This window comes from Ictalurus punctatus, chromosome 3 (assembly GCF_001660625.3).
Source record: "Ictalurus punctatus breed USDA103 chromosome 3, Coco_2.0, whole genome shotgun sequence".
Lineage (NCBI taxonomy): Eukaryota > Metazoa > Chordata > Actinopteri > Siluriformes > Ictaluridae > Ictalurus > Ictalurus punctatus.
In genome coordinates this window covers 2,322,596-2,466,774 of record NC_030418.2, presented here as the reverse complement: position 1 = coordinate 2,466,774, position 144,179 = coordinate 2,322,596, and the positions used below count along the sequence as shown (strand labels likewise).

At 40.3% G+C, this 144,179-nt stretch overlaps 2 protein-coding genes and 2 long non-coding RNA genes across 9 annotated transcripts in view; 2 read left to right on the top strand and 2 right to left on the bottom strand.

Moving 5' to 3' along the window:
• Positions 1-13,777, top strand: part of LOC108263720 (uncharacterized) — a 134,898-nt gene extending 121,121 nt beyond the window's left edge. For all 3 annotated transcript variants that reach the window (XR_008396249.1, XR_001812253.3, XR_001812252.3), the window contains exon 6: positions 13,496-13,777. This is a non-coding gene — a long non-coding RNA (uncharacterized LOC108263720). The remainder of the gene's footprint in view (positions 1-13,495) is intronic.
• A 13,355-nt stretch (positions 13,778-27,132) lies between these two features.
• Positions 27,133-135,976, top strand: ccdc172 (coiled-coil domain containing 172). 3 transcript variants are annotated; one of them, XM_047154429.2, is made up of 10 exons: positions 27,133-28,024; positions 28,152-28,349; positions 129,383-129,421; positions 130,612-130,697; positions 131,747-131,863; positions 133,199-133,364; positions 133,823-133,924; positions 134,003-134,105; positions 135,091-135,172; positions 135,365-135,976. In XM_047154429.2, exons 2-10 carry the CDS (start codon positions 28,343-28,345, stop codon positions 135,368-135,370), a joined length of 708 nt encoding a protein of 235 aa, XP_047010385.1. In that variant the 5' UTR covers positions 27,133-28,024; positions 28,152-28,342; the 3' UTR covers positions 135,371-135,976. The 3 variants fall into 3 exon arrangements, with proteins under 3 accessions (XP_047010385.1, XP_047010386.1, XP_017320238.1); XM_017464749.3 differs by lacking the exons at positions 27,133-28,024; positions 28,152-28,349; positions 129,383-129,421 and adding an exon at positions 129,576-129,833; XM_047154430.2 differs by lacking the exons at positions 27,133-28,024; positions 28,152-28,349; positions 129,383-129,421; positions 135,091-135,172 and adding an exon at positions 129,561-129,833.
• gfra1a (gdnf family receptor alpha 1a) lies at positions 42,289-126,178 on the bottom strand. Of its 2 annotated transcripts, XM_017464746.3 has the most exons (10): positions 125,610-126,177; positions 124,703-124,993; positions 123,306-123,389; positions 109,067-109,168; positions 64,019-64,370; positions 60,765-60,874; positions 57,497-57,631; positions 51,530-51,732; positions 48,346-48,390; positions 42,289-45,590 (listed from the first exon to the last, which is right to left on the bottom strand). In XM_017464746.3, exons 1-10 carry the CDS (start codon positions 125,647-125,649, stop codon positions 45,441-45,443), a joined length of 1,512 nt encoding a protein of 503 aa, XP_017320235.1. In that variant the 5' UTR covers positions 125,650-126,177; the 3' UTR covers positions 42,289-45,440. The 2 variants fall into 2 exon arrangements, with proteins under 2 accessions (XP_017320235.1, XP_017320236.1); XM_017464747.3 differs by lacking the exon at positions 109,067-109,168 and having other exon boundaries at positions 125,610-126,178.
• On the bottom strand, positions 135,544-139,026 carry LOC124627730 (uncharacterized). Its single transcript, XR_006982259.2, has 3 exons — positions 138,872-139,026; positions 138,574-138,665; positions 135,544-135,682 (listed from the first exon to the last, which is right to left on the bottom strand). It is a non-coding gene; the product is annotated as an uncharacterized LOC124627730 (long non-coding RNA).
• Positions 139,027-144,179: the final 5,153 nt, after the last annotated feature.

Here is a 144,179-nt window from a genome sequence, read left to right as displayed (position 1 = left end):
AACGCTCCTGTGTCAAAAATAAACCAGTGTTTTGGACACTCTCCCCCAAGTGAGCAGAGAAATGATCTTAGACGTAAGCTGGAGTATTCGCTTAAACCGATCCATCTGCCTCTGACTCCTTTTTGACGTACATGTATTGCGTTGGTTCTAAACTGCTGCCTCTGATTCATAGATCTGATGAGCTCTTGGAAAACTCTCAGGCAGTGTTGCGCACTTATTTAGAGAGTGGGACCACAGCCCAACGATCTCACCAATTAAACAGCCTCCAGCCTGGCCACATCAATGCGAACTCTCTGGTGAAATATGATTCAGCAGATTTACAGCTTCATTTTTAGATCCCTGCTTAACGAGGAGTCAGACCAGTCAATCCACAATCGATAGCAATCTGCGGCTGTTGCCGTGAGCCGTTGTTGCGGTGTCCCACAGGGATCCTCGATGTTGAAGTAATAATGAAAGCTGAAGCAAGATGGGAGTAATATTCTGCACTCTGTCCAGAGGATGAGGTGGAACCATTTCACTGAGATGGAGATAAAGCCAGACATTGCCGTGTAAGCCAACATTCCTGGAGATCTGGAGAACCGAACATATAAATTGCTCGGAAAAGATTGGTAGTTCTAGTAGCGAATGAAATACATTAAGTCAACAGTAATTATAAAGTGGATTAGAAAGTGTATATAAATTGCCATCATGCTAGTAGACATGTGCTAATACAAAACCCCAAAAAACTTCAAATTTTAGTTCAAATGTTCCACTCAAACAGTATGAGAAAGCATTCATCTTTGTTATAACAAACTGGTTTGGGGCACATTTAGTAGTTCTGGGGCTCTTGCGAAGATTCAATGACATCATGAGTTCTGCTAAGTACCAGGATGATTTAATCCGGAACCGGGTTGCATCTCCAAGACGGTTTAGACTTGACTTTCAACACGATAATGAGCCAGAATCACTGTTTTGCAATGACCACTGCAACTTCTAGTTGTAGCCTTCTGAAAATCTGGAATTGAAGATCGAAGAGTGACGCGAGAATATTCCAGCTGCACAAATCTGAGACCGTAAACGACCTTCAAATATTCTGCGTGGAGGATTGAAACAATATCCCTCCACAAATCTCATCAGCCATTACCGAAAGAGACTCTGTGCTGTCTTTTGTAAGGCTTGGGATCATTGTGAAACCAGTGTTTAGCAGAAAGAATAAATGCACGATTTCAAATTTATTTATTTATTTATTTTTGAACGTGATTATGAAAATGGCTGCATTAAAGCCGCATGAGTCCAGGAGGGATTTTGATTGCGGCACAGCACGATATTAGTCAATAAGTCTGAATGACCGCTGTAATAGTATGTGTCCACTCCGCTGCTCCCTTATGGAGCTTCTAATCAACCTTGAGGTGCGTGACTCGCACTCATTCAGAGACGCACAATCCACAGCTGTGTAGTCACTGTTATTTTTTATGACCCTACTGCTTTTTTATATTAAAAATGACCTTATGTTTACAAAAAAAAAAAGTCAAAGCAATATTGCAATGCATTTTTCAGCATAAAACTTGGCTCAGTGTTTAAAATATTAAAAAATACAGCTCCCTGTGAAACTATTGGAACGGCAAAGCCAATTCATTTGTTTGTGATGTACACCGAAGACCGAAGTTTAGGATTTCAGTTTTTATTTCCTGGTATTTATGTCTAGAAGTTTTTGTATCAGACCACCCAAGTGTTAGGTGAGCAAAAGTATAGGGACAGGTAAGTCTTGGAGTAAATTACAGTGAATAGTACTTAATCTTTGCTTGCATATCCCTTGCTTGCGATAACTCCATCAAGACTGCGACTCACCGACATCACTGAATTGTTGGTTTCTTCTTTCGTGATGCTTTCTCAGGCTTTTACTGCAGCCTCTTTCGGTTGTTTTGGGGGGTTTCTTCCTTCAGTCTTCTCTTTCGGACGTGAAATGGTGCTCAATCGGGTTAAGATCTGGTGATGGACTAATACCGTTCACTTTTTTCCCCTTGATAAAGTACTTTGTTGTGCTAGCAGTGTGTTTTGGATCGTTGTCTTGCCGCATGATGAAGTTCCTCCCAATACATTTGGATGCATTTCTCTGTAAATTGGCAGACAAAATGTTTCTGTAAACTTCTGAATTAATTCTGCTGCTACCATCATGACGTAGATCATCAATAAAGATTAGTGAGAATGTTCCAGAAGCAGCCATGCAAGCCCAAATCATGACCCTACCTCCACTATGCTTGATTGATGGGCTTCTGTGTTTTCGATCATAAGCAGATCCTTTCTTTCTCAACACTGTGGCCTTTCCATCACTTTAGTAGACATTCATCTTGGTTCCAGAACTTTTCAGGCTCATCTCTGTATTTCTGTCTTTAATTTATTTATTCATTTTTATATGCTTCATCTACATGTGATCATTTACATGTGATTCATTTACGTATGATTCATTTACATGTGATTCATTTTCATGAGATTCATATTCATGAGATTCATATTCAAGTGATACATTTACATGTGATTCATTTTCATGAGATTCATTTCCATGTGATTCATATTCAAGTGATACATTTTCATGTGATTCATTTCTAATTTGCTTCTCTTTTAAATCCAGTTTTAGACTGTGATATTACAAAGGTCTTTCCAGATTATTACTTGCTACACTGTATGAGATAACCCCAGTAAAAATGCCTGAATTCTATAATATAATTTCATCTCTGTATTTCTTTGCAAATTCCAATCTGGCTTTCTGATTCTTACTGCTCATGACTTGGTAGATTTGGTAGATTTACTTCACTGTCACCTGACCTTCATCTCTTGTTTACGTGTAATCCCGTGTACATATCCAGGGTTCAGTAAAAAACTAGTCAGACAAAGGTCCATGAATAAACTATTAATTGCAAACGAATAACTACTCAAAATAAGTAACGATCTATACGTCAACATAAATAACTATTAATAAATAAATAACTACGTATTAAAATACCTCTTCCATTTTCAAAATATATTTTCAAAGAACAAAACACAGACTCTGATTTTTGATGAACCGTTCAAAATAAACTTTACATTATGGAATACATTTTTAAATGTGCCTATTTGCACAGATGGCATTGCTCGCTGGAACATTTCATTTTCCACGGCTTGGAAAAAAAAACTTTTCCGACGCCTGTCTGTATGCCTGGGTTATGCTTACTGATAAGCGTGTTATCAATACTAAGTTGGATGATGGATGCTACAATTATAAACCAAGTGTCTGCTGCATGACTGCAGCAGTCACAGTAGAGTTTAGCAGTCGCACTGATCAGAGCTGTACAACCCTGTCATGAGTACAAAGACGTTACTGGGACGAAGGGAGGACATCTCTCTTTGTTTGATAATGTTAAAAGTAAAGCCAGGCTTGTTGTCGGCTTCCCGACTATTTTTCAAAAGATGAGAGAGCGAGCTGACAGCACGGAGTGAGAGAGAGAGAGCGAGAGCAGCGGTGGTCGAGGGAGCGGTGGCAGCGAGAAAGCCTGTCAATGGGAGAAATAACACGTACACAGAAGTTGGTAGTTGTACGCTCTTGTTAGCGTTACCTAACATTAGTAAGCTGTTGTCTTAACAATGTTAGCGCTAGTGTTCAGTTCGCTGTCGAGGATAGCGCTACCATTACTAGACAGCTAGCTAAGCAGACCAATTAGCATTACTGTGCTCTCTGTAAATTAAAATAATATGTGTAGCGTTAGCGTTTAACGTTTTAACGGCGTGGTCGAAGGTCCGCTGGTTTGTGTTCATTATGAAATGGCAATTGTGCATCTGGATTGAAAAGAAAAGTTGGAAGTCGTATTTTATCTACCTGGGCGGGTCTTAATCTACTTGGGCGGGTCTTAATCTACCTGAGCCGGTCTTAATCAACCTGGGCGGGTCTTAATCTATCTGGGCGGGTATTAATCTACCTGGGCGGGTCTTAATCTACCTGGGCGGGTATTAATCTACCTGGGCGGGTCTTAATCTACCTGGGCGGGTATTAATCTACCTGGGCGGTTATTAATCTACCTGGGCGGATATTAATCTACCTGGGTGGGTCTTAATCTACCTGGGCGGGTCTTAATCAACCTGAGCGGGTCTTAATCTACCTCGGTGGGTCTTAATCTACCCGGGCGGTTATTAATCTACCTGGGCGGGTATTAATTTACCTGGGTGGGTCTTAATCTACCTGGATGGGTATTAATATACCTGGGCGGGTATTAATTTACCTGGGTGGGTCTTAATCTACCTGGGCAGATATTAATATACCTGGGATGGTCTTAATCTACCTGGGCTGGTGTTAATCTACCTGGGCGGGTTTTATTCTACCTGGGCGCGTCTTAATCTACCTGCGCGGACTGCCCAAGTAGAGCATATGTATGGGAAACACTGAGAGAGAGAGGCTTTAGTCTTTAGACTTCTGTAAAGGTGAGAAAGATGTTGGTGCTCTCTGAAACACACACACACACACACACACACACACACACACACACACACACACACGCACATACAATAAAATACTGGTCAGTGATGAAGTTTAAGTGGTTAAATTCTTTCTGACCAACGTTTGCCACAAAACCCTTTACAATTCTAGACATAAACATTGTCTGCTCACACATTTAAGATTTTTCTCTTTATAAAGCAGGAGCTCTTTCCTTTCAATGAATAATTATTGGCAGGGACGTTTTACCTCCATGCTGTAGCAGCGGGTGTGAAAGATAGAAAAGAAAAGATGCACTACATTGCAGCCGTAAACATTCACCTACTAGGTGGCTGACCAGGGTGGCTGTAAAATATGAATGGATGCGAGATGTCCGTGAAAGCTGAGGGCTAATATGATGCGATGTAATTGATGATCTCTGAATTGTCCCACTTTCTCCTCCTCTGCAGTGTGGACCATTGTGTCCATGTGATTTACGCTACATGAACACAACCTCACACCTCTTTCATCGCACTAAACTCTGTCTGGGGAATGGGCAGGGGAAAAAAAAGATGAAAGAGCTAGTTCCCGAGTCTGGTGTATAAGTCACATCTGGTCCATCTTCTCCCTCCTTTTCTTTTGTTCTTTCTCTTTCTCTCTATAGACTCTATAATGTCTCGCCAGGACGAAAGGGTTTTGCCCAATTACACAACATGACAATTAAGAAGAATGAGACGCTTAGCAGAGGCTTATGTAAGAACTCACCAGGGGCAGCATTCTGGCAGTTCAGTCTATACAATGATTGTGCATCTTTTTCAGTTATGGTGAAAAAAACCAAAACCGATTCAACAGTACACAACAATGGCACCATTATGAAAGAAAAAATGTGCAACAATTAAAAAAAAAACAACAAAAAAAACAACAACAACAAATGGGATAATTTATCAAACAGCAGCTTTGCTTTTAACACTGAAATTACAGCATGCATTCTCTCAGTCTGAAGACATCCAGGGGTGTACATTTTTTGGCCAGCCTGGTCTGATTTAAATGCATACTCAGGGATTTTTAACTCAAAATCAATTGGTGTAAAGGGGGAAGGGGGTGAATAGACCCGGCTACCGTCTGCTGTGTGTTTCTATTTGTTTGAATGTATGTGGTCTACATTATTTGTCATGATCTCATGTGCAGAATAGATTCAATTATTAAACCCTACCATTAAATTCGCCCATTCAATGATATTTATATTTAGCCTGTCCTATTCTTCCTCGATCTTTCCTTTAGGACTGCCATCTCTTAGACAAGTCATCTTTTCTATGTCATCAAAAATCCATATAAAACATTCACAAAACCTACACTTGTTAAAGTAAAGGCTTCAATCTAGAATCACAGGATCTCGCATTTCTTTTCTTTGTCCCTTTACGGTAACTCGAAAAAGGCTCCATGAAGAACCTTATGAAATGGGTTTCCTTTAGGTTCTTTAAAGAGTCATCAAGGAACCTTTTTCTTTCTTTCTTTCTTTCTAAAAGTGCAGATGTTTCATGAAAATTTAGAAAAGACGTCTTCCGGAGACGCGGATAGTGACTTCTACGCTTACTGTAAAATTAAATATGAACGGATGTCCCTTTCGCCAGTGGGATCGATCCTGCACCGTGTTCCTGGAACTCAATATCTGACTCTCGCCGAGATGATCGCAGCTCTGTACATTGATCTTTGTCTCATTTTAGCTCCGTAAAAGCAGTGTAACATTATCAGACTAATTACAGCACTGCACACACGAGTGCACAGTGTGAAAATGGATGGTCACTGTCTCTGCCCTCGCCTGACTGTCATCTCCCTGAGACGTGCCCTTGTGTTTACACTCCATCCATCCATCCATCTTCTATACCGCTTTATCCTTTTCAGGGTCACGGGGAACCTGGAGCCTATCCCAGGGAGCATCGGGCACAGAGCGGGGTACACCCTGGACAGGGTGCCAGTCCATCGCAGGGCACAATCACATACACGCTCACACACCCATTCATACACTACGGACACTTTAGACACGCCGATCAGCCTACCATGCACGTCTTTGGACTGGGGGAGGAAACCGGAGTACAGTATGGATGCAGGGGAAAGTGCCTGCTGAGTGTGGTATTTTATATTTTACAAAATACTGTATTTGTGAAAAAGCGCACCGTAAGCGTAAGACTCTTGTGTAACGGAGTGGCACTGAATCCATCTGCAACCGTGGTTCGTACACCTTCATGTACTACAGGTTTTCTTTGCAATTTCGTCATCTTACAGTAAGTCTGTTAATCAGCTGTGTAAAAGCGCACCCTAAGTTCTTGGGAAGCATTGAATCCTTCCGCTATACGCATATCTACAGTTGCGAAGACCCAATGTTGTGGCGCTCAGAGTTTGTAGAGGTCTGCGGGGTGAGACCTGATGGTAGTAGACAGGCGATTGGTGAGGAAACTGAGAAGAAAATGACTCAGCATCATGCAGGTACTGTTGTATTTGGAGTTTGACCAAAGACAGCTGAGTTCGGGACAAAGTGCAGGTGCGAAGCCATGAACAAAAAAAGTAAATGTCATCTTTCTTTAGCTCTCTTCATCGCTCCTCGTTCTGGCTTTATTCTTGTAGTCGCTGTGACGTTTATCATAAAGCTCTCTGCGTTCAGACTCGATTATCGTCTTCCACTGGCACCTGTCATCGGGTGGGATATATTCAGCACCAAGTCAGTCAGTTTTCAAAGTTGATGTGCTGAAAGCAGGAAGAATGGGCAAGCATAAGGATCTGAGTGACTTTGATGAGGGCCAGATTGTGATGGCTGAGATGAATTGAACGTGACATGAGACTGAATGTGATTGGTTCATTCCCAACACATCCACATTCCCCATATTAAAAGGGAGCGCACACTTATACCACATGGGTGTGTAGACTTTTTAACATGGGTGTGTAGACTTTTTATACCCATTGTACCAATATACTACGCACGTATACTGTAAACCAACACTTTTACTATTCTGATTGTATCTGTCATTCTGTTTTGGAACACTTACAAAAAAGTAAAGTTTTGTAGAATATGTATGGCAAATCGACATCCTCCGTCACAAATGGTGCTGCTGATGTAATGTTTTCCCTACAGTGATGATCTCTGTCACAAATAATTGAAGTTTACAATAGGGGACAATATTATAAAGTCGATCAAGACTTACTAATTCGCCAACTTTAGCAATGCAAAATAGAACAGTCTGAGCGTTTACCCATATGCTGAACACATCCACCAGCGCTGGTCCCAACAATAATTTACACTATGAATCTTGCCCTAGCCCCCAAAAATCGACTCAGCAAATACATCTGAGATTCTCTGGTCTCATTTTGTTACACAAATGTGTGCGCTGATCCAAATGACCCTGCTGAGTTACAAAGCAATAGGTGACCCATCACCATAAATCATCTTACCATTAAAATAATGTGCACACTTGTCATAAAGCTGATGAGGCTGAGCGTTTGCTACACACCTTTCCAGATCGATTGCGCGTTGTTGCTTTCCTAATGCCATTTACAGGCAGAAATAAATCAATCCCATACCTAATGCTTTAATGTATTTGTTTTCAGTGGGCAGGCGAACGTGCATGGAGATAAAGGTTATTTATGACAGCGGGGAGAAATGTGACTGGAAGGTTTTACAGACATTATACTCTCCGAATGTGAAAACACACAAAACCTCTCGTGATAAGCCAGATGTTATATTGACTTATTTGCATACTTGTTGATACTTAGGCTGTTTACAATCTAATGAGATCTACACAATAAGCGCGTTTAGATTTACACAGTTAAATGGTGATCATGTCGTTTTCTAATGACCTCTGAGTGGTGCGGTGTTTGTACCGGGCCTCATTTATCATGCTGGTTATGAACAGATTTAATCTTAAATCGTTCGTACAAGCATTTTACCAGGAATTCGGTTAACTATAAGCTAACTATCATTCAATTATGACGAAAGAAATAGGGAATTATTATTAACATTGTATATAATTGTGAGTCAACATAACTTCCACTTTTGCATTTCAGCCTTTATCCCCATCGTTTACTTCCTGCTCCCAGCAGTCTGTGCACTTTTTATGGAGTTCGAGGGCGTCACTACATCCAAATGAGCCGTGTAGCTGACGCACTTTTGCACTTTATGGGGGATCAACATACACACACTAATGCAAATCTGATGGAAATGTTTCATTTGGTTTTGCCCACGCAAACGTTTACACACAACTTTACTAAGAGTGGTGCACTGGGACCGTACGGATTTAATACTTCCTCCCGCTGTAAAATAGCTCAACTTTTAGAATGATTGAACACAAGGTTTACAGGACCGGGCATCTCTTTAGGGCAAACATACAAATACAAATACAAAAAAAATCCCCAACTTTGTGTGCTTGTAGTGGCGTCCTCGTATGCCGCCCAAATTTTGCAAAGGTGCTTCGTATATCAATGAATTTTATTAATAGTACCTTATTTATGACGTGAAATGGTCTCATTCTAGATAATCTAGAAATAATGACGTGTTGAAAGCAGGAATGGGCAAGCGTAAGGATCTGGACGACTTTGACAAGGGCCAAAATTACGATAGCTAGACGACCGGGTCGGAGCATCTCCAAAAACGACAGGTTTTATGGGGTGTTTCTCATATGCAGTTGTTAGTACGTGTAAAAAGTGGTCGCAGGAAGGACTACTGGTTATTTAAGATATTTTCACAAAAGATCATCTTAAGATCACGGATGTGTTAAACGGACGCATTTTGACATAAACCAAACACACTGTACGTATTAACTACATTTTTTTTTTTTTTTTTTACAATTACGTAAAGTTCGTGTTCATTTTAATATAATATCATTTTATAATGTTCAGTGCAAAAGGGGTAAAATGCTTTTCAGACTTTTTCCCGCTTTGCCAGAGATAAATTTAGCATCAGGTTAGGAACACTCATGGATGCTCACATCATTTGCATGCTCTGTGGAGCATCACCATTTTACTAGCCGTTAATTCATCGTGCATGATCAGTGAGTACCTGAAACAGAGCGATTAGCAGATGGCGTTCAATAGAGCTGCAGTCCAGAGGTCATAAATCCACCATCAATCAGTCCATTAATGGCCCTGAATCTTCGTCAGCCTGAGTGTCCACCACAGCGCTGGGTCAAAACTTGATAACACTAGGTATCACAGCACATCCACGTGCTGAGTATATATATATATATATATATATATATATATATATATATTTAACAACCATTATGGTTTAAATTATGATACAGTCACTCTGGATGATTCTCACGTGTTTATATGACATCAGTCGGAGGTCTTTATTGTTTTATGAGAGGAAACACAGATATGAACGTCAGTGGCACCGTCACATTTGCCGTCACAATGTTTTTGCTCGTAACCCAAAGAAGCACTGAAGCCTCTTTGTTCTGCACGGTCTAAGAGGAAAAGCTATAGGCTGGAACAAAAAAGCCTCGGGATAGCTAGCACTCAACCTGACTGCTGTTGGGGGGGAAATTACTGATGGTTGTGCTATATGTATTTTAGAGGAGCGTATATGTTTCTAGCATTATTAATTATTTGGGATATGAAAACACAGGGTGACTATATGGCTGGTGACTGATAGGCAGAGGCTTGATGGGATAAAGAACACTCTCGAGACACACTGGGTAACAGTCATGAATGTCCGCTGTTCGTCTATGTGTGTTTGGTTAGTGTTGCTCATCTGAATGCTATGCTCCAGCACAGTCTCATGAGAATTCGCATGCACTCTGAGCTTCGACTGAACACACTATATTAAGAAAGATACTGGTGGTAAAGCGGCTGGTCTGACATAAAATTAGATAGTGTTGGCTCACATAACTTTATTAGAATAACTACAGCCACGATCTCCATGCCTCACACTACTCTTAATCATTTTTAAAAGTAAAACCCTTTTTTTTTTCTTTCTTTTTTGTTTTTTTATAACACAGCAGTGTTGAATTCTTGATTCTGTTCGGTCAGAAGGTGTTGATTAATTTTCTATAACAGCAGCTCGGACAATAGATTGAGTTGCAAGGTTTATATTACTGTGCTCTAATACATGATTGTCCTTGTATAAGAGCATACACACTTATAAGGTGGGCACTCCACAAATAGTTCCTTCTGAAAGTATTGGAACAGCAAGGTCTTGCTATACACTGAAGACATTTGGGTATGAGCTCGAAAGATGAATATGAGATCAGAATGTCACCGAACTGCTGCGTTCCTCTTTTCTGATGCTTTTCCAGGCTTGTACCACAGCCTCTTTCAGTCGTTTGTTTGTTTTGGGGAGTTTCTCCCTCTTTAGGAGTTGAAATGCGTGTTGAATTGAGTTTCGGTCTGGTGATTGACTTGGCCAGTCACCCATGAAGTCCTTTGTTGTGTTGGCAGTATGTCTTGGGTCGTTGTCTTGCTGCATGATTAAGTTGGCTTAATCACCGGCTATGGCCAATGCTTGTTCTCGATGGCTCTGATCGATTATCCTTCTTTTCTCAGCTTCAAAATGGCTTACTTTTCTCCCATAGACAGCTCTCTGGTCTTCATGTCGGTTTATCCTTTTTAGCAACAGATACAGGTCTTCACAGGTGAGACCCAGAGGTCAAAGTCCCAGAGTAGATATTCCGAGCTATTCATTGTTTAAACAACCGATCTAAGACGGCACACCTGAGCAACAACAAACACCCGTCAGCCACGTGTTCCAGTGTTTTTGATCGCTTGGAGAAAAAAAAAAAAAAAAACATTGTTGGTTGGTTCAACTAAAAGCTGCCATGTTTCAAGTTGTTTAACAAGATGAAATTCTGACGTCGTCTCATTCATCTTTTAAACTCAAACCCAAACGTTTTCAGTGCATAGCGAAAACAAACGGGTTGGCCTTGTTGTTCCAACACTTTCCGAGGGGATTGTAAACTGATTAAATACATGTGTATAATAGTTGCGTAGATCTAGATAATAGATGTGGTGCGTACGTTTCCTATGAGGAGGAGGAGGAGTCTAGCGTCAACACATAGTAACAGTCTGAGGCAAAGCTGTGGGAATTCGAAAGCTTGGAAATTCTTAAGAATTTGCATCCTTGGCACGTATAGATCCTCAATTCTTGTATGCAAAACTGCTTGTTTCACTAAGTTTCAGTACATCAAACTGTTTATATTCAGGATAGAAAAACAAAATCACAGTTCATTTTCTGGTAATTAGACGGAGAATATATCAGGGGCTATTTTCATGCCCTGTACGTACGGTACATCTTCATTATCCTCATGTTCACTTGCACTCACACCTCTCCTCCTCACTAACTGATTTTGTCAGAGTGAATTAAACTCGCATTATGGACCAATGTGCTAAAAGGTACTGGGACTACTGAAAATGACTGGAATTTAAAACTTCAGCCCTGATTTGTCAAGGTTTTAGAGTCTTGAATCAAAACCCAAAAGGGAGGACTGCCAGTAAAGGTCCCTCATCCAAACTCCAGTCACTCATCACTCAAGAGTCAAGCTGCACGGCATGGAGTACCTCCTTCCGAACTCATCTGGGAGCAAAATGACTATAATGCACACTTGAAAATGTCGTTTTTATCAGCAGGGTTTGTTGTTGCGATTTGTTGTGTGAAATCTGATCGGGTCAACTTGTCTTAAAGAGTAGGAAGAGATGCTGATTGATACGGAGGCAGGAATTCTGGTATCTTTTGTCAAGCTTTGGGATTAGTAGTGCGATTATGAATATGAGTCAAACGTATGCGGTACGTAACGGTGATGTAATATTTTTAGCTTTCGAACCAGAGCAGTCGTACCGAGCTGTATTTCCAACCAGATTTCATTGTGCATGCAGCTGAAAGATAATACTACCAACACTTGCATAAAGCATGGAGCTTTTATTAGTAATTAACTCGCCTGGATGTTGACCAGTTTATGAGGACTTAGTGTTTTTGTGCAATACCGCTACCGATTACGAAGACTGAAAAGTAGCTTACTCCAAAACGTAGTCTGCTCGGTACACGGCGTGATCCTTACGAATTTGTACACACGACCCTGTATTGGACACGACACTTCATCATGGACCAATGTGTCATGTCGTTGCATAGAGCTAGACCATGTGTCTATAACATGTTACAAAGGCCCCTACCAATTAAAAACCTGAAACGTCTAACTGCTTTATTTGCCGAAGCGTCTCCGTGATGAGATGCAGTTGGTTATAGCTTAAACGGAGCACCTCGTGTTTAATTTCTGTTAAGAGTCATACTTATTTCTTAACGTCAGTGGAACTGGTGTGTTTCTCCTCCGCATTCTGATCAATAGCTCTAATCTGAAAGAGCGCCGAAAAACACGGCAAAGCAAAAAGAGAGATCAATATTGAATCTGGAGCAGACGTTTTTTTTTTTAGAAATGATGTGCTTTGTCGAGTTTCAGACCTGAAGGTATGAAATTATTATTACTATTATTATGATTATTATCATTTTATTTGTATTTTTTCTCTTGCTAAGTTGTGGCTGGCCCACACATCTGAAGTGCGGCAAACACATCCATCCATCTTGAGTGTTAATGGTAGTTGGGTGAATAAAGGATACACTCCACCTTTTGAATTAGAGAGGAGAAGTCAGCGCTCTCACCAGGCATTAGAGAGATGATTAATTTGTCACTGTTGAGAACTGTGGGCTGCCCTCTCGATAATAGGATTGTTCTTTCTCGCTCTTTCATCCTTACTCTCTCTCTCTCTCTCTCTCTTGTGCTTGCTCGCTCACTGTGTCTCTCTGTCTCTCTCTTACACTCTGTGTGTGTGTGTGTGTGTCTGTCTCTCTCTCTCTCTCGCTGTGTTGTTGTCAGACTGTGAATTAAATAGAAATTTAGAAGGCAGGCCTCTGTGGCCATGTTGGCATGTTCTTTCTTTTTTATCTGTCTAGGCTAATGAATCTGTCTGAAGGGAGACGGTTCTTGCTTCCTACAGAAAAATAAGCTTTCTGAAGATACACTCGTATATATCTACAGAGGAACGTGCGGGGAGAAAACATGTCGTGGCTGGTGTAAATGTATAAGCTTTGTATTTCAGGTCAGGATATTGGAGAAGCCTCTCTATGGGACTGGTCATAGCGAAGACTGTAACAGGGGAAGGAGTTTGGGGGATGAAGGTGAGGGCAATAAGTGACACCGGTGCACAATCATTCCAGTGGCGTAGAGAACCCGTATCCTTTCTTCCCTGTGTGTTTTCCTTCATCTGTGTGTGTTTCCTAGTGAGTGTGAACGGCAATGGGATTTGCTGTTTGTATTTTCTCCATGCAATGAGAAAATAAATCCTGAAGTGCATGTTGTTTATGTCCAGTGATCTTGTTTGCCTGGTTAATTACTTGTGAAAGTTCATTCTTCTGTTTAATTGTTAAATTTCCATATCACGATCATGAAACCATCTCATATGTAAGGATACTCTCAATCACAGATCTATAAAGCATGGTTAAAGTATGCGTGCTAATGTTAAAACTCCTCAGTTTCCTATGAAGACTAAGGCATCATCTTGCCTTCTTATGGATGGATTCTACATGGCTTAGGAAATTGACTTTACCCTCAATAATGGTTCCTAAATACTTAAAAAGGTAGAGCAGATCACACATTTTATTTTTCCTCCCTTTATACTAACTGGTTTATAAGCAAGGCCCGTATTTCGCTTTCTTGTTTGCTTCACCAAGCATAGTTCTTTCGTCTTTTTGATATCAAGGCATAAAAAAAAATATCGTCACATCGAAGAACCAACTGTCAGTATACTCAAAATACGAGGAGCTGTTCGTTTCCTTCTTACGGGAAACCAAAGCCGTATCATAAACGTATTTTGTAAGGGAAAAGTTACTGTCATTACACTGCAGTTCACTGATGTATACAGAGAATAACATAGGAGTCGATACACACCCCTGAGGTACACCAGAGTTTAGGAGCAAACCATCAGACACGATGTTATTAATACAGAGTCTCTGAGGCCGATCTTTTAGGAATTCCTTAATCCAACGAATCATCCACCTGAATCACATCGGCCGAAGAAAAGTCCATAAAGAGAATTCTAACGTAAGCATTTTTTAAATCTAGATGACTTTGAACTTTATTTAAGAGAGTGAGAGGCGTCCACAGTGCTACGATTAGCTTGGTAGACAAATTGTAAGGGATCACTGGATCTCCCGATTTGAAATGACGGTTCTTTACACACTGTACGTTCCATACATTTACAAAGAACTGATGTAAGAGCAACGGGTCGAAAGTTATTAAAAGATTTTGCATACAGTGGTATTCTTCAAACACCACTGTCCAGGAAAATGTTTATCAGCCTTGTACACACATGTCCCAGTCGTACTGCACATTCTTTTAAGACTTTCCCAATTCAGGCCGTCTGAGCCAGGTGCCTTGTAAGGTTTAACTTTATGTAGCACTGTTATAACCTCCCTCTCCTGTATACTCATAGGCCGTGATTGGATCATAGTCAATGCTTCATTACTGACAGCCCAAACTGTCCAATCACTTAAATTATTATTATCAAATCTTGAATAGAAAATGTCAAGGTTAATGGCAAAACTATAAGAGTTCTCATACTGTTGAATCGGTTTCCTTTGCCTACCCACCGTTACACCCTAACCCACTAACCCTAGCCATACCCCTAACTCCTAACCCCTAACCCTAACCCTAACCTTAACCCGAACCCTAACCCCCTAACCCTAACCGCTAACCATAACCCTAACCGCTAACCCAAACCCCAACCCTAACCCCTAACCCTAACCGCTAACCCTAACCCCTAACCCTTAACCCCAACCCTAACCCTAACCCCTAACCCTAACCCCTAACCCTTAACCCTAACCCTAACCTTAACCCTAACCCTAACCCACTAAAGCTAACCCTAACCGCTAAACATAACCCCAACCCTAACCCTTAATCCCAACCCTTAACCCTAACCCCCCTAACCATAACCCTAACCCTAACCCCTAACCCCAACCCCTAACCCTAACCCCCTAACAACTAACCCATGCATCTCTTGCGTTTCCTGTTTGAAGTTTCTCCTCAAGGTTCTCTTTATATTCCTGCTGTGCACATTTTACTTGACTAACCGCCGTATTGAGCTCTTTTAATGAGAGCACGGTGATCGTAAAACGCAATACAAACAACTTCTAAAACAGAGAAACGCACAGGAATACACCGGTGTCCGGGGTCAGGACCTGCACGTGCGCCCCCCGCGTTAATTCTGAGTAATTAACTCATACACCCACATACTATATCGTAGCGTATTTTGAGCTTTTATCTTATTTCAAATTCCACCATTAAAAACTTTACTATACTTTTCTGTATTTAACGCTTATCTAAGTCGCTATCTCAAACAGTGTGCTAGGTATACTGTAATAAGGTTCAGTCTTCAGTGTCGAACCAGATGAAAGCTGTGACCTGGTTCTTCTCAGCGTTTAGCCTTTATTAGAGTATGACATTCTGTCATCCTGATAGATGAACTCTTCAATACATCGACAGCACAGTCCCTGTGACACAATTAGATGTGGAAAAAATGCAGAGTTTCCTGTTTAAATGCATGACAGTGACAGAAGCACTTAACTCGAACAGCAAGGTCTGGCTGAAGTTAGCAAGCAGGAATAAAAGACATCTTGCGAAAGCATTCCTGACACCACAGATATCCAAGCTCTCCCAGCCCACACTCGGATCCATGCGCTCTCTCTCTCTCTCTCTCTCTCTCACTTCTAATCAGATCCAGCGTTTTTTGCCGGGTGCCAGGCGGTGTCAGCACGAGGACGTGAGGACGCGCACGCACACAATCGGGCTTATGCTGATAGGAGTGTGATTAAACGTGTCAGCACTCGTAGGATGAACAGGCTCGGTCTGATTAGATGGACTCCCTACTGTGATTTAGACTAAATCATTACTCAGCCATATGCACTGATGTTAAGTAAGAAATAAAACATGATAGACATGCTGTTGGGTGGTGAGATGAGGCCCAACATGAAGCAGTTACTGTTACCACCCCGGAAATAATTTTTAAATAACATCATGTTCTGGAGTGTATTATTATTCTTATACCACAAAAATTTATCAACAATGTTTTTTTTGTTTTTTTTAATGAAAGAATGACAAATCATACTTATATATATATATATATATATGTTCATCGTTAAATTTAATCCTTAATGCAGTTATAAGAACTTCCGCAATACAAGTTCCTGTTAGCACGTGCTATAGTAAAGGGAAAAAAAAACGCCGCTTGTCGTTACCGAGAAACCGCAAAGTTCTCTGTCCTGAGAAGTTTCTCAAGTCGAAAACATTTGTGTGTGCAAAGCACTGGCATTGAAAAACATCCTCTCGCAGAAAACGACAACATTTACACCCGTTTTCGAAAATTTGTCCATGTGGAGCATCCGACACACAAATCCCTATGTTAACTGTTGCAATAGAAACAATAACGATTTAGAACGAGAGCATTAATACAAACCTGGGATTCGCTGCTATATAAAATTAACCAAGAGATTTTGACCAATCGGTACTGAGAATTCAAAATCACTGCGGTGTTGCACGCAACGCTTATCGTACATATCTGATCGACGTACGATTGACGTCTTTTACCGCTGATGCTCGCGTACTCTCAGATATCGCACGCGTATGTAGATTAATTGGTCGTCCTCATTTAGTTACCTTACCTAAAGTCTCACTCTCACCGCACACGCATCGTACACACTTCCCCACATGAACACAAGTGAGATTAGCGATGAAGGAGCGCTCCCTCTGGCTCTTGCCTCTCCATTGCAGCAGCACTCCATTCATATTCATGCACTGACATGCTATTTATAAAGCTCTATTCCTAAATTTGCAACTATTCTATGTGGGTCACATGAAACTCCAGGCATGTAGAGAAATACAAACAAATAACAGCACGTTTCACTAGAGTATTTCCAGCTATTATACACACTACAGTCTGCTGCTGTGACGTTCACGTTAAGTTAGAAACGGTTAAGATTTGGCATGAAAAACGTATTTTGCCTTGTGTTTTCCTCAGCACCTGCTCTGGGTCTGTCTTGTCCAAACACCTAAACGTCTCAGATTGTCTCAAAGTGTTGATATTATTTGTCACGTGAACCGTAGCTATGTTTACCGGTTCTCCAATCGTCTGATTTCTCCTAATCATCTTCCCGTATTCATTTCCGACCCTCGTTATTTCATCACTGGAATTGATATTAATATAATTACAGCAAACGTTGCCGCCTCACAGATCCAGGGTTCCAGGTTCAATCGTGAGCTCAGGTAACCGTCTGGACTTTCGCATGTTCTCCCCATCCCCATGTGTGTGGGCTCGTACAGTAGGTGTGTGTTCCCTAAAGCTCTTTCTGAACATGAATGAATGAACGATAGTAGGATTTTATTTCTAAACGCAATTCAGAGTACTCGTGGATCGTGTACAGATACAGCACAGATTGTAGAAAGCATGTAATAACAAGAGTCATCAAATCTAAAGAAAGGGAAAACAATATATCTATAAATTTCATGCTAACTGTAATAACACGGGTAGAACAAATAAACAAGCTCTCAGTCAGAAGTGGAATCGACGCAACAAGATCACGTTAGGCTTGTTAGGCTTTCTTCCCCCACGCATAATATCACGAAATCTGTTTCCTATTTAAGACGCTGTGTTTACATCCTGTTGCCTCTTGACTAATAACGTCATATAATGTTGAACTTTTTGTTTAGCTTTTAATTCATCTTCAGCCGTATAAGTTTACCCGCGCTCGCTTGTTCAGATTGCTGTGGTTTTGGCTTGAGATCACATCAAACTTGCCGTTGACAACTAAGACCAGGAAATTAAACATCCTTTTAAAAAAAGATAAATAATAATAAAAAATATATTTATTTATTTATTTTTTGTTAGCCAGCTAGTCATGAGGACGCCTCATGTGAAAATGTGACCATGTGACCATACTACAGAAATACCGTATACTCGGTGTAAACTAGACGGCATGAAATCATTTGGAACTATAGATTTTATTATCTGAATAACAATCTCAACTCCAGATTTCACAAGAAGATTGTACAAGTGTCCTAACATACCGAAATCCCCTGGAAAAAAAAAAAAAAAGATCCTATATTTACGATAATCCTAATGGTGGCTTAAAGTTCTGTTTTTTTTTTTTGTTTTTGTTTTTTTGTTTTTTTACCAGAAGACAACATAATTTGTTTACTCACATCAAACAGCACAACAGTACGACAGTTATTTATATTTCAACCCGTAGACACTTCATGATCGAAATTCTTGTAAAAGCTGCCCAAAATTATTTGATGTATTTCCATGGCAAACCAGTTATTTGGCAGCTCCAGCTTCCACAAGTTGTTAAAACTGGCTTTGAAGAGACTAATAAAGCAGTTTTGCATTTTTTTTTTTTCTTCTTTCTTTTTTTTTCTGGAAATGGCTCCCTACTCCCTACATAGTGCACCTTATGTGGCTTTTAATAATGGTTTTTACATGTAGTTGTCACGTTACAAAGAGAGATACGGAAGCAAGCGCAGATCTTCTAACGTTTAATAGACAACCAAATAAACAAACAAACAAAATACAAAGACGCAATAACACGAGGCAAAATACTGTGGCAAAAACTAAACATGGAAGCATGGACAAAAGCATAGCTAGACGATACATAAGACGAGGAAGCAGTACAAACAGTGGCTATATATATATATATATAAGTTAAACAGAAACGTGATACAGGTGCAGGTGGTCATGTGACAATGATGTAGTATGGTGCAGTGGCTGCTGGGAAATGGAGTCCAGAGTTACTTCCGTGATATGTGACAGTAATGGTGTATATATGCATGAGTGTCATGTGGTCTGGTTTGTCTAACAGCTGCGTATGCATCATCACTCGCTAGGAGTCCATACAGTATAATGAGATACAATACACCGTCCGTGTTCCTGCGTAGAAGCTGTCGCAGAAACTGGTTCAAAATTTCACAAGCCACCGACGGAGGTGACTAGAATCATTTTCCCCGGCTTGCATTCACGGAAAAAGATATATATTTAACCGATACGACAATGCACACAATATTTCAAGTCTCTTGGTAGTCAGATGCGATCTTTTGTAAACTGTACAAATGCATATCTTTCCTCTCAGCGTGGTTAGAAAAGACACGTCACATCGCGAGTATAAGTGCGAGCGAGAACGAGCGGCTTCAGTCTGAGACGTCTCTCTTTTATCCTCACCCTCACTTACTCTTGAAACACCACCTAGTTGAGAGAAAATCTTTCCCCGCAAAGTATGACTGAGACGAGAAGATTTTGTTTAGCGCCGTATTGTTTTCATCCTCTTTTCCATTTCATCTATCTCTCCCACTCTGTCTTTGTGCTGCCTCTCGCCTCTCGTCAGTTTGGAATTCTGGGCCACGGCTTCCTTTGATGCTTTATCTATTCTTATGCATATCAGCGAGGAGACTAAAGTCCAAACACCTTTCTTTATACTTGCTGTGTGTGTGTGTGTGCGTGTGCGTCTGCTGTGCATGAAGACGAAGGTAATTTGAGTTGGTAAGAGAGGGAATGCATGCGAAACTGCATGGCTTTTTGCTGTCTGCAATACAAACTAGCATAATGGCAGTGCACTAGCTGATTCATTTGTACTCTTGCCAGACTCGCATTGTGTCGAGCAAAGTGAGCCGTGCCAGGACTAATCTCCTCTTCACTGTGCGGGAAGGTATTAATATTCGTCAGCCTGCTGATGAAGGACACACATTCTCTCTCTCACACGCACTACTCTGTGTGAATTGCAGTAATCTGTATTCGGTGTTACACAGTTAAAAGGGCACTGCTGTGCATTTACTGTGAAATTGTTACTTACCGTATGAATCAGTTTCACGAATCCGTTTGAACTCCCTCCTCGCGCTACGTTTCAGTCTAGCGTTCCTTCGTAGCGTGGCGTCTCTCGTTGCAAGTGTGTAAGAATTTGCCCAAGTGAACTTATACGAAACGCTGCACATCGCTAACCGTTAGCGCTTGTGGAACGTCTAGAAGAAAACTCGCTCTGTTCGTGAGTTTCCTGGTTCCTTGTTCAATTGCTAAGCCATAGATCTTATTTCAAAGGACTAATCAACCTGTATCCATCCTGATCTTTCAGAAGTTTACAGCAAGTGCGAGGAAATCCCTAGGATTACTTATAAACGAAGTCATAAGAAAAGTTATGTTTGATAACGCTGCCTCGAAGAACATCAGCGAGTAGTTAGCGCGTTACCGTGTCCACCCCGAAGTCGATCCATTTCCGATAACAGCACCCCTCGAAGCGTTTTATTCCGTTCATACCACAGCGGTTTGCACGCAATTCGAATTTTCTAGCGATTTAAGAATAATAATAATTAAAAAAAACAACAACGAAGGCTTGTGATGTTACTGAGAAAATGGGAAGAGCAAATTCCTCTGTGCTGAAGACTTTCCTGTGGCAGACAATGTGGCGGGAAACATGGAGAATATGGCATATGCGTTAGAGAAAAATAATGAACACGTTCTGACCAATCGGAACTGAGAATTCAACAGGGTTGTGGTGTAAATAATAATCAATGCCGGGGATAAATCTGCTGATATATTCGCCAGCCAACATCAGTTGAGCTTTATTTGCTGTCTGATTAATTTGGGCCGGCACAGACTTTAGCTGCCATTAATCCATTTTACCTAGGAGGTAGCATTTTAATAATGGACCTATTAACCCTAACCCTAATCCCTAATCCTAACCCTAATCCCTAAACCTAACCCTAACCCGAATCCCTAACTGTAATCCCTAACTCTAACCCTAATCCCTAACTCTAACCCTTATCCCAATCCCTAATCCTAACCCTTATCCCTAATCCCTAATCCTAACCCTAACCCGAATCCCTAACCCAAATCCCTAATCCTAACCCTAATCCCTAACCCTAAGGTTTAAAATGACATGCACAAATAAGTGTGGCTTGTCCAGCTCTTGTAATGCTGTTGGCATGAAGAGTCTCCAGCAGCCTTGTTGAGGCTGGTAATGAAAGCTTTTAAAGAGATTAAGGCTATAGCTAAAATAAACAAAGCAAGGAGTCTTTCTCTTCTGCTGTCTTTCTCTCACGTTCAGTTTAATTAGGGAAGACAAAAGGTATATTGCAAATGTTAGTGTTTGAAAGGGTTATTATTAGAATCGGGTTTAGCGAGTAATGATCATTGAGGAAATTTGAAAAACAAATAAAACATGTTATGGGCTGTGTACAATTGGAGCAAGTAATAGAGCCTAGGAATGGAACTTATTCAGTGCCTAGTTAATATGCCAATTAGCAGCGTTATGCAGCATCATCACTAGTGTGGAAGCTTTTGTTCTTTTTCCTTTTTTTAATTGTTTGTCCAGCATCCTCTTTTGATTATTATTTTTAAATAGAATAATTAGTCATAAATGTGGCATCATACCTCAATATTCATGGGAAATTAGGAAATTTTTGCTAGAGGTTGTAGTGTAGCCAGTTAATTTATTTTTTTTTTTTTCTGAAGCAGAATTAATGTCTACATTTTTAAAGTATCTGGACTGACATTAGCAATGAAACGGATAGCACTAAAGATAAAACCTCAAAGCGAATACAGGGAAATATGGCTTGTAGCTACATGCTACAGATTATGAACTTACATGATACATCTCAAAAAAGTGGAAAAAGTTCTCTTTTTTTCCCGTAACTTAATTCAAAAAGTGAAACTTTAATATATTCTAGATTCATTACACGTAAAGTGAAATATTTCAAGCCTTTGTTTGTTTTAATGTCGACGATTACGGCCTACAGCTCACGGAAATCAACAACACAGTACCTCGAAATATTCTCCAGTCTTCCTCCAGACTCTGGTTCCTTGATTTCCAAATGAAATGCAGAATTTGCTTGTATCTTCCCCGTGATTGTGGTTGTGTTTACTGACTGAGAGATTTAAATGCTTTGAGTTAATTCGCTGATTAGAGCTCTTCTCAGGTCGACATCTCTGTATCATAAATGCTTTATTCTAATATTTTAAGACACTGGATTTTTGATTTCCACGAGCTGTAAGCCGTAATCAAGATTAAAACGACGACGACGACGACGACGAATATTTCGCTTCGTGTAATGAATCTAGAATATATTAAAGTTCCACTTTTTGAATTAAATTCGGAAAAAATGTACTTTTCCACGATGCTGAGATTTTTCGAGACGCACCTGTATATATCGAGGAACCTGGTAAGAACATAGGCGTTCAAGCATTTGCAATATTTTGTATCGTGTTCTAGAAAGAACCCTAAGTACCTGTGACAGGTCACATCTGAACTGATATTGCATTTTCAACACGATAATTCACACCTAGGGTTAATTCAGAGTCAACAGTGCACCTACCATCATGTTTTTGGGAGGTGAGAGGAAACCAGAACACCCAGAACAAACCCACATGGACATAAGAAGGACGTGTGAAAGACCGTAATCTGAACCCAGGATCAATGCAGGGACCCTGGAGCTGGGAGAAGGTAACCCCTACTGCCGCACCACCATGCTTTCAGTTTTATTATATTATTTTTTCTAAAAACGAATAATTAGTTAATTCCAGATGTGTGTGTGTGTGTGCGTGTGTGCGTGTGCCTGTCCCACAGGAATAAAAGAAGAAAAATATAGCTATTAAAAAAAAAAAAAAAAAAAGAACAATACACACCAATGCAGAAAGGATCATATGAATAATAGCAGTTTTCTCTTTATTTTGCAATGTTTCAGTCCCTTGTTAATTTAAACGAGTGAACCGTTCACAATGCATAAACACCTGCTCGAGTACTGAAATTTAAAATGTTCCATTGAAAGCAAAGCTAAGGGCCGTCAATAAAAGCTCCCAGGACGAAATGTAGCTTTTACAGCAATTTCATATAAAAAGCCTGCGTTTGCGTGCTTCGAAGATTAAAGCCAGCCTATTTCCTCTGAAACAGATTTATCATCTCTTGTCATTCAGAAAAGTGCCACAAAACACAGGTGGCATAGGCTATAATTAGTCAGCATGCGTTGGCACTTAAACCTATTAACCGTAGCTGTTAGAGACGGGTACGAGGGGCTGACAGCACTATTTTCACTAAAGCAACTTATTAGTGAGCATGAGACGTTCCCTGTGGCCTTCCGTGCTTTTCCACCGTGTTATTTCATAATTGTCCGTTTTGAAAAATCGTCCTCGCTTTTAGTCTCTGCAGATTATTTATTTTGACAGTATTAAATAATATCCGCTTTTCACAAAGACGGTGCATGTACTGCTCGACGTTTTCTGGCCATTTACGCAATCTAGGCACTCCTATGTTCTTTCCCGACAGCACATTGATTAAGGAGCGTTCGGGTCAAGCACTCAGTGACCGCTGAACTAAAGCATTAGTCTCCCCGTGGATCCCGAAGAGCTAAAGCGGCAGTAAACACGGTCCAGCCCTGTGATCTCCGCAGTTCTTCAGCACCTCCCTTAAGTCACATCAGCCTTCAAAATACTTGTACTGAACACAAAAAAAAAAAACGGGCCAGGAAGAGGAGGTGTACTCGATACAACAGCTTGGATCGATCAGATCTACATCCAAGCATGCGTTCACGTTCGCGGGTTTGCGTGTTGCAGTTATAAATTGGTACGCGTAGAGTGGGATGGGGTTAACAGCTGTAGCCTTTCCCAATCCTTCGTTTGTATGAAATCCACTGAAATTCTTTCAGATTTCGCACAAGGTTGGGTTGTCATAGGTCACTTGGCGTGGTGTGCTGACGCTGAGTTATAAGGAAACTCTCTTCCCTCCTGATCTCGTACTCGTTTGAAGTTTTCTGCGACCATGAGACGAGCTCCGCATAATAAACCGTGTTTTTGGCTGCACGCTTTTAATCCGTAGACATTCACAGAAACATGAAACACTTACACCCTGCTGAAGTGCTAGCTTCAGTAGTGTGTTAGCTCTCCGAAATGCCTCTAATGTCACTTTATAGCTACACGTTACATGCGATATGTCGACCGAGTACGGTGAAATCGGAGCAATGCCGTAATTTAAGAAGCGACCTGCTCTGATTAAACAGTTCGCTTAAAAACCCTGTAAGCTTGTTAAAGTGGGTGCACATCCATGTAAGTTGGTGGCTGATCACTGTTAATTACAAACTTATCACCACGGTTGCTCATTCATGTACCTTCAGCTGGTGGCTTTGTGGTGTGAGATTAAAGACAAAAGAGCATGGCAACACTGCCATAGCGTGCAATCTAGACAGGGGACTTGGCATCGTTCTCAGTGTGCATCAAAGGAGCTCTGACAGTGAAGGCTCCCGTAATGTGTGTGTATACACGTGTTAGTGGAGGTGTAACATTTATCATGTCTGACAGATGCGACGCTGAAGAAAATGAATTGTTTCAAGTGACAGGTAGACAGTTTTTAAGTGAAAACTCTGGATGCGCATACATATTCATTAGCAGCTTCCCTGTGCTGAGGGCTTGGGGAAAAACCAAGGAGTGATATTCATTCATTCGTTAATTTAGTTACTCTTATATTTATACAGCACTTTTCTGGACACTCAAAGCGCTTTACATTGTATGGGGGGGATCTCCTCGACCACCGCTAGTGTGTAGCGTCCACCCGGATGATGCGACGGCAGCCATAATGTGCCAGAACAGCTGTTAGTGGAGAGGAGAGAGTGATGTAGCCAATTCAGAGATGGGGATTATTCCGGGGCCATGATAGAGAAAGGCAAATTTCGCCAGGACACCGGAGTTATACCTCTACCATTTTACGAGAAGTGTCCTGTGATTTTTAACGACCACAGAAAGTCAGGACCTCGGTTTAACGTCTCACCCAAAAGACTGTGTTGTTTTTACAGTATAGTGTCCCCGTCACTATACTGGGCCATTAGGACCCACTCAGACCGCAGGGTGAGCTCCCCCTGCTGGCCTCACTAATACCACTTCCATCAGCAACCTTAGGTTTCCCCAGTATGTCTCCCATCCAGATACTGACCAGGCTCAACCCTGCTTAGCTTCAAATACATGCATTCGTTCATTCATTCATTCATTCAAATAGTCTCTCAATTATCTATTTTAAATCTAGGAGAATTCATTAAAGTATGCCCTGCTTCACAATGATGGCAAGTCAAAGGAAAAACAAAAACAAGAAGAAATTACACAACATGACGTCAATTACAAAAAGACTTACAGAGAGAATATGAAAAAATATAACGTGATACATTCGGAAAAAAAAAAAAACACTACTTAACACGCATTAAATATTTAATTCATTAACAGAATAAAATAAATATATTGAGTGAGAATAATGTATAATGCATACAAATGCAATAATCCATCCGTACGTCCGTTTTCTATATCACTTAACCTACAGGATCGTGGGGAACGTGGAGCCTATCCCAGGGAGCATGGGGCACAAGACTTTAAGTATTTAATTAGTTAGTGTCATTTGTGAACGACTCTTTATAGCTGCTATAACGTAAGTGATAACAGGAAAAACACGTTTTGTAGACCTTAACAACTTTAATCTATAAACCGATAAAAGGTTGTGCTGTTATAGGAAAGTAATCAACTAATGGTTACCATTGTTTGTCATTGATTACGTATATATAACTGCATACTTTATGATGCTTTATTCCTAACAATGTTATCTGTAGCACATAGCCAGGGCGTATAATTGTTCATTTTTTAGTGAGTCATTGTTGTTATTTATTTATTTTTTTTTGTCGTTTTCATAGGTTTCCACAACACATTCTTTGAAGTTTCCTTGCGAGAATAGATTCTGTAAAAAGCTCCTTCTATCAGACACTAGACTTACAGATTCCGTCTCTATTCCTTTCTTCCTTCTAATTGCTGCCCTGACCCTTTCTTGTCTAGCTTTTTCCCTTATTGCACACAATAATACATCATATTCGTCATAATCTCCCCCAGGTGCCGTCTGGAGTTTACAGACCTACTGCAAAAGCCTTGTGTTCACAGTTCAACCATCCAGAAACATCATCCCTCGACTTCATGACGAGAAGAAGCGCCATTGACCACCACTGGGCGGATGTTTAGTTCTCCTCTCGCGCATCCGCCTCGCTTTGATAAATGAGGTGAAATGTGAGCAAGGAGTAACGAGCACTGCAGCAGGAAGGCAATGTACAGAGACACAAGACAAGTAGCGCACAGAAAGAGAGATCCAGAGTTATAGAGCCAGACAGAAGGGAGAGATCGGGTAAATTAGAGTCAGATAGTGCTGACACCTGAAATCTGGCTGACAGAGAAGGTTAGTGCACTGGGAAAATCAAATGCCAATCGTAGTGAACGTAGCCTCATCGCTTAAGCTAGATGTCTTGTACTTGCCAGTGAAGGACTCAGCCTGCATGGAGCAGACATCCTCGCTGATCTAATGAACGTTGAAAGGCTTGATAGTTCTGCTGTGATTTGTACATTGTGCAGCCATTGGCTTCAAAGACACCTGTTAACTGTATAAAGAGTTTTTACTGATGTCTGGAAAGGCCAGTTCATAATCGAAGTGTCCTACTCCCACCCTAAAGAAATGTTGCATGCTTTTTGCAGATACTCTTGAACTATCCCGACAGTCTCATAGAAAGTCTGGCCAACCCCTACCACGTATTTCTGGGGGGGGGTTTCCTAGTATACCACCGTACTGTTGAATTCTCACTTCTGATTGCTCAGAAGGTGTCGATTAAGAGCAGAGATGACAGTTCTTCTGGATGCAAGGCAAGTCCCACCCGGAAGAAGACATTTCTTTAACATTTATGGAAGGAGAGTCCAGTGTCAGCACTTTAGAACAGGCCAGAAAGTCTTCAGGACAAAGTATGCACTTTAGGTTTTTTGGTAAGATGACAAGTTGTGTTTTTGTTTTGTTTTTACATCAAGAGAGAGAAAAAAAGAACGACTGGTGATGGAATGACTTTATAGCTGCTGTAACGTAAGTGATAACAGGAACTAACTTTTTTATGGACTTTTCACAACAATAAACTATGTTATTGGGGGGCAGTGGTGGCTTAGCGGTCAAGGTTCTGGGTTATTGATCTGGAAGATCGGTGGTTCAAGCTCCAGCTGTTGGGCCCTTGAGCAAGATCCTTCCCCCGCTCTGCTCCAGGGATGCCATATCATGGCCGACCCTGCACTCTGACCCATGTTGGGGTATGTTAAGAAACCTGTATCATTCTGCTGACCGTGGGTTGCTAAGCAGAAGCAATGGCTGTTACTTCAAGCTGTTTTGAACCTAAAAAATACCTTTAACAGAAACAAGGTCACTTTCCAACCTTATTTAAAGTGTAAACAAAAGCAATCAATATATATCTTAAGAAATACAGTCACTCATGTGCACTTCTGAAGTTGCAGACTACAACCCCCTTGATCCCCCTTGAATTCCTGTCAAACACCTATCCCCACAGTCGCCTGATTACTAATGGGACTCACCTGGTCACCCTCGTTGCCATTAATGACCCAGATTCCCAAACACACTTTGAGAAACCTGTGAAGTTGTTCAATTGTGTTACGTATGAATGAAATTGACTTCAAAATGAAGGAAAAATTCCATGACTGATACTCACTGGGAGAATATGGCACTGGGAATTGTGGCTGCAGCACTGCACTGTGGTCCGTATTATTAAATTACTTTGATATAAAAACCTTCTGCAAAACCTTGAGCTATAACTACCCTGAGTGGAATGTGGAGTTGACTGAGGTATGAATTCGGGCTGTTTTTTTGTTCTTTTTTCTTCAGTGCTGAAAGAAGGAGACAGGAAGTGAGTGGAGTGGTGAATGATGAGCATGCTTGTTGGAGTGTTTGTGGAAGACTCTGAGCTTTCATCTCTGCTGTGCTCAAAGGCACAAGATTATCCAAAGACTGCCAGCAGCACAAAACCTATTTGTTCCCAGAGAGAGAGGCTCTCTTTGTGCATATAAAAGGGTCTAATGCAAGGTCAGTCACTTTTCCTAGCTTCTCCTTCCCTTTTATTTTTTTTATTTATTTATTTTTTTTATTATTATTATTTTTTTAAAAGGGTGCTGATCAGAATGCTTGTTTTGCTAGCGGCCACTGCATGTGTCCCTGGTCCTGGTGATTATCAACCTACCATTCAGATAGCATTCCGACCTCTTCTGTGATGCATCCATATTTATTATTATTATTATTATTATTATTATTATTATTATTATTATTTCTTACAACTTTGGTAAACGTCATAAATGTGTGCCTTCAGAACCAGTGCTTTAGAGTAAAAGGTAGATACTGTTTATTGGCTTCCATGATCTTCTGCTCATAAAGGAGCAAAAACAAAAAATTCAGGAAGAATGGCCGAATATCGGGGTGCTCTTGGCAGAATGCTTCGTTGCACACCCTTCCAACACCCCAAATGGTACAGGGTGGTATTTTACTATATTCCAATTGGAAATACAGTGTCTGTGAAGTTAGTTTGCTATCTTGGAGTGAAATGTGAAACCCTCATGTGATGTACCTGTACATTTACCCACACGCATGTTTCCATCCTATTGTGATTTTATTTTTTCTAAAGAAACACTCCAAGGGTTTTCGAGGCTGGCAGCATGCTGTTCACGCTTTACTCTCTTGCCACAGTAATAATGCAATTATCGAAGGAACGCTGTGCTTTAGGCACTTATTTCAATGGCTCTACACACAAAAAATATATATAGTATTGTTCTTGGGGGGCTTTCAGAACAGCTTTGTAAAACTGATTATCATCCAGATATTACATGCCACCGTTTACAATCTGAAAGAAAGTAAGAAATTACATTTTGTTTTTTTAATGCAAATTTCTGCAAAATTCACACAGTCTGCCATGAACAGTGTAGTTTATTTCCAGCTTTAGCGGAGCATGTAAATAGTTTCTCTGACGGTGAGACAGCTAATGCTAATAAAACATGCATACACCGTTTGTAAGTGATTTACAAACCGTTCTGTCGGTGTAGCGAGCGCTCGTGTGAAGAGCTTTTGGCAAAGTGCCAGATTCCGATGCAGTCCAAGTTCATCATCCGCATCCTCTTTCTGCTCATACTTACTCCCTGACTCACCTCCATCCCAGTCTCTCACATGCACACCGAAATCAAGACGTATTCAAAAATGAGTAATTATCAATATCTTTCCCGTTTAGACGATTTTATTCAATTATTTTATGATGCAAGGAAATGTCTTCGAATACAGAGCTGTATGAAACATTAGCAAAAGCTCATTTGACATTTATTTACAACTGACCCAAGATATTCAGATATATGACCTCACTTCATCTTGTCTTTCCAGCTGCAGCATCTCGGTGTGTTTGATACATATCTAGAGTCTAAGTATAAACCAGGTATTCTAGATCGATCTATCTATCTATCTATCTATCTATCTATCGTCTGTTGGACTTGAGAGTATTTATCAAATCATTGCTAATGGTCTAGGAAGCATCTCATTACATGCTATCTTGCCTGTACTGTTTGTTTGTGTGTGTGTGTGTGTGGGGGGGGGGTTCGGAAAAATATATTCTCATTAATATTAACCAAGTTCTTTAAAGTTCAAAGCCATTACTTATTATAAGGTATAGTGCAGTAGATACATCCTAATTACTGATAAACCTTTTGTAATTTACACTTCCTCATTGTGTCCGTTGCTCATATAGTTACAACACTGGACCAGACCAGTCATGCAGTAGCTTATCTATTTATTTATTTACTTCCTTACTTATTCGTTTATGGATCATTCCTTGTCATTCAGCAGAACCGGAGCCCAGCTTCCATAGAGTGCATTATATCGGTGGTTCCCAAACTTTTCCAGGGCAAGGCCCCCTAAATGGCAGTAACATTTGACCGAGGCCCCCCTTTTGCAAGATGTCTTTAAAACACCTTAAAAATAGACTTCTGAATATATCCCCCCTTTTTTTTTCAAATTAATAATTACATCTTTCATCTTTACATTACATTAGGAATTATATAAATATATATTTTTAAAAAATCATGTATTTATTTATTTTTCACATCAAATTGTTGAGGCCCCCCGGGCGCCCCCTGGTGGCCCCCACTTTGAAAACCACTGCATTATATAAGTTGCCCCGTGACTTTGATCATCGATTCATTTTTTTTTTTTTGGTAAAAGCAGCTCGGACGGTACATCTGGCCACAGGGCCGTCCGTGGAAATTGCTTTGAAATGGAAATTGTGTCAGATACCAATGCTAACTGCATCTACAGTTCTACTGATGCAAAACGGTGCTTAATACTGAGAATAGAATTTAATTAATGGGAAACGTTGTGTATGGCTGTGTTGAGCCTTTTCATTGTCTTCCTAAATCTAATTCAAGTAATGCAACTCATATCAGATGTAGCCGGACGATTTGTCTGCATGTAGCACGATTCCATGTACGTAAGTGGTTTTTGTTTTGACTAAACGTCAGATCAGAGTCGTTTCTGATTCCGTTAACGTTTTAATGTCGCGTCCGTCGTATCGCAGTGCACTGATCGCCTGTTCGGCGACCGAGTTAACACGGTCTTCTTATTACTCAAAGTAACACGTTATAGAGAAACGTCTACATGACGGATTACGAATACGCTGATGAATAACGGTAGTTTTATGTTCACTGTTGCACTGTCAAAGTAAAAAGTTTTACTACCAAAACAGTTTAGCATGTCTAGAAGTCTTTAAGAAATATTTTAATTGCTCTGATATGTACACTACATCAGTAATTTAGAGTGTGTGACTGGCAGGATTAAACTTTGTCTGATGATACAGTCTGGCTGCAGTCCTGATGTATGTCTGAAAGAGTGATGGGATGATTGTAGGCAAAATGTTAACACTGTAATGAGGACGGGGCATTTTAGAAAGCAAACGGTGATAGTAGAGGACTAGCCTAGCTTCACAGCATCCGCTGGGAATGAATGAAACGCAGGAGTTTGAATGTGGAATAAGTGAGCAATAAGGTTAAATTGATGTATCGTTGACCGGCACTCTCCGTGGTCACGACCTCGTGCATTAAACCTTCTGAACCCTGTTAGCAATTATGGACCTTAGAGGCTGGGTGCAAGTTTTAAACATCAGGCTTAACCCTGCATGTAAGAGCCTGTCGGCCATTTTTTTTTTTTTTCTTTTTTTTTCCAAACGAAGATATGAGAGACATATTATGTTGACATTAAATGATGTAGCTCACCTGTTTATTAGTAATTGTTTTCCAGACTTGGTAACCAGTCGGTATTTTACTAGCCAAAACATATCCACTTCAAACCTAGGTGTAGGGTCTCCACTTTATTCAAATACTTCATACCACGTTGTTGTTGAATTCTCACATCTGATTGGTCAGTCGGCGTTAACCTTCTATAACATCAGCTCTGACGTTAGTTCTGGGAAATCGGTTTAATATTAATGCAATTCTAATACATCAATATTATGACTAATGATAGTATTATAATAACAACGACTAATAATAAACGATTTTAAAAAGGTGTTGTCTAACAAAGAAAAAAAGAGTTGAATCATTAATACGGTAAAGTGGTGTATATCCACAAGTAGGCTACCTCTATAAAACGCAAGACTGCGTATTAAATTACGTAAAATGATCTCATTTTACCAACGGTCTTGTCAAAATCTTACTGACGAAGCTCACGAAGAAGAACGCTAAAGACATGTAGCATTAGCATAATCGTTGCTTTCTTTATATTTAATGTTTAGGTGAAAGTGCCAGCAAAATATCAAAGTGGTGTCTCATCTCTTCAGACAGTTCAGACCGATCTGGCGACCCGCATCTAGCCGACACTGACGGAAGGACAGCGGGGCAAGCACAAGGTCAATTCGTCTGCAGGAGAGCATCTGTGAAGCTGTCCTTTCCATTCACTGATGTTCTCTGATATCACGCTCTGAATTATACCTGTTCTCAGAGCAATCATAGGACCCTCTCTAGGAGTTTGACAGTAACGGCATATGTTTAGTGCCGCGTCTAAGCCGACGAGGATGTTTTATCCGGGTCAAAAAAACCCTAACTAGGAAGTAAACTTCTCCTGTCTAGTTAATACCAGAACCCCTCGACGTGGGGAGTACGGTACTGAGATAATAGTACTGAAGAAAATGATCTAAATGTGTAATTTAGAGGGCTCATGTGTTTAGAGTCACTCCTGCAGTAAAAAAAAAACAAAAAAAAACCCTGCAGTATTTCATCCAAGAAAGCTGCAGTATTCCGTAATTGCTACAATACTGCCGAAAGCTTTTGGCAACAATATTTCACAAAATTACATCTTGTGTTCCAGATTTATCTTGGCCAGGAAATTTGATCGTAGAAACTTCACACTGTCATTTATGTCATTTGTTGTATCGGCCAGTAGCCAAACATATTTGGATGACATTTAACAGCACTATTACTCCAGACTTTCTAGCTATATTTAGTGATTTCAGTGCAACGTACAGTAGCTGATTTGAAGCTTCAAATCCAGCCCATACCTTCGGTGTTCCTGCCAAAACCACACTCTTTAGATAGAAAGCTTAAATGCAAATCCAAGGAGTAGACTCCTGAATTGACAGGAAAGTAAAATGTCTCATCTTGAATAGTTGGCTGCGGGTGGTTTGTCTTATTTTTTTTCCTCTCTCTTTTCTCGCATTTACAGTGACCAGGATGTCTTCTTTGAACAGATATAGTATATTATTCACAGCTAACGCCATGTTAGGATAACTTATGCTAAATTAGTCTTCTGTTCATGTAAGTCTGATCACTAAAAGTGACTCGGAATCACCTACCCCACGTTTACGTCTCTCTCTTTAGCCCGCTTAAACGCTTCAGTTTTTCTTGATGTGTGTTTTTAGTGTCACCGTTTCCCCATTCTGTATTATGAAACTGACATATTTGCGTTCCGTTGGGTTAATTGGGTTAAGGGTTACCTAGAAATTGCAAACGCATGTTCGTAAACGCATATTTGAGCCGCGTGCGAGGTTGAGTTGATGATCTGTTCCTATTTCGGTGTATTCCAGGTTGTTCAGGCATGCCCAAGACAAAGTATACAGTCCCTCCAGGATTTTGCGATCGCAGGCATGAACGCAAAATCAAGCAGACTCCGGGATATTTGTAAGAGCTCGCAATTTTTCAAAATTGCCACGGATTATCCGCAGGTTTGGGCCACGCGATGTCATCACAACGGGCATTCAGCCCTCTTCTACTCATGTGTGTCAAACATCAATAGAGCTGGAAGGTCTCATTTACCAGTAAACATCACCGCGAAAGACCGTGCGAAGCGATTTAGTGCAATTTCGCAATTCAAGCAGGTTTCCGCAGAAAAAGCACACAAAACTCTTGCAAAATTTGAAAAATACATTACAGGCCGAGTACGTTTTAGTTGGCTTAGACGGTCATCTTTTCACACAAGTCGGTTATGTATCATTAGTTTGTATCATGCTGTACTGAGCCTGTATGAAAACTAAAGGTTTTTGTACTTTGATACCCTTTTATAAAGGTGTGGGGGGTTTTTTTGTTTCGTTTTTTTTTAAAAAACGGCTACGGTGATGGAGAACGTTTTAATTCTATTGGTCCGAGGCCATCCGACGGTAATTAGCAGTCTAAACAGATACGGCTGCAAGAAATCCGATTATGATATGTGGCAAAATTACATCCGACCATTGCACTTCTGAAGATATTCTAAAGGCTGAGTTAAAACTAGCGCTCGTACCACGAAAATGTGCTTAATCAACAGATTTCCGCTGAGATTCTTCGCTTCAAAGCTTAATCGTACGTCCGCCGAGCACGTCGTTAGCGAGCGTGCGCGGTGCGATCGATACGAAAGTGGGTTTTGCGCACGAAAAAATAATTCTACACATTTTCTTTAACTTGCGCCGTATTTTAAAAGTAACCCCGTGTTTACAATTAGAGTGACTCGCACTCCTTTCGATCGTTGTCTCATGGGTCTTTATAGTGCTGATGCTTTATGGATGATTCCCAGGCTCGTTATCACTCAGTGGGGGGAAAAAGAAGAAGAAAATCACAGGAGACGAGTGCCTTTCCTCTGAGCTTAACCTTGGAATCACACGGAGACTGAAGTGTGGCTGATTGCTGCTGGGGAACGCTCATCAACGTGACGGATGACCTTGGTGTGGCGTGATGACACTTCACCTCAGGAGGCTCTTCATAAAGGGCCAGGTGGTGCGATGAAGACTGGCTCGCCTCGCTAAGGCATCTGCTATGTGTCCTTTGTGTAGTATCAACGCTAGTGATGTGTCCTTACTGTTTTACCATCTTAAAAAGTGCTTCCTCTGGTTCTTTTCCACAAAGGCTTCATGAGCTGTTCCTTAAGGCTGAATGAATAGAAACACAGCAACACCCTGAAAACAAATGAATAAAAAGCTTTACACTCCAGTATGATGATATAAATAATCATGTAAAATTCAACTTCCAGGCTGTTTTACTGGGAATGCCTAAACGGCGCATTTATAATCTTAACTCCCATGATGTGGATCATTCTCCGTACGAATCCCTGTGAATTAGCGGTCCCTCTAAAAACATTCCATACAGAACATTTATTCAAGTCTTTCTGATCAAACAGAGTTAAGAATACAACAGAGCTGTAGTAGAACTGTTTTTAGAGAATGCTTCAACCTTAAGTTCGTAGGTGTTTATGCCGCTTATTCACATTGCTTCCATTTACAAAACCGTCGCATTCACTGGGGTTAATCATCCACCCGGCTCCGGCGACCAAACCGCGCTTTAACGAGTTTGACGTTCCATTAGCTAAAGAGCACTTTAGCCTTCTGACCGTCCGTGCTCTGATTTGATTGTGCCTTGTAATTAATTCATTTGAGATAGACATCTGTGGTCACCCAGAAAATGTGTTCGTCATTACAGACGTGTTCATGAGGCCACGGCGGTGTGTTGTGTTGGATTAACGCTAATAAAAATGTTTTTGAATTACACTCGCCGTCAAAAGACCGGATCCACTGAAGCGTTCCGATAAGGGTGTTCTTTGCTCTGTTCCACGTTTTTAGAACCGTAACGGAGAGGTCAAAACGACGAACACACAGTTGTACGGTGACCGAAAAGGATACGATCACCGACGTGCACGCTGTTGACGTTCTAGACGTCCATTTTGAAAAGATTTACACCGATTCGATGCGTTCAAATTTGTAAATAAATAAATCCATGCACGTGAATCAACTTTGCTACTTATATTTGTATTTTCATGTAAATCCATCTTCTATACCGCTTTATCCTTTTCAGGGTCACGGGGAACCTGGAGCTCATCCCAGGGAGCATGGGGCACAAGGCGGGGTACACCCTGGACAGGGTGCCAATCCATCGAAGGGCACACAAACACATACACACACTCACACACCCGTTCATACACTACAGACACTTTGGACACGCCAGTCAGCCTACCATGCATGTCTTTGGACTGGAGGAGGAAACCGGAGTACCCGGAGGAAACCCCCGCAGCACGGGGAGAACACGCACACTCCACACACACGGTCACGGTGGGAATCGAACCCCGGACCTTGGAGGTGTCGATCTATAATTGAAATGGTTTTTAGCTCGAATTGCTATTCGCTATAACAGTAAACGCAATCATTAGCCACACAAACATCTCCCCTGTGCCAGATAATCTTTTAATTATTCCATGTCTCTATTGTGGTGGCTCAGTCCAGCAGCGAATGCTCTGTAAAGCCACTTCTGGATCCCTCATCAGACCAAACCCGGGCAGCATGCGCTTAATCGGCTTAATGCAGACAAAAGCTGGGACCTAGTAGCATGTGAAATGTATCAACGCATCTACTCCCAATTACACGAGCAGAACAGAAGGCCTACTTTCTTTGTTCAAGTTCTTTTTCTGCGCTCACATCAGCAGGAGTAGCCTCGCTCGTACCCGAGCGCACGACCAAGCCAAAGCTAAGCGGCGATTGCTCGCTCGTTATATTGAGTTCATTCACTTTTGCAGTGACCCTACAAGCCCTACCCGAGGACAATTTTGGTAAAACTAAAATAGCGACGTTTTCATCCCATTTCAGGATGCTACCTTTTACCTGATGAGCACTCTTCTTTGAAGTCAAGTGCTCATCCATCCTGTGTTTTCTCTTCAGTTGTTGCCATAGATAAGGCATATCTAGATATCTCGGAGCAGAAACTTAAGATATTACACCGGCGAGTGTGTGTTCGAAACGCTTGTCGACGCAGATATTTGCGTTAGACCGTCTCATGTACGTTTTCGGCATCCGGATCTTATCCAGTGAGACCTACATTTATACAACTCGGCAGTTGAGCGTTAAGGACCTTGCTCAAGGTGTCCAGCAGTGGCAGCTTGGTGGTGCTGGGATTTAAACTCACGATCTTTTGATCAGAAGTCTTGATCACTGGTGATGGTTTATTTCTCAGCCAAAATACTTTGATGAAAGCTGTTTTTTTTATGGCAGCTGATGCATATTGGAATAAGATTTTATTAATGTTTATATCAATTTAGCTACGTTGTCATGAAGGGATTATTTAGATTTCATGTGGACCTTCGAACGTGTTACGTAAGCGGCTAAGAGGTTTACTTCGACTAATAGAAACTGTGTTTAGGGGGCACTGTGGTTAGTGGTTAGCACGCTCGCCTCGCGTCTCCAGGGCTGGGGGCTCACGTCCCACCTCTACCCCGTGTGTGTGGACTCGGCATGTTCTCTGGGTTTCCTCGGGGTACTCTGCTTTCCTCCGCCGGTTAAAAGACGTGTGTCGTAGTCTGATTGGCATTTCCGAATTGTCTACGGTGTGTGTGATGGGTTTGCACCCTGCCCACAAAGTCTTTTCAAAACCACTCTCTCTTATTCCACTTCGCACTTTTTTAGATGTTGCGTTCTCTCAGTGCTACCATATTTAAGCTCTGAACTTCTCTAGCACCCGTGCTTCTCTATTCAAAACTGTAGCCTACAGCCATGATTTATAAATGTTTTTTTTTTTTTTTTTGTAGCAGGAGTGTAAACGACAGTGAGCGAGTCGCCATTCGTAATCTGCATACACTCCACGGTTGTGCATCTGTGCTCAGGATTTATTTCACCCTTCAAGTGATGGCTGTATTAGATTGTGATTTGAGGGTGTGCTTTTGTTTTTTTTGTTTTTTGTTTTTTTTTCGTGATCACATGCCGTATCACATGTAGAGTAACGCCCGTGAAGATTAAAATGTGACAGATGGAGATTGCATTGGATTAATCCAATGCATAGCCAGCTCAGCTCAAAGTAATAGAAATTGCGTGGAGTGCATTGTAGTTGGACTTCATACACTTAAAAAAAACAAACAAACAAACAAACAAAAAAAAAACCCTAACCTTTTTTTTTAATACAAGATCGTGAGCGTCCTTATGAGGTTAAAGTCATCTCCGTATAGATTTCCCTCATGTTTTCATCTGTTACACTCGATAGCCATGTCCTCTTTATGTTACATGATCGTTGCTTCTGGTGAAGTCTATTTAACTTTCACACCTAGCATGCGATTTCTCCCATGAGAGAAATAAGAGCAGATGGTTTTGACCTCTCTTGCACGGGCCTCCAGGCTAAATAACTCGAATGTATTGCGTCCTCTGCAAAAGTAGCACGTAGCATGTCTCTCTATTATATTTGTAGGGGAACTTTTTTGACATTTTCTACTCGTATATACTTCAGAAAACTAGACTATCCTGACTTGAAATATGTTTGCACATAGAGTCTCTCCTCCACAAATAAAGTTCTAGCGTTTTAAAATCCGTTTACTCCGGTTTCCTCCCCCAGTCCAAAGACATGCACGGTAGGCTGATTGGCATGTCCAAAGTGTCCGTAGCGTATGAATGTGTATGTGATTGTGCCCTGCGATGGACTGGCACCCTGTCCAGGGTGTACCCCGCCTTGTGCCCGTTGCTCCCTGGGATAGGCTCCAGGTTTCCCCGTGACCCTGAAAAGGATAAAGCGGTCTAGAAGATGGATGGATGGACCTCCCTGATGTAAGCTGTAACTACAGTGTTCTTAATTACAGCATCAAAGGTAAATGTTTTCCGAAATTTCTTTACCGAGCCGTAGGCTCCATTACTTCAGTGTGTCCAAATATTACTCCATGATAGCTGCGTCCATATGCTATAATTATATACCGAACATGTGTGTTCATACAGTAGATCATACAGTATGGGAAAACCGGCAGAAAGGTCCTGCATTTTCATGGGAAAGCGTTTTTGCGCGGCGAGAGCGTGAGTTGTTTTTGTATGACTCGCTTTATTCGTTTGGTTATTACAAACAGCTGTTTAAACGTTTCACTGCATGGAGAGGCGTTTGGATCATTTTTCAGAAGCGATTAAACCCGGTGGGTCAACATCTGAAGAAAAGCTGGTTTTGCCTTACAGACGTATGTGTGTGGCCATCTGTGCTGATGTCTGAGACTGGGGGTACACAGAAGTATCGCATATGGAAGCAGCAAAGACTGAAAAGTAACTATGAGCAAACATGACAGGCTTTTTAGTCTTTCTTTTTTTGTCAAGCTGTCAATCTGTAAAGGTTATTTCAAATGATTTTCTTCTTCTTCTTCAGTGATTATAAGTTAAGATTCTTTCTTATTCACTGACATTTGGGGTAACAATGCATAGAGCACTATAGTAATTGATTTATTTGTTTATTCATTTCAGCTATTATCAGATGTTAGTCGTTAAGTAGTTACGACCGTTTCTTTAATCCAACCCCAGTCTATTCCCATAGAAACGCTGACTATTCCTGATTGCTCCCACGCATATTCTCGACCACTCTTGTACACGCCTGCGATATCTCTGAACCTAGTTCATAAAGTTCTCCTAGATATATAAACAAATCTGTAGTTTAAACATTAAAACTGAAGAAGCGGTAGGTTTGCATCCGTTTTACGTTTTAGGCGTACTGGGAATTCGGACATGCGTGTCCTTTCGCGTACTGCTTTCCGCCTAGTTTGGTAGTAGGGATGTTCAGACACCACTCGCCTTTCTCGTACTGTATGTGTCACGTTTTCTTAGTCTTATAGCGTTCACAAGACTAGTATTACGGTGTCGCATGACTCCTCTGCACATTGTGTTTGGACACCCTCGTTCAGATGACCTCAACACAGAAGACGGATAGACTCATTTGTAACCTTAGTCTTTACACAATTATGTTCCACTTATGCCTGGTAATTGTCCTCATCTGATGATGGAGGATCAAGTGGACTACAAAGGCTGGAGTTGTTTCAGGGTCACATACACCCACACCGTGAGAAGAATGGCTCTGTAGTTCTTCTGTGGCTAGCACAATCTGCTTCATCACTGCTGTAAAAGACCAGCCTTTATATTTCTCGACTAAAACCGATTGAGACGCACAATAGCACTTTTATGTCACAGCATCACGCCGCTCGAGTGTCCTTTTGAATGACGGTATATGTCATGGAGTATAAGATCTCCGTATTGTGAGAAACCCTTTCGTTGCACGTGCAATATTTTATGAGTTTTATTTGAACGCTAAGTAAGGAATAAAACAAAACGGCGTGTGCCCGTAACAGGAAAACCTTCATAAAGGGTGTGAGGTGTTGTTGCTACACTTCAATTCATTCATTTACAATACCAGCACATCCCAATGTCTTTTTATTCCTTTTCTACCGCGGCAATTTGCTAAGGATGACCAAAGTCCGCGTTATCCGTTGTGTTCAACTTTTTATTTTCGTTCCGAATTGCTGATCTGTGAGACTCCTTCCACGTTCTCCGAATAGAAAACTTCTCAGCATGTCACCATTATTTTTCAAATTTTAGTTTATTATTGAAAGAACTAATTGCTATACAACATGACGTGTTTCTCCGAGGTAACCGGACTGAATAGCGGGAAGGACAAAAAAAAAAAAAAAAAAAAGCCTTTGAGTAATGGATTTGTGAATATAAGAGCGAAAACGCTTCAATAGTCCAATGACGTTTACTTGTTGTTCTTACTTTCATACAAAGGCCAAAGCGGACATAAAAGCGGCCTTTCAAAAATAAATAAATAAATAAATAAATACACACAAACCGAAGCTCTTAGAAAGGCAAATATCGTTTCCGTATTGTCGCCTGGAGGTTAGTGATTAGACTTTCATGAGGTGGCTGTTCATTATGAGAGTGTTGAGTGGTTGTTGTGTTTACCCAGTGTCCTAAGACTCCTAAGGCATCATTGTTACACCACCAATTATTACTGCTATATTATCAACAGTGGCTTCTTATTACTTCTGAATATTCCATCCGCTAAACATTATACTGAAGCCACCGGAAAGACTTTTCATCTGAAAATGGCGCTGTGGATTTTACGGTACCTCAGATTTAGTGCTCACGTTTGGTGTGCAGATTTATTTAATTACAGCAGCTGTAGCTCACAAGTACTGCTTACGCGTTTACTAGGACTTTGCAGTTATGCTAAGACTTTGAAGGATTTGTTAGAAACTCCTCCAGGATTATTTCCCGAGAAGCAAATGAAGTGAAAAATGAAAACCGTCAGCCGTTACTTAACAATAACCTGATCTCAAGTTTTATTAAAATTCCTAGATTTTCTTTGAACGAGTATTTTATCTTGACGTCGTGTTTATGCTGGTCGCGTTGTTCACTTCGGACGCACCACCTGCTTCTGTGGATGCTCCCACGTAAATCTACCTAAAGATCTGCACTTCCCAAACACACACGATACCCACGTCTCACCCTAATCTCACCTGGATCATGTAGATTTGCACCTGCGAAACGCTGTAAACATAAATCCTGTCCTATGCTCATCTGTTCATACTCGACATCCTTTCAACACACTTAATACTGTTTGTCTTTACTCTCCTTCACCTGTATACAGCGACGATCGATAATCCCACTGTCCGTGTCATCTCAGTGTCGCCTCTGGATTGATCTTTAAGGATCTAAATCTGCATCTGGATTTCTGTAAAGCGTAGATTCGATAAGATCGAATTGAAGTGTTGCGTGAAGTGTGTAATGAAGGGATCATGCGGCACATCACATCTCTAGTAGTGATTAGTTATGAAACTAATGTGTGTTTTAGTGTCCGTTTTAGACCTGTTCCCGTGCTGATGCGTGTTTAGTGTTTAAAAGTTCAACTCAACTGGCCAGATCATTTTGAAATCAAGATATTCTTGAGCTAGCATATGGATGTTATTAAACAGCTTTTATTGTCAATTTCCCTATAAATAGTGAGTACAAGCAATTTCCTGTGTTTTTTTTTTTTTTTTTTTTTTTTTTTGCATTAGCTGTTGTTCCTTGGTGGTGAGTTTGACGCGATATACAATATATATCTAATCATTAGGGTTAGGGATTTCATTCCAACCAAACAGAAGCCACACCCGAGTCTACTGAAAGCCAAGATCAACTGATTAATCATATATTTTACTTTGGACTCAAATGGATTATGAGTTGCAGGGATATTGAATATCATTACGAAAGCTTTGTTCCTTTACATGCTACTTCCTTGGTTGTCTGTTGTTTGTGGTTTTGGCTTGGTGCGTACTCAGTATTGAACTGTTTCATAACTTTGAACTCTCATACCTGGATGAAGATTCACTTAGGATTCGAGTTCCTTGTATTTAACTTCCTTATTGCTATTAGGCAACCTGTATAGCCTCCTGTAGTGTTTTTTTATTTTTTTATCACAAACGTACTGTATATACAAATTATATATTTCCTTTACAGTACATACTGTTTTGTGCGTATTGGAAACAAAATTGTCGTCTTTAAAACTCGATTCATTTATTTCCCATTTAGCTTACTCTACTCTCCTTTTTTTTTTTTTTTTTTTGCTTTGTTTTAGAATTGTGTAACTTATAATGCCAAATGAACCCCATTCTGAAGCATTCACCATAACTACAGTTAAATAAACGGTCTTCCTTTAGCGCTTCCACCACATCTGTTGATGAGTAGCACTATCACCCAAAGCTAAAGAAAGAAAAACACAGTATACGGTTGGATGAGTCACCATTTTAATCAGTTTTCATAGAATATTTATTTGTACATTTTCACAAGCTAGGAAGAAATATGTCAGAGGGGGAAACCTTTTTATTTATAAACAAGAACAAGTCGTTCATTTTATCAACCGGTATAATGTGGGTGTGTAAGATTTATTATTGTTGTTGTTGTTGTTGTTGTTATTTTTGCTTTACCATGTTCTGACCCAAATTTGCACAAAGCAGAACCAATTTTGCAGCATACACTGAGTGTGCAGAACACTGTAAAAGTGTGCTTATTTCCAGAAACTGATTAGCTGGATAATACTATAATCTCCACTTGATTTTTCCCTGGTACATCCACTTTGATTAGTGTAAATGAAGTTAGGCGAAGAGGTTGTTTCTCAGTACCAAGAATCTGAAAAAGGGATGAAAACTCTTTTTTACAAATGACCTTTTAAGACCGAACTTGAAACGACAAGAATGACGAATATTCCTGTAACAATTTGAGACGTGCTGTGTTCTCGGCTTTAGTACTGGGAACTTTTAAGCCTCGACACGTGAGAATACGAGCTAGCTACTGTACGACTAAACTCCAGAATTATTAGCACTTGTCAAGAGAATATCCAAAAATATATGTCAAAAGATATACAAGTAATTGTATAAAATAAACATACGCAACGATTATATACATGAACCTTCGGTAAGTTTCTGTAACACATCCTCTGTTGTGGCTTGTTGCAGCCAATCGCATGCAGTTACGCAAGTATGTAAAATATTTATCTGAAGCCAGCTCATGAAAGAAGGGGGGGGAAGGGGTGATAACGGGGCATTTAAAGACGACTGAACAGAGAAGTATACGTTAAAGCTTTGATTCAGGTTGAAAACGGACTGTGGCGTGAGTCTGTGGCGCTAATTAAAAGCGGTAACGTTAAGTGTCGGTGCATAATGAAACAAACAAACAAAAAACCTTCAAATTATGTTATTTATAACCATGAATTAACCCCTAAAATAACTAACGTGGAAAATGTAGCACTTGTACTTCAAAATTTGTAACTGCTGTACATATTAAATAGGAACAAACAGACTTTAAAATAAAACTACAGCTATAGCATTCCTCTATGTTCAAGCTTACTGTAACAGCCCTCACTTTCAAGGAGGGTGCCAATAATTCTGGATTTGCCTGTATAGGTGTTCCAATGTTAAGGACACATCTGAAATATTTTTGTAGGATAAGTAAAACAGTGCTGGCTATTTTTATACATCTTAATACTTCTTGGTATTAACATTCTCCAGTATTGAAATTGAATTTATATCAAAAATATAATAATAATAAAAGAAAAAATGCCAATGGATTGTGGCAGAAGATTTAAAAAGAAAAAGAAAGAGAAATGAATTGTGCAGGTTAGCAGATGGCCATAATGAGAAGTCAAGTAGTCAGAAATTGCATTGTAATATCCAGAAGCATTGTGTTTTGTACACTCAGTGTAGCCCTTACTACACAGAAGGGCAATGCATCTGCCCCTAAAATGCCCATCTAGACCTGCTAATGCCATCTCTAAAACCTTTAATGCAACAGTTATAACCCATATAACTTTGTTACAAGGCATGGGCAAAAGTTTTGTGATAAATCAACTTCACAATGCAAAAGATACAAAAATAAGAGATTGTCCCCTCCTTTACTTTCCCTTCTTTTTTTTCTTTCTTTTTTTTTTTTTTTTTTTTTACACCATTTAAACAATAGTATTCCATTAAATCTCTGTAGTACACTTTAGGGCAGCAGTCATTATAGGTGGCGTCTATTCTTTTATACGGTGTGTGTGTGTGTGTATATGTTTATCTAAACAAGTCATTATGACCTTATGCAGTAGGATAAGACGTTGCAATATCCGATCAAAATCCGTATTTATTTTCTCAGTCTGTTTTTAAGTAAATACGTCTCTTAAGATCTGGATGCCCTGTAAATAAAGAGAGCGATGCGCTTCTGCGTTTCTTGTTGTTTTCAGTTTAAAAAAACAAAAAAAAAACAAGCCAAACATCATGTCATAAATGCTTCAAATGTGCAACAGCTGTTCAATCTGCACATGCTTTGAGTGTGCATCGCTTTTCTGGTTCGTTTCAAAGGAAAGTCGAACCTTCTTATCCGATTAGAGCGTACAGCCATAACGCAGCCTCTTTCTGTAATGCCTGGAATTACGATACAAAAAAAACAAAAAAACAAAAGAACACTATAATATACATCGAGTATTTCATTTGGACGCAAAGGGTCCGAGCACGGTCTACACTGCAAAGGCATTATGAATGTGCACTCTGAGGACGGATGAGTTTGGACCGGTGACGGCTACAATTACAGTGAAGCTTCATATGAGAGAATATAAGCGTTTGAGGAAATCATATACAGCACTGGTGACTGTTAATAGACTTGGAGGCACTCTGCTCGGTGCGTTTTAACCGGCACTGCCAAACTGACCCAGGCACTATAACCCACTCTTTCAGACACTCCCCAAAAAAGTAGGATCTCAAAATATATACTGTACACATAGGAATAGCTATGCAACCCAAAAAAAAAATAAAAAATTCAGATTAAAACTTCGAAAGCAATCGTTTTATAAGAATAATCATGCACAACAGAAATGCCAGCAACCCAAATCATCCTTGGACTTTGTGTGTGCCTCCAAATGTTACTCCAAGTCTCTGACGTTATGTGTTTATGCTAAGAATGGGGGGGGGGGGGGGGGGGAGGTGTGAAACTGACAAAACCTCCCAGAAAGCCTCTGTTTCGTGTGCCAGTTAGAAGTCGATGCATATCATACCGTACACGACGTATGCAAAAAACACACATAAGATTCGTCAAACACTTAAGAAAGCTGCTCATCTTGACCACCGTTGCAAATGATCTCTCGCCCTCGAGACCAGATTGCGGTTCGGCTCGAATCCTTTTTCGAGGTACGGGAAAAATCCCGACGGGGGAACGGGCCGAAAACTCGAATTACACACGAAATCACTTTTCCGCATAAACCGAAGCTCATAAAACTCAGAGCTGTAAAAATACAGAGAGGAGACAGTGAGAGAAGGTGATTACAACAGGTAGACCTGGAACATATATATCGGAGATATTTTTTTTTTTAAAATACAAATTACGAGCGTCCGTGTGTTGCATTGGCCAGGTGGCTACAACAGCGGTGCCAGGTTGGGTGGCAGGACTGCCAGGGAGCAGTGCAAAGAGCTGAGCAGCAGGAGGAGCAGGGTGCTGAAGACTGACGGGGATGCTGAGTTCCCCGAGAGGGAGTTGGAGGAGCTGGGGTTGTCGATCTGAGGGTCCTGAGAAAGACAAGACGGAGATCAGGAAAGAAATACGAACGTGTTTATGTGCTCATCAAACAAGCCAGATCAGAAAGTAAGCTCTCGATTATTGTACTGGAAAATGTAAAAAATGCGATTCCCTTTGTTTCTTTAAACTCCGTTTTAAACCCTCAGAGGTGAAAGGACGCCAGGCTCTTATCAGATAAAACTCTAGAATTGAAAATGTTACTAAAATAATTAACTAAATGCAAACTTTTTTTTGTTGTTGTTGTTAAATAGTGATATATGAGAACTTTAATTGAGTTTATTTAAGGACCACTGAATTCATACTTTAAACCCTAATTTAAACCCACAGCTGTAAAAGTCTCCTATAAGGAAAGTTCTCCCCATAAAATCGAACATTTAATGTAATCAAATTTAAATAACTCTCTACAAATCTTACAAAAGGTATTGTTAAAGTGGATCTTAGCTATATATGAGTATGTACACACAGTTGTGCGCAAAGGTTTGCATACCCCTTGTAGAATCTGCTAATTATTAATACTGTTGACAAAATAAAAATATGACACGGATCATAAAAATCCCGTGTTGATTTTTATTTAGTCCTGTCCTGATTAAGCTAATTCACACAAGCTAGTCCACAAGACAATAGCTGAATTTATAAAAAAAAAAATTCCCCGTTCAAAAGTTTACACACCCTTGACTCTTAATACTGTGTGTCGTTACCTGGAGGTTTGTCCTGAGCAGTTAAACTGCCCATTGTTATTCAGAAAAATATTTTGACCCCTCTCCAACAGCGTCTATACGATGCCGAGATCCGTCTTTTCACACTGAGGACGACCGAGGGACTCGTCCACGACTATTACAAAAGGTGCACACGTTCACCGATGCTCCATAAGACAACACGATACATTAAGAGTCAGGGGGGTGTAAACTTTTAAACAGGATTGTCTTGTTAACTTAGAGAGCCAGACCAAGGAGAGGCTGGTGAAGGAGTGACTGTTTATAGCTGCTGTAATGTAAAGGATAACAGGAACTAACCTGTTTCGCAGACGTTTCCCCAACATTAAATAAATGTGGCGCGATAAATGAATAAAAACTACGGTTTGGTGTGCTGTTCTTTTAAGTAAATAAATTGTAAGTGTCGGCACATTGCTGCGGTATAAGAGGAATAAAGTACTTTGGAACATGCAGTTATTTGAAAAGAATAAACTTCATAGCTGAAACAGTAACAGAGACCTGTGTTGATTATTTTCCTATAACAGAAGTAGCCATTATGTCTTATTCTATACTTATTAGCGATTAACCTTCTATTTGTTAAACCTTCATAAAAAAGGGAAAAAAAAAAATCGAAACTAAATCTCTTTTCTGTGAGAAATTTTACAATATCTTAATATAAAATAATCCAAATGCAACGCTTCTTTTCTCCCACTAAAACTTTTTATACATCACCACAATGCTGTTAAATCAGACGTAGCGCTCAAACCCCAACATATTATAACGTGACTTACGCTGATGCGTTTTTAGTTACTAGCCGATATATAAATCCCTCTTCGTATTTGATGTACGTTACACAGATGAAGACGAATAACACCGTGATGAAATGTAGAATCTGAAAAAGCCGTGCGTGTGTGTGTTTTCTATTTATTTATTTATTTATTTATTTATTTATTTATTTATTTTCAGACTGTTTGGACACGCCGGAGTTGCACTAAATGTCACTCTGGCGTGTAATGCTGCTTTTATTACGTACAATGACATTTACTGAACTTTAAAAGCCGACAGATAAGCAACGTTTCCAATTCAGCATTTTGCACTACAAAGCCCACAAGCAGGAAGTTCGCTTGCGGGTGAGGTCAAAGATCGAGTGGAACTTTCCACTCGATCATCACAGGACAACTAGCATCTTTTGGTTATCAGCTCCGATGCATAGCAGAGTTACTATTAACACCATGAAGTTCATTATTTACCTATATCGGCGCGTCTCGACGTGTTTTATTCCTCTTACACCGCAGCATTTTGCCAACAATTATTATTATTATCTATTAACGTATGCCGTTTAGTTTAGTTCTCTCCTTCAAGGGCATGTAGTGATGATGACTGTTGTTGTTGTTAAGAACATGCACTGTCCAGCGTTCTTTAAGTTTTTAAGAGCCAAAATGTACAGCATACATCCCACTATATGATTCATACACCCCTCTTTTTTTTTATTGACATGTTACATACCGAGCTTCGGTTTAACTTTTGTTGGCGAATTTAACCGTACTATCTACAGTACGTACAGAGTGACCAGCGAAATCCACTACTTCATTCCAAGCTTAATTTATCTCACTGACGTCTGTATGCACATGGAATGAGAGGTCATTTATGAGGGAATAAGATGAAACCAAGAGTTTATGTATTTCTTCCATTTTTGATGCGTGAAACCGTTAAATAATCGCATGTAGGAACTAAAGTTGTGAGTGGGGAACTGAATATAAACATCTGGTTCGCGCCCCCTCATGGAAAAGTTTCACTATAATCAGTGATTACACACGAATTTTAATCCGTTCATGTAGAGCATCTTCTGTTCACGTCCCTGTGTTGGTTGTTACTACAGAAATGATGACGTATAAGAACATAGTAACGTAAACCTGTCTTGCATAACGGCTGCTATCGTCAGAGCCGCTGTGAGAGGAAATGAATCCACACCTTCTGGCCATGAATGGAAACTTCAGCTGGTATAAATATGGCTAGCGTGAGTTTGATGTTCTAACAAGGCAGTCACACTTACCACACATACCACTCCTATTGTTTGGTTGGACTTCAGCTTCTGTGCCTAGAGAGAGAGAGAGAGAGAGAGAGAGAGAGAGCGAGAGAAAGGCGAGAGTGTACACGAGATAGTTATGGCATGTCCTAGCATTTCTACTGCTACAAAGTGTACGTGAATGCGCCCATAAATCTGGACACCCTTAGAAAGCTACATAAAAAAAGCTGAGTTATGAAGACGAAATTGAGGCAAACTAGAGGAAATTGAGGGACCGCCATCGCCACAATCAGACCTCAAGGAAAAATTCAGGTGGAAATTGTCTGAGTGCCTTCCCCCCCCCACCTTCCTGCTGCTGTGTCCTTTTGTTTATTACAGGCATTAAAGAAGTGCAGATGCAGCTCGGCCTAATGCACCGGGCTTAAACACGGCCCTGATCATCCTAAATATGACTCAAATGGACTGTGATTTAGTACTGACTTGCAAGATCGCGGTTTTAGAGGCTATAATATCCCGCAGTAGAGTTTCCTAGAGCAGAAGCAATACTCTGCAGTCCGTAGGGTCTTAAAGAACGAGTCCACTAATGAGAATTGTGCATAAAAAAATGCACATCCGGCGCTTATTTTCACGGAGCCTCTGAGACGACGGGAGTTATATCTTAATAGAATCGCTTGTTTACGAATTAATACACCGAGACCGCAAGATGATAGTTCGTGGCCACGAGGTACTTTTAGTTTATTTAGTTGAAATATTACATCACGGCGACGATCTATGGAACCGGAGCCCGTGACTTAACATGTTAAAACGGTTGTAGTTTTTGGCCACGTTTTATTGTTTAACAGTGAACAGGCTGCATTTTTGTCTATGAAGACAAATGCGTAAGTCATAAACAGATAAAGTATCATGATGCGTCATCCTTAAATACATCAGTTGGAAAATACTCGACGTCGGAGTGGTAAAAGTCACTCTGCGTAATGTCAGGCCACGCCACACCACCCAGTCGTTTATGATTTTCCAATAACAGCACACCGCAAGTATTTATTTATTTATTTATTTATTTATTACTTATCTACCCACAATAGCATTCACATGTCACTGATATTTAGCTCAATTTTACATTTACTCCATTTGCCTGAATTAATATATTGCGGATATGAATTATTTATTATTATTATTATTATTATTATTATTATTATTATTATTACAGCCACTCGTTGTGTAACTTGACTGAGCTCATGACTTGATATGCTGTGGAACGTTGTACTTAATATGTGGCCTCTAGTTAATTATCATTACTAGCTTGGAAAATTAGCAGAACGGCTCGACATTGCTTAATTAGCTCGACATGGTGCAACGCCGGTGACCGTGACGTATCCATCGTTCCCAGCTGAAAGCAAAGTCATCTCCAGGCTTACGGTTCGAGATTATAAAATACAACAGTTACCACGTGTTAAGTACTTCATAGAAACAAAATCGATCTTGAGAGACTTAACCCACGGCCTTCGGTATATTAACGCGTGGCCACGCCTAATTATAATTAACCACCATGTCACCTCAGTGGCTCTGTATATTATTACTAAAATTCAAACGATCAGACTGGTTCTCTGGCAACCCTAGAATTTGAAGCATTTCATCACAAGAACCATCACCGCTGAGTGCTAGCACGGTGTGCTTTTTTGTTTCAGGATCAAGTCTTTACTAAATACCTACCTCAAATTCATTACAGTACGTCGTCTATGATGCGGTGGACGTGCGGATAGATAAACAGTTGCGAGAAAGATTTAATGAGTTCACACCATCTCACGGCCTATTGAAAATCATTTCAACCCTCCAGACGTTATCGGCACACCATGTGGTAGCTTGCCGTTGGCGTGGTGAAATCTGGCCGTGCGCTCGGGGGAAATGAGTTTTATGCAGATGAGCAAGAGCTTCTGTTAGCGCTCTGTGTGTTTGGCGTGGCCTCTCTCTGTGTGCCTAACATGAATATGTGAGGAACAGTGCTTTTATAAGAGGTTTGGTGACAGTATAATGAATCGATTCCTGCGTATGCCCGCGTGTGATGGTGGAACCGACAGAGCCAAAGACCAGGATGATAAAGTGGTGCCTGATCTGCTCAAAAACTGTTTATAATTTATGATTCACTTCCAGAGAGAGGTCCTGACCTGACACTTGGATAAAAGAAATGGAAACAAATGCTTCAATACATCTAAATGTTGCATCATTTATCACCATTAAGATAGGAAAATGTGCATAGTTGTGATCGGGTACAGCATCCATAAAGCCATTACTGTACACTAGAAGAAGCAAAAATATGCGATAACAGTCCAGTTTACATGACGTTAAATAAATGCACTGCTATCTCCGTTAGCTTTAGCTTACTTGTTTGTAATGCCTACTGGATCATAAGTTGGTTGCTCAGTTTTTTTGGATGTTTTAAACGTCTCCTTTGATCAAAATCTGACGTTTTTGTCTTAAATATATGACTTATTTCAGTCATTTACATATATAAAACACCACTTTAGCCGCTCTAGTAATACATTTCTGAACACCTTCTTGTGTATAAATAAAGATACCATATTTGTTTATAATGTGGTATATTTGACATTTTCAAAGGGTACAAATAACCCTCAAAATATTACCAAATTTTATGAAATGAACCCAGCGTTATGCGAATGAAAATATCCTTTGGGTGGAAAAACAATCCATTTACTGGGTTAAAATTAATAACCCAACTCGATGGGTTAGTTTAGCCCAAAATGTGTTCTGTCCTATATTTCCCCAGCCGCTGGGCTAAAAATAACCCGATTTGGGTTGATTTTAACCCAGTGTTTTTTTGTTGTTGTTGTGGTGTTTTTTTTGGGTTTTTTTTAGAGTGTATAACCAAACTTTGCTGTGTGCCATGGCACAAAGATGGCCGTTGTAGTTAAACCAAGTTAAATAAAAATAAAATTAAAAATGGTGGTTTTGCAATGCCTAGACATAGACTCAAATCAAAATTTAAAATGGTCACGCAACCAACTGCAATTATTGGACCACTTGAGATGGCATGACCCTATCACTATAAACTATCAAGCACATATGAATTGCGCCTTTAAAAAAAAAAAAATAAATAAAAAAAATAAAAAATACAGCTCCCCTCATTGTATATAATATTATTATATAACTTTGCCACGTCTGCTCAGCTAACTCTCTGATAAGGCCCGGGACTGACCTGCAGGCTTCCACAAAACTGATACAGCGGGTCGTCTCCGGGGTTCAGGTGGTTGCCGTGCGAGTCCGGCTCCAGGGAGTTGGGTGATTTCTCACGTCCTCGACCTCTGTGTGACGGAGTGATCACGGTCGTGGTGCTCTGCACTGGAGCCGAATGCCACACGCTCACATCTGTCCCGTTTCCAAACGCCTGAATGGCATTACCTGCAGAAATAATAGACAACGTTAGCGTGACATCAAACAGCCTAAGAGCCAGATATTTAAATAATAAATAAAAAAAAAACCCAGCGTAAGAATAAAAAATAAGATACTTGATTAGTTTATGTTTATATATATATATTTATATATATATTTTATAAAGTTTAAAATAAAGACAATCAATTTGGCTGATTGTTGTTATTATTCGATAGAATAATACATTTATCTTTTTTAATAAAAAAGAACCGTCTTGTAACCCACTTCACAACCGTTATTATGGAAGATTTAAGGTTTTCCAATATACACAATATTTATACAATATTTCATCACCTGTCAGAAAACTTTTGACAAATTGCCCTGATACCCAGAGAGTACACTTTGGGACAGGCTGTTATTGGAACTTCAGGCTGGTAACACTAACTCAGCTTCTCATCTCAAGCTGTTGTTTATTATTGTTAGAATAGTTTTCACACACACACATATATATTCACAGAACAACACTAACAATTCGGAAAGCCACAGTTTTCCTGCACTAAGGCTGAACAGTGGCATACTTTGCCTGACACTACTGTAGGTCTCTAGACCAATAAAACGATGAGATTTTACCCAGATGCTCGCATTGCCAGACATTGTAACAACCAAGAGAATGAAAATAAATGACGTATTAAATGCAAACGTGAACGTGCAAACCGTGTGTTAATTAATTAGCTCATTAGTCCAGTAATAGATACGTTTATGTAAAAAATTTAAAAAAAAAAAAAAGGCACCCTAAAGCACTGCTTTGTGCTGTTAATCACACTTCCGGGCTATTCAAACGATGCTTAGATGTCATCGGAGCTTTCATGAGGTTATTAAATAATATTGTACCAGCACGACAACATACGCGAGATGCCATTGTATCAATTAAGCTTTTGTTTATTTCAATCATGTTGTGTTACATTCTTTCAACACTGGCTATAACGTTCAGCAACTTTTATTATGAAAAAAAAACCAAACAAACCTTAATTAAACCTGACTTTAATTACATCTGAGTTCTTATATAAATAAAAGCCTAGCTCTAAATGGTGCTCCCATGTGGGTGAAGCTTTATTAATTAAACGTCAGCTTGATATAAATAATGAATTAATTAATAGTTAGAAAAACAAAAGGTTACGGTTGGAGAAAAGGTTAATCTGTGTCGGGTTGACTTTTTTTATTTGACTTCAAGTCTTCCAGAAAGAGTGTTATGATTGGTAGCAACCAAGACGCAAGCAGCTCTGACTCAGATTTGCAAGCACTGCTGAAGCTAATTCACTGTTTGCGCTTAAATGTCATACGTCCGTCTCGGATTTGTCCGACACTCTGTGCTGATTCAACGATATCCGGAACGAGATTTTTACTCGTTGTAATATCTGATATGTGTACTCGTGGAGGACGGCGCTTTCATTTATTGACCTTCACCGATCCTCCAGATCGATGTCTGAAATATGTCGATTTTTTTTTTTATTTTTTGTTACCAAAGTACACACTCTTGTCTCGGAGCGAGGTGTGTTTGTACTCGAGAGATTAACGTGCCGGACACCGCCGCCGTGCATGTGGATATCTAAATTCTGTCCCCGACGCCCCACGGAGGAGTGATACCGTGACCTTCAGCTGGGTAAATATCGGGTCAGACCGATGATTAAGCGCTGCTGATTGTACAGGATGTCATTGAAAGGGGAGCAGTTTGATGACTGACTGTTCGTTGTCCATGAGCATCAATCACGATGGAAATAAGCCGGACTCGACTGGTTAATTATTAACGTAGTGTTTGTTCCGACCGGCCTGATCTCTCCTTGTCTGTAATACAATACCGATCCTTCCTGTTCCTGCGTGATTGAAACGCATATTGCGATTAGCAACGTCTTCAAGGACTTCACGCCGAAACAATCGAAAGGGAGTTCTTTTGTATTCGTACTGTACCGTAGCGGCGTTTCGATTTCTCGGGTTGGTCAGAAGGTGTCGGTTCATTCTCTGTAACGGGAGCACTGATATTAAAGCTAGCTGATGGCACATTATTGCTCATTCGCACGTACATGAAGCGAGGAAAGAAACGTGTGTTACTGTTGTTATGGTGACGCTTTCTGTGAGGCGTTTATTTGGCGTTTTTGGAAAGGAGTGCTTTGGAACACTGTGTTCACGCTAGCACACGACAAAGGACGGCGGACTTTGTGTTTTTAGGTTTCTCAGTAACACGACAAGCTTTTTTTTTTTTTTTCTCAATTTATTGTTTGTTTTTTCATCTCTGTGATATTCTGTCTCATTACAGAAGCAGGTCTGTTAGCAAACTTTGTTAGCCCCGCCTTATTTTCTCGCCCCCTCCAGCGACTGCTCAGCGGAAGATGCTATCCGCTATTACCTCAGTTGCTTCAGAAAGTTACCTCAGCTTCCACCTCTTTAGCAGTTTCTGCCCGATTTCCATGGCCATGTTTTGCATATTAAGCTCAGAAAACATGGCAGTGGTATAAAAAAAATGTGTCAACAAATGTTTTTGTGTGAAGGTCTGTGTGAAAGTCCTCAGTATCACCATAATCAGTGACACCTCTTCTGTCTGCTTCATGGTGAGTCATTTCATCTGCTGTGTACTCAACCCTAATCTACTCTAATGCTAGTCTGACTATGAAATATGCTGTGTGTGAAAATACCCTGTCTTAGTAAACTAGCTAAACTTAAATAGCTAGCTAGTTAGTCTTTCTTGAACCATCCAAATTCTCTACATATGAAGCAGGTGGTTTTTGTTTTTTTTGTCTTTTTAGCTAAGTCTAATGTCTTATTAATGTTTTTACTACAATATCATTTATTATCATTGTTAGCTCTATTGTAACTTCACAAGCATACAAAGTAAGCTAGTTAGCCCAGCTCAGGCGAAGAGTGCTAGCATTTGTTTTACATTTGATCTTTTCTTCACATTTCCACCTCTGGAAGTTATTTATCACTGCCATGACACAGAGTTTGCTCTCTAGCTAGTTATTTAGCTAGCGAGTTAGCTACGTTAACTCGCTTATTACTGTTGTTGTTGTTATACACAGTAACAACCTAGTCTCCTGTAATCATTACAAGATCATAAAACAAAAGTAGCAAACATTTTGTTCCTCGGGTTTCTCAGAGTCGGTGCTGGATGATCTAACGGAATCGCATTTAAAGCTACTGCAATACGATGATTGTAAATGATGTATTAAAACTGTTGACCTGAAAGACTCCTGCAGGCCGCAGAGAAAGTCTCAAGCTCTGACGGCGCAAACGAGGTGCCCCAACACCTGTCACTGCGTTTAACGCTCAGCTCGGCTAATGAGACACGAGAGAGGAGAGAGACGAGGAGAGAGCTGTCTGTCTCTGTGCCCTAGTATCCGCCAAGGGGCGAAAGGAAAGAGAATGATGTGAGCGCCTGAGTGTTTTCATGCTGCCATGACCTGGCAAAGAGTAAAGAGATGATGCGTGTGTTTGGTAGACAGATGAGAAGAGGAGAGAGGAAGCTAAAAAGCAAAGGAGAGAGAGAACGAGAGAGAGAGAGAGAGAGAGAGAGATGGACAGCATGCAACCCAGTTTAACCTGCAGACGAATGTCCTTCAGTTCAGACATGATGGAATCTCCGGGCAAACACACAACCCCCTCTTAGCTTCTTATCCCAAACATCACTCCTCCGTCCCTCCAGGATTTTGCGATCACAGAAATGAACGCGATATCATGCGCACTCTGGAATATTCTGAGGAGCTTGCAATTTTTCACTATTACCGAGGACTTCCCGCTGATTTTGGCCAAGACGTGCATTCTATAAAAGCCCTCTTTTGATTCACATGCGTCGAACAGGACTACAGCTAAAAGGTCTCTTTTACCCACAAACATCACTGCGAAACACAGTACGTTTACACGGACAACGATAATCTGACGTGAACCCGATCAAGACGACACTCTGATTAAGAAACTAGCATGTAGACGGCGATTATCGATGACCTTAATCCGATTAAAGTCACACTCGAAGTAAACACAAATGGAATTAAGACGTGTGGAGTATTCCTGATTTAGTCGCGTTATCGACGTGCGTTACGGACGCGTACACACCTTAATCACGCTATTAACGTCGTGTGCGAGTTTTCACCTCATTTTGCGCCAGGACACGTACACACACGGCAGCGCTCGACCGTCCGACGGCAAACAAGACGGCACGGCTGCGTCCCAAACCGCGTACTTACCTGCTATATAGTAGGTGAAATACACGTACTTTGGCTACTATACAGTAGGCAAGTACGCGGTTTGGGACGCAGCCCACGGCTTCAAGCAGTCGTCTATTTGCACGTACGGCACGACGAATAATTAACCGCACTTGAAGCTTTCGTAAAATTCAAAATAAAAACACCCAAAACTGTACACGGTTCCATAACGAAGACCAACTGTATATCGATACGTGAAATTCTGGATGGACGGCGTGGCGCGGGGACGTAACGACGTGTGACGTTAAACGATCTACGTTCTATAACATAGAAAACGGGAACATGAAAGGAATATTCTAAACGCGACTCATGTAAACACCTTAATCAGAATACTGTCTTATTCGGAATAAGGTCAATAATTAGATCACTGCTGTCCGTGTAAACGTAGTCAGTGTTCTGCGATTGTAATTTCGCCAGTTCAAGTTGTTTTATGCAAAAAAGCCTCAGAAATCCTCATACCACAGCATCAGGAAAAGTTCTGTAGTCACTCTATTCGTCTCGCCTCACGCTGGGTTGTGTTTAATTAAAGATATGCTGAAACATGACAGGTAGCAAGAGGGAATTTGGAAAGAAAAGGAGTGTACATCTGGTTAGGATAGGCCTGAGGTGATGTATCACGGTATTCAACAAGCACAATATTGCCATTGTGGATACAAAAACAACTGTACTCCATTTGAGAGATAAACCTCTGTTTTCAGAGAAATGGCAAGAAATATGGCAAGAATAATCTATCATAATGCTTTAGGTTTGAAAAAGCTTTCAGTTGGTAGAAGGAAAAAAAAGAAAGTCTTATTGAATAATTGTGATACTGTATGTAAGGACCAAACCACAACAAGGTGTGCTGTTGCAGGAAAATAATCACTGTTACGCTTGAACTGTTTCATTCCTCTTATACTGTAGCACAGCCATTTCCCCATCCCGATTTAAAAAATGTAATTTACAGTTACGTTTACATTTAGTTCGGTTGATCACTTATATGATAACCGCTACTGTATGTACAGTAACCAAGTGCTAGCACAAGCTGATACAAGCCTCGCTATTTTTCTTCCTCCATATAATAATAGAGCATTTAAACGTGGATTTAAAAAAAAAAAAAAAAAAAAAAATTGTAATAGCGTTAAATCAAAAATCATTTATTACACTAATGTCAAGAATAAATGGTGTAAAAGGGTTAATATCTCATCCAATCACGGTAATCAAGTCACGATGCGATGCTGCCAAGCTCCCTTTCCAGTAAATAGCTGCGTAAACATAGCGGTATAAAGATGTTGAACAATTTCGAAGAACATTTTTATTACTGAAAGACACGGGAGGATAAAAGAAAAAGTGGGTAAAGAACGCGATTCGACAGGTGTCGGCAAGTGGTGCGAGAAAGACACTGTGAAGAGTGAAGAATGAAGAGTGCAGGATGCACAAAGCATAAAGAACGACAGGAAACTGAAAGCTGGTGGAGATCAGACCGCGAGATACAGGGTAGAAATATTAGAGAACTGAAAACCGTGCGAGGTAAAGGAGGAGAGGAGGGAGACCGTGGCGTTACTCACGCAGACAGGCGTTATCCGTGAAGAACTCTGTGAACCGCTCGCAGTCCTCTTTGCTGTTGCCGCTGTTGCTGCAGTCGCAGAACGGCGACACGCTGATTTTAGGGGATCGCAGGTAGTTTGGGGTCATCACCGTACCTGTGGAGGAGAAATACACCGCTACTGTATGATTTTCTACATTCTGAACTGTTGCAAATCTCATCTGCGACTGGTCAGAAGGTGTTGATTGATCTTCTATAATAGCAGCGCAGATCGTAGTTCTGGCTGCAAATCACAGACTTAGATGAACGCTCTTGTTGTAATGCGTTATTGATTCAGTAGTGGTGGATGTTGCACATTGGTGACTTATAAAAATGATAAAGTAATGTGGATATATGTTTTGGTGAAGTGATGAGGAGATATCATTTTTGGAAGGAGTCTCCAGTGTAACAGAGTAAAGCTGTAACTTTAAGTCTTAAGGACCGGTTTCTCTATAACATGACAAGATGTTGTTTTTGGTGTGTTTGTTTTTGAGAGTGAGTAAAAAGAAAGGCTTCTGAGGGAACTGTTTACGGCTGTTTTAACGTAAGTGAGAACACGAACTTAAGACGTTCCACGATATTAAATACAACTATAAATAGACAAAGTCATTTTTAGTATCTCCAAATCAGTAGTGTTTCCACCTTCCCTTCCAAAATTCCTCCAACAGCACAGCGACGACTCATCCAGGAAGTCACAAAAGAGCCGAGGACAAGATCAAAGGACCTACAGGCCTCTTTTGCGTCAATAAAGGTCATCGTTCATGACTCCACTATCAGAAAGACACCGGGCAAATATGGTGTCCATGGAAGAGTGGCGAGGTGAAAACCACTGCTAACCCAGAAGAACATTAAGGCTCGTCTAAATTTTGCCAAACACACCTTAGTGATCCTCGAACCTTTTGGGAGAATGTCACGTGGACTGATGAGTCGGAACGGTTTGTAAGACAGCGGCGTAAACCAAACACCATATTCCACACAATGAACATCATCATATGTACGATCAAGCATGGTGGTGGAGGTGTGATGGTGTGGGGATGCTTTGCTGCTTCAGGGCCTGGGCAACTTGCAATAATTGAGGGAAACATGACGCATCATCTTGGCATCATCATTGGTCGTTTGTCCGGATCTACCGTTCAGTTACGTTGGTTTCCTCCCCTAGTCCAAAGACATGCGATGTAGGCTGATTGGCATTTCCAAATTGTCCGTAACGTCCGAACGGATGTGTGCGATTGTGCCCTGTGATTGGTTGGCACCCTTTCCAGGGTGTCCCCTGCTCCAGGCTCCCTGCAACCCTGTGTCGGATAAGCAGTACGGAAAATGGATGGATGGACCGAAGTAAATATCGTACCTGATGATGATGATGATGATGATGATGATGATGAATATTAAAATAGTGTTGTTTTGGGTTTGCTTAAAGCGTATCAATCCGTGACTCATTTTAAAATGCTACCGCATATATTATCACGTCCTTTGTGACTTTTATCTCCACGACAAATCCATTTGATGTCACCCAGTTTGGAACGGTTTCAACATAGAAGATTTGAATGAAGTCAGGAGAGAAGCTCTAATTGCTAACCGCGCATCGTGCCCTAATCTAACCTTAATCCGTCAGCCTCGACAGTGAAGAAATAAAACCCCACAAAATCTCTTTCTTAAACAAACACATCTGCTGTGAAAGCCTTTATCTTTCTCTCGGTCTGTCCCTACATGGTAACAGGCAACAATCCAGAGGCACTCATTGATGATGTTGGGGGGGTTTTGTGTTTTCTTTTTGGCAGAACAGCACCGAGTTTGCACCAGACATATTTCAGCAGTGGTGTTTTGGCAGAATGTGATTGATGAAGCAGGGATGTTCATTTCAGTGGATGAGAAAAAGGACACAAAAGGATCTGTGTGCATACCCACCACCACCACACCACCACCATTCTCTCTTTGCTATTCTCCAAGTGTCTGACTTGGATTTTCCCATGTTTTTACATCATCAAATCCTATTTTGTGACTTGCTACAGCTCTGATGTTCTTGCAAAAAAAAAAAAGTCAACAGAGACCGTTTGTCTGGGAAAGATGAATTTTTTTTAAAAGAAATTTTTGGCACCAATTTTGTCTCATTGTGTGAACTCAATGGAGAGGAAAGCCTGGGATTATTAAAGGAAATATACATGAATATGAATGGTGGGAAAAAAATGAAAGCTGGGCCTGCAGACGAACCGGGCCAACCTGATCACACACGAAATTGTGGAATTCTCATCAATGGTTTCGTTCTGGCGCTTATACAAATGAGCTGATATGAAACACCGTGCCTGTTCGCACCGGCTCTCGACTCGACTCTTAAGTTCAGAACGCTTCATCTGAGTTGGCTCGTGCAATTTCATGCACGTTTCCAGCTGTGATGACCAAGATGAATAGACGCCATTTGGAAGTTTACTGCTGGAGCATTAGTACTACCACTAGCGTAGCTAGGGTACAGTCACGCTTGCTCTTAAGCTTACTACGAATCACGAACAAGGCGTGCTTATATAGGAGCGTAATCGGCGATTTTCAACAGGTTTCCAACAACAGCCGGTTTAATTCGTCTCGTACCACGGCGATTTTGTCAGCAATCCGAAGTTTTGTGTTTTTTATTCAATTTACTCATTCATTTAACATTGAATGTTCTAGAAACAAGGTGAAACAAGGTATGAACGCTTATATTATAGCAGCCCACCAGTTTTGTCTTTTTTTTTTTTTTTTTTTCCTCGTGAAGTTAATAAGGAGAATTTCCTGTGTCCACACATGTAAAGGAGAGGCTTCACGTCTGTCTATTTAAACAGTTTATTTGGAACGTACGCCATACGAGTCCCTTTCGAAGTGCTTACTATAGAACGGATAATCGTATCGTATTCCAACGAGCACATTAATGTGTATTGATTTGTTATGCAGCTGGACCTACTATCAGACCTGCTGTTCTTAAATCTATCAACATCATCTGCTCGATTTGTTTCTCATGCTTTATTGAACGATGCTGTTTGGTTTTTTTGGGGTTTTTTTTAATTCGCATGCACGTTTAAATGCTTGATGATGCACTCGGTGGCATGTCTTATAGCTCGTCAACTGAACTAATCTCGAACGATTTACACATTTAAAAAAGTTAGACCTGGTGAGAATTTTGCGTCGACTTTCGACACGCTGGAGATTTCTTACCCCTCGGTAGAACTAATGAAGTGTCTCGGTCTCAGAATGAGTTTTATTACAGTCCCTTGCCAAATCCTTACCAATGAGGCCCGAGTAGGAGAGTAGGCAATCAGCGTAGCTCTCTTTCAGACAGCCAGAAAGAGAACGTGGCTCGGGCTGACAGTTGGAGAAGAAATCCGCTAGACGTGACCTGAAACACAGAGAAATTCACGGGAAACATGTTTATTTATTTATTTATCTATCTATCTATCTATCTATTTATTTATTTTTAACTGGAATATTCCGAGATCTGCCAAACATGCTCAATAGGGGTTGCAAGTTACGGAACCTAATGGAGTTGGACCTCATCCTTTGGCAGTTTGTTAAAACAATGTAGAAATGCCTCTTTTAAAAAAAATAAATAAATGGATCTGTTTTTACGGGTTCTGTTTGTCGGTCGCGAAACATTTTTAAAATCCTTTCTTGGTCTTGACCACAGCCGTATTTTATTGGCTCTGGTTGCGGCGGCGTAGTAATAGGGCTCCGTGACCGTAAAGTCTGTTTAAGTTAAAGGAATACTTGAGCATTTTCGATAAAAATCTGTTTTATCTCCTTTCGTGGCGTACGACCGATTTACGACGGACGAGAATTTCGATTGGCGGTACACGGAGGAAACGTTACTGCACTCGAAACTCGCCGTGTAATGACGCGGGTTCCAAAGAGCAGTTATCCGCCCCGTGCTTAAAATACACGACGATATGACGCGGATTCGACTCTAGAAACTTCTCATCATACTCTGATAATGAAAGCTTTAGGATAGTACAGACATGAGAAGTCTTTCTAAAGTTGTCTTCTAAAGTTGTTGCTTCCAATGCTGAAGCAATAAAAAGAAAGAAGAAAATATCAAACGTGACAAAATCTAAACATATTATATATAGAAATAGTATAAAATTGTTATATTTATTACATTATTTAACATGTTCTAGGATCATACATATATTTTTTTTTTTTTAAAGAAAGAAAAGAAGCAAAAATCTCTCATCAATATATTATTCCTCCTTAAAAGAATAATTAGTCTCTGAAAAAAAAAAAAGCAGATTTAACAGATTTAGAGCTTAATTTACAAAGATTTATTTATTTATTTATTATCTTTTCCATTACAAGCAAGCTTTAAGTAAACAAGTTTTTCTTTCTAAAGATAGTGGAAATTGCTGAAGCTATGATCTGTATTAATCACACACACTCAAGAGATCCACAAGCAGTGAGGAAAGGTCATGTTGAAAAATGCTCGGGTTTTCCTTTAATGTATGAAGTAATGAGTGAAAGACATTTCAGCGATTTTCTGCGCCTTTTTTTTCCCCCCCTTTTAAGAAACCATTACATTATCTGTGTAAATCTTTCCCATCTTTGTTTTTTTTTTTTGTTTGTTTCCCACGGTATACCATTATACTGGTATATCGTCACACCCCTGACACATGCATGCATCTTCTAAATGATCTCAGCAGTGCTTTGTTGCTAAGCAGAGAGGAGGAGAAACTAAATTAATGCGGCGCGCAGTTGCTTTCGGCATATGGTGTGGGATTAGCGGGAGACTGGAGGTGTCAATCCATCTCCAGAAAACACAGCGAACCCCTGCGTGCTGCACATCAGACCTCCTACAGTAACCTCTGAAACTCAAATTGCTTCCAACCGTCTGTAGAAAAACATGCAGTCATGAGAGATAGACAGACAGAGAGAGAGAGAGAGAGAGAGAGAGAGAGAGAGAGAGAGAGAGAAGAGTGAGGAAAAGATGGAAGTACAAAGGGGCAGGAGTCCAAATTGTTCTCTGTTAGTTTGTTTGTGTGTGTGTGTGTGTGAACACCTAGTATGCAGGTGATCACACATATAGCCGTGCTCTAATTGAGCAGGAGCAGGACCTATCCCTCTTTTTATTTTCTCTTCCTGTCTTTCCTTCTCAGCTTTCAGACTTCAGTGCTGTGACACTTTGAGATCCCACCTCCACAGCGCCATAATCAGTCCTTAACAAGCCACTTACAGCACTTCGGGGTGCGCTCCAAACTGCAAAATGAATTTAAGAGCTCGTGCTTTATTGCTACACTTCGCTAATCATGGTAATTGTCCTGTCTATGTTCTGTGTTTTGGGTTAATGTGCATTTTATTTCCCAGCAGAAATGCAGATAGAGGATTAACACTAGCTGTCGCCGCTGGTGATGGTGCGTAATCGCAGACGCTGGGATCCTGGGAGTCTCGGCTCCTCGTGTGGGCGTGATGTTTGTTAGCACCTCTAAGTCCTCCGCTTTACACCGCTGGCTTGTGTTAATGTGTGCTGCCGCGGAGTAGCACTTCATGCTAAGAGCTAAGACAACAGCGGCAGGGATTCTCATCGAGTTTGCGAAATTCTAGTTCCTATAGAAAGTATTACAAAGTAGGCGTGGGTGATACGACAAAAATATTATATCCTATCATACGGTACTTAAAGATATTTCTACGATATGTGATATGCATCATGATATTCGTATAACAAATTGTTGCGTTTAAAAACAAATTTTTTTTAAAAACATCTTGGGACGTGCTGTTCAAGGAAAATAGTACCGTTACCGAGCCTTTATCATGTGTATCGTGTATTCCAGTCCATACAATACTACTGGAAATCGCAATCGCACGGAATTGTCCCGCACGGTCTTTCACGGTGATGTAAATGAGACCGTTTAGCTGAACTCGTGTTCGTCGCACGAAGAGGGCTTTGGCTGAACGCGCGTCACATGACGCGTTTCAGCTGAAATCTGCGGTAGTTTTGAGAAACTGCAAGCGCCTCCGGATGTTGCGGAGGACTGATGTGTATTCTGGGTTTGATCTCGCTTGATTTTTGCTTTTTTGGCGTTTGGATTTGCCCTGTCTAAGTGCTTTGCTGATCGCCAGACTAATGCCTGTTTATTGTTTACGTAATGTTGTATATCTTAAAAAAAAAAAAAAAAAAAGGTATTAAGCTACCCATGTTATCTCAGAAAAGGGTTTTGCTACATAATTTATCACAAAATTGATATGTGGTTATATTACCCAGCCCAACTACCTGTTTTATTTTATCATTATCAGAAACTGTTTTTTATTATTATTATTATTATTATTATCTACTCATACTTAGACAAGGTGACATCATTATTCACTAATAAAAGTAGAATAAAAAAAAAGAGAGATTGCACTTACTAATGCTAATTGATGATGCCTGCATTTGCATGTATGGCATTTGGCAGACATCCTTATTTATAGCAACTTATAGAAGTTTAAGATTCAAATTTTCTAAAGATGACCTTATAATTACTGTATGATCAGGAATGAAGTAGGGACAGGTGTGTACCTGCAGATGTAGTTGCTCTTGCAGGAGACTTGCAATGCCAAGCAGTTGGGCTTCTCCTTGTCCTCATAGGAGCATGCGGGGACGATGGTCTGGCGCCGGCGCTCGGAGCAGGCCGACTGGTCCCCCGGAGGACACGAGCAGTACAGCATGCCGTAGCTGTGTCGGGCAGGCACTTTGTCGAAAAACTGACGCAGAGCCTTGTGGCACTTGCGCTTGTTGCACACTTCGGCCGTGGAGACCCGGCTCGTGCACGGGCTGATGTAGGCCGAGCGGTACTTCTTACACGTGTCGTTCAGGTTGCACGCCTTGGCTGCGTTGAGGCAGTTGTTCTCCCTGGCCAGAGCAGGGTCACCTTTAGTAGAAAGGAGAAAAGAAAAGAAGAAGGGATTACATGTTGGTGTTTGATATCCTATTACAAGCAATAACTTCTTTTTTTTTTTTTTTTTTTCCCCAAAATGGCTTCCAGCTTTCTAAAGGCCAATTCACAGCAGATGTGTGTTGAAGTTTTTTTTTTTTAAATAATTAGTATTTATTTATTTATTTTTGTTTGTTTGTTTTTTTAATGAGGCATTTACACTTCCATTTTCACAAGTGTTTTAATCCACACCAGAGACGTGTGGATTTACATAATATATCTATATCTATATCAGTCAGGTTTTGTTATTTAAAATAAACAAACAAACAAATAAATAAATAGACTTTCGTTTTTTTGAAAATCCCACAGAGCATCATTAAATCCGTTATTGAAATCCGGCACAACCGTGATTCTGCCTAGAGGAGGCTGTCTAATAAAAGTCAATGTCCAGGTAAAGAGGGAATTGGTCCCCAAGGGTGAGCATGTCTCAACATGATGCTATCACCACCATGCTTCATTATGGGGATGGTGGTCTCATGACATAAATACATTCCAGTTCCAGGTTGGAGCATTAAAAAAGTGCGCAAGTTCAAGGAATCAAGTCGAACACCTATACAAGGTGATTCAGACAGCAAGATGGACAAGGAGAGAGAGAAAATGAATTCCTAATGCATCCCTATTCCCTATATAAGTGCACCACAGGTTAGGAAAAGGGTATAGGGCACTGCATAGTGCACGAAATGCTGAAAACATATCCAGCAGGATTCGGGCGAAGGGAAAGATTCTGGATCTCATCTGACACAATAAGGTATTGAGTCATGCACGTTCCGAAGCGCATTCAAAATGATTTGGGATTCAGCCAGACAGAAAGTGAGAGACTACGATATACAGAAATGTTCCTTCTCCATCCTGCTCCAGTATATATTCTTTACAGCCATATAAATTAACAATCTTTACTACAACTCTGTCAATACGGTTGATAGAAATCCTGTCAAGTACAACTTTTTTTTTTAGTAGCATTAAATCAAACCGAACCATCCATTTAGAGCCCTGCAGGCTAAACAAACGGTCCTCGGACAAAAAGCATAGTCATCAAAGCTGCCACACACACACACACATACACACACACACACACTCTCCTCGCCTGTCAGCTCCCACTAATTGCCCGCTTTCTTACAGATGCCGCCATTAATTACCATTCCTGGAGACTTTTCAGAAATGCGGCGCAACAGCAGCAGTTTGGCTTTTAATAAGGGCCAATTAAAAAAAGTGCAGAGAGCAGGATTGCTGGAGAGTGGAAGTGTGTGTGCGCGCGCTGTATAAGCATGTGTATGAGTGAATGTGTGTGTGTATGTTTTCTGTGCCACTTTAGGGCCAATAAGCACTAGATAGAGTGTCTGAAAGAGCTGGTCGATGGGCCGTGCGCATTTTTCAGCATCACAGCTGGCTAGAAAAGATGTGCTTGTTTGTATATTTGTCTCAGGCCCAATTAAAGGCTGCCCGAGCTGGTTCTACTGTAGATCAGTCATTATAAACTGTATGACACCCAAAATTCCTTCATTCTCTTCCACGGAACCAGATGTTAAGGGTCGTAGGTGTTAACATGTGCTGATTGCTTTGTACTATTTGTCAAGATTCGTTCCTTGGCATTCTTTTTGTTTATATATTATTTCCCACAGCAAATCGCGCGTCATCGCAAACAAACGTACACTGGCCGAGGTCCTTCCTTGCGATTTTCGGTCTTGTATCTCGAATCGAACAGGACGCGTGTGCAGAATCATTTTACTTTGAAGCATGAATCCAACATGTTTAGGAATTTTTAAATTTTTTTTTTTTAAATCTGTACTATGAACTTCGGTCCCTTGTTGGATGGGTTTTTTTTTTTTTTTTTCTTTTCTTTCCCCCAATCCCCATTATCGTCAAGTGATATGCAATTTCAAATCCTAACAATCAACAACTATTTGTGGTTAGGAATCCAAGCATTTTTGCTTTTTTGAATCCACAAAGTAAATGTAGAAATTCTGGCCAGAGTGATATCATGTATAACTGGCTACAACAACAACACTGTAGAAATCACGACGACAACAAAAACCCCGGAAAACCAATTCATTACAAATGTACAGGCAGTCTTACTGATGATAGTTTAAAGAATCTATAACAAGATATATATGTGTGTGTGTGTGTGTGTATATAAGTGTATATACGTAATAGAAGTATGCGATTTCAAACATGACAGTTGCCAAACTTTTTCTCCCATCACCGCGTATTGATTTGCATTTTTATTAAATCCTGTCCATGGTATTAATGGTTTGGTAATCTCCCAGTTTAGAGTGCATGATGCAAGAGCAGAAGAGACAGTATGCAATGTGCAGCAATGTGAAGAGCACATGCAACATGTCTGGTGGTTTAAAAAAAAAAAAAAAAAAAAAATCAGATTTGAAGTTTTACATACTAATTATTCTTCAGTTGAACATATTCAATATTGTTGGATCAGATAGAACTTCCGTTCAGATTGGCTTCATTAAGTCCACTCTGTTCAGATTTGAGCGTTTTTTGTTTTGTTTTTTATTCCGGTAGTCGGATCAAGTTGGATTAGTCATGGATTACTGTATTAGGCTGCATGTAAATGTAGCTATGGTTTGTTTACGTTGTTAAAGCAGAACTCTGTATTCTTTCTTCCGTTGCTGCAAATTAAAGGATTAATAAAGTCATCTTTCGCGGTCTTATTTGCGGGGACCTTAGGCATCACCTAGCACGAAGCGATCGTCTCGAATCTCAGTCCAATATGAATACAATTCAGTACAACTCTCCAGGAAATGGTTAAATCTGAAGGGAAGAGTACTTATAACATCATCCACAAAACTTGCTAACCCTTGTGAGCAAAACAAGCAGAGCGTCATGACTTGATTCGCCACTGTCGTGTTGGTTACTGTTGAGGTGAAGCCGTTGCCACGATTAGAACCTAACACTGACGAGAATAGGAGTGTATCTGTTGTGATGGAGGAACAGCGTGCTTGTTTTTGTGCAGCAGATAAAAGGTCAGTTAGCCGTTATAAAATGGCCAACATTTTTCATCTATTAGCAAACCTTCTGATGCACACGGTCTGATGCTAATCGTACACACTAAATTAAAAGGTAAACTACTGTAATACTGGCCCTGAGTCATATTAGTGGGATTGAAAAGGTCACGTAGATGATGCAGACAAGACACAGTCGCTAATAATAAGGTAAACAGACCCACTGTGGTACAGCACTGGTAATTATCTCTGCCAATAATTAGCCCATCTACAGACCTTCTGCAGTATGGACCTTCTGCGAGCTTGGACCTAAGCTGATGAAATAACACGTCAGTAAGGTTTATCGCATGAAATCCTACCATGGCAATCTTGTTTTAGTGTAGCAGTGTCCAATTCTTGATTCCGATTGGTCAGCAAAGCAAAGTACAGGCTTTATATTAATGGGCGCATTCTGATGTATCACTTCTATAGCAACTTACACAGACATGTCAGACACTCCACACACACACACACACACATATATATATATATATACACACACACTTTTTTTTTTTTGCTTGTGTAGTCATATCCCTTCACTGCATGGTGCTGCCATATGTGTACGTATGTATATGCATATGTGTGTATATATTTGTACTCAAGATATCCAGTTTTAGAAAATGTTTGTTTATCATTTTTGAAAGCAGTCTCCAGTGTCTGTACTTTGTAGTCAGAGTTTTCCAGTTTTCCAACATGGTAAAGTCTTCAAGACAGAAGATTTAAAAAAATAAATAAATAAATAAAATAAAACACTTCGGGAAATGCTTTTATGGGAAAACAACCATCTTCGGCGTGCTAACAGTAACTCGACCACATCGCACCACATCGTCACTGATGATTTTCCTATAACGGCACACCCCCCAAGTATTTGACACTAATGAGGCTAACATGAGTATACACAATTCTGGGACATTCTGTTATACATGTATAATATTATATAATAAACGTATAGTGATCATCATTACTAAGAATGGCAAAGAATTTCCTTCACTACCATTGCAAAGCGTTAAAGATTTCCAGCTACAATCCCTCAGAAACCTGGCTGCAGCGATCGTAGTTAAAATCGGGTAATGTTATAGTTATAGTGATGGTTATAGTTGGACCAGCAGTCTTGTTTCTTCTAACAGCGATGTCGAAGCGTGAATAATGGCTGTTTTTAATTTCCTTGAATTTCTTGTTGGAGGTAACAATAGAATTTTTTAAAAAATACACCATTTTTGGTGTCTTATTAGTATAAGAATGTAATATTAGTATTACAGCTTATCTAGTAACACACACACACACACACGTGCACGCGCACACACAGATACTGAAGGTATTAATCTTCTCAGTCAATAGCAGTCATTTTGCCTTTTGACCTTCTGCCCATTTTATAGGCTGCTGTAAGAGCACACCACAAAGACTCTTCTGCTTAATGTCTGGTCAGTAACTTGAAACACACACACATTCACACACACACACACACACACATCTGCAGTGTAGGAAAACCTTCAAGTTCTAGCAAAGTGGCAAACATTCCCACACCTACACCTAACAGACTGAACATATGCTGAGGGCATCAAGTGTGTGGGTATGTGAGAGAAGAGTGCGTGTGTGTGTTACCTAAGTGATAGGTGCATAAATATGTGTGTGTGTGTGTGTGTGTGTCACATTGTATACGCAGCTGTCTGCCTTTTCATAAAGACTGCGAGTCATACCTAAATCCTGTGTGGGCTTGTGTTTCACTGTGTGTGAGCAGACAGATGGCTCTGTCTCTAACCTCCGTATCCAAGCGCACACTGACTGAAGAAAACATTTTAGGGAACGGTTGTGTGTCTCAAGACCGGAAACTGGGCCGAGATTACACAAATACACCTACAGTGTACTCGCACATTCACAAAGGTTACTAAAACTTATTCACACAGATTTATTTCCCAAAACTACTTCTTTTCATGCCGAGTGTCCAGACTTGTTTGCTCAGATTGCAGCGTATGGCAACAATTCATTTATCTCCAGTGTTGTGATGGGCATTAAGACACAACTACTATTTTCCATGTAAGTGGAAAAAGGGGGCTTTAACTTTGACATAACAAAAACCGCCATGTCACATGACCAGGTGGCACGATGAAGGGCGTCATCGGAGGACTCGTAAAAGTTCATAATTTTTTTCAATATTTAGGCCAAAATGCTTAAATGAAAAAAACTTCAACACTATCGGAGATAAGGTCACATTTATTTATTTATTTATTTATTTAGTCATGCATACAAGTTTATATATTTTGAGTGTTCTGTTAAATGGTAAAATGTCAACCCTCAACAAGATGCGATAATGGAACTGCGGTATGTGCATTCATGGCTTACACTGCAAAAAAGACACCAGGCTTCTCTAATAGTATAGTTTGTTTTGTTTTTTATTTTTTTTAAAAACTTGAACGTAAGACAAACTGTTCTAACTTCAGACATTTTGCTAGTGCACCAAATTAAGAATTCAAGAGAAAGAACTGAAACGATGCTGGATCTAATTTCTGTATGCATTCTGAAATGAGTAAATCCCTCCAAATATTCTTCCCAACTTTAATTCTTATTACTACTAATAATTTAATTATTAAAAATTAATTTAATTAATTAATTAAATAATTAATTATTAATTATTAATAATTTAATTCTTATTACTACTTCTTATTAATTCTTATTCTTATTTCTTATGACGATATAACTTTCACCTGCTCACTAGGTGGCAAAAATTTATAGCATGAAAAATGCAGTCATTTTGTTATTCCTGACTGCATGATGCTTTCCACTTTCCACCGCTGCACATTGTTGCCATATGGCAACGATTTACCAACTACCCCATCCCTCATTTTTTTTTTTTTAAATGTTTTATATATTTGTATTATTTGGAACTAATTCAAGTAAAAGAAAGCAACATAAATATATTTTATGTAAATGTAAGAATGCATTAGAGGGATACTGGTTGTCATGGGAACAAAGTGAGCATGTCCGAGTGATGCACGACAGACAGAGTTAGCTAGCGACGAACACGGAGATAATTCATCACCGTGGATTGTGTTGTTTATACTCGGTGTTGGTCTTCTAGCTTTCTCTATATTTCACGTAGGAATGTTTAGTATGAGTGGTGAAGATATAGAACGGATTACCGAAACACAATCGTCATGACTGATTTAAAAAACTACAAAAAAGCAGCTTAATTATTTATTATTTGACTTGTTACATTTAAATGACTTTTTTTATATCCTCTTTTAAGACCTTTTTTAAATTATTATTCTTTTTATTCTCCTATTTTTTCCTGTTACCCTGTTTTACTATTTTATTTTTGTCTCCATTTTGTGTATTTCTGTTTTTTCCTGTATGTATTTTACACTATAAAGCACTTTGAGCCGCATTTAAAATATACGAAAGATGCTATATAAATAAAGTTTTCTTCTTCTTCCTCCTCCTCTTCTTCTTCTTATCTTTACTGCCGTTAACATATAAATTCAGCACGTGCTGACACGTATATGGAGACGACCCTTTCGTAGCCTTTCACAGAAGATGCCACGTGTGACGCACACAGACACGGATGCGCGCTCGGACGAACGGACGAGGCCATCTGCTCACGTCGCTGCAATCGGAGCCCCAGCACAGCAGCTCTAGTTTCTGACACAGCCTCAAATCGATTAGCGTCACCTGTTTCCTCCGTCTCTAATTTTCAATTATCGTGGGAATGTGTCTGAATAACGACCTTGTCTCCGTCGTGCCGAGCCGAAATAACACGGCACGGATTATATTGCCGGGGAGGGCTAGCGTTACGCTAATGCGCGACATGAAAGACGGCCCATGTTAGCCATAAAACCTTTTCTGCCCTTGTCATCCAGTTTGATGGAGATGTTAGCTGTTTTATTCTGGGATTAAATCTCAATCAAAAAAAGGTTCACCTGGGGCTTCGTGGGGAAAATACGAGGTGAAATGAGCAGGGAGCTGCAGCTTTGTTTGGCCCTGATGCATCTGATAGTATTAGGGTCAAGGGTTTGATTGAATTGCAGGAATTATTAGAATCTAACACGTGTGTGTGTGCGTGTGTGCGTGTGTAATAGATTGCCAGTTTGCTACTAAACAGCAAATAAGATACCAGAAATTGCAAAAGTTTCTTCTCAAGTTTCACTGTGTGTGTGTGTGTGTGTGTGTGTGTGTGTGTGTGGGTGCAGCATGGAATTAATTAGCTGCAGTAATAATTATGTCAGTAGAAGGTCCTCACAACGATAGTAAGACAAATGTGTGCGTGTGTATGTGTGCAATGCAGTGCTACTATGCTAGTATACAATACAGCAAATTCATGCTAGCAACCAGCTAGTCACTAGAAATTAGCAATGGTTTGGTCGTGTTTACATATACATAAACACACACACACACACACACACACACACACACATCCATTCCTTGCTCTGCGTCATCTCGCTGAGGTAAAAAAGGTCAGATTCAGATTAGCCCCAGAGACTAATTATTGTGTAAACAGACCTGCTCCGCTATCCGCCCTGCTAATGCTCTGCGCTAATAATTAGCCGGTGGTTTCCTGAAGAAAAAGTCTAATGGAAATGAGAGAGGGATGAGAAAGTGTGTGTGTGCGTGTAAAGAGATGGACTTTAACAGCTCAGATTACGTCCCATGCAGAGTAAACATGGCGGATTTGTTTGTGCCCATGTGTGTGTTGATGAATTGATGAGTGTGTTTGGAGAAGTGTGATGTAATGGGGCAGAAATAATGGGGGGGGGGGGGGGGCTTGTTTTGCGGTTTGGTTTTCACCGTTCTATTGGGCTAAAGTGTGCCATGGGGTTGAAAATTCTCTCTATCACACTTTCATGAGGAAAGTTTTGCAGGTTTGAGGGTTTTACTGGAGCGTTCGGAAAACACATTTTTATAAAAAAAATTTTAATGACAATATACTGTGTCAGTATGTATTTACATCATATATATATATATATATATATATATATATATATATATATATATATATATATATATATATATATATAATATTTACAATATATAATCATATTACCACAAAGTAGATTTATGCTTCTTTTTTAAAATAAAATTATTAAAGGAAAAGACTCTCATTTTTATCCATTTAGCGTTGCATTTAACATTGTAGAAGTTGACGTTAACACGTTCATTGTAACAGTTATTCTCTCTTTTTTTTTCCCCCTCTCTTGACCTCGATAAATCAAAACTGGTGGATGTCACGATGCGGAGAAAGACCTCTTGTGCTGAAAATGTAAAGGCTGCGTTCCGTCTTGTACGCAATTCAGATTTTTTTGCTGAGATCGGATCTGTCTCTCTTGATGGTTCAGATTCCTATCCACGAGTGAGCCGTTATACAGTATATATCCTTAATGTGAAGGCATCTCTTCCCCCAAAACACCCAGCATGCACACTGCAGTTTCTCGGATTCAGACGTCACTTGATTTTCGCCAAGTTCCATCCAGTTTGCTTGAAACGATTCACTAATATAGCTGATTCGGTGGTATCAAATATCGAAGTATTGAAATCGTATCTTAGAAGCCTGATGTTTAATCTACTACTGATTTGTGGAAAAGCCACATGGAGTCTGATCTACCAGTTCTCAGCCATGTCACACGGCCATAATAATAATAATAATTATTATTATTATTATCATCTGTCAAACTTTGATTTGATCTCCCCAAATAACATTGTGTGTGTGTGTGTGTGTGTGTGTGTGTGTGTGTGTGTGTGTGTGTGTGTGTGTGGTGGTCTCTCATTTCTCATTTGCCCCTTTTCACTTCCCTCCACTATCTTTCTTTTTTTCCCACCTAATAAAACTCACCTCATCCTTATTGTCCCTAATAAAATAATTGTGTGTGTGTGTGGTGATCTCATTTGCCACTGGACACTTCCCTGTACTCTCATTTTCTCTCATGCACTGTCTCAACCTATAATAAAACTCACATCTTCCTTATTGTTCATAATAAAACATGTGTGTGTGTGTGTGTGTGTGTGTGTGTGGTTAGTCCTCTCATTTATCACTTCCCTTCTCTCTCTCTCTCTCTCTCTCTCTCTCTCTCTCTCTCTCTCTCTCTCTCTCAAAGAGATCAGAATGCTGGGAATAAACAGTATGGCTCATTACAGAAGAACAACTGATGTATTTATATAGTTAGGTAGTTAGTTAGCTGTTTATTTACAAACACAAAAAGCCACACATTTTTCTTTCCTGTATTGAGGATAAAGGTTGACATAATGTACGGATTAGTGTTCAGCGTTGTCTTAGTATTCTGTTGCTACACACAGCTCAACAGATATGCTTTACAAAGATAGAATTACGTGTGTGTGTGTGTGTACGCTGTCCTGCTCATATATTACATTGCACTGCTGACTTCATGAAGGGGATGTTTCCTGCTCAAACGCTCAGAGTGTGTGTAAGGGAAGCCTCCTCCGGGAGCGCTGTGTGAGGATACGGCTGCAGCAGGCCTTTAATAATGTCCACACACACACACACACACACCCTCAGGCAGCATTCCGCTCCGGCCCCAGATTGATGAGGCTGTGTGTCCCAAACCGTCGCTTACTTCAGCCGTGCATGACGTGGGCTGTGTGGGGGGAGGGGGGATGGGGGGGCGGCGCAGGCGCTTCAAACCCATTATACAGATTTAATGTACACTAGCGGCACTCGTGCAGCACAGACACCATCACTAAATCACACAAATGCACTTTAAGGGAATCATTAGCCACTTTCATTCACACAGTCTGCTCCAACTACACCTAGAGTAGGGTGCGAAAGTCTGAGGCTACTACCCAGAACCACTTTTAGTGTGTCTTTTTTTTTTTTTTTTAAACTAACAGTAGTCAAAAATAGCTGAGAGTAGATGGAGTGATGAGGCGCGACGCAGACGAGACCATTCATTCGGTCAGTATCATGTAGATATGCAGCACAGTGACGTTTGTGATGCACTATGGTTACACCATTTTTGAAGCCATTTTGCAAAAAAAATAAAAAAATAAAATAAATCACAAATGTATGCTAATTTCTGTTTGAATCACAACGTACGATTCACGAGTCGGCCCGGGAAAACACTTATATATTGTCCTCCATAAATACTTCCACTATAAATCTATAGCTGTTTCTATAGCTTTTGCGTATCCGTGTAACGGCTAGAAGACCGCTAGGACACACGGCTACCTAGCAACTCGATCAAGGCGCGACGTTCACATTGCGTGTGTAAGGAAACCAGACATTTTAGACATCCTTCTGCAGACTAAACTAAAAAATCACCAGCATCAAATCCACTTGATACAAGTTTTAATGATAAACTGCCGTTGCATTTCTAACACTTCTTTCGTTTTTTTTTTTTTCCCCTCTACCTCCACTTGGAGTGGCTTTAATAAACCCAAAAAAATGTGCTTTTACAGGCTATACTGCTAACAAAGTCCTTCCTGTCCTCAAAAAGCCTTTTTTTAATGTTTTGTCTTGGTTTAAATAAACAAACGTAAGTTACAATTTGACATGGGACGTATATGTAAAATTGTGGTACATGTCCTTTTTGTTCTTCTCTGACCTTTCCATCGCTACGGATAACGGTGACAAAAAGAGAACGGACAGAATCTACACTGATTTAATATCGACCGTTTTCTTATCGTTCTCCGACCTTCGCTAATCTCCACAGTTAACAGGATCCGATCGATTGATCAACTGCAACAAACTGTCCTTTCGACGTCCTGGTCAAATACACGTCCTGTTCAAATACACAGAAAAGCGAAATAAATAAATAAATAAATAAATAAATAATCAACAATTGTCTTTCTTTTCATGTCAGTGTGTTGTCTTTTGTGTGTTTTTTTTTTTTTTTTTTAATAAAAGCATTACATGGGGTATCAATAGTTTGCTATCAACAGCTGAAATGATTTCAGAGTGAAGTCACATGAATGTATAATTCTACTCGTTTTTTAGTATTGCCAATATCATGGACGTAACCCCTCCCCTCCCTTCCCAACACTCACACAAACACGTCAATCACCCCGTCATCACTCGGACCACCTGTCAGTCCTCATGCCTTATCGCTGGAGGTCGAGCCAAAAGCTGAGCGTCGACGGACACCGGGCCACGTCGATCAAACCCGCTTCCATACGAAGGCACTCCGATGGGAATTTTTTTAATTCCAAAGAATTCTGTCTTTAAGAGTAGCGAGAAGAAAACTCGTATTTATTTTGTTTGTCCGAACTCTTGCGCGCAGACGGTCGGTGGCGCGACTTTAGAGGCGAAATCTCTAACAGACACCCGTGTGCATGCTCATATAGGATGTATATGTGTCAGTGAGAGGAAATCTGTTCATTTGGGGAATTATTGACTCGCTGAGACCAGGTGAAACATAATAATAAAGTAAACCAATCAAACCAGCTGGCAGATTGAGTGTCCGTGCACACGCACTCAAAGATATCCCTGCTAAAATAAACAACAACAACAAAACAATCACAGAAATTCTAACGGTTTCCACTACACATACCGTTACAGATTACCAGCTGTTAACCATTAAAACCATTACCATATGGTTTCCATCGCGTAGTAGGACGTATTAAGGAAGCAGGTCCTTAATGGTGTCCACTAGACATAACATGCCACCAATAGAAAGCAACAGATTACCAGGAGAAACCCACAGGGACCATTACAGTGTCTATTAAAATCAATACAATTTCCATTATAACCAGTAAAACCATTACAAATTCTGGGAGGGTTTGTATTGGGGTTTTGACCAGAATTCTGCCACAGCGATATCAAATGGCTTTCCACAGACTCCTGGACATCGTGTTTACTAGCATGACTGCATTCAAGAAATGTATCCTCTTCAGAATGTGCTGAAGTCGGAGAATAATCAATATCATTGTAACTCCATCCCGTCATTGATTATTTTCTTGTAACGGCACACTGTCATGTTTTATTCCTTACACTCATGGTAGCAGACTTTAAGCCCCGACTCAGTGGCTAAGCTGAAGCATTGGAACAGACACTCTTAGCGAGGTGATTACGAGAAAAGCTGTGAGGTAGAGCGTTATTCCCTGGTGACATCGTTGTTCGTTTGTGTTTGGCGAGCAGCAGTGTTCCTCCTTCTAATTGGCCATGGCAGCGCCGAGCTGTATTCACAAAGTGCCGTGAACTCTCCTCCTTGATTGATGATGTTCATTTTCCAAGTTGTGTCTTCAAAACTTAAAAAGTGCATGTGACCCAGTTCTCTGTGGACTGCAACGTCCAACACGCCAAAGATGGATGACTATTGCTCCTGCATTCCTGGCATGTAAAGCTGGGTAACTTTGCGGACAGAGATGCATGGCCATCAGGAAGAGCTGAGTGTGCCGTCCTGTACGTAGTCGAGACGGTCCTCGGGGGATAAACGTGCGTAATGTGCAGTGATGAAAAGGAAGGGAAGAAGTGAATGCCTAAGGTCAAGGGAAAAGAAATCAAGACAGAGATCAAATGTGGGAAAGCTGGAAATCCTGAAGCGAAATCTCTGAATTCAAGGTCACTGTCCCTAGAATTCCAATCAGCCGTTTCGTCATTTCCTGTTTACTTCCTGGTTCTCTTCTATAACCGCACACATGCATCGCAAAGTCTTGCCAATAACTTCTTCATTGTTGCACTTTATAAAACGACTCCTGAAGGTCCGGAGCAAATTTCACCAAACCTAATTTCAGCTCGTCAATGGCTTCATATTAGCTGGTAAGACATACTCGGGTTATTTAATAAGATTACATGATTAAACTCTTCAGTGCTTTCTCTCCTCACGTTCGGAGTCTCGAGTCCCCTAAAGAATACGCAGCAGAGTACACAGAAAATGGTTGTTAAATCGCTCCAAAGTGTCGAGTATTACATTATTGAACGTGGGTGGGATTCTTGCTTTAATTGCAGGGACGTGCCTGTCCCAGGAGAGTACAACTTTTGGCAGGTCATTGTGCTGCTTTGTGTGAAAATTAAACGCTGATTGATTTTCTTTTTGGATCCACAGAGTTTGTGTGTTAGTTCACAACTTGGGTTTGTAAGTACTGTGACAATTAGGACTGTTTTGTTTAAATTTTGTGGTTCATTCATGGTACGTGAGTAAAATACTGATTGGATGGGATCTGATTTAGGGTTGCTGTGCGGATTATTTATGATATTTATAAAGGTTAAGGACCCAACAGTGGCAGCTTGGCAGTGCTGGGACTTGAACCCCCGACCTTCTGATCAGTAACCCAGAGACTTCAGCTTTGAACCACCACTTAAAACGGTGACGGTCGCAATAAATCAATAAACACGTACAACTCGACTCCACCAACATGGACCGGAACTCCAGACTCCAAGTCTAGTCCTTCTTGTTACTCATTTGTATGCCTGAAATACCCTTAAAATAGCTTTCGGAAAAGAAGGAAGCTTTTAAAGAAAAACAATTTCCGACATTTGGCCTTGCTGTGACCTTGATCAACTCCAAAATCTGTTTAGTTCATCTGCCGGTACAATGATAATTGTACATAAACCGTATAAACGTTCGATCGCTCGTTCTTGGGAATCTCGGACGAACGGATACACGGACAACCGAGAAAACATGTCTCCACCGTGTAGTACATCCAGAAACGAGTGTTTCTGTGTATTTGGATGAATCACACTCGAACAAATTCAAATCCTGCTCCGAATAACACGGGCCGATCTTGAACCGCGAACCAGTGGAATCGTAATAAAGACGTTCTGGGCGGTGTGAAAAAACGACCTCTGTGACATCCTGTCCTCTTCCACGAGGGGTAAAGGGACAACCAGCGAGGTCATTACCCCCCTAATGAGATTATTCGATGACCTCAGGGGAGTTCCAGAGCCATTTACTGCCAGATTACTTCCCCTGCAATTATTTGGAAGCACTAGTATGTGTGTGTGTGTGGGGGGGTCTAATCATATTGTGTGAATGTTTCATGGACCAGAAATTTGTTTCAATGCCCTGTGATCAATCCATTCTAAGAAGCTAGCCATGGAATGAAAGCAGTGACGCACCTCCTGATTATCCTACAGTAGAATGTCACTGGACCTTCAGTTTATAACTCTAAATTGACTACTGAGTCAAATAGGATATAATCCAGCAAGGAGTGTATTGTATATTATGATATCAGCTTATCATAGAAGCTTCTAATATATAAAAAAGCCATTGAATCCATCACCACATGATGTAATAAATGCTTTCTGTGTTTGAATGAATCGCAGAATCCACACGATCCAGTAATCACAATTCATTTCTACTAATAATTTTGTATCACCATGATGCTGGCCTTTTGATCTTTAACCGTGTCACTACGATGAAAATCAGAAATGCTCTACGTAGGAATATAATCGTAAGTATTTTCTCTATATCGCGTAGATCTGAACTTGGTTCCGAGCCACAGCTTTAGCTCATGACGTTGCTCAATTTTAAATGGGATCGCAGGTGTTCTTACTGCTGTTTTCGTATTAGAACTTTCATTTCAAAAATGTCAGTTTATTGACGCAAACAAGGCTTCGTTTAGTGATTTTGTTGTTGTCGTCGTTTGAAGTATTTACATGTGCATGCACAATACAACCAAAAATCTAGTCTTTCGATGTTGTTAGACGATTCAAATATTTTCACAGTACATAATTTATGCCGTTTTGCTGTGTAATATTTCGCGAACATAAATCCAACTATAATTAACATATTGGGAAATTCCTCTGTAATATCATACCTTTTATAATTAGGGATAAGAATGGAGAGGAAAAAAAAGAACGCCTGAGCGCTGGTCATCTAGAACCAGAGATTGTTCGCTTTGAATATAAAACGAACTGATTTAGAGAAAAACGGTTCTAAAAATACAATGGGGTTTAATGCAGTTAATGTGGTTACGCAGTTTCTAAAGAAAATTGACATGTATATCTTAATGACATATAAACTAACAGATATTTCAGGAAACAAGCTTTTAAGGGATGTATGACATGATGTGATTGGAGTGGGCGGAGCTTAAAGCCTTCTTTAAAGTCACAAGTGGATGAAAACATTTTTGTTGTTGTTGATTTTTTTTTTTGTTTGTTTTTTTTAATGACTACTTTTTTAAGATGCAAAATTGATGTGGCCAATCAGAGTCCTGCATTAAATATTCCGGAAAGTTTTCCTCAACCACACCAAAAGTTATATAGCGTCTGGAACACACACACACACACACACACACACACACACACACACACACACACACACAGACTCGCTAGAGAAACCTCATCCAAGAGTGGAAATGTATGCAGAAATTTCCAGACACAAACTCATAGCATCACCGTGTCAAAGTGAATCTTTCTCTGATGGATCTAATTTGATTCGAGTTTGTCAGGTCTCAGTGGAACCGTTGTGGTTTTTTTACTGTGGTCATATAGAACGCTTATTAATGGCCGTTACACTGAAGGTTACCCAGGATGCACCATTGCTTTATAATACTACTCCATAAACCACCGTCTGCCCATCTGTCTGACAGCTACCATCACTCTTACAGCACAGAGAGAGAGAGAACGGGTGGAGAGCTACTGTATATATCACAATGAGGCTGTAACATCAAAATCCAAATTGAATAGATCGCTCATTCATACATTCATGTTGTCCGGATGAGAAAATCGATAGCGGTATGAAACCAGGAGGACTCGGCCGACTGGAAAATAATGATCTGATGGAGAGCAACACGACGGTGGAGAAATCATTACCGAGAGAGTCAAAGTTAACAGAGTTAGCTGAATAAGAACAAGACGTGACGGAACGTCCAAAACGTATGAGCGTGCTACAGAGAACCGTTTCCATTTAATCAGTTATGAAAAAGTGATCTCACTGCACTGAAGGTTCATATTCAAGAATACGATTTGTATTTTCATGTGAAACTAAAATGTACCAAAAAAAATCCCATTTGCCTCATTATTTCTAATATGATGCCGCTAATTCACCTACTGATTATAGTCAACAAGCATAAACTACTTATTTACATTATTAAATTTTGGAGGGGAAAAAAAAAAAAAATTAATTAAATTAAATTTGCTTTTCCTAATTTAGTTTTCCTCATTTTTAAATTCCACAACACTGTAAAATTCTTGAATCTGATTGGCCGGATGGTGTTTCCTATAAAAATTTCTATAAAAATGAATTCTGTATTAATTCAAATCAGTCTTGTATGAATGCGCTAGTACTAATACACATCTATCTATCTATCTATCTATCTATCTATATATATATATATATATATATATATATATATATATATATATATATATATATATAGTAACAGCTCATTTACAGGTATTTGTACGGTGGTTAAAATAAAGAGTGTAATTGTTTTGATAAGGTCAAGTTTTCTGTGAGGAGACATTCATTTAACATGTTTGGAAGGAGTCTCCAGTGTCGGTGCTTTGTAATAGTCGAAGGTAAAGCTTTACCAACCTCTGAACGTTTTCCAACATCTTGCAGTCTCTCAGGAACATGACAAGCTGCGCTACCTCCCTTTACAGCTTTCTCCTATAAGGCCTGATGAGGTTGGAGAATACATGGCGAGGGATCTGAGAGCGTTCCTCCATACAGAATCTCTCCAGATCCTTCACATTTCGAGGCCCACGCTGGTGGACTCTCCTCTTCAGTTCACCACACAGGTTTTCTATGGGGTTCAGGTCAGGGGACTGGGATGGTCATGGCAGGATCTTGATTTTGTGGTCGGTAAACCATTTTTGTGTTGATTTTGATGATGTTTTGGATCATCGTCCTGCTGGAAGATCCGACCAAGGCCCATTTGAAGCTTTCTGTCAGAGGCAGTCAGGTTTTCATTTAATATCTGTTGATATTTGATCGAGTCCATGATGCCATGTGTCGTAACAAAATGTCCAGGTCTTCTGTCAGAAAAACAGTCCCAAAACATTAAAGCTCCTCCTCCATATTTAACCGTGGGCATGAGGTACTTTTCCACACGGCTACCTCTCTGTGTGCTCCAAAACCTCCTCTGGTGTTTATTGCCAAAAAGCTCTATTTTGGTTTCATCTGACCATCGAACGCGATCCCATTTGAAGTTCCAGTAGTGTCTGCACACTGAAGACGCTCGAGTTTGTTTTTGGATGAGAGTAGAGGCTTTTTTCTTGAAACCCTTCCAAACAACTTGTGGTGATGTCGGTGACTTCAGATTGTAGTTTTGGAGACTTTCTGACCCCAAGACACAACTAACTTCTGCAGTTCTCCAGCTGTGATCCTTGGAGATATTTTGTCCACTCGAACCGTCCTCTTCACAGCGTGTTGAGACGATACAGACACGCGTCCAATTCCAGGTCGATTCATAACATTTCCAGCTGACAGGAACTTCTTAATTATTGCCCTGATGGTGGAAATGGGCATTTCCAATGCTTGTGCTATTTTCTTATAGACACTTTCCATTGTGTGAAGCTCAACAACCTTTTGCGGCACATCACAGCTATATTCCTCACTCTTACCCATTGTTATGAATGACTAATGGAATTTGGCCTGTGTGTTACCTCATATTTATACCCCGGAGGTCATGGTTGAACAATTTCCCATTCCTAGTCACCCAGGTGCACTAAATAATTTTTTTTTCTTGTGGATAAACCAGTGCTGTGTTTGCAATTGTTTGATATCCATGAGAGCAGAGTATTTTGGTGAATTTTGTGAAGAAAGACAGTTTTTCACAGCCTTCTTTACTCATATTTACCAAGGGTGCTGTTATATATATATATATATATATATATATATATATATATATATATATATATATATATATATATATATATATATATATATAAAAATATAATTATAATTGTATACATAATATATTAAATATATTCTGGCACATTTTAGTCTTTAGAGCACTGGATACACCTTCTGCAACCACCAAACTGATCCCAGTCCTCTAAGGGCGTAGGTGTTAATTCGGGGTCACTGCATGAATAGAAGTGGGAAGGAATGTTATGAAAATAGCCCGGAGAGATTCAAGAGGAATAAAAGGGGCCATAAAATGGACAATAGTGGATCTGAATGAAGGGTCAGCAAATTCAAAGCAGTGCTCAATAATCTGAATGCTCTACAGCCAGTGCGCACTTTTACATTTTTTGGGGGTTGTTTTTCAGGCCCTGTATTCTTAATAAAGGTCTTATCTTCACTTATTCTTATCTTCACTTTCCTGTAGTCTCTCTTCAGTAACAATATCATTCTGTTGGTATAATTATCAATGTCTCCATGTTCAATTTGATAACTTAATTAAAAGCTTAATGAGAGATTCATTAAAAGTACTTACCACAAACATGAGTAATTATTATCCAAATTAGAAATCATAGGTTTATATTAATGTGCTTCTTCTAATATGCTCTAATTTCTACTGATTTGGACGACATCACAACGCGCATTCAGCCAAAGCCTTAGAAACCTCACTCTTAGAAACCTCACTGCGAAAGATCGGGCAATTTTGCAATTTGCAAGTTCATGTAATTTTCCACAACAAAAGCAAAAAAAAAAACAACAACAAAAAAATACACGTCGCAAGTTGCATCGCAAATTTTGGAAAAAAAAAAAAGCCGCAACGATCACAAAAAAAAACCCCTGGATTAAAATCCTGGATTTTATAATAATCCATGAATTGAATAATAAATCACAAGATCTTTGACCTGGAATGAAATGCGATGCGGAGTCACAAACATTTTCAAGAACTGACTGTTTCCATTAATGGAAGGAGGAAAAAAAAAAAGTCATTTAGGAAGAAATACAAAAGGACAGAAAACAAATGATAAAAATAGAATGGCTGGGCAGATGCTGGCATCCTGTGTGGAGGGAGACGTCTGCCTTGCAGAGAGAGTAGGAAATTGATTAAAATGCAAAAAATCGCAATGAAAATGTAGGTAGACTGTGTATGCATATCACACAGTATTTGTGCATCGTTCCTAATGTATACGCTTCTTCAACACGCCATATATTACCTATAGATTTCTGGCTTGGACTAGAGAGCACGTGTAATTTCAACATCAGGGTTTGCCCTGCAACTGTCAGACGATCGGAGCTCGACGTCTCCGGTACGAATCCCAAGCGGTCCTGCCTACAGGAAGAGCGAATGCAGAGATTAAAGTTCCAGAAGGAGCTTTAAGCTTGGGTTTGTAGATGCAGATGCAGCACTAAGTGCCAGCCTCAGGGGCATTAAAAGAAAGAAAATAAATAAATAAAAACGAGTGCTAGGGCGTTTGATTCGTGCTTAGAGCTAAGTGGTCAGACCTAGTAATGTATATTTAAAGACTAGCGCCTACTTAGTGGTGGAAACGCACAACAAAGGAAATGTACAGACCTGGATTCGCTGTATTCGTCGGTTCTTGATGCGCATACCTTCTTTCTTGCATCAGAACTTTCCTCTGTGGGAGATTGTATGAAGGCAGAAAGTCTAGCCAAGAGTGAGGAAAGGACTCATAAACAGATCAATACTCCTGTATTTCATGGCTTATGGAATACAAGCCTCTCACGTTTGAAGATTAGTGTTGGCCCGAGAGCTGTGATAAAGGTCGACGTACACCGAGTGCAATAACCCTTTGTAAAGATGACTTAAAGGTGCAGTTTGGGATTACCGAACATGTTTCAAGACGTATAACGATCATAAATAACAACCGCGAAAAACAAAGATCTGCAATATTGCCATGACTTTGTGTTGTTTTCAGTGTTTTTCATTTCTTAAATTCAGACAGCTGCTTAAATTTTTCCGGGCCAGAAATGATCACTGCCCCAGCCAAAGAAGGACCGCCCCATTTCCCTTAAAGTCCACCCACCACCCACAGTGTAGCACGTTTCTGATTTCTGAGTAGAAAAAATGTCAAAAAGTCGAATTATTTTTAAAGGGAAAAAAAAAAAAAACACAATTTCAAAAATTGTGTTTTATTCTTTTGTTTACATTTTTCCTGTCCAGACATGCGCTCAGCCCCAGTGACGGAAGAAAACCTCAAAAGTTCTTGATTTAAACAACAAAACAAACAAACTCATAATTGCCACTTAGAAAATAAAAGTTTCTCATGAAGCAAGAAATAACGTTTTATCTATTTTAAGAAGATTTACACGTTTTGAGTTTCTGTATAATTCGCCAAATCTGAATCTAGAATATTTCCCCCGGTATCGCACAGAATAAACACCGACTTTACACGTTACCATGTTGTGTTCTTTTACCTGGTCACGATTTATTTATGATTAATATCCTATTCCCCTGAATGGAAAAACTATTTATTTTTATTTCCAACAAAATTTCTATTTCATTCTCTACTAGCGTTCCCCTAACAGGGATTTCACTCAGTGGTATTCCTAGACCATGACCTCATCACCAAAACCCTAACTGAGGGAATATCTCATGGTGGCGAGATACACACCAACCTTACCGACACACTTTGTTAATTCTTCCTTTAATTTGTCACCCATCTGTAGGGAAAGCGTGTCCTTTAAAACCTCTTTTGGCTAATTAGCATTTCCAAATCATTAAGAGGGCCTTATTAGTCACATCAGTGTGTGCGATTAGAGCAGCTTGGTGAAGCTTAATGCTTTGTTGTCTGGCTCCAGAGACGGAGAAGTGTGAGAAGGATGAGAGAGGTGTGTGCTCGGGGCTTTAAGGAAGGCTTCGGTGTTTTGGCTAAAGGGTCAGGGCTGTGTGTGTTTTGTGCGTGTTGTCATCCGCGGGTGTTAAAGCCACGGCTTTGGAGAGCTTTATGGTCGTTTTGTAGGATAATACCTGTAGTATTACAAGGAGGAAAAGGTCATACAAGCACACATTCAAGGGTAAACAAACAAAGTTTCGCTTCGCTATCTGCTCTCTCTCTCTCTCACAACTCTGTATCTGCCTCACGCCTTTTATTTATTTATTTTCAACAAGTCAAAGTAGAACCCAGAAATCTGAGCTGTTGTGTGTTTTATTTATTTATTTTTTTTTTAAATTGTATTTCTTTTTTTAGGTCAGTAATATTGAACAACCTAATTATACAAATATTTCTAATACTTAATAATAATTATTTACCATTTAATTGTATTACAATTTAATTCAAATCTAATTAAAAACTGAATTTCTTGCTTGATTATAATTCCCAAACAAAATAAAACAAGATCGAAAATGATACACAAATGAAGGGGAAAAAAAAAACAAAAAAAAAAATTATACAGAAGTGTATTTATTACTTCGAGTAAATATATGGCACCGTGGCAATTTATTCAATAGACAAAACAATATCTTAAGAACAATTCAAATTCGTCCAGATTTTAAACAAGATATTCTTGAATATATTATTAAAACGTAGCATTTATTTTATCAAACGGTTTACTAAAAACAGATCTCAGACTTTTGGACTCTGTGTAAATGACTAATTCGGGTTTGCATATGTACACGTGTATATTCCGTAAATGCATCCATAAATTGTTTATAAACTATAACCTCAGAAAGCTCAGGATTTATTATTAAACTAAACTGCATTCCGTTCCTTTAAGCTATAGGAAATCCACAGAGCCTCATCCGATGCTGATTTACGGAGGATAGTAGGCATAAATCTGAGCCAAAGTGGTAGACACCAGCAAAAACAAACTAATAGAAAGCTATATAAGTAAAAGTGTAAAGGAAAGTGGGAGGGGAGTTCTCTCTTGATTAGTACGCATGCTGTGATCGGGCGGTTTGATGGAAGTTCTCGTGGAAAGAGTGGAAATTCTGTCATCCTGCACAGCAACTCTTGACTTCCTACCGCCTTCATTCAGCGAACACATCAAACGCGAGCCGATGAAGGCTTTCAGTCATCCAGGTCACGCCGAACGTCTAGCAGAGAGCCGAGATTGACTGGACAGTCTTAAATACGTTTCTCCAGTTATCCGGGAGAAAATAACCTTAGAACTCTGTAAGGGTTATTCGATTTGTCTCTCTGGTGAACCCTTGAAAAAGTTCGATGTTAAACTATGTACAAAAAGTTTCTCTTTTTTTTAATCAAAGCTGACCTAAAGCTAACGTTTTTGTGTGTGTGTGTGTGTAGCTTGTTACATTGTACAAGCGTCCAACCGATGTCAAATTATTTCACGATTAGCTACAAGTTACTATACGCAGTAAAATCCGTCAGTATCGGTAGTCAAAAATGAAAGTGAATATAGTACTGAAGTGTCACGGTTCAAAGATTGGTGCGGAAGCAATCGCAGATTTGAGACGTTTTTATTAAATAAACCGATAAAACACAAAAGTTACTATGGCTAATGCAAAACACTGTGGCAAGGAGTAAACGCGAACGAACAGAACCAAAACACGTTGACACGGATAACGATAACGTAAGACAAACATAAGACAAGGAAGCAGTGCAAACAGTGGCGCTATATATATATATAGATAGAAGCGTGCTCGTTAACAGAAGTGTGATTCAGGTGCAGGTGGTCATGTGACATTGATGTAGTGCAGTGGCTGATGGGAACTGAAGTCCAGAGTTCCTTCTTGATATATGACATGGAGTATCCTTTAAAAAAAAAAAAAAAAAAAAAAGTGTAATTTTTTGATTTGGTAAAGTTTTCTGTGAGGAGATGTTTATTTAGCATTTTTGGAAGGAGTCTCCAGTGTCAGTCACGGGTAAAGCTGTAAGAATTTTCTTTAGTTGTTTTTTTTTTTTGTCTTATTAACCTCAAGAGTGAGACTGGTGAGGAAGCAGACATTTATAGCTGCGGTAAATTAAGTGATTAGCGGGAACTAACTCGTTCCACTGTAAACAGATCAAAAGTATGACATAATTTTTTATATATATATTTTTTTTAATGACAATTGTTGGCAATCTGCTGTACTATACAAGCAATAAAACACTTCCGAATGTGATGTTATTGGTATATAATCAACTTTGTGGGGTTTTATTTGAAATTGAAATCCTATCCTTCTTCGTCCTGTCACATAGTTTTTCCGTTAAACTTTCAACCAGACATTATTTTTGCTTGAACGGCATAACCATATTTCCTGAGAAATACGTGGGTTAATCTCCACGCCCACGCGGTTTTCTTCTCGCCAGCCGAAGTGAACTCTTTTTCACATTCGCTAAAATCATCTCTGCATTAAAGCGCCAAGCGGATGATTTCCCGTTTTAGACACGATGAACTGCAGAGCACCTGAGCGCCACCGGGCAAATCAGATTTCTCCGAGATTAAATCGGATCAGCCGGCGACGGCACGCGCGTACCTTTTTATTAGAAGAAGAAAAGCGTGCTAGCGGATGTCTATTTGACGCTGCGCAGATGTAAATGTGCGAACCCCAGCAGGTGTCTTTGTATACATTATAGATTCAGCTCTGTTTGAAATATGGAGCGTGCTGATGGAGTGAGCAGAGCATGTAAAAAGCCTATTAGTCAGTCCGTGACTTCGGCGCCGCATGGCGTGTTTGGAGAAGGGAGTCCTGGACAGTGCGTTTACAGGTCTGTCTACGGGTTTAGCGGGATAGGAGGTCAAAGTGCATGACCCCAGCTGACCCATTAAGATAGCATGACCTTAGAGAGAGAGAGAGAGAAAGCGAGAGAGATGATATCCAGATGTCACACATTCTTATGTCTGATTGTGAAAATGATCATTCCCACATTTTCTCTCCCTGTCAAGTTTTCTCAGATTAAAAAAAGCAAAACAAAACCTCATGCGGATGTTCCTTCCCGAGAGTCATGAAGAAGTGCAAGAATGTTTATAGCTGCTAAGGCTAGATTTCATGACTTTCATGAAACAAAACAGTCGGGTCCCAAGACCACTTGCTATTCTTTTTACTCCTTCAGTTGCAGTAGTTATGAGTGATTCTACGACCGAGACGTTATTTGCGTCCCATCGATATCACGTTTGCAAACGTTGCCGCCATGGACCGCGATTCCCAGAACACGCCTTCATTCTAATCACGCACTCCTGCATCCAATCTACACTCAAAATCACACCACACATATAAGAGACCGTCCATACACTTAGTCTTTGCGAAGTATTGCGCTCAGTTGCTCAGTCTCCGTCGTTATTCCAAAGCCTTGTATCGTGTTTGCTTTTCTGGTTCTTGATTTTGTTTCCTCTGTCGATCTCGATTCTCTGCCTTGCCTAGTTTATGCCTGTTTGCCTGATCATTTGACCCTTGCCTGCCTATATACATTGATTTTCTGCCTGATCCTTTGGACCTTTTGGATATTTTATTCAACTGCCATATCTGCAATTCCTTCCTTCATTACATTACCAGACTACCAGATAAATAACTCAAGAACTTACTAAAACCTCGAAAGTACTCGGAAAACAGTATATTTTCACTCGTCCCGGCTCCCTTTAACTACATTTCACCTTGAAATTTAATCAAATCAAATACAGTGAAATACTTCCGCACAGCACTATTATCCGGTGAAATAACAGCTTTAATTGCACTTCTGGTGTGGAGTAGTCGCGTAACCGACCTGCACTCTTCGATTCTTTTAAGAGATTTCATTTTGCATAATCAGATCTGAGCGATTTTTAAATTAAGACACAACCGTGGCGGATTTAGCCGTTTTTGCATTTTTTAAAAAAAAAAAAAAGAAAAATCCGGAACGATGTATAAAGATGATAAACGCGTGATAAATCTGCTCTTCCTACAGGTTCCTACAACCGTGCTGCGATTTACTGCTGGAAGACGAGTACGTCCTCAGGACAGGAGTACAGAAATCAGTTCGGTTTTATTTCTATGGCACGTTTAACAATATGCGTTGTCTCAAAGCGGCTTTTTAGAAACCGTGATGTAGATTCAGGGAGTCTACACACCTGTTAGTCTGTTACTCTTTGTGTGTGTGTGTGTGTGTGTGTGCGCTATTTTGCTTTGGTTTGGTTTCACACTCCACACATTTTACATGAAGCAAAAATCGGGGTTGAAACTATACTCGTAAGCCCTGTTCATTCGTTGGTAAGAAATACAGTGGAAAAAAAAGATCTTTTTTTTTTTGTGTGTATTTTGTGGAGAAATCTCTACAATCACCCAAGAACGGAGAAGGTGCTAAATAAATAAATGAATCGATAATTCTACACATAACTAGCTGTGAACATTATTCCGAAGTTTTAGAACGCTACGCGGAACTGTGAAAAAGATCCTTTATATATATATATATATATATATATATATATATATATATATATATATATATATATATATATATATATATATATATATAATTTTTTAATCAGCGTTGTGCACAGCATTTTTATTTTTCTGCATGGGAGCATCATCAGAAGTGCACACTAGCACAGTTTACCGTGATCAACTCCCTGAATAGTGGGAGTATATGATCGATCATTACAGCGTACGGGTGTAGAAGAGTAGGAGATGCGCACAGGACAGTCTTTATGATTCTAGCATTAGTTCTACAGTATCCAGATGAGATTATTTGGGTTGACTGTTTTATTGGCTGAAATCCTCAATGTTAGCCAGTTAAAAATAAATAAATATATATATATATATATATATATATATATATATATATATATATATAAATAAATAAATTAAAAAGCCTGGCTAGCGGACCTCGGGAATACGCTTGGCACCAGTACGCACTTGGCTATTAAGGACTGATGGGGTCTGTGAAAGAGTTCGTTTGATCTGTCCTCTGAGAAATCAGGAAGAGCTCATGGCCGTTCGCCTTAATGGAGGAAAAATGGAAACAGATAGTCGGTGTATTCCCATTACTCGGTGTAAGCAGAGACAGAGAGGGAGATTTAAGCATCTGGTAATCTGTTTGCGTTCCACCTGAGTGCAGGCTGATTAGACCCGAACAGAGAGATGAGGAAAAGAAGAGATAGATAGATAGATGGATAGAGAGAGAGAGAGAGAGGCGTAGAAATGTCACATTAATCTCAGCGACATCAAACCCAAAGCTCAGAGCAATGATCTGATCTCGTTGTATCGACTTCTGCTAAAAGTACATGAATGGTTATAAGTGGCATTTCAGTGACATTTTCGAGGTATAAACTGGAAGCTCAAGAGGGTGTACACTATGAACTCGGGGGAACAAAAAGAATCGCCAGAAACTGATTTATCTGGATATTTTATAGGGAAGTTCTCTTAGAACATTTTAAATCAACCGAAATAAAGCGCTAGTTACATGAATTAGGGGCGCAGCGGTGTTGTTTGGGTCGGAATGGAATAACAACTCAGGATTTATAAGGTAATGCGGGGGCTTTTTGTCGCTATAGTAACCGGCAATAAAGCCGTTCGGAAATGCGCATTTCGTAATGAAAATCATCTCGAGGAGCAGAACGCAGGCAGCCCTGCGTATGTTATAAATCTCTGAAAAGCACATTGCTTATTAGCAAAACAAATCCTGCGCTGTGAAGAATGACTGTAAGTAGAATATAGAGAATATCCTACGCTGAGATACTCTTCGAGACCGGCAGCACAGATATTGACGCACACGATTGAAGAAGCTAATGGATGTTTCACGATCGGTGCTCGGTTGTTTGATCAGCTCTAATGTAGGAAAACTACTGATGTTTACTAAAGTAGATTTAAAGATAACTTCAATAGGCATACTATTCATAAGGTCAGAGCATGCGTGTTGCAATATTGCTGTCCTATTTGGTCATAAATCTACAGAACCTTGCTTCACGTTCACAAAGCGGGCATGTGATACGTTGTGAGCGGGCATGAGAGGGTACGTTTACGTACTCGCTCGCGTATATTACTGTACGTAGGGTCAAATGCGGCGTCCACTGGGCGGCATGTCGGTCCCAAGATATCTCTGTCCGTCCGGTTTCCAAGTCGAACGTGGACCGGTGATGTTAAGCGATTTCCTGCACTGCAACTTTAAACAGACGGATGCACTCGGTTACTCTTCACTCGCATTTTCTACAGTGGTCGTGATTGTTGTCGTCGGGCCGTGTCTCAAATCGAAAATGCAAGCTTGGGTTTAATTGGATTTACTAATCTAGAAAATCCAGAAGACTGGTACTCGAAACGGACATGTACTGCAGTATGAAATAACATGAGTGTTAATCATCACTAGTAGTGGTTAGTATGTTCGGCTTGGACCTACGGGGTTGGGGGTTCGAATCCTGCCTCAACTCAATGCTTTCCTCTGGGGTTTCCTCCCCCAGGCCAAAGATATGCATCGTACAGTAGCTACAATTGGCATTTCCAAATCGCCTCTGGTGTGTGACATGGGTGTGTGATTGTGTCCTCTGATGGGTTTCCCCCGAGTTCCCTGGGATAGGCTCCAGGCTCCCGGCGACCCTGTATAGGATAAGTGCTATGGAGAATGGATGGAAGGATAGTCAAAGTATTCTTCCTACTTTTGATTAAAGTCCCCAGTGAAGACTGTGGTCAAAGGAAACAAATTCATGACATCAAAAAGTACAGGAAGTGTGGAAAATCAAATGTCTTCCCACTAAAAATGCCTCATTTCAGTGGTTTTCAAAGTGGGGGCCACAGTCCACTTGGGGGCCACCAGGGGGCGCCCGGGGAGACCTCAACAATTTGGTGTGAAAAATAAATTCTCACTCTCGGACAACCACACACACACACACACACACAATCAATTCCTAATGGAATGTAAAGATGTAATTATTAATAAAAAAAAGGGGGGGGGGGTATATTCAGAAGTCTGTATTTTTAATATGTTTTAAAGACATTTTGCAAAAGGGGGGCCTTGCCCTGGAAAAGTTTGAGAACCCCTGGACTATTTGACCCAAAGGGTCAAAGTTCGGTCTTTGCAGTTACACATCGATGACATTCTGTAAGTAATAAAACACTCGGGCATGTGCAGTTTTGGGAAAATAATCCCAAATGATGGGGTGCAGCCTGTCGCAAAGGCAAGTTATTGTTCCCTCCCCAAAATCGTATTATTTTCCAGTATCATCGCATCTCAAAGTGATTTATTCCTTTTATACCACTGCAGCTATTTCCCAATGATTACAAACTGATTTATTTTTTCTGCACTTATAACTCACAATAGCCACTCCTCCAGTAGAGTGCGTTATAAATACAATCTCGTCTCAAACCCTCTACCTCGAACGTATTTAAAGCTCTGTATGAGTTTACTAGACCCAAGATGACACGCACACTATCGTTTTAAACCGCGGTTCTCATTACAGTAATTGAGTTAGACCGTGTTTCTCCGATTCAAACGAAAGCCAGCAAAACAATGAACGAATTCCCTTTTAGCTCCTGCCAGCGCCCATAATGGCTCAGCGTGCATAAATATTAAAGGCATGTGCACGTTAATTAAACTCGCAGAGAGGTCGCGTACAATCACGATTCGCACACAACGGAATTCATTCGCCGGCCTACGGAAAATAATCGTAATTATAATTACGCAGTGGAGCATCTTTGAGTCTCGACCCGACGTGAGATCTCCTTTCATTTGCTTCTCTGTCCCGTCTCCTGACCTACAGCGACTTAGGAAGGAAAAAAAAAACAAAAACATGATCTATTATTTAGCAGCGCAGAGAAACACACACAGAGAGAGAGAGAGAGAGAGAGAGGGATAGGGAGAGAAAGAAAGCCAGAGACCGACATGGAAAGAGATGGGGACAAAGACAGAGACAGAAAGAAGACAATGAGAAAGATAGTCAATTATAAGTTGCTTGTTCATCAGTACTTCTGTACATTTTGACAATAAACCTGAATGATTTTGATCACAGCTGTATTTTCTGTAAGTTTTATTCCTCTTATACCAGTTTGTAATAATGAAGTCCAGCTGACGGACTGCTGTGAGGTCGGAGCGACCGTCGAAACCGTTTTTATTCCGTCTGATATCAAGAAACTACTATAAAATTCCACTGGGTTTCAATGTTGTTATTCAGGAATATATTTTCTACTGGAATGTTGTGAATATTCATTTATTTATTTATTTATTTTATTTCATTTCCTCTCTCTGCACTGACCCGGCGTGGCGTGTGTCCCTGGCTGTGAGGTTGAAATTGAATTGAAGCCGTTATTAAATTCTGCATCGACGTTATTTTTTAAAAACTTGTGCTCTTGTAATGAGACGATACACGCCTAAACACTTTCTCCCTCCTCCCTGATATTCCCTCCCACTGCTGTGTCAAGCACTATTTCTTTCTTATAGCCACGTGTGTGAGAAGCTCTCCGTGTTATTAAGGAGGCTCCTGGGCAGCAGCTCGGGGCTAAAGCTCCATCCTGGGCTTAATCTCACGCTCGCTGGAGATCAGCCCCGCAGCCACTCGGCGTGTACGTGCGGCTCGGCTCGGTAATTATAAGCGTGCGGTCAGGGTGCCGTGTCTCCGCGGCGGGGATGTGAAGGACGCCAGGAGGCTGAACTGTTCCACGTTCGGCCTTTGGTCCGGCGTGTTTATGTACGAAAGCAGGTCAGGCGTTTACTGTGTGAGGAATCGTTTAGAAGCGGCATCTCGGCCGTCTGAGGAATCGGGGTCAACGCTGTGACATACAAGCACGCTGTGTGGTGAGGTTCAAGAGGAAATGCCGGTTTACCCTTCACGCATCGAAGGCGGCGTGAATTTTAATGTTGTGCACAAGAAGGTTCAAACTTGGAATTAGAAAGAAGGAAGGAAAGAAAGAAGGAAATAATGAAGGAAGGAAGGAAAGAAGGAAGGAAAGAAAAAAGAATGAAGGAAGGAAATAAGGAAGGAAGGAAAGAAAGAAGGAACTAAGGAAAGAAAGAAGGAAGGAAGGAAGGAAGGAAAGAATGAAGGAAGGAAGGAAAGAATGAAGGAAGGAAAGAATGTAGGAAGGAAGGAAGGAAGGAAGGAAGGAAAGAAAGAATGAAGGAAGGAAAGAAGGAAGGAAGGAAAGGAAGAAGGAAAAAGAATGAAGGAAGGAAAGAAGGAAAGAATGAAGGAAGGAAAGAAAAAAGAATGAAGGAAGGAAATAAGGAAGGAAGGAAAGAAAGAAGGAACTAAGGAAAGAAAGAAGGAAGGAAGGAAATAAGGAAGGAAAGAATGAAGGAAGGAAGGAAAGAATGAAGGGAAGGAAGGAAAGAATGTAGGAAGAAAGATAGGAAGGAAGGAAGGAAGGAAAGAGAAGGAAAGAATGAAGGAAGGAAAGAAGGAAGGAAACAAGGAAAGAAAGAAGGAACTAAGGAAAGAAGGAAGGAAGTAAGGAAGGAAATAAGGAAAGAAAGAATGAAGGAAGGAAAGAAGGGAAGGAAGGAAAGAATGTAGGAAGGAAGAAAGAAAGAAGGAAGGAAGGAAGGAAGGAAAGAATGAAGGAAAGAATGTAGGAAGGAAGGAAAGAATGAAGGAAGGAAATAAGGAAGGAAAGAAGGAAGGGAAGGAAGGAAAGAATGTAGGAAGGAAGAAAGAAAGAAAGAAAGAAGGAACTAAGGAAAGAAGGAAGGAAGTAAGGAAGGAAATAAGGAAGGAAAGAATGAAGCAAGGAAGGAAAGAAGGAAGGAAGGAAAGAAAGAAGGAAAGAAAGAATGAAGGAAAGAAGGAAAGAATGAAGGAAGGAAAGAAGGAAGGGAAGGTAGGAAAGAATGTAGGAAGGAAGGAAAGAAAGAAAGAAAGAAGGAAGGAAGGAAAGAATGAAGGAAAGAATGTAGGAAGGAAGGAAAGAAAGAAAGAAAGAAGGAAGGAAGGAAAGAATGAAGGAAAGAATGTAGGAAGGAAGGAAGGAAGGAAATAAGGAAGGAAAGAAGGAAGGAAAGAAAGAAAGAAGGAAGGAAGGAAGGAAAGAATGAAGGAAAGAATGTAGGAAGGAAGGAAGGAAGGAAATAAGGAAGGAAAGAAGGAAGGAAAGAAAAAGAAAGAAGGAAAGAAAGAATGAAGGAACGAAAGAATGAAGGAAGGAAAGAAAGAAAGAAGGAAAGAAAGAAGGAAGGAAGGAAGGAAAGAAGGAAGGAAGGAAATAAGGAAGGAAAGAAAGAACGAAGGAAAGAATGAAGGAAGGTAGGAAACAAGGAAGGAAGGATAGAAGGAAGGAAGGAAAGAAAGAAGGAAAGAAGGAAGGAAAGAAAGAAGGAAGGAATCAAGGAAATAAAGATGGAAGGAAGGAAGGAAGGAAGGAAGGAAAGAAAGAAGGAAGGAAAGAATGAAGGAAAGAATGAAGGAAAGAATGAAGGAAGGAAAGAAAAAGAAAATTAGAGAGAAGAAAAAACTTAATGTGGACGTAGCCTAATTAACTATCAGCTTTTGCGTTTGAATAATGGACAGTTTGGACAGACAGACGGGATCATTAGATAAAATTAAAAAGTATTCAATTAAAATGATTAAAAAATGAATGAAAGAAAGAAAAAAAACAAAAACTAAAAGCATTTCATTTGAATAATGGACAGGTTGAAGAGCAGAAGAGCAAAAATACAAATTTGAACAAATTAGAGAAAAAAAATTAGGTATTAGAGAAATAAAATACTGAAAAGGAAGAAAGATAGAGGGAGACAGAGTGAAAGAGTGTGAGAGAGAGAGAGAGAGAGAGACAGAGACAGAGAGAGAGAGAGACAGTCAGAGAAAGAAAGAAAGAAATGACACAATAGTCAGTTATGGAGAAAAAACGATAAAGAAACAATTGGAGAAAGAAAGAAAGAAAGAAAGAAATGAGACAAGAAAGACAGTCAGAGGCAGTGATGGAGAAGAAAGAAGGAAACAGTTTGAGAGAGAAAGAAAAGAGAAACAAGTCTATGACAAATATGGTCAGAGTCATTTATGGAGAAAGAAAAAGAAAGAAACAGTTGAAGAGGGTGACAGAGAAAGACGGTCAGAAAGAAAGAGCAAGAGAAATACAGAAAGAAAGAAGAAACAAGTCTATGAGAAAGATGGTCAGAGTCAGTTATGGAGAAAGAAAGAAAGAAAGAAAGAAAGAAAGGAGAAACAAGTCTATGAGAGATGTTCAGAGACCAAGAGACAGAGAGAGAAAGAAAGAAAGAAAGAAAGAAAGAAAGAAAGAAAGAAAGAACGAAAGAAAAAGAAATGAAACAATAAAGACAGTTAGAGGCAGTGATGGAGACCGAGAGAGAGAGAGAGAGAGAAAGAAAGAAATGAGACAAGAAAGACAGAGGCAGTGATGGCGAAAAAAGAAAGAAAGAAAGGAGAAACAAGTCTATGAGAGATGTTCAGAGACCAAGAGACAGAGAGAAAGAGAGAAAGAAAGAAAGAAAGAAAGGAGACAAGAAAGACAGTTAGAGGCAGTGATGGAGAAAAAAGAAAGAAAGAAAGAAAGAGTTGGAGAAAGATGGTGAGAAACAGTCGAAGAGGGTGACTGAGAGAAAGACGGTCAGAGAGAAAGACGGAAAGAAAGAGGTCAGCAGTCGCAATGCCAAATCTGCACACAACTGCAAATGTTTAAATCTCCCGAGTGGTGATTATAGAAATAGAATAATCTCCTGAATAAATAATAATACAGTTCTGACCCTAAAGAGAACCTGATGTCTCTAATGAAGAATGAGGGAAAAACCCAGTAGATTCCAGTCCGGTGACTGTGACCTGAGAGTAGCGCGGCTCTCTATTTCCATAACTATCGTCCTGTTGCTGAATAATTCACAGGAAGATGTGATACACCGGCTTTTTAAAAGACACGGTACAGCGGTATTGTTCTAAAACCAGGGTTAATGCTACTTCACGGTCTTTAATGCTAAAAGAGCCGAGCCTCTGGAGTGCGCGAGACGGCTTCTGGCAGCGATCAAGGAGCAAATGTACAGTTTCAAAGGTCATTAAGGATCGATTTTTTTCCTGGATTAAGAGGCTTCACGTCATTAAGGCCTATGAATTTCAAATGTACCCCATAATGCTGTTGTCAGCTTCAGAAGGACACGCACGCATCATTCACTAGCCAAACCTTGCGTCCACGCACCATTCGGTTCACTTTTTCAAATTATGTGCGGTCACTAAACCTCATCCAAAACTATTGGCACCCTGGACTCTGTTTCCCGCCGTGTTTCGGAATGGTGACTATCTAGAACTCGGATAGCCTCAGTACCCGAATGACGCTTCCTTTTTCTCGTTATTTTAACCAGCCGTTGTTCTTCTTTGGCTGTGACTGTTTCGTGAAATCCTTCTCGACCTCCTGATTGACAAAACACCTTTGCATCCGTCAAACAGGTATGACTTCTGCGGCGCCGCATTCTACGGTTTACACCCTACACCCTATGTAAGTGAGCGAAGCCAGTGAATTAATCCACTTGGAACTGGGATAACTTGAAGATGTAGGCTTGTCCATCGATCAAAAGTGAAGACGTGCGAACGTTACTCTATCCTGAGACGTCATCGGACCGATTCTGTAACCGAATTCAGCATGGGTACGTGGGTCAAGCTTAACTCGTGCGTAATCTTCGGTAATTCCAAATCACATGTACAAGTACATGAAAATACCGGGGAAGAAGTATGCGGAAAAACGCTCATAGAGAGGGAGAGATACTGAGATGGACAGAGATTGCAGAACCAGTAGGCAATAATAGAGATCTCGCAAACGAGGACAAAACTCAATTTCATTCTGTAATACAAGTTTTTTTTTTTTTCCCCCCATCATGTGTGATCACATTTTGAAGTGCGAGACCTTTTCAGAAGCCCTGCTCTTCGAAAAACCTCCTTAACGGCAAGAATTTTTGGATCAGTGGACAACGAGACTTCTGAGAACGGGGAATACGTTATGATTTCCGATGTCACGCAATTGTTAAAGATTTCTTCTCGCCCTTCTTCCATCCTTTTTTTTTTTTTTTTTTTTTTTTGGATGTTTCTTACTTATTTAAATAATCGTTCACATATTCGAGGTCTTTGTCGTAGAATGAGACATTTGGACAGTGCTGTATTATTACCGTAGCTCCCTTTCTCGCTTAGCTTGGCACCGATGAGTCTCTCAGACTAGACCTCAAACTACGGTAGGCTGAAAGAAGTTTCGTAGTTACGGAAGTAAAAAAAAAACAAAAAAAAAAAACAACCAAAAAAAAAAGGATTCACTTAAAGTTCCCAGCTATGACATTTCCAAATGTTTATAACTATATATAAAAGTACCAAAAATTCAGCTTATTCTGTCACGCCTCTGTATCGAATACGGTGTGACAGAATGAATGAATAACGGCAAACTTTATTAATTCAGGCTTGCTGTTTGCATAATTCTAATGTAACAGCTCTAAGCTTTGCTTATTTATTAGCAACCTTATTACGCCAGTGAACAAGGCAAACGTCCGACGTCAACGGTCATGGGTGATCAGATGCACTTGGGGTAAATGCGAGGGTTCAAATAGGAATTTAAGTGGTGGGGTGCATTTTCTATTAAATAAATAAATAAATAAATAAAAATTTACCCATAATGTGTGAACGCTATGTGCTGAGTAAACCGATTTGCCAATGCTGATTTTATGGAAATATGACTTTGATATACTGTACGTTTCCTTCTTGTAACTGAGTACAGTTTTCAGTAGAGATGTTTTCAGCAGTGCATTTTGGCATCAAAGCAATATAGGAATGTTTTTCTGGCAATTATATGTGTATAATGTTTACACACACAGTTGCCTAGACTGAAGGAAGTTTTCTAAAACTGTATTACGTTTGAACTACACAACCTCGGCTCGGTTTGCCGTTAATATAAACCGGAGCTCAGTTTCCGAGAACTTTTGTGTTGTGTAACAGCTAACAATGGCAAAGCTCCACTATTGTGAATGTGCTGCATTTTTAAAAAAAAAATTTTCTAAGACCACAAAGAAATCGATCTTCGTAGCTCGACTGATCAACATCCAGATCGAGGAGCGTCCAGAGGATTTAAGTAGGACTTATGAGTACTACACGGGTGTCCGAGAGAGCTAGAGCTGAGCAGATAAAGAGAAATTTCCACGTGTTTTTCTGTGTGAGTTGCGCGTATTTGCATGATGTGATCAACTGTCCTTGTCCGTCCATCTGTCTAGGTCTCCGAGCGAGACGTTCCTCTAAGCAGATTACAGAGCACTAGCAAACTCATTCAGTCCTCTCAGCGCGTTCAATCTCCACGCTCGCTTCGAAACATCTCCGTCAGCAGACTGGCACTCATCGTTCATTTCCCACAAGTACACACCCACGTCGACTAAACATGGCGTCTCTCCAGAATTTCGACTCCCCCCCACGAACGAACAGCTTCTCGGTTCTCAAACGGACGGGCGCAGTTCTCGACTCCAGCTGCTTCTATTTACCGAGATTTCCCCCAAATCATCAGCACACAACACGACGCGGTGTCACGAGCTCGCTGATGCATTTCCCAGACGCTCATATGATAAATAACGACAGGCGAAGATCATCTCAGCTCAGACTGTATCAGAATAACCGAGCTGATCCGTTTTGGTGGAATGTTCGTTGTAAACGCTTGGTGCGAGTTCAGGTTTTGCTGGACGTGAACTTCACTTGGAGAAGGTAGACCGTTGACTGGGCTTATGTGTAGGGTCACTCTTAAAGGGATAGTTCAACCAAAAATGTATAACTTTCTTTCTTCTTTGGACCATTAAAGAAGATATTTTGAGAAATGTCTCAGTGTTGTGTTGTGTTTTTTTTTTTGTGTGTGTGTGAGTGTGTCCATACAATGAAAGTTAATAGGCACCAAAACTGTTTGGTTACCAGCATTCTTGAAAATATCTCCCTTTGTGTTCCTCAGAAGAAAGAAATGCGTACATGAGGGTGAGAAAAAACATGACAGAATTTTCATTTTGGGGTGAACTATCCCTTTAAAAATATATAGTTGGTTTAAAAAATAAATAAATATATATATATTTTTTTAATTTCCACTTCACCCAAATGTAGTCACTTAGCCAAAATACAATTGGGCGCTAATGTAGGTTCAAGTAATGGATGTCTACTTCAGACAAAATGTTTTCCCGTAAATCTCTCCTTGCATAAGTATTCACCCGGACTTTCTGTACCGTCACAGCCTGAAAGTGGTCTTAATTGAGATGACTGTACGTGTCATGAATCTACACAATAAATCTACATGGTTTCCAGAGTTTAGTATGAGTTCGAAACCCCTACATTAGAAGTTACATGATGAGTTTAATACAGTCGACCCTTGTGAATGAAAGTGTCACGTGATCTCTGTATGAATGCAACGTTTCCTGGAAGAACCCAGAGTTTATTACAGACAAAAAGAAATGAAACCGCTTCATGAAGACCAAAGAGCTATCGAACCAAATCTCAGACAATGTTCTAGAAAAATATCAATCAGACATTGGTTATAAATAAAACATCTCCAAAGCTGAACATCTGAAGAAGCATCATTTAAAATAAATAAATAAAATTAAATAAAAATGGAATAAATACAGCCCAACTGTGATTCTAGGGGAGGAGGAAGCTGTCCACCAAAAGTCAGTGAGTGGGTAAAGAGGGGATTAGTCATTGAAGCAACCAGAAGGCCAAAAACAAAACCAAAGGACATGGGGAAATAAGCAGGAGTAACTGTACGGTAAAGGGTAAAGTGACATTAGTTCAAGGGGGCATTTATTTGGGGGTTTATTGGTTAGTACGTTTGCCTCACACATCAGGGGTTCGGGGTTCGAATCCCGCCTCTGCTCTGGGTGCACCGAGCTTGCATGTTCTCCCCCTGCTTCAGGGGTTTCCTCTGGGTACTCCAGGTTCCTCCCCCAGGTCAATGACATGCACTGTTGGCTGAGTGGCATTTCCAAGTTGTCCCTAGTCTGTATGGATATTAATTCAGTTTGTATAGTCATTATCTTATCATACCAATGCTTTAAAAAAAAAAAACCCCAGAAAACTTCTATCTTGAAAGCTGAAGAGTGCTTTAGTTTGTCTTTCCGAGAGGAATCATTCTTGTACATTACTAAAAAGGTTCAATCTGTTCAGTGTAAAGCTAGAAATGAGGAATTTAGTGTTTCTCGGAATGCCCAGTTTTCAGTCGATAAAAAGTATCGGAAATATTCTAAAATGCATGGATGCTTTATAGAGAAGTTCTTCATGGTGAACCTTTTGGAAACTTTACACAGTTTCCGCTGTAATCTAATCATATCCCATGTACCATCTCAAATCATATTCGGCCCGGGCCCTGATCAAACCCAAGAACACGATTTGAACCCTAAAAGCCTGAGTTTAACGATCCCGCTTAATGAGGCGAGCTGTAATGATGTTATCGAGAAAACTCCGAGACTGTGTGTGTGTGTGCGTTTGTGATTCCTCAGATCCAGCTCACAGCAGATGGCAAACGGTCACATGACCCCATCCCGGCGTTCCGGCTGACTTTTTTTCCGAGGCGAGAACAGGTGTCTTCACTATATACATTCCCTGCTGAAACCTTAGCCTTTGCTAACGTTCCCTAACGCTAACAATTCAAGGCAGACTTTTATTTCCGAGCTGCTTGTGTCACACGAGACGCCGTATGAGGCATTGCGGGTCTGAAATCTAATTTAACACAAGACGTAGCATTTCTACGTGTTCTAAGCCCTGTGTGTGTGAAAACATCATTCAATTAGTGTCCTGTAAAGGGGTTAAAGCCGGTTCTTATTGCTTGGTTTGAAACATAACCCGTGACACTGTCGCAGCGGCTTTGTGTAACCAAGGCATTAAATACATTTCAGACGTGCGAGGGTTTAAAGCTGAGGTCTTACCAGGGCAGTATATCTCAGTGTCAACATGCTTGTGTGATTTGTAGCTGTACTTTCACACTTTATTAGCTACAAGATATACTCTACAGCATGCTCGAGCAGCAATCACGTTAATTAATACTATTGGTATTGACTTCCAACTGAGATTTTTCATTACTTGCCATGAGGTTCTTTTTTTTTTTTTCCTGTAAAAAAAAAACAACAACAACAAAAAAAAAAACAGTAAAATTGAAATTATACAAACTGGAAGTAAATTTAGTGGGTGTACTTCTCATTAGCAAGACATTATTGATGCATTTCAATACCTTTACGTTCACTTCATGGCTTTACAGATAAATCCGTAGTTTGGAATGTATCTTGTACATTTTTGACACATTTTTCATGCAGCAAATTTATTGGTGCCCAGTAGTTGCTTCTTAATTTGCTCATCACAAGACAAATTGAGGGTACTTACAGGTACATATGTACAGAAATGATTCTGAAGGTGATAGACTGCTGTTACTCGTTACCTCCTTTAGCTTCGTAATGGCTTGATCAGACTCGTTCAATCCAATAATAAACGAATTAAAAAAAATAAATAAAAAAAAACTCTGCAAAAATATATTTTGGCAAATGAAAATATCTTGAATATGTTAAACATGGCCAAATTGATCTAATATAATATAATGAGATTACTGTAAATCGAATATAAGATTATTCGGCTTGTTTTAGGTGGTTTTTCCTCATTTGGAACTTTAAATTGTCTTAATCTTTTGGCACGTACATTTGGTTTATTTCTAGAAATAAATGCTTAAAATGAGAACAATTATCTGCCAATAAAAAAAAAAGATAATTTCAAGATTAAAACTGGTTAAAAAATGTCTAGAAATAGGTTTAATAATTGTATATCTGATTTAATGTAAACTTCTAATAGGAAATACTTGATACTTAACATTTAAGGAACGAGTCTCCGGTGTCAGTAAAGCTGTATATTTAAATTTTCCATCACATAAAGGTTTACAGGTAGGAGAACGTTGAGGTTTCTCTGTAACAAGAGGACATGGCTGTTTATAGCTGCTATAACGTAAGCAATAGCAGGAACTAAGTGTTTTTTGGATCTTCAACATTAAATTAGAAGATTGCTGTTGTATGGGGGGAGGGGGGGGGGTGTGGTGTAACATTTTGGGACATGTTGTTATGGGAAAAATAATCAACTTCGACGTGGTAACAGTAACTCCGCTTCATCACACCACTTCGTTGTTGATTATTTTCCTTTTACGGCATGCCTCTAAGTGTTTTTCCCTCCTTTGTTTAAAGAAAGCATGCTATGGAAGTGGAGAAAAGTCCAAAAGATGAGAGCAGTATCCATAAATATTGTTTATACCGCTAATAACGGAGATGAAAGTGAGATGGATTGGCTACAAATGTTATAATTGTACAGCGATACAATTTAAACAGCCGGTCAATTGGACATTTATTGCTAAGTCACGACCTGAACAGATGTGTTAAACCACCATGCTTCAGTTTTCATGACAAACCCAGTCTGGAGGAACGTTTTGTTTAAGCCGGGCTACATTTCAGCCTCGGCTGCCTTCTTTAAGAGCAAAATGTCCCCGTCGCTTTGCATGTAAATCTGTGAATTAAGAGCCGAGGAAAATCCCTGGCTGGGGATTTGGCCTGTAATACAGGACACTCTACCATGACTGACGACACTTCAGGAGGGAAATAAAAATTAACCGAATAAGTCGAGCGAAAAGGAGTGGCACTTTTTTCTCCCAATAGAGGTGCCAAAGCGCGAACACACACAGGTGGGAAGCTTTACTACCACGGTGTATCCGACGGAGATGTCCAAAAACCAAAACCCTAATGGCAATCAGCTTCGTGCTGAGCTTTTTGGAGGAAAACTGTTTTGTCCGTCACTCAGTACAGTCTCAGAAAATGGCGCACAGTATGAGAGTGCCAGGTGTGAACCACTCTACATTTGTTTTTTTTTAATTATTTTAACATTTTATTGGTATTTGAGCTTTAGTTATGTAGTTTAGCTTTAGTGTGGGTTTGTCTATTTGTTATATATATATATATATATATATATATATATATATATATATATATATATATATATATATATATATATAATATCGCATTTTTAGTTCTGTTGGTAATTTATTTTAAATCGACAGCGTGTTAGAAAACATTCTAAATCATTACTTCATTCATGTATATATTTAATTATCTATATATTACCAGTCGAGAGCAAAAGTTTACACCCCCGTGGTAGCTGGGTGAAAAAGAATAGGAACAGAATAGGGACATGCTGTAATCGGGAAAATAATCAACAGGGTGATGTGATGAAGCCTAACTTACTGATTTTTCCTACAACAGTGCATCCTGAAGTGTTTTATTCCTCCTATATCGCGGTGTATCGACAATATTAGCGAGTTATTAACCCTTTCTCACAGTACACGTTATCGGTCATTTTCGATCGGTACAAACAAATGAATGATTTGATCACTGCAGGTTTGTTATAAGATTAGTCAGGACACCGTTGGGTTTCTGTGTGTAGAGTATCGCGACTAAAGCTTTTTTGACAGTACAACACCTTATATGACTCCCACAATGAAACTATAACATATAAACTACGTAGGCTAGGTGAAAAAAGAAAAAACTTATGAAAAACTGCAAATCCTTAAAGCTCTGAGTGTCTACTTTCATATGAACCATTAACCACTACTGTGTAGTGTGACATCACAAATAAATTCAGTGCTGAACACAGGCACCCCCAAAATATAAAACAGGCAGACAGGCAGCCACTCCAGACAGGACACGCAGTCCTACCAGCGTGCTCATCCTCTCTTCTGCCTCCTCATGTTTCAGTCAATCAGCTGTAGTGAATAATGGATGAGGGACAAGGTGCGAAAACCGCCAACAATGGATCTCAACAAAAATCTCTCCACAGCCCGGTTTGACTCATCGTTCCAGGTAACAGGTGGCCTCCGTAATGAAGGTGGAGAATTAAAGCTAGCTACTAATTTAGTGGTTGAAAAACCTTTGGCTGGTCTGGGCCGCCACAGACAAACACTTTCATTACCCACACCGCCCTGCAGGATGCTCGCCATGCCAGCTTGGATCGTGATAATGCTCTAAAACTGGAACGTAATTTCAAGGTCTCTCTCTCTATCTCTCTTTATTTTTCGTCCAGTCACCTGTCGCGGATTATTCATGCGTAAATAGATCGCCCAGAGCCCGCTGACTCGCTTAGCGCCTTCATGCTTTTATAAGCACCGATCACAAATGGCCAGCGACTAAATGAACAACACAAAAGAGAGGGGGAGGAGAGTAAAGCACAAACATTTCCTCCCTCACAACCAGCTCGGATTATTTACACCAGGGCCACGGTGCGGTCTGTTATGCTAATGTTACGAGTTTAATTTCTGTTCCGCTGCCAAAAATACAAATATTATCTAGGGCGCCTGGGATGGGTATTTGCCTGTCTGGAGGGCTGCATGCTAATATGCTTGGGTGAAGTTTTAAATATTCATAGAATTCTCTATGAATTTATTTTTTTAATCCATGCTGTCTATCATAAAACACTGTAGTTCTAGTGTGAATGGAAAAGAACAATGTTGGGGGAAATTAAGAGAGGTAGGTACTCGACAAATAAGTTAACAGGTGTTAAAGGTAACAGGATCTCAGGTGCAAACGAACGCCCGGGAAGAAAAGACAGAGAAACAGCTTTGACGGAGAGATTTCAGCACGTATGACGAATCCAGGGACTATATTGTAATGTTCTACACGTGATTATCCTAAACACATGCATTGCCTACATGAGCTACCATGACATTTGAGGTCACGTTGAAATCCAAGATTTAAAAAAAAAAAAAAAAAAGTTACTTTGGAATACAGGATGTATTTTTTTTACAATTATTATTATTATGATTTTTTAGAAATATGACACATAAATGAGACCGTGAATGCCTGCCTGTCACGTGTCATAAATTCACACCTCCATGTCTAGTGTCTCGCATTAGGAATGCTGGGTTTCTGCACATTCTCAGCGATACCACAGAATACATTTAAATGAATTGGCTGCTTTTGTCTAAATCGAGAAATACAGCTGAGCTTTTGAAGGTTGGAGCCTTGCTCAAGGGCCAACAACTGGGCTTTCTGTGATCTGAACTTGTTCTGAATCTTAGAAGAACTTCTGACCTACGACTTTATTGAAAAAATAACGGAGTACAAAAACCTGGATCGTATTTAGGCTCTGTCTAGCACCTTAAAGGATTTTCGGGAAATCTTAACGATCCCCAGAGGGTTTTATTTTCAGAAACGTTTCCAAGAGTAGCGCCGTTTGAAAGCTTGAACCCTTAACCACCTAAAGAACCCCCGAGAAACCTTTTTTTTTTTTTTTTTTTTAAAGAATGCAATACTTTTAGAGTTCTTTTTAATGGAGAATCATTTCCCTGGCACTAATGTGTGGAAATCTAGAGCTTAAAATATATGCTGCTTGTTTTGGCTCACTGGCTCATGTATTCATCATAGCCAGTTAAGCTATTTCAGGAACGCTACCACACATGCTTCTATCTCATGTTGTACTTAATGCTATTGGGCAGCTAAACTGTTTGGAGAAAAACGGTTACTATTTTCTAGCTAACACTTGCTTGAGATTGGTTAGTATTGCTCTAAACAGCATGGAAGAGAGGAAGGCCAGGCTTTCCATCCTGAACGCAGAACCAATTCTCTTTGAGGGACAGTTTGGGTTTGAAATTGTGATCTTTTGATTAGAGGTCTCCACTACCAATTGTCAGACGTTTGTCTTCCAATATCTGGTGTTTACATTTTATTCATTTGGCCGACACTTTTATCCAAAGCGATACAGCCTACTACCGAGCAGCTGAAGGATAAGCCTCTTGGTCAAAGGTGCAACTGGGGCAACCTGGCAGTAATGGGACCTTCCGATCAGTAGCCTAAAGCCTTAACCACTGAGCCATCAGATTAACCTCTGAGCCAGCAGATAATACCAGATTACATAGAACCACGATTTGATCACATTGTTTGAAAAGGTTTAAAATTGTTGAGATGAGGTCAGACGGCCGGAATAGCAGTCATGGCTTTTCTTACAACTTCATTGAAGTGAAATCCATCTCCATCTTTAGGAACCGCTTTATTTCGGTCAGGATAATGGTGGATCCAAAGCCTATTCCGGGAACACTGGGCACAAGGTTGGGATGGGATATCATTCCATCGTACTCCATGCATTCACACATATTTTGACCTAGGGGCAACACTGGACAACCCAGAGGAAACCCACATGGACGCAAGGAGAACATAAGGAAGTACACGCAGACAGCAACCCAAACTCAGGTTCTAACCTTGAATCGGTTAAGACTTTGAATCCCAAAGATGCCACACCCATCCATGGGCAGGAGTCCAAAAGAACAAAATTGTCTGTCTGTGTGTGAGGGATGGCCTACTCTCCCTGCCCTGTCAATCACAGCAACACTAGCCAATTACGGGCATTTGTGTGCTTGTGTATGTGGAAGAGTTCTGATAGCACTTTTCTCTTGAGGGTGTTATGCTGTTTCATTGTAATAACTCTAATTATCCATGCCTTTAAGAGGTTAATCCTGACCAAGAACAATCCATATAAGATGTCTTTTTATTTCCTTTTGTCTTGCAGCAGGACACGGCAGTACATCTTGTAAGTGATTGCTCAACATGTCAACAAAAGACCCATGTTCAGCAGGCCAAATGCAAAATGGCTCCTCTTCCATCACTAGGCTCAGACTGTGCTAAAAGCCATGAATAATTTATACTCTGTAAGTATAGGCTTCATCGAAGAAAGGCAAAATGCAGGCGCTTTCATCTGCACTTCATATTCCACATCACTTTTTACACCTGATTTATATTTTACTTTGGCAACTAAGAATGATCCTTGCGCTAGTTACAAACCAAGAGTCCTTCTCAAATAGCCATGAGCTCAGGCATTCACAGAGTCTTACTCTAAATACAGGTTCAAGTATTTGTAAAAGTTCATTGCTTTTTGTAAGGAATAAAACACTTGGAGGCATGCTGTTATAGGAAAATGATCAATGTCAGGATGCTATGATGTGAGGCGGCGTTACTGCCACCGTCCCAAAGTTGATATTTTCCGAAAACCGCACATCCTGACATGTTGTATTCCTCGTACACCGCAGCAAATTGCTTACAGTGAAGAATGTCGCTGTGCTTTTTATCCATTTACAGTTATTGTTGTGGAACATCTGTGAAACAGGATAAAGCATGATGGGTTAGGTTTTGTTGCCATGCTGCCTCCATTGGCTCAACCCAAAAGTAAGCAGTACTTCATTGGGATCACAGTATTGGGGTCAGACAGTGCCCCTGGCGTATAGCTTCCCACAGTTACAGTGAATCAGAGCTACAGTGATGTAATCCTGCCTACAGCCATGACATTCAGAGAGATGGAGAAAGTGTGTTTAGTGAAAGCTCAGGTTGGCCATGCTAGTCCTCATACTTTCATTTCGAACCCCAACTCTATTCGATAATGTTGTTATTATTATACATTTAAAGAGTTACAATTAAATGTAAGTATAAATGGCTAAAAAACAAATGACGTTATTCTTTAAAAATGAAAAAAATAATAATAATAATAAAAAAAGTTGCTAGCATTGCTAGCAAATTGATGTAAGAGAAATGAAACACTCTAGGTCATGCTGTTATAGAAAATATTCCACTTCGAGGTGGTAATTACAGCTGAGTACTTTCCTTATACACTGAGTATTTTCCTTATACATAGTACTCATATTTTAGATGATGTGATTTTTCTGCTAATCAGTACAAGTAAAACTGGCAACGAGCAGGAAACTGGTGTCAGGAATGTCTACATCACTATTACTTTTTAAACATATCTTAAAAACCTAACTTTGTAAACATGTCTTAGTGAAGAATGATGAAATCTTGTTTGAGAAACCCAATGCATTGTTTTTTTCCAGTGTTTTGACTGACATGTTGACTTCGAGTCAACATCTCCGCCCTGTAACTCACACCTTCTTCACTTCTTCTATGGATCACCACTTCAAAGGCATGTCACTAGAATCCAAAGTCTTTATATGATATATGACCTTAGAGCACTCGTACACACACTGCTATCCTCTCTCTCTCACACACACACAAGTTTTATTTTCTGCCAATTCAGCATGCAGTAGTGGGTTATTTACCCAGAACAGCCCAAGCGGGGTTTGATCTCTTGTTTCTACCAGGGTTTTGGGCCGGCGTCATGGTCGCTGGAGAGCTCCAGGGGGCGCTGTTTGTGTCTCCCTCTGCAAAAAGACTCATTAGGTTTAGATTTTATCATCGTCTCTGGAAAACTTCGATTCAGTTCTGTTCAAATGTATTCACATAACAAGACTACATTTCAAATAACGGAATGGAATCAATTACTGGTAAGGGGCTCTGACTATTGCGCCCTACTCTAAAGATCATAAGATCTAGCTCATGTACATTCAAAGTGTCATTGCTAGAATAATGCACTTGATATTCCATTGGACTTAAGATCAGAAGGCATAGTCAGGAAGGAAAAAACAGCAACCAGTAACTAAGCTCATTCAAACAGCCTGAGGATCGCAGGGTTAGTACAGTTTTAGATCTCAAAACACAAAATTCGGAATAAAACAGGAAAGTGAAACGAAAAAGTAAAGAACAATCATCCCAAAAAGAGACCCATAGAGTGCAAGAAACATGCTTAACACACGCAAAAGAAATCATCTGTATTAAGGGCGTAGGAATACACTGGTCAGTTTTTATGCATCTATGAATTAATTATTCAAAAAAAAAAAATCTCATCAGCAGTCCTCTTATCATCCTCTTTTTTAAAAAATGTACACGGTCATACTATTATCTTCCTATACTCCAATAACACTGCCCCCAGTCCCAAAACAAACTTGTTTTCTGTTTATGAAACACACAAATGAAACCAATTTCCTGTTGATCAGAAGTCACTGAGGAAACACTGCATAAAGAGTATGAATATATTTGCACTGGCGACGCGGGCGTGTCGGCGGGACGCTGCAGCTATTCTCAGCTTGATTTAAACGGAAGAACAAGTGAAAAGCTATTAAGCGGCATGTGTCCCAGAGAAAGAACCCGAGGAACAGCTGGATCCCGATGGAATACGATGGATTTGTTTGGTCGTGCTGTTTGCATTTCCTGGGGGTGGAAAAAAGCTACGAGTTCCGGTAGTAACGGACTGAAGCTATAAATACCGACACATGATTAGAAGATTCACATCGTTCGGTCCCCATTTGTCTCGTTTTGACCTGGCTTCTCAAAGCACAGCTTTAGTGGAGACCTGGCAGGAGTATAAGTTCTGACTGAGTTCTTATTAGAGTAATGGGCTTTTGAGGAGTGTTCCTCAATTACTCAAGTGGAAGCGTTGGATATTCTCCAGACAGGGTCAACGAGTCCATAAGTCCGTAGGATAAGTAAGCCAATGGTCTTAAACTGCATCAATTTGCCAGTGACATTTTTTTATTAAATAAAGAACACTGCATCATTTTGACTGGGGAACAAGTCAGTTCCTGTCATTACTTACGTCACAACAGTTATGAACAGCCGTTCCTTCACCAAACTCTCTTTTTTTCTCTCTCTCTCTCGCTCTTGAAGTTAAGTGGTAGAAAGGCTCGTCACATAGTGTGTCATGTTACTGTGAAACTGGAAAGTGCAAAATGCAAAAAAAAAAAAAACAAAACACGACTTCTCAGTTTTGGAAAACTTACCGAGCGATACAAATCTCTGACACCGGAGACTCCTTCCGCAAACGTCTCCTTAGAGAAAACACGACACCATAATCGACGTCATCTATGTTTTTATTGATTGAGTAGCAAAACGTTATACTTTTGTTTATTATCAGACTGTATTATGTGGTGATCACATCACTGTGAATTAGCTGTTCCTATAGAAATGAAAATGTATTACGCCGTAACTTTGAAAACGAATCAAACACCTTCTGACGAATCAGAATCGAGAATTTAAGAGGACGTCGGTGTAACAGAATGCAATGTTAGTCATGCAAATCAGCAAGCTACGATGTACACATTCATGACGATGCAAATCTGCCAGAGTTTGGTTTTCTAGTAAGAAGAAAAACGCTGTTGTGTGTTACAACTCGGCACTATTGATTCAGCCGCTGCTACAGAAACATGAGCGTCTCCGCTGTCAATCATTCAGTCTTGCAGTCACTGTATTATTCCCTTAGTGTCTTCTCATATTGATCATCAGATCATCGATTCAGCTAACATTAGCTTAAGCAGAAGTTCAGCATGCCTCTCTCTGAACTGAAAAGAAACAGAAAATCGATACTGTGTGCTCACTTCCAGATAGAAAGGAGTGCACAAATGCATCAATTATATTTCAGGAAGGTTTTTTTTTTTCTTTACCAGTTTCAACACGAATGGCGGACGAAGACGCATTTTTAAGTGCAGCGCTCATTTTTTGTTAGGATAGAATGGGCAAAATGGCTTTTTTTTTTTTTATCTCCAAAGTATTCTGGCAGTCATGACTGTCCTACTGGATAATACATTTATAATGACTTGACGTATATAATACAGCATAGTAGCGCTCAAGATTGGTTTAAGGTTGATTTATGTTGCTATTCTTAAACCTGGATTATACAGGGTGATAAAAACACTTGATGCTACAACACTGTAACACTATGTTGGAAATACTAGAACATTATAACACAAGGAGGTTAGGTTACTCCTTGTATAATGACTGACATTTCTTCTTTGCTTCAAACTTGATGTTTACCAAAACAATTACAACAATACTACAAAAAAAAAAAAAAGAGGAAAGAAACCTGTACACAAGATGACCGCCGGATATATCCTGTAGTCGTTTGGAGCGTAACTCGGAAAGTAACGCTACACATCTGCATGGTGCAGTGCCAACGTAAATGCTGTGGATGCTGTAGTATCATATCAGCACCAGAGCGAGAGAAACATACTCTCTGATTTCATGATGGTGAGTATAGGTTTTAATCCTCTTGATGCACATCATAGGTACGGAGACGTCTATATACATCCATTTTCTGTACCGCTTATCCTACACAGGGTCACGGGGGAACTCAGGGTGCAAGGCAGGGGACACCTGGACAGAATGCAGGGCACAATCACACAACACACACACACACACACACACCTTTCCATACACTACGGAGAGTTTGGAAATGCCAATCAGCCTACAACGCATGTCTTTGGACGTGGGGGAGGAAACACCCCGAAGCATGGGGAGAACATAAGAACTCTGCGCACACAGGGCGGAGGTGGGATTTGAACCCCCAACCCCGGAGGTGTGAGGCAAACGTGTTAGTGCTAACCACTAATCTGACAAGAAGGCTACAGTATCTCAAATATCTCAGTATCTTTATAACCGAGGTGGGCTGAAAAGCGTCTCGGAATGCCGAGCCTTGAGACGAGACGAGAGCAAAAGCCCACATCTGGTTTCACGGGAATCTGAATCTCCGGTGGACACATGTTCACCAAAACTCTGTAGTTATAGATTGGAGAAAGAAAAAAACATCACCTGGTCGTTTTTCCCCAGTCATCAACTAATTGGATAAATACATGAGGTGAACGGGAGTTCCTAGTAAAGTGGGCATGTATTGAAAGTTGCATTATCTGCAGCTTTAACCTTTACACAACGCTGCACTTGACATCAAATCGCTGCGCTGACGTTTGACGTAAATACAATACAGCTGTTTGGGTGATCTAGGATTTCTGCTTGACAAAATGCTTGGCTAAAAGATAAACCAATGCATGGTAGCTGATTTTAAATATTCTGACTGGCACGCTGAGCAGCACCTGTTGCCCTGGGTTATTGTGTAAATTGGCATGCATTGGTGGTGATTGACTGCGGTTTCGGCTGGCACGAGCGCCAGAGCCCCTGCTGATTGCAGCTGTCACCAGCGCCTATTAACCATGATAAATAACTCCCTTTCGTTTCAATCCAATCAAAAAGCCCTCATGAGAACTGTGGGCTGGTCAGCTTGGGATAAATGATTTTTCAGGCTGCGTGGCGTCGATGCAAGAACCGAGGGTGACACATCTGCGCACACCTTTCTGTCCTCATACTACAACTCGAAGAGTGCGGTGTGGAGCAGAGGGAACGCTCAAAACCTCGAAACGATGAAACACCTCAGAAAGCAATGTGTTCTCACACTTTCTTAAAGGCCACAGAGGCTGGAACAGAAGCTCGATACAGGAAACGATTGGATCATAGATCATTTTTAGCGCACGCCATGATTTTACCGGAACAAATGAAGTGCAAAATGGCATTTGAGCAAACTTTGCAGCTTGCTCTTGGCCCACAAAGACACTCGCATGCAAATGATAGCTTTTCCAAATCAGCAAGTGCTCAATGGCATTGTAATCAAAAAGGGAAATTGCTCCATCACTCTGAGGCTCGGCTTGTCTTCTCAATCCGAAGGACGGTAATAAAGTGGCATGAATAAATGATGAACAGGACTGGGCATGGCAACGATACAAACTTGATCAAACTGCAGTATGCACAGTTTTGTTTTGAACCAAACTTTAGAACCAACGGGTATGTCTGGACTATGTCCAATAGGTGTCAGATAGAGGATCTCAATTTTTTAATCTTGTTATACTGTACACATACTGTATATACACCAGCCATTTTAATTGGAACACTGGTACACCTGCTCAGTCGTGCAATTATCTAGTCAGCCAATCATGTGGCAGCAGTGCAATGTTTAAAACCATAGTTAATGTTTGTTAGCCTGGAGCCTTTGTCAGGGAACTCGGGGCTCAAGGATGGGGACACTCTGGACAGGGTGCCAACCCATCACAGGGCACAATCAGACACCCACCACACACTACAGACAATTTGGAAATCAGCCTACAGCGCATGTCTTTGGACTGGGGGAGGAAACCGACTCCGGTTTCCTCCCCCAGTCCAAAGACAGGCGCTGTAGGCTGATTTCCAAATTGTACACAGGGTTTGCAAGCTCTCCTCGTGCTTCAGGGGTTTTCTCCAGGTAGGAGGAAACCCCCGAAGCACGGGGAGAACTTGCAAACCCTGTGTACAGTGTGGAGGCAGGATTCGAACTCCTAATCCCAGAGGTGTGAGACAAACGTACTAACCACTAAGCCACAACATCCATTGAGTGCACCTTTTCATAATCATACTAGAGAGTTATTTGTTGATGAGAGAGGTCAGAGGAGAATAGCCAAACTGGTTTGAGCTGACCGAAAGACTCAAATAACCACTCTTTACATACTGTAGTGATCAGAAAAGGATCTATGCCGAATGACATTGGGTTCTACATCCGTCAGCCAAGGATTCTGAGACTTCAGTGGGCACGGACTTCCTGAAATAGTTGAAGATTTGGAAAATCTTCACAGGATATGTGTTTCCAATCTTTAACTGTCCAGTTGAGGTTATGCTAGGGTGGCCATCAATATACTTCCAGTTAGTCAGTGAGCAAAAACGTCTGATCTTTGGCGAAAAAGAATAAACTCCATAAAGCATCTGTGTCCAGATTTGTAAACCGTGTCTGTGCGATCATCACGCCTCATAATCTTTCGCTTTCATCACAGTATGCGGCCTGCCGAGGCCGCTGGTCAAGGTCAACGTGTATCCATCTCCCACTTACTCCTACACGCTCCTTAACTTGCCACATGTCCCATCAAAGAGCTTTCTATCTCTCTTCCATCCGCTAGTCTGTGACTGTCTGACCTCCAAACTCTAGTCAACCAGATGGTGTGCTGGGCGTGTAGGGAGCTGTGGGAAGCCGCAGGTTTTACAGCTAAAGGACGAGCTCTAATGTTGCGTAAGGCCTCATTATCACCGCACTAAGCTGTGTTAACATCCCTCGAGGAGTGCCTAAATGCTCCGTCGCGGCCCTAAACGTCCCGCGCACTCCATCAATAGCGAGGAGCTGATAACAAGCTCTGCGTGAATAGCGGTGAGCTGCTTTCCTAGCCTAATGACGTGTGACCCGGCGCTCCATTTCCCTTTCCCACACTGAATTGTTCTCTTTAAAGACTCAAAACGCCTGACGTTTCCCCTCTGACTCTAGCACATTGAGCTTGATGATGCAACGCTATACCTGAGCATTACAAACAGAAGGATAATCCTTTGATCCACTATTAAACAGAAGAGCTTTGGGGGAGAGAGACAGAGAGCGAGCGTGAGCGCACGAGAGGCTAAAATCGATCATTTCTTGTACACACAGCCTGGAGTTTCTATTTTAACATGGCACTCTATCGATTTGCTTTCGCAGGAGATTTCTCTCCGAGCCGTAGCCAGCTCCAGTAGGACAGCGGCGTATTTCCAAGAACAAAAAAGCCAGAAACGGAGAGAAGGGAGCTGGAAAACGATAGCTTCTCTAGCGCCTCTCTTGATGTTGGCTAACAGGGCTAATGGGATAAGCGGTCTCTAGGAGTATACAACACAAAAGAGCTTTGTGCTGGAATGAGTGACACTTCCCCAGGCTAGTGCCATGCTACACTGAGCTGCTATTGTGGAAGTAAAAAGATTCAAGTTTAAAAGGCGAGCTGGTTAGCAAGCGTCTGCCTTTCGAAACACTGTAGACTCCATGTTATCTGATTTGCTGATGCAAGTCATGAAGCAGGGAAGATAAATGAGGAACCAGAGAGCGCCTTTGTTGATATTTTTTTATTTATTTATTATTTTTTTTGCTATTTCTTTGAACACTGAGCCTTTCAATGTTTCTATAGGGAATTATCATGTCTTTATCCTTATTAGCTACATCATCATCATGTTAAGTGAATTTCCAAAAAGTCGGAAAAATGTGCAAAGAAGATGAAGTACTACAAGAGTGTTCTAGAAAGACTCGCATCGTTTATTTCTAAATTGAGTCTTTAATCATACGTCTCTTTCATGCTATGCGAATATTTCTGCTCAAAACAGAACAAACGTTAAAACAGAAGACCTTTTTGCAAGATTTTTACGCACACCCGGAGGCTTGAAGAATCTACGCCAAGGCACTAGCTGTTCTTTTGGCTGGTGATTGCAGAACAGGAACACCTCACTAACGCAGACTTTTGACCAATTAAAGCAGGCTTAGCGTTCATGACTGAATGAATGAATGTTGAGGTGTGAAGGTATTAATTGATGGTTGTTTGAACGTTAAGTACAGACGAAATACCTGCATTGTACTAAATTATATCCAGGATTAATAACCTCATTTAAAGCAGCGAAAATATAACAACGTTATGAAATGTCGATGATTTGGTTTTCCTTCACTTCTAATTCTATTCCAGTATTCCAGTCTTTGTCTGTCACCTGAATGTTACCATAAGAATCAGCTTCCCTCTAAAAAAAAAACTAAAAAAAACAAATCACCAGCTTCTGTATGTTTTGCTGAAAGTTCACGCTGTGTAAGAAAACTAGCCTCGTTTTATTTTTTCCAACAAGAGCCAAGTTGAAGAGAGGAAGACCTGTTGCAAGGAGTCTGGAGGCGATTAGTGCCGCTCTGCTGTAGCGTGACATCCTGACAGCCTCTCAGAGCCGCGTCAGATTCAGGATGTGCTGCAGAACCATGTGTCTCGTCTGGAAGGTTGCCACTACAGATGTTTCCATGTGCCCCCCCCCCCCCCCCCCCAAACCCCAAGTTGACACCGTACAACACACATAGTGACAGAAGCTCCCTGTGAAAGATTGTTCCTTATTTCACACACACACACACACACACACACACACACACACACACACACACTACGACAAGTCAGAAAATTTTGTTAGGAATAAAACACTATGGGGACATGCTGTTGTAGGAAAATAATCAATGACAGGATGGTGGGAGATTATTAAGCAGATTTACTGTTACCATCCCAAAATGGATTATTTTCCTATAAGCTCCTTCTATACCCCAGCAAATTGCTAACTGTGTCAGGTGTTTTATTTATCGAATAATGACATCATATTTATTTATTTTTTTTATCCGTTTATAGTTACGTTTAATGTTGTGGAACATCTACGAAACAAATGATCATTTTATGGTTACGACTGCTAAAACCAGTCTCTCCCTCACCATAAGAAACATTACTAGATGACTAGGAATTACTACAGGAAGTGACATCACACAGCGACACACACACACAACTGGAAAGATTTACTTCTGCAGCTATGTTCTAGCGCTGACTAAAATCACTAAAAATGAGAGCAATTGTATAAAAGTGTTATATAGTATGTTATATTTTAAGCTTTTACTGTGAATCCGTGCCGCCCCTCAGCAGCTAGCGCTAATCTACTAACTAACTCGCTAGCTAGCTCATATAACCGAGGTGTTTTTGAAGGATAAATTTAAAAACTGTTCAGTCATTTGCTTCAGTAAAGTATGAAATGGAATGTTGCTTGCTTACTTCAGGGCCTGTTTCTGCTCGACTATTTCAGTGTTTACTTTTTGTTTGTTTAGGGTAATTGTGTTTTCACTCCTAGCTCTACAGCCATGCCTAGCAACAGTTACTGCTGATGCTAATGTTGAGTTTGGAAGGACAAAGTAAAGACGTTTGTGCTTTGAAACGAATTTGGTTGCAGCCTTAGTTAGCGTTGCTGTTTCTTTCCTTCTCCAGAAAGCCTTTCTTCTAACAACCCCTTTCCTGACAGGCTAGAATTGTTTGTTGTTGTTGTTGTTGTTGTTTGTTTTACGGCGGGTTTCTTTTACATTTTGGCAAGTCGTACCAAACACTGTAATAATAGCTTTGTACGCTTACCACGGAGTGATGATTTTTTTTTTTTTTTAATTCTCTGTACAGAATAAGAATGAGAAATTAGCATCTTCTTACATGGTAAAGAATATGTTTATTATTTCATAAAGCTTTGACAGAGTGCTGTGATTTTAGAATTTTAGCATGATGGATTGTTATAATTGTTAGAATAATAATAAATAAATAAATAAATAAATAAATAAATAAATAAATAAATAACTCTTCTCTGGAGAATCTGAGAACCGACTCATCTTTATTCATAGTTGCTTCTACAGATTGTCTGATGTCCACGTATTTTTCTGAGCTCTACCCCGTAATTTAAGCAATTTCAAGCCAACCAACTCCGCAGACTGCTTATTATGCTTTGTGTCACATTCCCTTCCCAGTCCCATTTTTCCTCAAAGACCTCGTAAGCGGTAAATGACAAGCAGCTGACGGCGCCGATATATCTATCCACGAACTCGACGGTTCGACGCTGTGCATTTCCTGACAATAGATTTCATTGTTTTCATTTCAAAGTGAACATTTCCAGTCAAACTGAATTAGGCTTTTCAGACATTTTTTATTTATTTATATTTTTTTTAATGGCTGGATTGCGGATTGTTTCGCAACCGAGCAGCCGCATGCAATTCCTAGGCTTTTCCGGTTGGCCGGGTTTGGAAGAGCACGTGATTGAAATAGGCGCGTGTGAAACACGGAGGTGTGTGTGTGTGTGTGCTTCATAGAGAGGTAATGTGAAAGGGAGTGGTGTACTGTGTATTTGAGCTCGTTTGCTCTCTGCAGCTAATGGTGTGCCAGTAATACAGAGTCAACTCGCATCATGAGAGAGAGAGAGAGGGAGAGAGAGAGAGAGAGCGAGAGAGAGAGAGAAATGGACAAAATGTGTTCTGACTGTCTTCTACATGGATCAGTGCTTCACAAGAAATGGGAAATTACGTGTGTGGAGAGGAGCAACGTTTCATCAAAGTCTAAACCTAACAAGTGTTTACATTACACAACTCCCTCCACAAATTGCTGTATTTTTTATTTTTTTTTAAATCCGTAACAGTCAGGAATTAAATCTGCCCCGGAAATGACCTTTAGACTTTCATGCATTGTTTTAATTGTTTAAATTTTCTTGATCTGTCCTGAAGTGTTTTGCTCCTCTTATACCACACCACTTTACCAACAATTCTGCATTAAAAATTAAAAAAAATAATAAAAAAAAAACACTGTTTAAATATAAAAACACCATTCCCTCACCGACCTCACTTTTCTTTATCTCTTGAGCTTTGAACTATAAAAAAAAAAAAAGAAATAAACACAACTTGCCATGTTAGCGAGAAACCTCAAAGCGTAAACTCCTCTGTCCTGAACATTCTCCTGTGTCAGAAATCCTTGACGTTCACAAAGCACTGACGCTGGAGACTCATTCCACAAATGTTAAATAAACGTCAAACTTCACCATGTCAACGTTCAAATTTAATTAATTTTTTTTTTTTTTTTTTTACATGTTTATCAGCTACTGGTGTATCAGAATGCAGCATATTGTTCTCTGATTGGATAATAACTAATAAAATCGGTGCAAACGCTTCGAGTACCAACATAAACCTTGTAGCTCCATTACGAAACTAAAGAAGCAATAAAGATTCTGGGGTGAGTATATTTGAGGTTATTATATGTATTTCAGCTAAACTATTCACAACGGTACAATGAAACCTTGAAGTGTTGAGGTATAATAGTTTCACCATATTTGTCAACTTGTGGCTAACTACGTTCAATTTGTCCACTAGTCCATCTACTGTTTAGTTATTCCCATCTTTCTGAATTGTCCTTTTACCCACCCCGTATCTCTCTGGCTTAACATCAGAAAGAGTTTTAAATCTTTTGCTCTTAACCTTGAGCACAACCAGGAGATTCACATCCTGGTGATCTGTCTTTAAAAACTAAATACAGTTTTCCTCTGATTGCACTACGTCTGTTTACCTTTCAGCCCATTAGGAAGCAGAGGTACATTTGTGTTGCGTTTATGAGTGCCTGAGTACTCCTAGTCCATCTTCTTCCTTCCAGCATACGTGACCTTTCGTCCAGGAACTGCTCTGAGTTGTTTATTTTACCGCCACCGGTTGGTGTTGGAGCACACGGTCTGGTGTGAAGAAGAGACGGGACGAGACGTCTGATAAGCTCTTTAATTGAGTGGAAACCCCATCGTTATGGCATAGTGAGAGACTCGGAGGGTGAAGGAATAGAGTAAACATGGACGAGAACATGTTTCGCCTGCTTGTGGTGGTCTAAAGCCTCCTTTATCATTTAATTGTGTGTGCGCTAATGCCGTATTGTATGCTGTAGGCAAAATGTAATCTTGCATCATAATGTAATCTTAAAATTGAACTGCTTATCTAGAACATTTGCGACAAAGTGGAATCCAATCCTAGGATGGAGCGGAGTAATTGAGGGTTAAAGGTCTTTCTCAAAAAGCCAATAGAGGCTGTCCTGGGAATTGACCTTACAACACTCCAACCTTATCCACTATACTAAACATTATGTAAGGAACACTTGTTGCTGGTGTAACATGTCTTAATCCTCTTATCACACGGCAGTTTACCAATGCAACATCAACACATCATGCTACAGTATTTATCCATTTATAGTTACTTTAAATGTTGTCGAGCACCTACCAAACAAGATAGTTCCTGTTTTCACTTACAGCTATAAACAATCCCTCACCAGCCTGTATTTGTATTGTTTTGTCTCTCTTTTTGAAGTTAATAAACTCGTCAAGTTACTGATTATCCGCAAAGCGCAAACTCGTCCGTCCGGTAGATTCTCACCCGTGACGGAAAACTCAGTTACAAAGCGCTGACGATGCAGACTGCTGAGAGACTCCTCCACGATAAACGTCTTCTCACCATATTAACCAGTCCATCAAGGATTTTTTGTTGTTGTTGCAATGTTACGATCGCAGAAATGAACGAGGAAACGCCGCAGTATTCGGAGGAGCTTGCGAATTTTCAAAACTGCCACAGATTTGGGCCAAGATGCGTCACGTGACCTCGCGATTTTAACCCAAGGGCGTCTTCAATTCACGTGAGGCGAATACAATTCGGAAAAGTACAAAGAAAAACTCGGCATATTGCATGATTTTGAAAAAAGCCACAGCAAAATAAACCATTTTTGATTGCAACAATCAAATAAAGAAAGAAAAAAAACTCAGCGAAAACCTGTTTGAACTGATCAAGCTAATGAAACTTCCAAAAACATTGTTACAGCTTTCTCTCTGACTGACACTGGAGACGCCTTCTGTATGTACACGCTAAATACGTTTCCGTCTCTGAAAACTTCACCACGTCAGTGGGCATGTGGCTTGGCGGTTAAAGCTCTGGGTTACTGATGGGAAGGTCGGGGGTTCAAGCCCCAGAACTGCCAAGCTGCAACTGTTGGGCCCTTGAGCAAGGCCCTTAACCCTCTCTGCTCCAGGGGTGCTGTATCATGGCTGACCCTGCGCTCTGACATACATGCTGGGGTATGCAAAGAAAAGAATTTCACTGTGCGTATGTATATGTGACTCATTATCATTATCAACAACTGCTCATTTACTTGGAAAGAGAGTTTGCCTTTGTCAAGTCCCCTGCTAGCTGATACTATAGAAACCATAACACATTAGAAGGAGTGCAATAATATATCCGTCAGAGCTGCTGTTCTGCAACCAATCAGATTTGAGAATCCCACAGCGCTGGGGTATAAACATGGAGAAATCATTCAAACCTCAGGCCAACAACAACAAAAAAAATCTAAGGAGTGGATTCAAGCTTCTGGACTGTTTTGATATTTGGTGTTTTATTGCTAACTCCGTGCCTGAACAGAGCTAATCCCAACCCAAACAAATCATAATTCGTTCCACCCCTGACGGCTGAGAAAGAGCCGTAAGCGACGGCGGCACACTCCAGAGACCCGAACACTCCAGACTCCACCAGCGTATTGTGTCTGTCTCCGGAGGCATCTTGACTCGTAAGTCCTTTTTGTAGGTTAGGAATCCCAGCCTCACAGCACAGCCGTCAATCAAAGTCGAGAGCTTTTCAATGGGGAATAAAGAGCGATCTCACATTCCAGGCGTTTCCCCCGTAAATCTCTCTGTTCTCATAGCTGCCGAGAGTCAAACGTAGAAAAGTCGCGAGGCGCGCGGCATGCTATTTTAATTAGCGTAGTGTTTTCTTCGGTGACTCACGTTCTCTAAGGGGAGCTCATGATTCTTTCCGTTTTCTTTTTTTATTCCAGTGACATTGACAGTGAGGAGAGAGTAAGTTCTCCTCAGGTCATCAACTTACAAATTGTTAGGAAAGTAAAAGCTGGGATTAGAGCTTCTGTTCGGTATTCGCCAGAACACACATTTTGGATTTAACCACCGCATTTGAAGACTGATCGTATCATTCCTAAACTGGCATACACATGCATGTCCACTGGTATAATCAAGGGACCAAGACCAGAACGGTTATAAAACACTGGAGACTCCTTCCAGAAATCTTTCCAAAACAAATGTCTCCTTAAAGAAAATGCCACCGTATCAACAACATTCTTTGCTAAATAAATAAACGTTAATAATCTGTTTATCATGATCCGTGTCCGTCGTACAAGTCCCTGTGAATAGATGTAACTATAGAAATGATCACGTATTTCTTTACAGTAAGGTCGTGGCATTACGATCGTTTTATCTAGAACAGATTCTAGAAACTTCCAAAAATAGCCAAGGAAAGGTTATAGCTACCACGTTCCGAAAGATGTTTTGTTTTGTTTTTTTAATTCGTACTAACTTTCAAGATGGTACCACTAATCCTTTGAGCTATGTAACATACGTTTGTCCATTTTTATAGATAATAGAAAGTCAATGTGTGGTGATTTAGACGTGCAGTGATAATAAACTGGTAGCTTTAAGTGTCAGTTTACTTAGTAACATTAGCCTTGTGGCTTTAATGAAACAAACGTCAAAAACCGAATATATATATATATATATATATATATATATATATATATATATATATATATATATTCGTTGTGTATATATGGTGGGTGAAGACATATAGGCTTGCTGTGTTCAATACTATAGCTCAGGATTGACAGGATGCAGATGATATTTCAGTTCACACGCCATAAATACGCCACTCTCTCGAAGACTTGGAGAGTTGTACTGTAGATTCTACATCTCACGTGTCTCTCTGACTCCCGCACTAAAGGACAACGTTAAGTCTACTTGAGATGAGCAGCTCGAAACATTTGACTTCACTTGGTATCCATGAACCCTTATGCTTTCACCATCTGCTGCGCCGCTCGGCTGGTTGTGAAATGGAGAGCACCACTGCCACCCAGAGGCCAGTCGTGAACAGCAACGTCAGAAGCAAAACACACACACACACACACACACACACACACACACACACACACACAAGAGAGACAGAGACATAGACAGACAGACACACACATACACAGCCACACAGCCACACATACAGGCTCTAGCATTCCACATCGTTAGTAATGAAGTACCCTTAAAATAAACTTCAGTCCAAGCAATATCTCCTCATGCAGCGTTCCACAGCATGCAGTCACAGAAAAGGAAGTTGGAAAGCAGGAAACAAGAATGCCTGATAAATCATTCTGAAATCACAGAGACCGGAGCAGTCCCTCTGTAGGCTCTGCACAATAATGCCATTTAGTGAGTAAAATCAGCCAGTCCTACCTGAATAGATGGGCGCCAATCGGAATATATCTGATGCACGGCTAGTCAAGGGCTCGTAAGGAGATTCCTCCAGGAAATCATTTCCTGTCGAACAAACAAACACCAGGATTAAACACGTGACGCTGTGTTTAAAGCTCTGTGATTTGAATCACAGCAAAATTGCCGTGTTCATATGTGGTTCGCTTGTTTTTACGGTGCCGTTTTTAGCCTGTTATTTACATTTCCGCCTGGTTGAGCATACTGGTCAGCGGGTGAAGAGGTTGAGAGATCAAGCGACTTCACACTCGATAAACTCTAACTCACGTTGTCCTGAGGAATCGTGTGTGTGTGACTGGGATATAACCCAGACACCTCGCTGTGCTTTACAACAAAATGGCTACTCTGGAGTTTGAAATTAAGACCTACAGTGCTCAAGAGGGTATGGTGGTTGTCTCCGGGATGTACCTTTTCACCTTTACACTACATGTACCTTTCTAGGTGAAATCTACACACAGGATGTACAAAAGGTGTAGCCTGGAGAGTACCACCACAGCAACAAGGAAAGAGACAGTGTAGTGCCCTTTTTCCTGGGAAAATGTCCCGTCTGCATGCTGCGACGGACTGTATGAGGGAGACAATGAAAAGAATTCCACGTCAAATCTTTGTAGTGATCTAAAGTGATCTAGCGTGATCCGTACGGATCTATAATGGTATATTGTGATCTAGATCGATCCACAGTTGTCCGGTGTGATCTGTCGTGATCTACAGTAGTGTGACCTGTAGTGATCTATTGTGATATGCAGTGATCTATAGTTATCTGTGGTGATCTCGTGTGATCTGTCGTGATCACGTGTTCTCTGTAGTGGTCTGTAATGATGCATCGTGATCCATCGTAAACTAAGGTCTACAATAAAGTTAGCGATTGATCTAGTGTGATATTAGTACCTATAGTGCTCCATATGGATCTATCATGACTTGCGTGTGATCTATAGTGCTCTGTAGTGATCTATAATGCTATACTGTGATCTGTGTTGGTCTATAGTCATCCGGTGTGACCTCTAGTGCTCTATAATGATCTGTTGTGATCTGCCATGATCTGCTGCTATCCGGAGAGATCCACTGTGATCTATAGCGATATATTGTAATCTGTAGTGATCTAGGGGGACCTGTAGTGATCTCTTGTGCCCTGTGGTGATCTGTAATGATCCATCGTGATCTACAGTGAACTAAAGTCATCTATAGTGGTTGATCCGGTGTGATCTTTAGTGTCAGTAGTGCTCCATATTACTCTGTAATGACCGACGTGTGATCTACGGCGCTCTGTAGTGTTCTATGACGATACACTGTGGTCTATAGTGCTCTGCCGTGGCCTATCGTGATCGATTGTGCTCTATAGCGATCTCTATTGATGTGTGCACCTTGTAAATGTTGGTAGAGTCCCCAGTAGATGCGTAGGCAGTTCTTCTCCTTCTTCATGCCTCTTTTGCACCTGCAGTTGTACAGGGGGCTTTGCTTGAGCGCGTCCAGGGCGCTGCGGCACTCGTCCCTCCCCTCGGCGCTGATGTTGCCCTCCTTCCCCGTTATACACTGCCTCATAGTCCGATACTTGGTGCTGCATCCCGGCTCCTTTAAGCACAGCTCGCTGGCTCCGACACAGTCCGTCCGGCTCGCTGCAGCAAACGCGGACTTTTCTGCGGACAGCACGACGTCTGTGCGTGGAAACATGTTATCCTTAACTCGTCTGTTTACACCACATCTACAAGCCTACGACGTAAATGACTTGTAAAGTAATTTCCCCAAGTTAACAGCCATATTTATGAGACTTCTGCACATCTGTGTGCAGAGGATTAACCACATACAATCTGCTTTAAAGATTAAACCCCAAACAGATCTCTCTTTTTTTTTTCATTTTTTTTTTTTTCATTTCTATTCAGTCTGCACTGAAAAACAAAGACTCTGGTCTGTTCTTCATTAAAAGAAAACGTAAGTGAGGTTGTCGAGTCTTCCCCAGCAAACACATGTTGTAATGTTGTATTGACATTGACTCGTGCAGTGTTTCTTTTCCATCCAGGAGAGCACAGATTGTCTCTAAGAGTTCATTCAAGACTGGTGTTACAGAAGACTCTTTCATTGCAGTCATAAACAGTACTTTAGGTTACAGTTTAACAGGTCATGTGTAGTGTTATACTGTACTGTATGTTGACATGCTGGGATTGAAATTGTCTACAGAAATGAGAAGTTTGTGAGTCGGGGTCAGTGCGTCTTTTTAAATGAAAGAGTTTTTAGTGTGTTAGCAGGACATGTGAGGAGAAAGGGAGAACTCACCCAGCAGTAGAAACAGCATGCAAACCGTGGAGACGATCATCGCGGGTCCGATTCGCGTTTCCAGCCAGCGCGCGGTGTGTGTGTGTGTGTGTGTGTGTGTGTGTCCGTGTGTGTGTGTGCGCGCGCGTGTGCGCGTGTATGAAGCAGTTCACTGATTACAGACCCACACGCCGGTCTTTACTTCCACCGGAGCATCTCTCCTCACTCCTCACACACGCTCCTTCTTTCTGCACCGGGATTCCCACAAGTGAAAAAAAAAAAAAAAAAAAAAAAAAAGTGTAGAAAAGCAGCAGTGATGGTAATAAGGTTCCTTAAAAGCGTTCCGGGACGGGATGGTCTCGCTGTGCTCGCGCATGAGGGGTGAGGCTTATAACAAGACGCGCGAATCTCTATCCGAGGTCTCCAAAAAAATGAACTCCGGAGTGGCAGCACGCGGCAGGGCGCGCGGGGTGGCACTAAACTGGAGGGAGCGCGCGCTCCTGCGCTCTCAGCGGTCGCCCCCACCCCTTTTTTTCTTTTAACGCACGCGCTGCGATTCGACGCAGTAGCGGGGTTTAACTTTTATTTCCCCCAAACGAGTGCGTTTTTTAATTTTTTTATTTTTATTTATGCTAACACGTGAATTATGAAAATAACTGTGATTATGCTTCTTCTTATTATTATTGTTATTATTATTATTATTATTATTATTATTATTATTATTATTATTATTATTATTGTTGTTGTTGTTGTTGTTGTTATATACAACAATTAGTATTATATAAATAACACTAACAACAACAAGTAGAAGAAGAAGAGGGAGGAGGATATAATAATAATAATAATAATAATAATAAGAAGAAGAAGAAGAAGAAGAAGAAGAAGAAGAAGGGACAAAGAAGGTGCAGGAGAAGAACAAAGAGAACAAGAAATAAAAGAACAATTGGGGAAAACGAAGAAGGAGTAGAAGAAGACACAAAGTAACAGTAGGAGAAGAGCAAATAGAACAATAAAGAAAAGAATACAAGAAAAATTGGTTAAAAAAAAACAAAACACACACAGAAAAAGTTAGATGTAATTTACACATCAGCTTTCTTACATGCCAAGTCACTTCATAAGAGAACATCAACTTATGTTGAACCAAAATCTGATCTCAACTGCGGATATAGATCAAATTCTTATTTGTAAATGTTCAATAACATTTTTTTATTATTATTGTTGAACTGTGACTGTTGTATTGTTCTGCAAAATCTTCTACTGTTCTACTCATTCCCCACAACACACGGAGTCACAGTCACTGCTTAGAGGCTTTAAAGTGTATTAGTCCTTACATTGGCCCCTAGATGATAAAATTATGAAGTCAGCCCTTCTGAGGTCATTTTCTATTTGTAGACCCAAATGCTTGGGGTCACACTGCTCAGATGATGATGTAAGTCAGACGCCATGGTCTGTGTCATAGTTATTCATTTGACCTGAGAGAACCTTGTATACAATAAACAGCTCATGTTATACTCTTTAAGAAGAAAAAAAAGTCTATACTTATAAATTGACCTTTTTTAATAACCTGAACAGAAGCATTACATGCAGAGTATTCAAATTGAACATGTGACTTTACTTGTAATTCATTTGGCTTCCCACATTTGGGTGATTTGTCTGAGTCACTTTTCAGCAGGAAAAAAAGAAAAGAGAGCAATATGAGCTTTAGACCACTCATGAGTTATGAGATTAAACTGGTGGAGATTGCCATCTATTGGTGTAGGCGTCTTCTTCACTCTGGCGGTGCCCTGCTGAACATAAAGTGCACTACACATACACTTTTGGAGGGAATAAGGAGCCATTTGGGAGTCAGCCAGTGAAATAATTAAGAGTAGTGTAGAGAGCGAGAGAGAGAGAGAGAGAGAGAGAGAGAGAGGCTGACTCACAAGTGTGGCTTACTACTCTACTGCATGTACAGTATAGTGCACTGTATATTATTTCATACCCCATGTAGTGCACATATGTAGGTAGTGGGAAGCCTTCTATAGTTTGATAATAGCTCATTCATGCATTTATCCAGTCAGCCAATCATGTGGCAGCAGCTCAATGCATGAAATCATGCAGACACTGGTCAAAAGCTATAGTTAATGTTTACATCAAACATCAGACTGGGGGAGGGGGGCTAATGATCTCAGTTGCATAGTTGCTACTGCCAGATGGGCTGGTTTGAGTATTTCAGAAACTGCTGATCTCCTGAGATTTTCACATACAACAGTCTCTAGAGTTTATAGTGGGGAAAAAAAAAATATCATCATCATCAACAACAACAACACCACCACATCCAGTGAGTGGCAGTTCTGCTAGACGAAAAATCTTCTTGACACGAAATGTCTGAGAACAATAGCCAGATTGGTTTGAACCAACAGGAACACTATCATACCTCAAATAACCAGTCTTTCCAAACACGGTGAGCAGAAAAGCATCTCCGAATGCACAAGACATCAAACCTTGACGCAGATGTCGCCTCAGAACAACTGTTATAACTGCTGTAGTGTAAGTGATAACAGGACCGTATTTCACAGAAAACATTAAATGTCATTTTAAATGGATAAATAAGTGGTGTGTGTCATTCTTTAGTTAATAAAGAGGAATAAAACACTTATACCCAGTAGTAGTAGTGCACATCTGTAGGGATTTGGATTCCTTTCTCATTACAGCACTATGGTTAGTCCTATAGAACTAGATGCTAACATTACTTACCTTGCACATGTAACATATTGGACTTTAACATAGCGAGTATAATTTGCCCGCCATTGATTGATCTAGATGCAGCATTTGAGCTGAACGAATGGTATAACATTTCTCAAATCACTGAGTCGATTGATTGTAGATCTGCAGTGAACTACCATCGAGTTCAAATGCACATATAAATCAAGGTGGTTCTCTTTCCTATCCTAATGAACTTTAAGTGGCGAGTGTATGTTTACTTACCGACGTTTGGCAAGCAGTGCTCAGGAAATTTACTGCTCTAATGACTAGACTGATTTGTATTCTTTGCTATTGAACTTAGTGACAATTCTGATTGTGATTTACATGTGTGTGTGTGAGAGAGATCCGGTGTCAGGAAAATCCTATTTTAATTGTTCAGTCACGATGAGTAAGCAGGTCCTGAAAGTGAAGTAGAATGTCTAAAAGGTATCCGTCTGAATCATGTGAAAAGCCTGAGTCGATGTTGATGGAATAATAGTAACGAGTTCACACTTTAATGTGCTTCATGGCTTCAGATCAAACTCCATTCTCTGGAAATTGGAAGAAGTAAAGGATGATGTGACAAACATTGAAGAGCCAAATGGCCCAAGATTAAAGTTATTGAATGCTGACTGTGCTTATTAATGTGAACAAACAGAGAGGCTGGTGGCTCTTGATAGTCTTTGGAGCACATCACGGGCAGTGTTGGAACTGGAAGGAGTGAGAAAGATCATATTTGGCACTGATGATCTGGTTCAGGAACACATTGTGAGCCAATGCACACTAATAATCTCATCATTATCTGATATAAGTGCTAATTTAGACAGCATAATGTAAATCTTTTATCCGTTTTATCAGGTAAAACTGATATACAGACTGTACTATGAAAGTATAAACAGATGTAGACTTCCTCCACCTTCTCATGTAATAGACTATGTGTATGCCCTCTAAGTTAAAAAAGAAAATAAATATATAAATAAATATTTAAAATGTGTAATCTTGGTGGTTTAATAGTCCAGCTCAACATATTCACAGTAAATTCTGTTTTTATTTATGACTCTCATTTTCAGTAAAGCAGCTGATTCGACTCTTTCAACTGGCTCTTTTAGGTGAGTCGGCTCACACTTCCAAAGAGCCGTTTTCGACTGTTTTCATTGGTGGGGGGGGAGAAAAGCCGCGTGAGGAGTTGAGTCATTTGAGTCTAAAGATTGCTGGGTCGACTCGTCGGATTCACTGAAAAGAACCGTTAATTCCTTGTGAAATGTACTCGCGTGCGCGAGAAAAGGTGGGCGTGTCCGCGCGTGCAATTTTATAAAAAGCTCTCGCGCTCTAAGATTCCCCTAGTCTAAACAAGTCGTTTAGTTGAATTTTTAAAATAATAATAATAATAATAATAATAATAATAATAATAATAATAATAAATGAGTTCAGGTGTTCATGATATGAGTTTGGATACTCTTTATCAGCAGATTTTGCTCACTGAGCAACAGGGGTCCAAGAACTCTCGGCAGCTCCATGAAGGTACGTTAGCTAACTAAGCTAGCTAGTCCGAAATCTCGCTAATGGCGTTCATCCGTCAACAGCAAAAAAAAAATTATTTTACTACAGAAACACTCGAGAGACACTTTTACAGGACAATTTAGTTTCAGTATAATTTCTTTACTTCAATCTTCTTTAATTACGCAAAAAGCATGGGAAATAATAATAATAATAATAATAATAATAATAATAATAATAATAAACACCATTTTCTATATAAAGTCTAGCATGAGTTCAACCGTAATAAACAGTTTGGGAAATTCTTAAATAATATCTTTCTAATTAGGGATTAGAAACATGTAAAATGTCGTGAATGTGAGTCATAAGCAGTTCTCAATATAGCCAAAAAAAAAAAAACCCCAACATGGACAACCTGATTTTGAGGGAACGCCATTTTTGAGAGAAATCTATGGCGTGAGGTGATTGTGAAGTGGGCGGAGCTTAAATAATAAAATGAATTAATTATGCGTGGTTGCTAGTTTCAGTTAGATAATGTGTTTTGTCAAGTAGACAACAAAAAACTTAAATAAATTCGGTTGAATTTTGAAGAAAAGTTTAAGAGACAACGTTACGGAGGTAATTTAGTCAAAAAAAAAAAAAAAAAAAGTTAAATTAAGTGACTAAAATTGTCCTATCTACTTGTCGTGTCTCGCCTTAAGCGTTTCTTGCGCATTAGACCAAGTGCAGTTTCTATGTACTTTTTTTGGACCATGCCGACAGTTTTTATTCCCAGGTTTACCACATGTGTTCTCTCTTTCAGTAAAATCAGCCATCACCAAGGCAGAGGAGCAAATCAAGTCCTTTACTGAAAAGCTGGAGCATGCGCATACTGAACTGGACGAGAAGGTCAGGCCACTTCTGTCCATCTCTCTGTTCAGTTCGATGGAGTTCCAGTCATTTCCCGCAGGAATGCAGTCATTTATTCGGCAATAAACGCAATCCCAGGACTGTCGAAACACTCCTGCTTTAGAAACCATGTAATTATTAGTAGTAAGCACTCAGTAGTACTAAGGAACTACTCAGTACCTAGGGAAAATCTCGGCTTCTTTAATGAATCTGAACAACGTAAATTTGTGCTAAAAAGTGCGATGGATCCTTTTGTGCTCTGACCGTCACGTTGTTTATTAAAAATGATCCCAGAAAGGTGTATTCGGTCAGAGTTTATTACAGCATCTCTTAATAATGCCCAGGTTTACTAACGTAGTAGTGAAAAAATGAACAGAAGCTGTAAATAAAGAAACGGAAAGATCCAGCAGGATTCTAGTTTGAACCCACATGTGTGGACAGTCTCGTAGTAAAAGGGGTGATTTTGTTTTATGACCGAAACGCTTCATCTATGTGGACGGCTTCATTAAAGATGAACCGGATCGATGGGATGCGGCAGTGTAAAAAAAAAAAAAAAAAAAAAAATCAATCGCCTGTTTCCGCTGGATTACATTAGTTCAGTTAACCCTTCATAGATCCCAGATTGTGCTCCTGTAGCCATGATGGATCTGTCCATAAAATCTAAAAAAAACAAAAAAACAAGCAGTACAACAAGCTAGGGACATTTTTCCAAATGTGGCAATTTGGTGGTGTTTCTTTATGCAAATTAGTAATAAGTGTGATAAATGCCCTATCAATAAATTTTAAAAAAGATTCCCCTATCCCCCCCCCCCCTACCCAAAAAAAAAAAAAAAAAAACCTTCTGCAACATGTACTTTTAAATCTCAAAATGTATCTTCATGTATTTACAATCATCACTCGTTTTATTTATTTATTTATTTATTTATTTATTTATTTATTTACACTTGATTGATATCCAAGTGATATGTCATGGATCATAGCGGTGTTTTGGTTGTAGATTTAAAACCGTATTGTAGCTGCGTGATGTAGAGACTCGACCCTGTTCACAGGCTCGGCTGGAATCTGAAATGACTCTGCAGCTGCATTTGATCAAGAGACAACAACAAGAAATCCAGAAGAAGAAAGAGGACTTGCTCGAGCGACAGAAAGGGCTCAGACAGGACACGGTGCGTACAGAGCCATTACTATAGTTATTTCAGATTGTTGCTGCTGTGAAATAGTCAAACAGGAAGGGAAGCTGGAAAGCAGGCTGTTGGGAAAACAAATACAGGCAGCATAATGAAGGTCCCAAATGAGCCATGTTCTTAAATCGACGTTTTAATAGTGGAGAGAAATTATGATGGGTGTCTAAATGATTTCTCGGTTAAATGTACCGCGCGCTCGGATGAAATCTCTCGGTGTAAGACGTCAAGGTGGTTTTAATTCTGTACATTCATTAGGTTCTCAGGCAATCAAAAACGGTCAGGCATAAAACACTCGTGGGCGTGCTGTTATAGGAAAATAATCAACAGTGAGATTGTGTGAGGTTGGCAGACATGATGCAGAGTTGATTATTTTCCTTTAACAACACATCCTGAAGTACTTTATTCCACTTAAAACACTTATATGCTAACGATTGCATTAAAAAAAAATTGCTAACAAATAATGTGGGTTTTTTTTTTTTTTTTTTTTTTTTTTTTTTTTTTTTTAAATCCCTTTTTAGTTATATTTGATGTTGTGAAACTCCCATGAGACAGTTTAGTTCCCGTTTTCACTTAGGTTAGAGTAGCTGCAAATAGTCGTTCCCTCACACGTTGCCTCTCTATTTTTCTTTGATGTTAATAAGACCAAAAAAAAAAAAAGCAGCTTGCCATATTACCGTGAAAATGTTAAAGCGGAAACGTCTCTGCTTTCCAGTAATCGTCCACAATATCGAAGTGTTCATTATTATAGCGCTCAGACGTTCTCGGTACATACGCACATGCAAATTTGACAGCAGTGATGCTTGATCCTGCATTTGAGACACAGTTATTGAGACTTTATTTGATCATAAATCAATAAAAACATTCGAATGCATAATTTTACGAGCAGTTATTTGTATATATTTCAATTTATTCGCTATTAGATATTGTATTATTTATATTTTATAATATCTAAATATTTTCATATTCTAAATAATAAAACATTATATTTAGATGTTTACATTTTCTAAATATTTATTTTGTAATCCTATTTTTTCTGAATGACTTTTTTTTTTATGGGTTCGTTATTCTTTTGAATCTTGACTTGTAATAGCAGACTTGAACCACTAGAGGTCAAAATTGGACCAGATTTACTACCAGTTTTTTTTTCCCCAAATTCATGCATCCAAATGTTAATGATATAACCAAATATTTGTTAGTCTTTAGGTGGTCAGTTGCTCTTATATTTTGACAGTCACTGTTTTTTTTTTATTTAATTTTATTTAGACAATGACACTCGCTTTTATATTTGTACTGTTTTCACTACCCCTAAACCCGCAGGAGCGAATGAACAGAGAGGCAGCTGAGGAGAAAGAGAAGTTCATGACGGCGATCAGAACCTTCAACAGCGACTTTAACCTGCTGACAAAGAGGGACGCCGTGTTCCAGAGTCAGACCCGATCTGAAATACAGAGTCTCCAGTCGGAAGCTGAGGCACTAACCAAAGGTACGGTAGGTTGATGCGCTTCCTTATGGAGCTTAGGTTAATTGAACTCGTTTTAGTGAGCGGGATTTAAACGGGCAGCTCTAGGATTACAGATGTGACATCTGAACTCGTACTGTACCGCCTGCTCGAGCTTGGTATACCTCACCTGGTCATGTGACTTTCTACAGCGCTCGATTATTTAGCGCTGTTGAATTCTCGATTCTGATCGGTCAGAAGGCGTTGATGAATTTTCTATAACTATGCTTCATCACACTACACTGAAGTTAACAACTAAAAAAAAGCTTGAATCAACACAAAAGGCATTAAAACAAAAAAGCGTATGCATTACATATAGTATGGAGGTCACATGACCTGTGGTTAGCTGTTGTATGGAAGACAGTGAAATGGGAAATAAAACTTAACGTTCAAATTTGACAGCTTTCTTTTATTAACATCACTGTATTTGCTCATGTTCTTAGAGATGGAGAGGATGAAGCAAGAAAACTCCCAGCTGATCTCTTTGCAAACAGAGCGGGAGTCTTTATCAGCAGAGCTCCAGGGGCTGCACTCGCATCTAGCAGGTGAAGGAGAAAACAGGATACTGTTTAAAACAATACAGTGCTGACTGAAAAGTGTTTCACTACTGCACGTGTGCTCAGATTTGGAGAGGGAGCTGGAGGAGGCAGCGGCTCTCACAGACTCCCTGAAGACTGAAAGGGAATCGGCCGTTCAGAAACCTCTGACAGACAGCACCTGCCTCAGGTAAGCCGATGTAAAAGTGAAGGCTCCTGCTAAAAGCTGCTTTAAACACTGGGACGAAAGGAAAGGCACGGTCAATACGTCAAAAACCCATCAGAGTGGAGTTGCAATTTATTTACCCTGGACGCTTTTTCCTTCTGACCCACGTGCAGCCCCTTCGTTCATCTCCTTGTCTGTCTTCCTCTCGATATGTGTGTAAATAACACAACACCAGGCCCATCCCTTTAATTAAGCCTTTGATATATATTACCCATGTTATCCGGTCTGGAATCAGGCAAACGGATAAACCCCCCTCCCCCTCTCCCCGTACAGCAACGTCTAGTTGGTATATCATGTCCTCGATGAAGGGAAGGGGATCAATAGGTAGCGTGTCTCTGGCAGGAACCGTCCCCCACGGCCGTGTAAATCATACGTACGGCCTTCGACGTTCGCACAAATCTCTTTCGTTAACAGCAGGCCGGATTAAAGCCCTGGGATTTGCTGAAGATGCGGCCAGTGCCATCGTTCCTCTTCGCGTGTAACCATGAATCACTTTCAAATAGCTGTTGCTTCAGACACAGGCTATCGATTGTGTGAAATCGAATGCTGAAACGATGCCTGTCTTTGAAACACGTAAAAAAAAAAAAAAAAAACTGGGTTGAATGAATTGGATTGGGAAGGGGCTACATTCGCATGAATTACGTTTTAAAAGAAAAAAATCTAAAACAAGGAAACCAGAAAACATTGAACTGAAAATACGAGGCGAGAGGAAAAAAACAAAAAACATAACACTTCTCAACGTTGAGCAGAAATAACCCAACTAATCAAGGTGAAACACAGAACTGGTGAACACGTTAGCATAATCGACGAAAACGGGAACAAATGATAAATATTACATTACAGTGTATATATATCAGACTGTAATTGCAGGATTATCTTTAAGTTCAAGGTATAATCTGGCTCTGACAAACAGAGTGTGTGTGTGTGTGTGTGTGTGTGCACTCTGAAGACTGAAGAAAGAGCTAGAGGCACATAAGGAGCTGGAGATGCTGCATGAGGCGCTCAGCGCGGAGATTCAGTTCTTACGTTCGGTAATTGTAATTATAAAAGAAATACAATGAGGCACCAGTTTTATGTCATCGTAGCAGTTTTTAAACACACATCACACGTCAAAGATGAAATCATTTTTCATCTTCATCTCAAAAAAACAACAACCTGGCAATGTTTAATAGCTGTCTGATTTGATCTGATCTTGAAATGGTGATGTTCCTCTCTCTCGACAGAAATGATCACAGGAGGTGAGTGCGTGAGGTTCTCCGATCGCTCTGTTTTCAGCAGTCACGCGTGATTCTGGTGCTCGTGGAGAATCCGTTCTGTTTTTTTTTTCCCCCCGTTGAAGATTTCACGGTTAAAGCGCTTGAGTGCAGGTTTGTGTTGGTGCACCGGATCGTCCACTGGTTTTCTTCAAGAAGAAAAAAAAAAAAAAAGAAGAAGAAAACCAGTCAGACCATTCTACAGCTTGCTCTCGAGTCCTAGTTTCTCTTAGGAAGCCGACTTTGCAACGTGTTAATCTGTAGAAGGCTGCCCTCTAGTGGATGAATCTGTAAATGACTAGACAAAATACAGCCCAGTTCATGCTAATACTGTAGAAAGAAATCGCTGTGGTGTAAAAATCCATGAGTCACAGTGATCTATTGAATATATTAGTGCATATTATTAGTTTAAATGTATTTGCAGGTAGCCATATACAATACTGATATGAGATTTCAGATACAGTGAAGGCATTGTGTATTAAACTGTATATTTGTAGCTCATGAGCTTTTTTTCTTTCTTTCATCAGCTGCCATCTAGTGGCCATTAACCAACATTACGTTCAATAAATATATACAGTTTTGCACACAGTGTAAATGAGTGTACATTGTGACTCTCTCTCTCTCTCTCTCTCTCTCTCTCTCTCTCTCTCTCTCTCTCTCTCTCTCTCTGTCAGACTTGTCAATGAGTCTTGATTCTTTCCCTCATATATCTTTTTCATTATAAGACAGACTGCCTTTATAGTATGAAGATGAACATGCTGGCTAAAGTTTATCATCAAGTTTATTATTATTTTTGGCATTTAACAATTGTACATTTTGTGTGTGTGTGTGTGTGTGTGTGTGTGTGTGTGTGATTGCAAATGGTTAACTATACAAATATTGCTAAACGTTCATGAACATGTTCAAAATGCTGTGTACACCTGATCATATTCTGTTTTCTTTCTTTTTTGTTATTTTTAGCATGTATTTCTTTTTCTTTTTTTTTTCTTCTTTTTTTCTTTTTTATTTCTACATAGCTCCCTTCACAGGCTCATACATCTGTGAGCACTGAAAAAAAAAATCAAGTATCACAAAAACAACACTATTGGACGAATTTAATAATAAGCCGACATCGACTAACACCTGATTTCCTGGAGTTACCCTAGCGTGCATTCTCACTGTAGGAGCATTTAAACCCGCTCTGGGACACCCAGTGGGCGGATTATCCCCGAGGCCTGCCGAGACGCCAGATTGCTTTGTTTCTCTCTTTGCCTGCTCGTAATTAATGGGCTGTAATCATGTAGCGGATGATGTGTCACGCTCTTGAAGAAACTCTCCACCCCTGCAATTAGAGCTATTATACTCATAGCAATCAAAGCCGTTTCTATAAACACTAGTGTCTCGCAAATATTTACCCGCTTGTTGTTCATCCTGTAATTGGGGCAAGACATCCATCCATGTCTTTGAATTGCACAAATTGCCAGGTGCTGATTGCGGCGTATTCGGCGCGAAACCCGCCACACACGTGTACACTCCTGCTGCGTGATTTAACTAAGGGTTGTTTTTTTTTTTTTTTTAAATTAATGGCATGTAAATTGAAATTGTAGTGTCCATTGAAATGACATCCACTAATTAGTGTATGCTAATAACAAATCTGGCCACCAGTACTGCCGTTCTATCTGTAAAGTACTGCACTGTAAAGTCGCTACGCTTCCTACTGTCCACGATACGATTAACTCAGTGTATACCACGGTGCTCTTGAGTTCCTCGTTCTGATTGGTGTTGATTAACATTCTGTAGCAGCACCTCTGACAGCAGTGCAGCTTCGAGAGGTTTATCTTAACGTACATGTTTGATAACGTTTTTTTTTTATTTTTTTGTCAGTTCTAACTCCTTCACAGGGACTTGTATGGTGGAGGGTCCACACGAGGAGACGTCTCAGGAGGCGAGTCGAGAGCGTCAGCACTTTCTATCAGTCGGAGGTAAAGTTCTATGTTTAGGTTCTCAAGACAGAGGACTTTGTGGTTTCTTGCTTTTCTTATTAACTTAAAAAGACAGGCTGCTGAGGGAAGGACTGTGTAGAGATGCTATAACATGAGTAATAACGTAGTGTTTTATTCCTTAAGTAAATATTAGTAATATTAAAAGACTTGATGTTTTTCATTTTCATTGGCTATCGAGCGTACAGGAATACACAGCCTGTATATGTGAAACAGCGCTCTCTCTCTCTCTCTCTCTATATATATATATATATATATATATATATATATATATATATATATATATATATATATATATATATATATATATATATTCCAGCACTAAACGACTTGCAACTCGATTGTTTTATATCCACTCATTTCATTGACACCGGAACTGTTACGAAGCACAGCAGCGAACCCTCCGTTCATTATAGTTTTACCGAGTGTTTATGTGATGTGATGGAATATCCACAAGGCGTCTGTTACAGGCCGGAGAAAGGAAAAACCAGGAGTAAACGGCAGGCCACAGGGCAGACGGTCGCCACGCAATCCGGGAACGAGCACAAATCAATTTCGGTATCGCGCTTCCCCAGGGCGTGCCACTTTATCGGATCAGGTGAGGATTAAAGCGCACGGCAGATGAAGCGGACGCGTCGAGGTTAATATGTTTCTATTCGGTATGCTTTATGAAGTGATGTTCAAAGATAGTAGAGGATGAAAAACTTTAATAGTGCTGAAAGGCACTCCTGATTATGGAGCAGATTATAGCTTGATCATGGATTTGACTCGGATTATCCGGGATCTATTCAATACCAATAATTTGATGTTTACAAAGATTTTAACAGTGATTTTTTTCTTCTTCTTCTAATGTTTGCCAGATATACTGATGTTTGATAAAGGAGAACCTGGGTTCTGTTTCATGCACCGAACTGTAACACAGGGCCATCGGACCAGCAAGATTTTTAAGATGCGTAGCACGTTTACCAAGGTCCGGTGTTTCTTGTATGTTTATAAAGTTTACGTACGTTTGAGTTAAATTAAAATTTTTGCCGCGCCCATCGTGATTTCACAGAGACGCTTCAGTTTTCAAGTGTATCGTGTTTAAAGTCTTAAACCTGAACGCGACCGCAGCCGTCAGGATCGCAGTCAAGCGTTCGAGCGCCGTCCGAAAGGCAATAACGAGAAATCGATCGTTTCCTCGTGAAAAGTCGGCAGTACCTTCAGCTTCTCCGAGAACTCGTCGTGGGACCAGTGAGAAGAGGAGCGGTCGGTCGAATTGGGCCGTTCTTGAACAGCATCTGAGGAGAGCACTTAGTAACACACGCACACACACGTACACACAGTAACACTCAACCTGTTGCCACAAAGCATTTAAAATGCCTTTGGGTTCAGACCTGATGAAACAAAACGCTTGTTTTCCATTCGGTGCATCCTGTGTACTCGTCGCTACGCCTCAGGTGTTCCGAAAAATACAAATACACACGCGGATGTTCTGGATGTTAAGTATGAAACATACCTATAAGCAGGGAAAGCAGTTTCATCGCTACAGCAGTGGTAGTTTTTCCAGAAAAATACGTCCTAGCTCTCTTTGTTTGTTGTTTACGGTTTGCTTTTTTTCTCTCATGTGTGTTTGCTTTTTCAGGGTCACGCAGCACGACGTTTATGTGCTTTCCCAGATTACGAAACTTTTTTACTGGAAACGTGATTTTGCGACAGTAGTCGCATGCTAAAGCCTGACGCCGTGAGTGCAGATGTATTGCCTAATAATATCTTGATGTATCTTTAATATAAGGATATCATTTGTCCTCCCTAGACACAGAACACACCCACGTATTTTCCTTGCCCAGCATGCTCAGTGCACGATTCGTAACTTGGAGATGAATCGTTCGCAACCTGCGGGAGGATCTGAGTTCGGAGAAAGCACACCGCGTTCAGCTTGACGGAGTACGTCTGTGACAGCGCGTTTTGTGTGTGTGTGTGTGTGTGTGTGTGTGTGTGTGTGTGTGTGTGTGTGTGTGTGTTTATGCATGTGTAGGTGGATGAAGCTCTTCTATCTTGGCTCTCAGTCTCACAGTGGCAGGTGGGGAGAAGCTGACTCTCTTGGCAGGTTTTCATTTTTTTTTTTTCACCTCTCATTCCCTCTTTCTTTTTTTCTTTTAGTGAAAGAAATGTACAGCACACTTTTGGGTGTCACCTAATCATCCACCAAAGTTCTTCAAAATATGTGATCTTTGCAAAAATGATTTCGGCATGACGGAGCAAAAGGGTCGCTGGGAATTCTAGTGGAATGGTTTGGAGTGGTAGCGACGCTTAGATCAGCCCAGACTGTCATTATGCAAATAGGAAACATTAGCACTCTTGGTTTAATCATTTGAACACAACATGTGACTTCAGCAGGTCCAAAAAGGACAGGTTGAGGTTGTTCTCGTTTTGTAATATTATGTTTCAGGCATTTGCATGAACACCAAGGAATCATCTGTTATGGAGACAGGATTCAAAATGTCCTCCTTTATTACATACAGCAAGAACAAACTGAGCTCGGGGGCACATTTATTAGGTATGCCTAGCTCATCTCTACCCCCGAGGTCTAGGTCACTGTACCCCAGTGCCCTTGCATTGCAAGGACAAGATATTATTAAACGATGTTATTCAAGTGTCTTTAGTTTCTCTCAACAAGTTTCACCCTGAGGTGACTGCATGTTGGGGAAGGACCTAAAGAAGGAAGGGAGGAAAGGAAAGGGAAGAATGATGGACGGAAGCAAGGGAATGAGGTAATGAAAGAAGGTCGGACAGTAAGGAGGAACGAAAGGAAGGAAAAAAATAATGAAGGAAGAAAGGAAATAAAGGAAGACAAAGCAGGAAAGGCAGATGTAAGGAAATAAGGGAAGGACGAAGAAGAAAGGAAAGAAAGAAGGAAACAGTGAAAGAAGAGAAGGAAAGGAGGATAAAGGAAAGGATGGAAGGATGGAAGAAGAATGAGAGGAATGAAAGATCAAAGGAAGAAGGAAAGAACTGATGGATGGGGGAAAGGAGGAATAAGGAAGGATGGAAAGAAACATGAAAGAGAAGGAAGGGAGGGAGGGCGGAAAGAAGGACAGAAACATAAACGGCAATAAGGAAGGAAGGACCGAGAAATTAAATAAATATGGAAGAAAAGGTCAGAAGGGAAGGAAAGAAGACGGACGAAAACATATCAAGAAAGAACAAATGAAGGAAGGAAAGAAATGTGAAAGGGAAGGAAGTAAGTAAGGAAGGAAGGACAGAAACATGAAAGTAAATAAGGAAGAAAAAGTAAGGTAAGAAAGGAGGAAGCAATGAAAGACAAGCGAAGGAAAGGAGGCAGTGGAAAGAAACAAGGAATGAGGAAGGATGGAAGAAGAATGAGAGGAAAGAAAGATCAAAGGAACAAACAAATAAGGAGAAAAAGAAGAAGGAAAGGACTAAAAGGAAGGGAGAAAGGAGGAATAAGGAAGGATGTAAAGAAACATGAAAGAGAAGGGAGGAAGGACGGACAGAAACAAACGGCAATAAGGAAGAACAGAGAGATGAGAAATATGGAAGAAAAGGTAAGAAGGGAGGAAAAAAGAATGCAAAGGAAAGAAAGATGGGCGAAAGCATCAAGAAAGAAGGAAAGAACAAACGAAGGACGGAAAGAAACCTGAAAGGGAAGGAAGGACAGAAACATGAAGGTAAATAAGGAAGAAAAAGTAAGATAAAGGAGGAAACAAAAAGGAGAGTAAAAGTCTGGAAGAAAGGATAGAAGCAGGTGGTGAGAATGAATACATGGGTGGGAGTTTTAAATAATCGCACTTCTGTAAGTGACGCTGGATAAATGCCATGAATGTAAATAACTTTTTTTTTCCATGATAAAAAAAAATCATCATTTTCAGGAAGTGAAGCATTTTATTGCGTGGTGTAAACATTAGCTTGGAAGCCTCTTCGTTAAAATCTCTACCCCCGACTGATGATAGATCAAAGCTTGTTTCCATATTCTCTTCATTCTTTTAGCATCTGTAATTTTCGGAATTGATACGTCCTTTATATTTATTTATATTCATTAGCTGCTATGCTGCACAAACAAGCAGCAGTCTTGTCAAAAAGCTTTGCTTGAATAAGTGCTAATAAATATTCACACCGCCACGCTACCTAGACATTACTTGTTTCGGATTGTGCCTCGACGGAGAGTTTACTCCAACGAATGAAATACTTATAATGAATTTGCCCCTCGAGGTTGAAGATTAACTGTAGCTGCAAGCAGCAATTGCAGGGGCCAAGCACCATATGACAGTATGGCTGTGGCTTGGAATGAGTCACTGGTAAGAGGCGTTTCTAACTGTAATTTTATTGACTAGCTTTTTCTCTCTCTCTTAAATGTTCTGGGCATTAGTTCATCGTACCTTGCTGCAGAATACTCTAATTCGGTCTCATTAGGCATTATTTGTTACAATCTGTTGCAACCATCAGGGTCATGTAAGGTTGCACACTAAAGAAATCTCTGATCCATTCGTTTCCAGTTAAATTTCGACACGCCTACAGAGTATTAAAAGGAAGCATGGGAAACGAACCGAAAGAGTGAATCGGGTAACGAAGACCTTGCTAGAGCTACATGGTTTAAACAAATCGACACAGAAAAAAACAACATTCCATATGCCAGGTTACTTTCCAGGCATGTTTCCAGGGAAATGATGCTTTGGTCCCTCAGCATGACTTCTGACCGAAAGTCACAGTCACATCTTTGGCAACTTTGGACCTGATATACTAAAGGTTAATGTGTGTACAAACATGGGGAAAATTCGATAACACTAGCAAAGAGCGTGCAATCCGAACAGGACCTTTTGGAGGACAGTGCTATACCGTAGCGTGCCCATGAAATGGTGTGTTGACGTTTTTCATTTTGAAACAGGAACTCAGGAGGAAACATAGCAGGGCCGGACTGATTTCCACAACAAGACAAGAAGAAGAACAAGAAAGATTTTTGGTCTCCAGACCATCAGCGAGTTCTCCCCTAGATCAGATCAGACCACGTTTGCTCGGAGACCCAGCCTAGAGCCCCGGCAGCTTTTCAAACCTCCCGCCTTCCAGACTTCATTTCATTCAGCATTCCGATCGGTCTTCCGAGACGCCACTCAAACGCCGACCCGCCCACTGACAAATAACCATCGCGGGAATCCCCTCAACAACACGACGTGACGAGACAATCCTACAAATGTCTACTGCCTTGAGATGACGATCTTGCCACAATGCGCTTAAAGAAACAAAGGAAAGACTGAAGAAAGAAAAAAGGATGATGTAAAGAAGAAATGAGAAAGTAGAAAAGAAAGGGAAATGTTTTTGAAAGGAAATCAAACAGGATTTACTGTTGGTGGGCGGAAACACTACTACTTACATTAGCACTTTGTGTACTTGTGTTGGTCTGTGATGATCGCTTGCTTTATAGAGTCATTAAAGCAGCATTGTCATAGTGTAGAGGCGTTTTAAGTGATTCTCGGTGTATTAGAGATTCAACGTGATGCCTGAAGCCACCGCTGTATACAAGCTGAAAGTTCTGTGTTTGAAATGTTTTAAAGGAAGTATCCCAGTCCGTCTTGTAGAAATGTAATTAGATCTCATTGAACAAGAGAGAAACGATCGATGCTGTATGTCAGGCCAGCCTGGGAGAGAGAACGCCGTGCTTTCTTCTGTCTCCGTTCCTCTGGGTGGCCTGAAAGCACAGCATGTGTTGGATAATATAGCATACGTAACGTCGATGCTAACGAGCGACCGGAGCACCGCCATAGATGAATATTTAAAAGGAGCTGAAGTTCAGTAGATGTAGCGTTGCTCCAGGAGAGCGAGAAGAAAGTATTAAAGAAAAAGTTCAGCTCTCAAGTGTGTCGCTTAAGCACAAGCACAGGAAGTGGAGAACTTTTAAAGAGGAAGTCCACTTGAAACACAGTAAATGATATTATATTGAAACGTAGATAGGTCTGTTGGACGTTGCAGTATTTTGTTATTTCTGCCAGACCTTAGTGGTTCTCTCTCACTATTTCCACATTAATCAGAAGTCCAGTCCAGAGGTTGGTGCAAACGCTGGGACTCGATCCAGAATGCATTGCGAACAGCATAGTGTTCATGGCACAAAAGGTTGAAGCTATGGACACTGAGCAGAGTGTACAGATTAGGAGGTGAAGGCGCTGGGCAGACTAACGCAGTAATGCTCCGCTGCATCACTCTCAAGAGTTTGAGGTGAATCAAGGGCTAAATCCTGCAGAAATAAATAAATAAATAAATAAAATCAGCACAGTTTCTTTATAAAATAAAACATGGAAGTCACATGTTAATTTTTTTTTCTTTCTTTTTCTTTTGGCTGCTCCCGTCTTCGGGGTCACCACAGCGGATCACCATCCACGTATCCTGATTCTGGCACATGTTTTACGCTAGATACCCTTCTCGACGTGACCCTCACCGTTTTCTGGGCTGAGAGTGCACTGGCTCGTAGAAGAAGTCAAAGAAATGTTGATTACAAAGATTAATATGCAAAAGGTGCATATTAATCTTTTTTTTTTTTTTTCTTCTTCTTCAAACCACGCTAGTCTTTTAATACAGTGCCTTTTTGATCATTAATTTATTTCCCATGACAGATGACTCCCTGCCATGTAAACATACAGGACACATTTTTCTACTTGTTTGGCAACAGTTTATTGCCATGTTTCTCTGTGATCTATTAGCTGCCAACAAATACATGCTGAGAAAAGCCCTGCATTATATATAGCCTTCCGCTATAAGGCCAGTCAAGCACGAAAGCAGTGATAATGCAACAAATCGCCATAAATTACAAATAACCC

Bases quoted from the DNA above. Each gene is read 5' to 3' on its own strand.
- gfra1a (XM_017464746.3), bottom strand. From the start codon at position 125,649: ATGATCGTCTCCACGGTTTGCATGCTGTTTCTACTGCTGG. The intron at 57,632-60,764 runs GTAAGGATTTGG...TCTCCTCCACAG, and splicing joins CTCCTACTCGGGCCTCATTG to GTACGGTGATGACCCCAAAC. The intron at 51,733-57,496 runs GTGAGTAACGCC...TTATTTCTGCAG, and splicing joins CACGGATAACGCCTGTCTGC to GTAATGCCATTCAGGCGTTT.
- ccdc172 (XM_017464749.3), top strand. From the start codon at position 129,734: ATGAGTTCAGGTGTTCATGATATGAGTTTGGATACTCTTTATCAGCAG. The intron at 129,834-130,611 runs GTACGTTAGCTA...TCTCTCTTTCAG, and splicing joins CTCTCGGCAGCTCCATGAAG to TAAAATCAGCCATCACCAAG. The intron at 131,864-133,198 runs GTGCGTACAGAG...CTAAACCCGCAG, and splicing joins AAGGGCTCAGACAGGACACG to GAGCGAATGAACAGAGAGGC.